Source organism: Bos indicus x Bos taurus, chromosome 24, assembly GCF_003369695.1.
Source record: "Bos indicus x Bos taurus breed Angus x Brahman F1 hybrid chromosome 24, Bos_hybrid_MaternalHap_v2.0, whole genome shotgun sequence".
Taxonomy (NCBI): Eukaryota; Metazoa; Chordata; class Mammalia; order Artiodactyla; family Bovidae; genus Bos; species Bos indicus x Bos taurus.
The window spans coordinates 60448387-60592140 of record NC_040099.1 but is presented as its reverse complement, the minus strand read 5'-3'; the positions used below and the strand labels follow the sequence as shown (position 1 = coordinate 60592140).

General features: G+C 47.1%; 1 protein-coding gene and 1 long non-coding RNA gene across 8 annotated transcripts; one reads left to right on the top strand and one right to left on the bottom strand.

Annotated features, from left to right (window-relative positions):
• Positions 1-61951: 61951 nt before the first annotated feature.
• Positions 61952-63135, bottom strand: LOC113882756. Its single transcript, XR_003508442.1, has 2 exons — positions 62795-63135; positions 61952-62331 (listed from the first exon to the last, which is right to left on the bottom strand). It is a non-coding gene; the product is annotated as an uncharacterized LOC113882756 (long non-coding RNA).
• Positions 62780-135141, top strand: RNF152 (ring finger protein 152). Of its 7 annotated transcripts, none has more exons than XM_027525851.1 (2): positions 62780-62857; positions 133600-135141. In XM_027525851.1, the coding sequence occupies exon 2, from the start codon at positions 133744-133746 to the stop codon at positions 134356-134358; it is 615 nt and encodes a 204-aa protein (XP_027381652.1). In that variant the 5' UTR covers positions 62780-62857; positions 133600-133743; the 3' UTR covers positions 134359-135141. The 7 variants fall into 7 exon arrangements, with proteins under 7 accessions (XP_027381652.1, XP_027381655.1, XP_027381651.1 ...); XM_027525854.1 differs by lacking the exon at positions 62780-62857 and adding an exon at positions 63186-63284; XM_027525850.1 differs by lacking the exon at positions 62780-62857 and adding an exon at positions 63188-63288.
• The last annotated feature ends 8613 nt before the right edge of the window (positions 135142-143754 follow it).

The following is a 143754-nucleotide window of genomic DNA, read 5'->3' as shown; positions in this document are numbered from 1 at the left end:
CACCAGCATGGACATGTATAAATACTCTTGTCAAATTCTCAAAATAGCGTGGGCTACAGAGGTGAAATAAGTCATTATATAAAAATTTTCTATCAACACTATTGTGGGAGATGTTAGGAGTCACACTGAGTGATAACAGTTTTGGATGGATAACTCTTGTAGAATTTTTTGTAAGGCTGACTACCTGATGCCGCCAAAGGGTGCGGTGGGAGTGGGGCTCAAAATGACTTACTGGGGAAAAGTCCAGCTGCTCTTCCAGTTCTTGGCATCTTGTTTAGAGAACCACTTGAGAATTGGGAAAAAGGATGTGCGCACCACTCTTCCCTCATCTGCTCACCCTGACCCTCTGTTTACCTTTATTTGGTTCTACTGGCCTGCAGACTGTAATGTAGATTGGAACTGTTGCTCTCCCCTCGCACTCTCAGATCTTTGGCAAGGTAAATCCTGAGAAGGCAAGATAACGCCTGGATTTGGTGGGAGGTAAAGATCCCCTGAGGAGGGTGTGCAACCCACTCCAGTACTCTTGCCTGGAGAATCCCATGGTCAGGGGAGACTGGCGGGCTACAGTCCACGGGGTCGCACAGTCGGACACGACTGAGCAGCTAAGCACGCGTGCACACGATGACACAGTCAGCTTTCCAAGGCGAGTCTGTTTGTGTAAAGGTGTCACCGCACTTCTGGGCTGTGGTCACCAGTGATTCTGCCTTTCGTCACACGCCCGGTATATTAATTATCTATCGTTGCATATCGAATGGTCCCCCAGGTTTAGCAGCTTAAAAGTAATACTTTTTTCTGGATCAGAAGCAGCTTAGCTGGTGCTTTGGGCTCAGTTTCGGTCACGAGGTTGCAGTCATGATGTCGGCCAGAGCTGCGGTTACCCGAGGGCTTGCTGAGGCTGGAGAATCAGACACGCAGAGTCGGAAAAGTCAACAGTGACCCGATCCAGTTCCCTCCTTTTATAATGAGGAACTATTGTTCTTCACAAGCTCAACCTGAAACAGTTCTTAGGCAGGTTACCTGTGTTAACCCATGATCACAGTGAGGGTCTCTGGAATGTCTCCTGGTGACTTAGTGACTGACACGGAAGGCTGAGTTTCAGGGTTACCTTCCCTCTTATTTTAAGGCTTTGCTCTCTGCCTGTGTACCTAGGCCCCTGTGGTTGTGTGAGTGAGTGAACAAGCAGAGACTCAGTTTTGAATAAGGAGATGGGAAGACTGCCTAGAGCCTTTGATGCCGGGAGAGGAGCCAAGGGGGACTGGAGGGAGGTTGTGTGTGTGTGTGTGCGCACGCTTACTTGCTCAGCTGTGTCCGACTCTTTGTGACCTCAGGGACTGTAGCCCACCAGGCTCCTCTGTCCATGGGATTCTCCAGGTAAGAACACTGGAGTGGGTTGTCATTTCCTCCTCCAGGGCATCTTCCTGACCCAGGGATCGAACCTCCGTCTTCTGCGTCTCCTGCTCTAGTGCCAGCTGGGAAGCCCCCGAGGGGGAGGCTGGGGGAGCTTAATCTCTCCGTTTGGCCTGGTCAGGGCTCCTTCCTCTAGTCTGGTGGGGACGCAAGTCATGTCACGTGCTGGAGGGAGGAGTGGACCAACCTCTCCCGATCGGATCCACCTTCCTTCAGTCCTCGTTGTGAGGTTTCCAAACCAGCTGTCTTCTCTCCAAAGGGACCACGGAATGTCCTGCTCCTTACTCCCATGGCTCTCCCTGTGGACAGGGTCAACCGAATGGGATCAGAGGTCATTTCTTAAGCCTTGAATCAGTTTTGAGTGAAGAACTAAAGGACAAAGAGTTATATTTCTTGAGAGGATGGAGCAAGAGCAAAGAATCAGAACTAAAAGTTCCTTTGAGGCTCTTTTTTTGGAAAATATTTATTTTAGAATTGCCCTTTCCCCTCAGGCTCTGTTCTGTAATTATACACATTAACACAGCACCAAACGCCAACATGGCTCATCTCAGACAAAAACACAGCTCTTCTCAGAGGCCTAATCTACTGAATAATGAAGCTCTGTATATTCTAAGTCCATCTTAGAGAAGTTTAAGGAAGTGTTGTTCCAGAGAAAGAGCAATAAAATGGCTAGTGTGGATGATTTATACCTGAAATTCATTAACCTGGTCTCCCCTTCAATATCTAAGCACTACAGATATTTCTTCTATATTTTGCTAGCGTTTTCCCATCCATTTGGACATGGGCCAGAGGTAACCCCTCTCATAAAGAACATCAAAAATACGACTTGAAAAAATGCAGGCTTGCATCATTTTTAGCCATTTGGCAAAGTGGTTTGAAAAATGTGAGCAGTTGAAGATTTCAAACTGTTGGCAATAATAGGATCATCTGTTTCCAGGAACACTGTCAGACTTTCGATCTTGTTCTGCTTAAATTACACCAGATACTATAATAGCAGCATTTCTAAGAGTGCTTCCTAAAGTGGGGTCTGAGATGGTCGTGGGTGCACGTGTGTGAGAGAGAGAGACTGAGAGACAGCAAGAGAGACAGAGAGGGCTGATTGCAGTCCTTTAGGGAAAGCGTCGGAGAAGGCAATGGCACCCCACTCCAGTACTCTTGCCTGGAAAATCCCATGGACGGAGGAGCCTGGTGGGCTGCAGTCCATGGGGTCGCTAAGAGTCGGACATGACTGAGCAATTTCACTTTCCCTTTTCACCTTCATGCATTGGAGAAGGAAATGGCAACCTACTCCAGTGTTCTTGCCTGGAGAATCCCAGGGACAGGGGAGCCTGGTGGGCTTCCGTTTATGGGGTCACAGAGAGTCAGGCACAACTGAAGTGACTTAGCATAGCATAGCATAGGGAAAGCGTAGAGGCAATCGGCATCACTGTCAGAGCAGAGTTAGATGGAGGTTGGTTGAAAAGTCAGAAAAGCTCTTAGGAACACAGCTACCAAGAGAGGTTGAGGAATATTGTTGAAGGATAAAGGGAAGGAAACATTCTTACTAAAGACAGTAGGGGCCCCAGACAATCTACTTGGTGGTCAAGCATTCCTGCAGAAAGAAGTTGGAGAAGGTCACTTCCCAGAACACAGGCCATTGGCTCAGTGTGAAAGGTGACCCAGCAGGCGCCTTTCAAAGGCTGTGGCCTGGGCCGTGATGCCCCCACCCCAGACCCCCGCCCCAGCCAGTTCCAAGAGCACATCCAAGGAGTCCTTCATAGCAACAGGTATAGACACCATGTGGCTTTCCTCTAATCCAGCAGAATTAGATCCAAAAGGACGCCCTGGGAAACCTAGATAAGCTGATTAAGTGCATTCCTGATAGGAATGAACACACAAAAGCCAAACGAAGTGAAAAGATCCAGGGATGTATTTCAGAACCGAGAGGGAAGGATCAGTGTGAAGTTGATGCTCACCACCAACACACTAGTAAAGATGAAGATGGCAGTGCTCACCTCTCCCAGGAAAAAGCCCTCAGTACGAGATGATGTCATCTGGTAATAGGAGCTTCCCAGGGGGCAGTGGTAAAGACTCTACCTGCCGATGCAGGAGATGCAAGGGATGCGGATTTGATCCCTGGGTTGGGAAGATGCCTTGGAGGAGAAGATGAAAAATTCAAATGTCTTGCTTTTTGGAGTTTTCTGGAATTAGATATATATGTGTGTGTATACACACATTCATACATACACACACACACACATATATATGTATATACCTGTATGTGCTGTGCTGTGCTCAGTCGCTTGGTCCTGTCTGACTCTGTGACGCTATGGACTGTAGCCCGCCAGGCTTCTCTGTCCATGAGGATTCTCCAGGCAAGAATACTGGAGTGGGTTGCCATGACCTCCTCCAGGGGATCTTCCTGACCCAGGAATTGAATTGGTGTCTCCTGCCTTGCAGACGGATTCTTTACCAGCTGAGAGACCACGGAGGCCCACATACATGTACGTATATGTTTGCTCTGCAGTTGGTTTAATCTGCAGATTAGGAACCTGTGGAGTCAGAGGCCAACTGGAATTACAGCCAGGCAAACCATTCAGTATGCGAGTAGGTGATTTCTAACCCATACCCTCCCCTGGTATCAACTGCACCAAATCCTGTCTGCTTTCCATTCATCTAAGCACTCTGAGTCTCTAAAAACTCAAACACTTATCTTTCTGTCCCCTAATAGTTCTCATGACGGTCGTAGTGGCCCAGAGCTGTCTACTTGCAAGAATAACAATTTTTTGGATCCAGGGCTGGTGTTGTTTTGGAAGAGGTCAGTCGGGATACATTCTACATTGCTCACAATTGCTTTAAAATGAAGTTTTCAAAGGTGGAGTATTGTTTGTGTTTAAGACACAGCCTTGGGGCAGTAGAAGGAGCCTGGTTTTGCTGAGATTGGCGAGGAGGCACCATGGCGGCGATTCACGCGGCCAGGGAGGAACACCTTGCCTGTTCTCCCTGTCCAGTGAGCTCATGGCCTCAAGGCTTGGAACCCAGGAGTGAGACTTGCTCAAGCTCCTAGGGAAAGGTGAGGGAAAGTCCCACAAGGCTGGGCTGGGAAGAGATGCAAACTGAATTCTCTTATAGTGAACTGACTTAGCCCCAGGTTGTAAGCAGCCCACACTCTGATTTTAATAAGCATTTTAATAAGCATGAGGGTTGGTACTTCTTAGTGATGAATAGACTTTACAGGAAATGAAACCAACTAATCAGTTTTAGTTCATTTGTTGTATAGCAGAAAGCACCCCGATTAGTAATGGGAACAGTGGTAGGTAATGTCTTGGAACCAGCTGACAAGTTTTAAAAAAACATTTGGGAATCAGACTAGCTCTCCAGCCTTCATTTCAGCTGACAGCATTTTGGTCTCGCTCTTCACAGAACCACGTGCAGGCGATTCTCTGATCAAGGAGGGTGACCGGCTTCTCAAGGCATCGCCATCTCCAGGCAGGGCTGACACATTCTTCCTTTAGGAGACGGGCCTTTTCATCTTTACAGCCATTGAGAACATTATAATCAACACGCCTGCAAAGATTTTTGGACCTGCGTCATGAGAGAATGTTTTAGGGGACTCAGCAGCCATTTTTCAGTAAAAATAAATATTCATGTGTTTCCAAAAAATGCTCCCATGTCGACCTTAGTTAACCACATGCAGTAGAGACAATAATAGAAGTGATCCTCACATTTCCTTGGGCAACAGGTAAACGCAGAAAGAACTATGTGTGGCATTAAAGGAGAACCAGAGGCCCAGAACCGTCGAGGACTTCGGTGAATGCCACGAGACCAGCGTCTGTGAAATGGCAGTGACAAGGCCGGTCACCATACCCCATCCGGAACGGCTCAGAGTGGAGCCATTTCAGAGAGTTTATCTTCCGTCCCCTCAAGGCCCACACTGAGGAATTGGGCTTCAGTAGGATCAGCGCCCCTTTAGGTATCCGTGAGCCTCGGTGACTGATACTCCTAACAGTGCTTTAGGGTGGCTGGGGCTTCCCCAGTGGCTGAGAGGTAAAGCAATGTAGGAGATGCAGGAGACGCAGGTTCGATCCCTGGGTTGGGAAGATCCCCTGGAGAAGGGAATGGCAAACTACTCCAGTATTCTTGCCTGGAAAATCCCATGGACAGAGGAGCCTGGCGGGCTACAGTCCCTGGGGTCGAAAAGAATCAGACACGGCTGAGCATACACGCAGGACCAGGGCAGGAGGGTGGCTGATGGGGAAATCATGAATATGAAACCATGGTATTTGGTAAAACTGATGATGCTGTGAAAGTGCTGCACCCAATATGCCAGCAAATTTGGAAAACTCAGCAGTGGCTACAGGACTGGAAAAGGTCAGTTTTCATTCCAATCCCAAAGAAAGGCAATGCCAAAGAATGTTCAAACTACTGCACAATTGCACTCATCTCACATGCTAGCAAAGTAATGCTCAAAATTCTCCAAGCCAGGCTTCAACAGTATGTGAACCATGAACTTCCAGATGTTTAAGCTGGATTTAGAAAAGGCAGAAGAACCAGAGATCAAATTGCCAACATCCGTTGGATCATCAAAAAAGCAAGAGAGTTCCAGAAAAACATTTATTTCTGCTTTATTGACTATGCCAAAGCCTTTGTGTGGATCACAACAAACTGTGGAAAATTCTTCAAGAGATGGGAATACCAGACCACCTGACCTGTCTCCTGAGAAATCTGTATGCAGGTCAGGAAGCAACAGTTAGAACTGGACATGGAACAACAGACTGGTTCCAAATAGGAAAAGGAGTACATCAAGGCTGTATATTGTCACCCTGCTTATTTAACTTCTGGGCAGAGTACATCATGAGAAATGCTGGGCTGGATGAAGCACAAGCTGGAGTCAAGATTGCCAGGAGAAATATCAATAACCTCAGATATGCAGATGACACCACCCTTATGGCAGAAAGGGAAGAAGAACTAAAGAGCCTCTTGATGAAAGTGAAAGAGGAAAGTGAAAAACTTGGCTTAAAACTCAACATTCAGAAAATGAAGATCATGGCATCTGGTCCCATGCTACTTCATAGCAAATAGATGGGGAAACAGTGAAAACAGTGAGAGACTTTATTTTTGGGGGCTCCAAAATCACTGCAGATGGTGACTGCAGCCATGAAATTAAAAGACACTCCTTGGCAGGAAAGTTATGACCAACCTAGACAGCATATTCAAAAGCAGAGACATTACTTTGCCAACAAAGGTCTATCTAGTCAAGGCTATGTTTTTTCCAGTAGTCATGTATGGATGTGAGAGTTGGACTACAAAGAAAGCTGAGTGCCAAAGAACTGATGCTTTTGAACTGTGGTGTTGGAGAAGACTCTTGAGAGCCCCTTGGACTGCAAGGAGATCCAACCAGTCCATCCTAAAGGAGATCAGTCCTGAATATTCATTGGAAGGACTGATGCTGAAGCTGAAACTCCAATACTTTGGCCACCTGATGCGAAGAGCTGACTCATTTGAAAAGACCCTGATGCTGGGAAAGATTGAGGGCAGGAGGAGAAGGGGACGACAGAGGATGAGATGGTTGGATGGCATCACTGATACTCAATGGACATGAGTTTGAGTGAACTTTGGGAGTTGGTGATGGACAAGGAGGCCTGATGTGTTGCAGTCCATGGGGTCACAAAGAGTTGGACATGACTGAGCAACTGAACTGAACTGAACTGTAGAAACAATGACATGAATTGGAAATTCAAGCCCTGAAAATGCTTTCTCATGCACAAATTTTCTAACTGATCCTTGACTTTTGTTTTTTTTCACCTGTGAAATGGGAATATAGCTCTGCTCTTTCAAAGATACCATATGGGCTGACAAACTAAACTAGTGTAAATCATGTTTGTAAATATAGAACTTTGATGTAAATAAGAAATAATATGCTTGGGCCTGGGCGTAGCCTGTGAACAGAATTAACGTGGATGCAGAAAGCTGTTTTACTTAAGTGGTTAATATGTGTAGCATTTCCTTTACGCTGGGGTTTTAATTTAAACTTGAGCCTTTATAAGAGCACACCCCCGACAGCACACACAAGGACGATGGTTTGGAGAAAAAAATATAATTTTGAAACTCAAGCCCAGTGCCAACGCTTTGAAGGAATACGTCAGGTTTCAGAGAATGCTGTCTGGTTTCTGCAGAGTGAAAATCCTTTGTTCCTGGTCCAGGGTATGAGACAAAAATAAAATACAGGTGATTATTTCTCTCAGATCTCAAAGATATTGCCAGGGACCTTGCCAGTAGAAGGAAACTGATGGAAAAGGTTCCTCTGCTCACGTTTAAAAACATCGCCGCACTAAAGTGAAAGCCTAGAATGGTGCTTATTCGTCAGTGCAGCTTTGCTCCCAAGCTTGGCAAAGCGCATCTTCAAATTTACTCCTGTTCTGCCTCAGCTTCTCAGTCCCAAGGCCTAATGGCGTCCCGGCCCTGTTGTGTTGCACAGACCGCTCTTCAATAACTGAAAGTGCAAATCAAACTGCAGAACCTGAGTCACGGCCCTGGTCGGGGTTGGGGGCAGGAGGGGAGGAGCCGTCTGCATCGCGCGCCGGCCCGGCCCGGGGCTGAGGTCTGGCTCACGGGTCTCGCCTTCCCGTGCAGCTTCAGGTCGCAGCACGCTCCCTGACTCACGGATGGGGCAGCCATGAGCACGTGGGAATCACGATTAAAAAGGAAAACAGACAATAAACCAGACGACAAGGTGGGTGGGCACGCTCCAGGGGACGCAGAGTCAGGGACTCGGGTGGTCTGCAGGACGGACTGCACGGTCTAGGGCTTTTGTTCCCAGGTGAGAATGTGGAGAGGGAAGGAGGCTGTGGGGGAGGCCCGGCTGGGCGCAGCATCTTGATGGCGGCCACACGGCGGTGTTTCGGACACTGGGAGGAAAAACTGCTGCCCGGCTGGGCGAGCACGCAGAGAGCTGTGGGGCTTCCCTGGGGGCTCAGACAGTAAAGAATCCGCCTCCAATGCGGGAGACCGGGGCTAGATCCCTGGGTCAGGAAGAGCCCCTGGAGAAGGAAATGGCAACCCACTCCAGTATTCTTGCCTGGAGAATCTCGTGGACAGAGGAGCCTGGCGGGCTACAGTCAGTGGGGTTGCAAAGAGGTGGACGCGCGTGACAACTGAGCATGCGCACAGAGAACTGTGCGCCCCAGCCGCATCGCAGCATTTCTGTACAGAGGAAGATACAGGCGGGCGTTCTTTGAACAGCGGGACCACCGCCCCATGGTGACGGACAGCAAGGAGCACGCGGCCTCACTGGTCCGATTCAGTGCGAGGAGAGTGGGTTTGGACCCTTGCTCTCCTGGTAGAGTGGTCCGAGTCCCAGCTTTACAGCTCAAGTGTGCAAGCGGTGGATTTTTTTAAAAAAACTTTAAAAAATCGAGACATAATTTATATAGTGTCTGATTCCAGTTGGGCTGCCATAACGAATACCAGAGACTGGGTGGCTTATGAAGAGCAGACACTTTTGGCTCACAGTTCTGGAGGTTGGGAATTCCAAGGTCAAGCTGCCATCATGGTCATGTTCTGGCGAAGACCCTCTTCCTGGGTCGCAGCCAGCACTTTCTCCCCATGTCCTTAAAGGGCAGAGTCAGTGAGGCAGCTCAGGGGCTGCTTTTATGAGGGCGCCAATCCCATTCACGAGGGCTTCTCCCTTAGGACCTAATCGCCTCCCAAATGCCCCAGCTCCTAAAACTATCACCTTTGGGGTTTAGGATTTCAAACAAGAACTTTAGGGGGCACAGTCAGAGCAAACAGCGAGGTTACATAGCGTAAAACCTGGTGGACTTTTGCACATGCTTATCCCTGTGTAAGCAAACACCATTTCCTTTATCCTGGGACCCCTGGCCAATAAGGCCACTCAGAGGCGGCCACTTTCTGATTTCATAGGTTAATCTTAATTTCATAGATTAATTTTGCCTGTTCTTGAGCTTCATGTAAATGGAAACTTATCAATATAGACTCACTATTTCACCCAATGGTAGTTACTTGAGATCCATCTTTGTTGGAGGCATTGGCAGACTGCAGTTTGAAATCACACTTTTACTTCCTTCTGTGCTTATTTCACTTCTGCTGTGTTGACTGTTAAGTGACTAGAGGGAAGATGTTTTAACATGTAAATTCTTTAAAGAAGAAGTTCTGTACAAAAATATCTCGTACCCAGCATGGTACAAGGGACGCAGCGACCCCGTGTCACGGCCTGGCAACTCAGCAAACACTGCTGGCGTCACCTAGTCTTACTGTGTGTGCTTCTCTGCTTCCCACTGCGGCAGAAGCGTCTCCTCCAGCCTCGCGAAGGTGGCCTTCTGTTCCCAAAGAGCCACAGGACTGCTATTGGCTGAATCACAGGGTGGTTAAGGCTGTGATTGAAATTTCAAAGGCAGTGTTCAGTGTCCCCTTTGATCTACAATCGCACCCAGGTGGACTGGAGCTCCTCCATAATAGACGGCACGCAGAGGCTCATTTTGGGATTATGGGCTCACAGGGTCTCACTGCAGCTGACTGATGTTATTAAACTTTGCAGGCCCCTCTGAGAAAGATGGTTGGCTCTGAATAGCAGTGTTCTTGGGGAGATTGTGACCTGGTGACCTCACACAATTGAATTTCTTTCATTTTATAGAGAATCTGAAGCGCCTCACCATTAAAATGACCAAGAATAGCTGTGCGGTTTTTAAATTTTTTTTCTTTTCTGCTTTAGCACATTATTTCTGGGGCTCGAGGGCTGTGTCTTCTGAGCATAACTGGGACGAGAGCTTATGGAAATGTAACGAGATGAGGGTGCACAGGGCGACGTTCACAGATGCTGCAGACGGAGACATGCTGGGTCCTTCAGAAAACCTCGCTAAGGGCCCCCTGACACTGGGGACAGTGAAACAAACACGCCCTTTGGCTTAGTCCTTCCCTGCAGACCAGGAACCCCACGGAGCTGACGGGCCCCCATGTGGGGGGAGCTGGCTTTTTTTTTTAATATAAATTTATTTTAATTGGAGGCTAATTACAATATTGTAGTGGTTCTGCCATACATTGGCATGAATCCACCACGGGTATGCATATACATGTGGAACCCGCTTTGTAGGACCACTCAAGCCTGTGGCCTGGGTGCCTCTGGGAGGGGAGAAGGATCCAGGGCTCAGGGCAGCCCCTCTTCTGAGTCACATTTCACATCCTCGTGAACAAATGCCCCAAATGAGAGAGAAACTCTCATCTGTGGTGTGGTGGTTTACTTGCCCAGTCTGTGACCCCACGGACTGCAGCCCACCTGGCTCCTCTGTCCACAGATTCTCCAGGCAAGGATACTGGAGTGGGTTACCATTTCCTTTTCGAGGGGATCTTCCCGTTCCAGGGATAGAACTCAAATCTCCTGCATTGCAGGTGGAGTCTTTACCCACTGAGCTAGGAGGGAAGCCCCATCTGTGGTAGGGATTGAACTCAAATTGCCTGCATTGCAGGTGGAGTCTTTACCCACTGAGCTAGGAGGGAAGCTCCATCTGTGGTAGTGCCTGGTTATAAAAATGTGGGGGCTTTCCTCAGGTTTTGATAAACCAACACACAAAACCATTTAGAAAGAAGAAATGATAAAAAGTTAATTGGCAAAGAATTGAAGGGAATCAGAAATCAAAAGGACCATCCCTCCAAATAAAGACCCCAGTAAAGGGGGCTTCCCGGGAGGCTCAGCAGTAAATAATCTGTCTGCAGTGTAGGAGACGTGTGTCCGATCCCTGGGTCAGGAAGATCCCCTGGAGAAGGGAATGGCAACCAGCTCCAGTGTTCTTCCTAGAAAAGTCCATGGACAAAGGAGCCTGGTGGGCTACAGTCCATGGGGTCACAAAGATTCGGACGTGATTCAGTGATTAAACAACAAAAGGGAGAAAACCAGAGGTTATAAGCTGCTCAAATGTATATTCTTTTGCTCACGGTGGAAAGCAGTAACTTTCTCACATGATCGTCACATCCATATACACTGGTGTTGAGAGGCCAGACATTAAGCCATGTTTTGCTTGTGAAGCTCATGTCTGTAGGAATTGTCCGAGTTTTTATCGTCCTGGGGACCAGACGTAGAGCGACCCTATCGTTTCTGGTTTGTGTGAAGGCGCAGATTCTCTTTTCCCCCCGTTTCCTGCCTGTGGTGTGTCATAGCCTTAACCACAATGGAAGCAGAGCAGAATAGCTGCTTTGCTTCCCAACTCCATCCTTTGTCCAACTTCCCTCCCCTAAGGTGAGGATTAGACCATGTAAGATGATCAGGGATTTTCCGACTCCATATCATGACTGTGATTTTATTTTATTGGAAAAGTTTTATTCTCATAGGAGCAATCAGTGTTTAATACACAATGACCCTCTCATTGCATTCAAAAGAATGAGAACAACATGGAATTAAGGCTTAAGAGTTGCTTATATCTGGGGGCCTCGTAAAGCTCCTAGGGATATAAACTTTATGTCTCAAAAGTATTTCAAGTTCATTGTCTGTTTGTCCACTGAGATTGAGACCCAAGAAGCCTCAAATTCACTTCTTACTGGGCTTTGCATGTAAGGTTTTGGATGTAAGGGTTAGTCAGGGTTCTCCAGAGAAACTGAACCAATAGGAGATTGATTGATAGATAGACATATAGATGATAAATATGTAGATTGATGATAGATAAGGTGATTGATAGATGATAGGTCAGATGATTGATAGATGATAGATAAACACACAGGTGGGTGGGTAGATAGGTAAATAGACAGACAGACAGATAGATTTATTGTAAGGGATCAGCTTATGTCATTGTGGAGGCAGGGAAAGCCACAGTCTGCTGGCTGCAATTTGAAGACCCAGGAAAGCTGATGGTATCTGAGTCTGAAGGTCTGAGAATCAGGAGACCGATGGTATAAGTCCAGGCTGAGGACAGGAGGAGACTGGTACCCCAGCTCAAATAGGCAGACAGAGAGAATCTTCCCTTTCTCTACCTTTCTGCTCCATTCAGGCCCTCCATGGACTGGAAGAGGCCCATCCACACTGGACAGAGATCTGTTTCACTCAGTCTAATCTCATCTGGAAATTCCTCGCAGACACACCCAGAAATGATGTTCACCAACATCTGGGCATCCTGTGACCCAGACACACTGACAATAAAATGAGCTATTGCAGCGTGTCAGGGTCTCCCTTTCACTGACATCCCGTTGCTGGTCGATGTTTCTGGATGGAGGCTGGGTTTCCATAAGCCACAGGGCAGCTTGTGGACCAGGTTCATGGGAGGACTCTGAAGGCCTTGTACGATATTGAGGACGCAGTCCTTGGGTTTGTGCTCCTTGGATGAGAATTCTATACTATGATTACAGTATAGAATCTTTTCCCCAGAAGATATTTACTTATATATTTTTATTTGCTTATTTATTTATTTTCAGATAAACATATTTAGAATACTGACAGCTCAAATTGGCATAATCGACACAGTAGATAGCACCCAAAGCAAACCCCAGGCCAAGGAAAACCATTATCATGAGCAGTTTTGTGATCCAGTTTTTCCCCTCTGTGAAACACGTAAGAGAATGTACCAAGATATCATACATGATCATTTACATACATGTCATTTTAGGTCATCATACAGATTGATTTATCCATTGTACCCTGGTTGGAAAAAGAACACATTCTTATTAAACCTCTGCAAGTAATGTGTGCTAGAAGCTTCAGTCGTGTCCGACTCTTTGCGATCCCGTGGACTGTAGCCCACAGGCTCCTCCGTCCTTGGGATTCTCCAGGCGAGAGTACTGGAGTGGGTCGCCATGCCCTCCTTCAGGGGATCTTCTTGACTCAGGGACAGAACCTGAGTCTCCAATACTCCAGGTGGATTCTTTACCCACTGGGACACCTGAGAAGATGAAGAGTCTGGACCAACTGAAGCAATTTAGCAGGCCCACATGAAAGTGATGACCACGGATACAGCGAATGAAGGAATTAAGCAAAGGTTCCTGGTAAAATATGTAACCATTGTTGCCAGTTTTATCCTTTTTTAAGGTAGAATCATTGTTCTTGCTTTTTCTCGTGATTTATTAACTTACTATATAAATAAATCTTCCATAGGATTTCCCCCATCCCCATTCGTCAGGATCCAGTTGGAACAAGATACCATTTAAAGAGGGTTTCAAACTAGTTTGAACAGGCAGAGCCCATTAAACTGAGGGTCAGCGCTGGGTTAGAAGGAAGAGAAGAATTTCCCCAACGTGAGCACTGGAAGTAGAACACAGGCCACAGGCCAGGTCAGTTCATCCCATTCATTTAGTCCTGGGGAGTTAATTTATGTTTTGTGGATCTCAGAGTGAACAGTTCATCTCCACGAAGTCATTTGCTTTGCGGGGAGGAAGGTTCTGGGTGTCCGGATTCCGTCTCAAGACTGTCTCACTGTTGAGTGTGATGAAGATGGTGAAGGTTATAAGGTTGTCTTATAATGGGCCGTGAGCCTAGCCTTGTACTTTATAACTGTCCTGAACATCTGATTCAGTCCTCTATTGGAGCTCTTTTGATATTTTTTCCCCAGAAAACTCAATCTCTGATCTGTTTTTGTAGCAGGGACCTTTAGGTGAGTTTAAGACAAAAGCAGAAAATGCTTCTGGACAACAAGACTCAAAGGTCATTGTTAATTTAGTATGGTAACCAACAGTGTCAGACCTGCTTTGGCCCAGCCACTTCATTCTTCTGGGCCTACTAGTAACTGCCCCCTGCTCTTCCCCTGTAGCACGCTGGGCACGGTCTGACCCGGGGTTCATCTTCCAGTGCCATATCTTTCTGCCTTTTCATACTGCTCATGGGGTTCTCACAGCATGAATCCTCGAGTGGGACAGGAAGCCTGGCGTGCTGCAGTCCATGGGGTTGCAAAGAGTCAGACACGACTGAGTGACTGAACTGGAACGTGCCATTCCCTCCTCCAGTGGACTGTGTTCTGTCAGAACTCTTCACTATGACCTGAACATCTCGGATGGCCCTGCACGGCGTGGCTCATAGCGTCACTGAGTTACACAAGCCCCTTAGCCACAGCTAGGCTGTGATCCATGAAGGGAGAATCCTCTACTGAAATACAATAAGCAACTGACTTCTGAGGATTTAGTTAATGCTTATTGTGAGGGCACAATATAAATACATTGTAAGCAATGAGCGCCTGTCAAGTCTCCAAGAGTGTTTGATCTACCTGATAAAGTGCATTCTGATTATCATCGATTGACAAAAGAATTTATATTGAAAATAAAGGGTCTTTTAAAAATTAATCTGGTTTTTCAAAGTCATATTGCCCACCTTTGTACGTGAATGTAGGCATGTTTCTAACAGTAACATTTTATTCATATGTAATAAACAGAAAGAAGTTTACCTTTTTGCTGATTTTTCATATGGTGGACACAACAGTGCTGAGTACATTAAAACTAGAGAATGCCAGATTATTTCTACAATCTCTTATTTTGAAAGGTGGGAGATCAAATCTTTGTGGTGACCGGTGGGCTTCTGGGGAGCTCCAAAGACGATGTAGGTACAGTAGGTAGCTTTATAGCTGTAGAGCTCTGATTCTGGGCCCCGAATTTGGAAAGGCAGTACTGAAGAGCGCTCCCAGAGGAGCCATTATCGGAGCCTCAGTCGTGGCTGCATCAAGACAGGAAATGCTTCCAGATAATGCTTAGAGGGACCACAGCAAGACACAAAAATGACTGTCCGGAACCCTATTTTCAAAGTCATTTTGTTAAAATTAATACAAAAGTGCAGCAAACACAAGTCACACGCATTTTAGTGAGAAGGGAACCACTGATGTCGGGCACAGACCACACTTTCACTCTTCTCTTTGTCTTTGTTAGAAGCTTTCTCTATACTCAAGGATCAGTTTACCATCTTACCAGGGGACCCAAATTCTTATTTTACTTTTTTGATGACCATTTATGCAGCCATTTGTAGTCAATGATGCACAAGCCTCTTTCCACCTTATGGATAAATCGATTACCACCCAGTCAACTTTGCAAACGTTTTTAACCTATTTCTTCACTTATTTCAAATTCACTATATGCAGGCATTATAAGCCCAGGCTCTTGAGCTTAGTTTTTTCTTCTTTCTGTATTTGTGGTATATCCTCAAATTGCCTTCTATTATCTTCTTTCATATTCTGGCAAAACCAATTTTATTTAAAGCAAAACAAAATACATCCATTATCTTACATATATACCTCTCTACAATCAAAGACATCTTTAAAAAATTCTTAAAGTAGTAGGTTTTTACATTCATTCTAACCAGCTAGCTGATGACAAGAGTATAGTAAAACTAGAGTTTTCAGGTGTACAACATGTTAATATATACTAATAGCTTGACTTACTAATAGTTCAAAGTCTTAAAGTTAATTGGTAGGATAGAATGGCCACTTGGAAAACAATGTATTGTTTCTGACAAAGTTAAATGTAGAATAACCATAAGACCCAGAAATTCCATTTCTGGATATGTACTTTAAAAAATTGCAAACAGGTATCAGATAAATACTTGTACATGAAAATGTATAGTAGTGCTATTCACAATAGTTAAATTGTGGAAGCAACCAGATGTCCACCATGAGTGAATGAAGGATAGAGGAAGTGTGCTGTCTATAACTACAACGAAATATTACTCAGCTATTAAAATGAAGTGCTGGCGTATGCTCCAGCGTGGATGAACCACGAAAGCATTACTCTCAGTGGAAGAGGCCTGGCACAATAGGTCACATACTGCCTACCTCCATTCATATGAAATATCCAGAGCAGGTAAGCCCATAGATACAGAAAGCAGCTTGGAAGCTGCCAAGGGGATAGGGAGGAACAGGGAGTGACTGCTCAGTGGCCTGAGGTCTCGTTTTGGGGTGATGACCACCCTGTCTGGTTCTGGAACTGGGCAGAGGCAATGATTGTGCAACATCGAGAGTGTCCTCAATGCCACAGACATGGACACTTCAAATGGCTAATTTCACGCCACGTGAATTTCACCTCAATTTAAAAATTAGGAATTTGGGGGACTTCCCTGGTGGCCCAGTGGCTAAAACCCCCTGCTCCCAATGCAGGGGCCCAGGTTCGATCCCTCGTCAGGCAACTAGACCCCACATGCCGCAACTAAGACCCAGAACACCCAAATAAATACATATTTTTGATTTCATATATTTACATGATTTTGTATGTATATGACACATAGAATTATAAACACTTAATGAGACCCTTTATATGACATTAGTTATACTTTAGTTGGACAAATAGTTTTACATTTTTGTAATAACGCAAATTTCCTTGAGTCATGAAACTTTAAAGCATTCGGATTGATTAAGCTTTCCATGATAAATCCAAGTTTTTGTATAATTTATAATATTGTTTTCTGTATTGTGTTAAAATCAGGGAGAAACATAATTCATTGCTTTGAATTAAAATTTTCACATTGAACAAGATAAACTTTTCAAAAGATTTATATTTTATGAACATCTGTAGTTATAAACCTAATATTGAAAATTTTTTAAATTGTGTTTGAAGTAACTTAGCATTCTTTTGCTTTTTATCTTATAACCAGTAATCAAGGCCATTAGTTTATCCAAGAGTTAAACTTTTTTATTCCTCTGAGGAATAGATTCAGCAAGCTTTTGAAGTTTTTTTCTTATAGAGCCAAAGTTGAAAGCATTAACATTTGATTTTCCTCCTTCCTGGAATTTATTTATTTCAGATTTTCCTCCTTTCAAATTTATGTTAAACCTTAAAAAATTTTTATTTTGAATTTATATGAGTGCTTGTGTATGCCAGTGAAGCAAAGTGCTTTCATAAACACGAGTAACTTTGTACTGTTGCTAATTTTTCTCTCCTTTATCTGATTCATTATTTATCATGTGCACAATCATTTCAATAGATGAAAGATATTTACAGCCAATTAATTTCCAAAAAATTCTGGGGGGGGGCAAGAGAAGAAAATTAAAAGTAGGAGAAGAGAGGAATGGGGTAGCCACAAATACAGAATGTGATAAAATATTTCATCTTCCTTTTACAAGGAAATAAAAAGGAAAAAAAAATTTCACATATAAGAACAACTTCAATTTTATAACCTCAGCCAGAGATTAAAAAATAAACAGAACAGAGAAGCTCGTGGCTCCAGCCACTGTGGATCTCAAAGGCTGTGTGCTGCTCCAGACAGCACAGAAAAGTTTCCTGAGTGACGCAATCTCTGCGCAGAATCATGCGAAGAGCTGACTCATGGCAAAGACCCTGATGTCCGGAAAGAGTGAAGGCAAGAGAAGGGGACGACAGAGGATGAGATGGCTGGATGGCATCACCGACGCGACGGACATGAGTTTGAGCAAGCTCCGGGAGTTGGTGATGGACAGGGAGGCCTGGCATGCTGCCGTCCATGGGGTCGCAAAGAGTCGGACACGCCTGAGCGACTGAACTGACTGGCGTGACCTCATTGATGGGAGGTGCTTCTGCCTCATGACCAGCCATAACCCCAGCTCTCAGAGGCTCTGGGGGGAGGTGGGTAGGCTTTGGTTCTCTTTGGGCCTCAGTTAATCTTCAACTGGGGCCCAAGAAAGCTCATCCTTTAGGGCCTCATGGCGCTGCTTTCTATGTTCAAACTTGTCGCCAGCCTAGGATATTTCTAAGAACGCCTCTCTCCTCACTGTATACAATGATTGCATTAGCGATTCAACAATCAAAGATATCAGCATTCCCAGGTCAAACAGAGAGAGATGACACATAAACCAGAGTCTCCATCATTTACCACTTGACGGAGATCACCGTAAACCTAGATTCCTGACTTTTCAGTCATTAACAAGGAATACATCACTGCCTGAGCTCAAGCCACACCTGGTACCACACTTGGTTCAGAAACACAAATAGAAACAGCCAGAAGAGCAGAGTTAGGAGGAAAAAAGGCAGGTGTGGTATAGCTCTCTTGCTTCAGGGGTTCATTCTGTAAGTGAAAAGAGACACTTGATTTGCACAGTATGTGAGGTAAGTGGGTTTTGCAGTGAATCTGCAAACAATCAAGCTCTGGCAGGTGAAGCCCTTCCTCAGATAAATCTCTTGATGGCACCTCCGGAGCTGCAAAAAAGACGCAGACGCAAAAGCGCATGGACAATAAAAACTTTGTTCCTTCCCTCTCAAAGTGCAAGGTGTCAGGCTTCAAAAGTACTAAAGTGCCCAGCAAAACCCACAGCTGTTTAGTGGGAAGATACTACAAGCTTAACAAGATGATCAAATTTAGATAACTGGTTTATGTTGGTATAATATTTGTACTGATCATGCCCTCCAGGGGATCTTCCTGACCCAGGGATCGAACCCATGTCTCTTATGTCTCCTGCATTGGCAGGCAGGTTCCTCACCACTCACGCCGCCTGGGAAGCCTGTTCATGTATATTAGTTGTGGTTATCTGTCTGTTCAATAATATTTTATATGATCTTTATAGTCACTTAGATGTTATATCTATAAATTCCACAATTACAAAAGTCATAAATAAAGCATTTCCTCACCCCCTCGTTTGTTTTTTTTTTTTAAGGTTTGTGGGATGTGTTCAAAATTTTAGTATCTTGAGGGCCGTAACTAGGTAGGGTGACTTTGTCTGTGTGTGATGCCACATGCTCCGCTATCACAGAAGCAGGAAAAAGTGTCAGTTTTGTGGGTGTGATGGTGTGCAGTGTTTCCTGGAGTCTCTGGGGTCTCCTGTCACACCTGTTATGAGGTGATTTGCATCTCCCCCCAGATTCACGTGTTGAAACTTCAACCCCTGGTACCTCAGAATGTGGCTGTACTTCAAAGACCTCTGAAGAGGCGGTTCGCTTAAAATGAGGAGTCGGGTTTGGCGCTGATCCCACCTGGCTGGTGGAAGCAGAGGCGCTGGGGAGGAGCGCACGGAGGAGGAGCGCACGGAGGAGGACCACGTGAGGGTGCAGTGAGAGGCGGCGTCTGCAAGCCCAGCAGACAAGGGGCCTCGGGAGAAACCAGCCCTGCTAGCACCTGAGCTTGGACTTCCAGCCTCCGGAACCGTGAGACGCTTCGTTTTTGTGGGTTAAGTCCCCCAGCCTGTTGTGCTTTGTTACGGCAGCTCAAGCAAGTTAATGTAACACGGCAGTTCAGTTCAGTTCAGTTCAGTCGCTCAGCCGTGTCCAACTCTTTGCGACCCCATGAATCGCAGCACACCAGGCCTCCCTGTCCATCACCAACTCCCGGAGTTCACTCAGACTCACGTCCATCGAGTCAGTGGCTGTCTGTCCATCCAGCCATCTCATCCTCTGTCGTCCCCTTCTCCTCCTGCCCCCAATCCCTCCCAGCATCAGAGCCTTTTCCAATGAGTCAACTCTTCGCATGAGGTGGCCAAAGTACTGGAGTTTCAGCTTCAGCATCATTCCCTCCCAAGAAATCCCAGGGCTGATCTCCTTCAGAATGGACTGGCTGGATCTCCTTGCAGTCCACGGAGCGGTGGCTGCGCAGGCGCAGGAGGGCCTAGAGGAGCTATCCCACGTTGAAGGTCAGGAAGGGCGGCTGTGAGGAGATACCCCTCGTCCAAGGTAAGGAGCAACGGCTGCGGCTTTGCTGGAGCAGCTGTGAAGAGATACCCCACGCCCAAGGTAAGAGAAACCCAAGTAACACGGCAAATGCTCCCCAAACCAGCAAGTCCTGAGAGTGAGGCGGGGTGGTCACTGGCTGTTGTGACAACAGCTGGACCTTTCGGGGCGGTGCGTCTCAACCATGGCTGTGCATGAGAGGCACCCGGGAGTTGTTGCGTTTTGCTTTAATTGGAGGATAACTGCTTTACAGCCTTGTGTTGGCTTCTGCCCTACACCGACATGAATCAGCCACAGGGGTGCGCGTGTCCCCTCCCTCCCGAACCTCCCCCGCGCCCCGCCCTCTCCGCTGTCACGGGGCCCCCCACCCCCCCTCCGCGTCGCACGGCGCATGCGCACAGGCTGTCTGTTGCCCACACGGTCATGTCCACGTTTCAGCTCCGCTCTCTCCACTTGCCCCAGCCTCTCCTCCCTCACTGTGTCTACGGGTCTGTTCTCTATGTCTGCGGGGAGTTTAAAAAAATAACAATTCTCAGGCCTCACCGCCAGAGAATCTGATTTAGTTCATCTGGGGCAGGCTTGCATCCGGGTGTGTTGTAAGCTCCCCAGGGGATTCGAGTACGCAGCCCTGGCTAAGAACTCACATCTATAGCACTGAGTTTTGCAGAGGCCGCTTTGATCTACCGAAAGCTAGTCCACCTAATCGTCTGCGTTATTGTGGATGTTTTTTAAGCTGCATCAACATATTTTCCAAATTCTGCTGGAGTAACAGGAAACCAAGCTTGTATTCCAATTTGTAAGCTTAAAGTAGAGCCCTCTAAGGTCAGTACAAACAGTCCTAGGAGATGGGAAAAGTAGTTTGTCTACACGTATTAGAACTAGGAAGAAAGCATTGAAAAAATCCACCATTCATCATTTCTTGATCTTTGAAATGAATTTATATCCTTAAAAAAAAAAAACTTTAAATTTTGTATTGGAGTATAGATGATTAACAATGTGATGGTTTCAGGCAGACAGCAAAGGGACTCAGCCGTACTTACACATGTATTCATTCTCCCCGAAATTCCCCTCCCATCCAGACTGTCACATAACACTAAGCAGAGTTCCCTGTGCTATTCAGTAGGACCTCCTGGCTATCTGAAATGCATTTATACCCTCCTGTAGGGCCTTAACAGTTGACCACGGAGATAAACATATTTTGATATCCCCTTTGTACTGTGCTGATATTCAGCCTGCTGTCTTCCTCTTGGAAGAGGGTATGGAAAGAATGTGTATGTGTGTGCTGAGTCACTCAGTCGTGTCTGACTCTTTGTGACCTCATGGACTGTAGCTGGCCAGGCTCCTCTGTCCATGGGATTTTCCAGGCAAGAATACTGGAGTGGGTTGCCATTTCCTTCTCCAGGGGATCCTCCTGACTCAGGGATCAAACCCGTGTCTCCTGCATTGGCCGGTGGATTCTATTACCATCAAGCCACCTGAGAAGTCCCATGAAGAGAATGGGGAACCTCGACAACAATCTTGAAGTATGTACATGAGAAAAACGTCCATTGAAGAAAGAAATCGTCATCTATCTAACTCCAGGGAATATTATCCTTTCCTAGTGACTCATAAAGAGTATTAACATTTTAAAGGATCTTTAAAAAAATATCCAACATTAATTAAATCAGCAGTTTCTAGACTTCACTGATCAGGAATTACCCTCTTTCCTCTTTTTCCCTCTTTGGGTAACAGCCATTATCATCCTGCAGACCTAGTGGTCCTGGGAATTCACTTCAGGCAATGTTCTATTATTGGATTTTATCCCCAAGTTTTTTGAGGGGATTAGGAATGAGCTCCTGAATTTTGGGAAAATAAATGCTTCTTGCTAAAGCATTTTTGGAGTTTCTAAACTGGATTTGGAGACCGTGGCCTGGGCTCAGGAAGGAGGGCTCCCCTGGCACTTGGCGTGGTACTTGTTTCGGTGCACCTTCCGTCTCCGCCACTGTGTGAGATAGCAAGAGTGTGAGGGGTGCCTGGCCACAGGGTCGGGAACGTTTGCTGAATGAGTGAACAGTCATGTTTCGGCTGCGATGCGACACTTGCAGCCCTGCTGCAAGATAAAATGTGCCACACCCCGCTCCACCACCGTGGGTTCCTGGCTCCTGGAAGTCAGCATATCTCACTTGTTCTAACAGGTTATCACGTAGCAAGAGGTCTGGGTGGGGAGCAAGTATTCTCGGCTGATGACTAGTCCTCAGCCCAGTCCCCCCGAGAAGCTGAGAGGAAGAGGTAAGCAGGTCCCTTTGTTCTCTTTGAGCCCCAGTTAACCTTTCATTGGAGCCCGAGAAAATTGGCGCTTTGCAAGTTATTGGCATCCTTGCCCAGGGCATGGTGGCCCTGCTTTGTCCAATCTTGTCACCAGCCTAGGACATTGCTAAAACATGTGTCTCCTCATTTTATATGATGTACATACAAACATTTCAACAGCAGAATATTTTCAATGTATTACTGAAATTACTTTTATCTTCCACATTATTTCGGTGACAAATGGTTTATAAGATTATAAATCTCATGCAATAGTAATGTCAAGATGCCAGCAATATTATGCAAAATTCATAAGCATTTTCTGGAAGAAGTTAGCCAGTAGGGACAGGACTTAAAGGTGATGTGAGTGTTGTCATTATCGCAGGTGATTATGATTAAACCATCATCTCCATACACTTGACACTGGCCCAAATCATTAATTGCTGTGTGTTAATTGATCATTTATTCAGAGCCAGGCCCTGCACTAGAAGATAAAATAATAGAGAAAACAATTTCTGCCCTTGGAGAGTTTCCAATCTAGTTAATCATGACTAATTATGAATAGAAGTAATAAATGTGTACAGAGGCAACTTGCTACTAAGTGATTGAGGCTAAATGATACATTTGCGCTCAAGGTCTGTAGACCAAAGAAACGTGTGTGTGTGGCGGGGCGGGTGGGGGGGTGGTGGGAATTAATCACAAAAGATGGAAAGATGAACTAGATGGCTTTTAAAGGATGAATGGAAGAACTGTGACATTTACAGATAAAAGAAATAAACCTCTCAGAGGAATAGGGGTCAAACTCAGAAACAAATAATAGATTTATTAAGTGAATTATTTACAATAGCACTTGTACATCAAACAGGGAAAACATGTTACTTTTCAAATACTTTCAAAGATTTGCTCATGCATTTAATTTTGAAGTGGGAATGTAAGTGATAGGTGATGGGTCTTCTGAGTGTGACCTCTGATGCTGTCATATTTGGTGTCTGATGAGCAAGACAGTCGTCTCACTGGAAGGATTAAACTCACTTAAGGTCATGGTTTCTGTCCTAGTTCTGTCCTACTGGCTAAGAGGAGGGGAGAAAGTACTGACTCCTAAACACTGAGGTACAGTCCAGACCTACATTTCTTTCTAACACTTACATCAGGGACAAATTTTTTTTTTCCAGGCCCAGGACTTAATGCACCAGAACTAGGAAACAGTTTAAAGTTTATAACGACGAAATTGAATCCAAGAACACCCTAACCCTTTCAAGACATGGTTAATTTTCTAAATTCAGTCAGGTGAAATTCTCCTAGGAGAGAGCAGTGCTCACTCTGCCCCATGGAGGCATGAGTTGGTTACAGCTGCTGTGTTCAGGCGGACATTTGATGTTTGTGTGAAGAAAAAGAGTGGCAAGCACCACACAGTGGACCTGGCATGGGGCAGGGGCAAGAGAACTAGGAGAGAGGCGTGAACAGTGTTCCTAGCTGCGTTTTTATGTCCTTGTAATTGTTTCCATGTGGAAACCCAAAAGGCAAATTCAGGAAGAGTTCTGAATATATTGGCTTTCCCAGACAGTTTGTGTATTGTGAGAAGCTAACACAAAGGCTGTGCAATCCCTGGTGGGGAATGTTGGATTCAGAGAAAGAACAGAATCACAGGATGCTTTGCTTTTGATAGTCGTTGCTGGAAGGAGATCGGAGAGAGCAGATTACTGACATTCAGAGGGTCTTCTTCCTTGAGGATGATCTCAGGAGTCACAGATGACAGAACCAAGTCGTATCTGGAGACTCACACTAGTGTCCAGGCTTCTAATCCTTTGTCGCGGTCGAGGTTAATTCAGACCTTGGGACTACCGTAATCCCTTTCCCTGAGCTCCCTGTGAACATCCTTAGAGCTGGCAAAACTTCATCCTTTGAAGGACTGTTCTGAGGACTAAAAGGATACTATTCCTAACGCTCTTAGTGCAATTTCTAGCCCTGAGTAAGGGGGAGACATGAAGGTTGTTTATTTAGGCAATTATTAGTATTAGGTTTGATTTTTGAAGTGAAGTGTTAGTTGCTCAGTCATGTCGGATTCTTTGCAACCCCATGGACTGTAGCCCGCCAGGCTCCTCTGTCCATGGGGATTCTCCAAGCAAGAATACTGGAGTGGGTAGCCATTCCCTTCTCCCCCACTGTCACACCCAGGAATTGAACCTGCAACTCCTGCATTGGCAGGCAGGTTCTTTACCACCGAACCACCTAGGAAGCCCAGATATTTCAGTATGAATCTGTAAAAGATGAAGTGTCCCTTTAAAACTATAACAACAATTCTATGAGGATACCTAAAAGTATGATCATTCATTTCAAAATGTCAAATATCACTACCTAGTCTGCATTCAAATTTCTCCATTAGTCTCATAATGTTTTTAAGAGTTGGTTCAAATTCAGAATAAAATATGGTTCATACTTAGGAATTAGTTGATGTTTCTTATGAGTTTTTTAACCAAAGATTCTTTCTCTCTCTTATTTTATCCCTGTGCTATTTTTTTTTAAACTGAGATAAATTTCCTTGCAATTTGTTTCTTATTTGTCTTGCTGAGTTTTCACAGAGTCAAGGTGTTTTAAAATGTAGGTTTTATGGGAATTCCCTAGCTATCCAGTGGTTAGGACTCCTAGGTTTCACTGCTGTGGGCCTGGGTTCAATCCCTGGGCCGAGAATTAAGATCCTGCAAGCCACTTGGTGGCTCAGATGGTTAAGAATCTGCCTGCAATGTGGGAGACCCGAGTTCCATCCCTGGGTCTGGAAGATCCCTTGCAGAAGGGAATGGCAACCCCCTCCAGTACTCTTGCCTGGAGAATCCCCACGGACAGAGGAGCCTGGCGGGATACAGTTCACAGGGTTGCAAAGAGTTGGACACAACTGAACAACTTTCTCTTTTGTGGCCAAAAATAATTAGATAAAGAATGGGTTCTATTACTGTTCAGGTATGATGAGGCTCACAGATCAAGAGACAGTTGCCACTGAAAAGAGAGTCTGTGACTCACAGTTCCTGAGAGAAGAGGGCATGGCAGGCCACGTGAGAAAGCGTCAGGGGCGAGGGGGAGGAAATGAGGGCACGAGCTGTCATTGCAGTTTCCACGGAAAGGCCAGCAAGGCATCAAGCAAGCTGAAGACGGGCTACTTTGGGACTTCCCTGGTGGCCCAAGGGTTAAGAATTCGCCTGCCATGCAGGAGGCAAAGGTTCAGACGCTGGTCTAGGAAGATCCCACATGCTGTGGGGCAGCTAAGGCTCTGGGCCCACAGCTACTGAGCCTCTGCTCTAGAGCCAGGAGCTGCAACCACTGAGCCACGAGCCGTGGAGCCCAAGCTCTGCTGCAAGAGGAGCCCACTCAGTGAGAAGCCTGACGCTGCACCTAGAGAGAAGCCTCTGCTCACTGCAGCTAGAGAAAGCCCTCGCACAGCGACGAAGACCCAGTGTAGCTAAAAAAAAAAAAAAAAGATTGGCTAGTTTGTGTCTCAGTGGGCTCCATAAGGCTCCAGTTGTCAGGTGCCTGGCCCTGGAGTAATAGGTCAGAAAAATATTGCCACGGAGTGTAAGAGCCCCAGTTGAGGGGCTGGGGGGTTGACTCTGGATTGGCCAGTGTGTATATAAAGGTGTTGTCAAGCGTGAATTCTTCACTATTTCTAGTAACTGGTTACCCGTGAGAGGACAGTTTCCCATGCTTAGTAAGGCCCCAGTTGTCAAAACATTAGAATAAAACAATGTGTTATTACATAAGATTTTGTCTATTGCATCCCTGCTGTGTCACTTTATGGGCTTCCCTGGTAGCTCAGTTGGTAAAGAATCCACCTGCAATGCAGGGGATCCCAGTTTGATTCCTGGGTCAGGAAGATCTGCTGGAGAAGGGATAGGCTACCCATTCCAGTATTCTGGCCTGGAGAATTCCATGGACTGTATAGTTCATGGGGTCGCAGAGTCAGACACAACAGAGCGACTTTCACTTTCATGTCACTTTATATCTTTCTCTGTCCCCTATATTTGCTATAAATTAGAAACAAAATTTGGAGGCTTGATTGGATTCAAGTTTTATTTTTTACCACTTCCATCAGAAAAAATATAACATACAATTATCTCTTTTTATTATGCCAGCAGCCGTTGAAGAGCAATGGCTGAATTAAATTATTTAATTAGTAATTACAAAAGAAGGGCATTCTAATTCTATCATTCCTTCCCTGTTTACTAGAGAGAGAATTTTTTTTTGGTAAAGAGAAATGTTTCCTCATCAACTCTGTGATAACCCAGAGATAGATTGTAGAGGAACGGTAGATTAAATGCTTGACTCTTTCCCCTTATTGACCTGTTTTCAGAAATAATGTGTTGGTGTCAGCATCCTGTGAAAGTGACCAGTGAGTTGGTTTCAGAGACTTTGACATATCTGATGGGCTTCAATCCACTGTGTTCTTACTGATGCTGAAGTTGTCCCGTCTGGGGCCACTGAGCTTCTTTGAGTTGACCCCTTACTCATTTTGACGGGGCACAGTGGTTGACCTGTCTTCTGGGATGAGAAGTATTTCAAGCTTATATTGTTCATTTCCTGCCCTAGGTCTGGTGTGCGCTAAGTTGCTTCACTCCTGTTAGACTCTTTGTGACCCCAGGAACTGTAGCCCACCAGGCTCCTCTGTCCATGGGATTCTCCAGGCAAGAATGCTGCAGTGGGCTGCCATTCCCTCTTCCAGAGGATTGTCCTGATCCAGGGATCAAACCTGCCTCTCCTGCATTGGCAGGCGGGTTCTTTACCACGAGCACCACCTGGGAAGCCATACTGAGGTTACATTCTACTAAAGGATCTTCATTTAAATTCTGTGTTTTTGAGTCACTGAAGTAATCCTTCTTGGTGTGGTTATGCCGCCGGCTGGATTCTGCTCTAGCCCATTCATTGCTTCATTTTAAGACTTCTAAGGATTACACATTCTTAAATTAAAAACTTCTTTGTAGTCAAGGTATATTCAGAGCAGCCTGGCTTTTATCCCTGTGTTCTCCATCCTGTCCCCCGGCTTCCGCTGTTCAGCTTTAGGTTTACATTTTCTTCTTCTTCTTCTTTTTTTTTTTTATATGAGTAAATTTTAAAATTACAAGCAAATATTCATTACCCTGCCCAAGGTAAAGGTAGTATACTATTCACGCTTTTCTCCACTTAATATATGCTGCTGCTGCTGCTAAGTCGCTTTAGTCATGTCTGACTCTGTGCGACCCCATAGACGGCAGCCCACCAGGCTCCTCTGTCCATGGGATTTTCCAGGCAAGAGTACTGGAGTGAGGTGCCATCCAGATCACTAAATAGGAATATATTAAATGTGATATATTTGACTGTGTGGATCACAATAAACTCTGAAAAATTCTGAAAGAGATGGGAATACCAGACCACCTGACCTGCCTCTTGAGAAATCTGTATGCAGGTCAAAAAGCAAGAATTAGAACTGAACATGGAACAACAGACTGCTTCCAAATAGGAAAAGGAGTATGTCAAAGCTGTATATTGTCACCGTGTTTATTTAACTTATATGCAGAGTACATAATGAGAAATGCTGGGCTGGATGAATCACAAGCTGGAATCAAGATTGCCAGGAGAAATATCAATAACTTCAGATATGCAGATATCACCACCCTTATGGCAGAAAGGAAAGAACTAAAGAGCCTCTTGATGAAGGTGAAAGAGGAGAGTGAAAAAGTTGGCTTAAAACTCACCATTCAGAAAACAAAGATCATGGCATCTGGTCCCATCACTTCATGGCGAATAGATGGAGAAACAGTGGAAACAGTGTCAGACTTTATTTTTTGGGGCTCCAAAATCACTGCAGATGGTGACTGCAGCCATGACATTAAAAGACGCTTGCTCCTTGGAAGAAAAGTTATGACCAACCTAGATAGTGTATTGAAAAGCAGAGATATTACTTTGCCAGCAAAGGTCCATCTAGTTAAGGCTATGGTTTTTCCAGTGGTCATGTATGGATGTGAGAGTTGGACTGTGAAGAAAGCTGAGTGCTGAAGAATTGATGCTTTTGACCTGTGGTGTTGAAGAAGACTCTTGAGAGTCCCTTGGACTTCAAGGAGATCCAACTGGTCCATCCTAAAGGAAATCAGTCCTGGGTGTTCATTGGAAGGACTGATGCTGAAGCTGAAACTCGAATACTTTGGCCACCTGATGTGAAGAACTGACTCATTTGAAAAGACCCTGATTTGGGGAAAGATTGAAGGCAGGAGGAGAAGGGGACGACAGAGGATGAGCTGGTTGGATGGCATCACTGACGTGATGGACATGAGTTTGAGTAAACTCCGGGAGTTGGTGATGAACAGGGAGGCCTGGCGTGCTGCGTGTGGTTCATGGGGTCCCAAAGAGTCAGAGATGACTGAGTGACTGAACTGAACTGAAATGTGAAATAAAATTAAAGCCCCAAATTTTTATCTACAATTTCCAAATTCTGAAAGTTCTGAACACCCATAATTTTATCATAAGCTTGCAGAAAACTGATTGGAAAAAAATCAGCTCTGAACACACATAAAGTTATTCTTTGTCTTTATTTTTTATACTTATGTGCATTTATATTTGATACATATTCAATGCTAGAATACTTAAATATGAGTTCAGTTTCATATAGCTTGATGGTGTTAATATCTGGTATATGCACTCTATTACCTTCCTGAGACCTGAAAATTTTGAATTCTGAAACATATCACACTCCAAGGATTTCCAGTAAGACATTCTGAACCTGTAGTATATAAATCACTTGGTAACTTTTAGTCCCTTTCCTTCTCCCAACACCTGTTTTTGAATTTTATTTAATAAAGGATTGTGAGTATTTAGGATCAGCCTCCCATTTTTATATAATCAGGTAAAGAATATGATTCTCTCGCTATAGACTGAATGGGAACCAGAAACTCATGGGTTTTCCTTGCACAGGCCAAGCCTGGATGGGGCTCTCTGACTTCCTTCTCGGTAAGATAACTTCAGGGGCAAAGAGTTCCAGTGAGAAGCTTAGCAAACTTAGATTAGTATTTGTGTGTGTGTGTGTGTGTGTGTGTGTGTTTAAAATTTTGCCTGCGCTGGGTCACGGTGGAGCTCGGGCTCTTTAGTTGGGGTGCGTGGGCTTAGCTGCCCTGAAGCATGTGGGATCTTAGTTTCCAGACCAGAAATTAAATCTGAGTCCCCATCATGGGCTTCCCTGGTGGCTCAGATGGTAAAGAATCTGCCTATAATGCCTGCCGGGGAGACCTGGGTTGGGAAGATCCCCTGGAGGAGGGAACAGCAACCCACTGCAGTGTTCTTGCCTGGAGAATCCCATGGACAGAGGAGCCTGGGGGGCTATGGCCCATGGGGTCACGAAGTTGGACATGACTGAGAAGCTAAGCACGGCCCCTGCACTGGAAGGCGGATTCTTAACTGCTGGACCACCTGAGTCCCTAGATTAGTGTTTTGAGATTTTAGGTATAACTATGAAGCAGATACATTTTAAAGAAAATCGTGGCTAGAGTGATTTAACAGAATTCTGGCACTTTGCTGACCCCTTTTGTGTTAGAGTATCATAGAATTGGGGTTGGAAAGACCACCACCGTCCTGCCTTATCCTCAGCAGATACATTTCAAGACCTCCCACCCGAGGATGCCTGGAACCATGGGTAGTGCCAAACCCTGTGTACACCATGTTTTTCCTGTACATACGTGCGTACCTACCTATGATAAAGTTTAATTTATAAATTAGGCACAGTAAGAAGTTAAGCACAATAACAAATAATAAAATAGAGCAGTTATAAGTATATATTTGGAGAAGGCAATGGCACCCCACTCCAGTACTCTTGCTTGGAAAATCCCATGGATGGAGGAGCCTGGTAGGCTGCAGTCCATGGGGTCGCTAAGAGTCTGACATGACTGAGCGACTTCACTTTCACTTTTCACTTTTATGCATTGGAGAAGGAAATGGCAACCCACTCCAGTGTTCTTGTCTGGAGAATTCCAAGGATGGGGGAGCCTGGTGGGCTGCCGTCTATGGGGTCGCACAGAGTCGGACATGACTGAAGCGACCTAGCAGCAGCAGTGGCAGCATAAGTATATATTATAATAAAATTATGTGATCTCTCTTTCTCAGAATATCTTATTGTACAGGTTTAATACCTTTTCCGTCTTAACAGAGCGCTGCTCACGCACTGTGGCCGTAACTTTTGCAGACTGAGCTGTGACAGCAAAATGGGCACAGGTTTCTCTTTCCTTCCTCACGATTTTATTGATACAGGTTCGTTCTTAATGTAGATCTTAGCCTCCTCAGCATGTGACTTTTTCTTTCTTTATGAAGTGGAGAAGGTTCACCCTTTCACTTAAAGGAAACACTCTATGGCTTTTCTTTGGTGCATCCAAACTGCCAGCATCACGACTTCTGTGCTTTGTGGTCGTTACTGAGTAAAGTAAGAGTTACTGGAACAGGACAAGTGTGATACCATGACAGTCCCTCTGATAACTGGGGTGGCTACAAAGTATCTAATGGGGGGACGTGCTGGACAAATGGATGATTCTTGTTCTGGGCAGGATAGAAAAGGACAACCAGAGCTCTCGTCAGTTCCTCGGAAGGGCGTGCAAGTTAAAAATGACAATTTGTTTATTTCTGGAATTTTCCTTTTCACGTTTTTGGACCACAGTTCCCTGTAGGTAACTGAAACCGTGGAAAGTAACACTGTGGATAGGGAGGGGCTCCTGTATTGGTTGTCGCTGGGAAGCATCTTCCAGAAAAGCTGGGCCAAGCATGACTGAGCAAGAAGCCTTTCCTAAGTTTTTCTGTTGCTTTTATGAGGAATCATTGAATTTAGAGTGTTGGTGTAGTGGGCAGATATGAATAATAATGACAATACTGCCCTACCTTATTGCCAAATAGTATTCTGACTTACTACTTTATAAGTTTTATCTGGGGGGTACCTTAGACCCAACTTTTCACAGCTGAGCAAGTGAGGTCTCTCACTGTGGTCGATAGTATTACGTTCACAAGACTTGCTGCCTCTCCTGGTGAGAAGACTGTCCCTGCCCCACTGGCGAGTCACTGGACCTGCTCTGGCCTTCAGACTGTGAGTGGAGGTGACAGGAGCCACTTCCGGGAGAGAGATTCTGGAGCCAGCGTGTTATCTACCGTGTGCACGCTCTTTCCGCTCTGTCACCAAGCCGTGACCACCCTGTGATGGATGTGGGAATTCAGGGAAGTAAACCTGAATCGTTGTAATCCATTGAGTTTGGGGGGCTCTTTGTTACCACAGCATAACCTGACTTACACTGATGGATACCCTCGCCTACAGTCATTTAGCTGGCGATGAACTCTGTCGGAGGCCCCACATCCAGATGAAGCCCTCAAGTTTTCACTCAAGATAGCAATTATCCTTTCGATTTTCTAAGCCTCGTTTTCCTTACTCATTTCTGAAATAGCTTGGGACACCAAATTAATATTCATGAATTCTTTGAGTTCTTATGTATATGGCAAATATTAAGTGCTAAAGTCCCAGCATCTATGGATATAACAAATATTAAGTATTATAAACATGCTTACCATCAGACAGGGAGTGAAAACAAGGTGACTGAGAAATTAGTAATCTAGAAAGTAGAAGAAAGATGAAAAGGAGACAAGAGGCGTACCATGATGGATGAACTTGCTTGGTATTTTAATTTTCCTTGCTCTGAACTGAAAGAGAAGACTTTTGAAAGAAAGGTGCTTTCATCAATCTTTCTCATTTCTTTTCCTCACCAGAATAAGGAGATAGGAAGCCTTCATCTTATGGGGACAGGGGGCAGGATTCCTCATCCATAAAATTAAGATGGAATTTTCAAATTTAATTTTGACATTGCATCTTTTTGGTCTTATGTGCTCATATGAATATGCTGAGTTTGGGGTTTGGATGACCCCCTTCTCTGTCACTTCTCCCCCTTTTTTCTCTCTTCCTTCTCTTTCATTTTATCAAAAGAAAACCCCTAGGGCCAATCTATCATACTAGCACTCGAGTCCATCAGAATATATTTTAAAGGCCCTTCTAGCTCAGGTAGTGACAAGTCTTGGATAGATTCCTGAATTCTATATTTTCATGGACTAAATAACTGTTAAGACTCTATAATTTATTCTAATGTCTTTGGATGTTTGAGAAAATCAATGACGAGTGGGAGATGACATGATAATAAGGACGCTGAGAGAACACACCTCTTCCAGGAATTCTGTTCAGTGTTCCCTCTTATCACAGATACCTTGAGTCAGTCTGTCATGTGCCAGGAACATCTTGCTTCTACCGTCTATTGAAAGTAGATTTTATCTCAGATTAAAAAAAAATACATGTATATATACACCAGGATTCCATAACCATTTATTGTATGCCTACTGTGTGCCAGACTTTCTAATACTAATTCCCAAAATCAGCAATTTGGAATAACTTCAGGATTGGCACACAATTCTGAATTGCTTGGACCCAACTCATAATTACAGAACAATGGAAGAGATTAGAATAAACCTTTGAAATGCACCAATTTGGCTTGGCTTATGAAATCTCAATTTAAAGTATGAATTGAGAAGGTAAGAAAGACCCAAAAATAAAAGCACACAGATGGAAGAGACTCAAAGTGGGCTCTGGGACAGTGGCATCTGGACTTTTGGGCACCTGAGTGTGGGTGTTCATTGGAAGGACTGATGCTAAAGCTGAAACTCCAATACTTTGGCCACCTGATGCGAAGAGTTGACTCATTGGAAAAGACTCTGTACTGGGAGGGATTGGGGGCAGGAGGAGAAGGGGACGACAAAGGATGACATTAGCTGGATGGCATCATGGACTCTATGAACATGAGTTTGAGTAGACTTCAGGAGATGGTGATGGACAGGGAGGCCTGGCATGCTGCGATTCACGGGGTCACAAAGAGTCAGACACGACCGAGTGACTGAACTGACTGAACTGAGTGGCTAAGATCAGAGGTGCAAACCCACCAGCTGAGATACTCATTAATTCACTGACTCACCCCGAGAATTTTGATTACCAGGTAGAACATGCATTTCTTTTGAAGGATGATTACAGTGCAGTGACTGTGATGAGCCATGCTCTAATAGACTTGGAAGTTCCAAATAATGCACACATTTTTTTTTTTAAAGAATATGGAGCAATATACCCACAACCAGTATTCTATTTCACTCTCTAGTTCTGACATAACTGTAGGAAAAAAAAGTATTCCTGATCCTATTCTGATATCAGTATGCATTCATTTCTTTCGTCACCTATAACTTGAGGACAGTGGAGTATCCTTTCGCTTTCATCAGCTTTTTCTCACTCATAGATGTTTGAACAGGTATGAGAAAAATAAGTTCTGGCAAGCAATAACTTGCAATTGCAGCTGTTTGGGGAAAAAAGAAACAAGGTGAGTTCAACCCACCACATAGGGAAGCCTGTTGGTTCTGGTCAGAGAAGCAGGATCCCAGAGGACAGTCGGGTTCTTCTCCCAGCCCCCATCTACTGTCTTGTCACTCCCAGTGGTGAGGGGAAGGACAGGGAGCCCCCATCTACGTCTTATCACTCCCCATGGTGAGGGAAGGACAGGGAGCCCTTGCCTTAGGTAGAAATACTCTGCTGAAACACTAATTGGCCAGAGTCCATGGGCTGGCTGGGTTGTTTGTTTTGCTCACAAGCCACCAAAGTCAGGAAGGCATTTTTATGGGCTAGGTCAAAATCAGATTGAGAGTTTCAGATGTTAAGATTATAAAATTTGGAAAGAGATGAGGAAAAGAAAGATAAAAAGATAATGAAACATATCGAAATAAAGCCTTTTTGATGCCCACTGATCCTGCTCCACTCCAAGTAAGAAATTTATTCTATACGCCTTAGGGCAAGGGGGCAGAGGTCAACCGTCGATGGGATTTATGTCCTGGTAGTGCAGCTCTGGGGCTTCCTAGGTGGCTCAGTGGTAAAGAATCTGCCTGCAATGCAAGAGACGCAGGAGACTCGGGTTTGATCCCTGGGTTGGGAAGATCTCCTGGAGAAGGAAATGGCAACTTCTCCAGTATTGCCTGGAGAATCCCATGGACAGAGGAGCCTGGTGGGCTACAGTCCATGGGGTTACAAAAGCATTGGACACGACTTAGTGACTGAGCACGCACAGCACAGCTTGGGAAACCTTACTGAGATGACTGAGGTTTGAGGGGAGGGAGGTGAGATAGGTAAAGACATGTGCAATTCAAGAATGGGTAATGAAAGTTATTGATAAATGACTTAAAATTTCATTAAGAACTGGAGGGAAATGGAAATTTCATAACAATGATCACAAGAAAGAATCCTGTCAGTTCAGTTCAGTTCAGTCACCCAGTCGTGTCCGACCCTTTGCAACCCCACGGACCGCACCACACCAGGCCTCTGTGTGCATCACTGCCTCCCAGAGTCCACCCAAACTCATGTCCGTTGAGTTGGTGATGCCATCCAACCAGCTCATCCTCTGTCGTCCCCTTCTCCTCCTGCCTTCAATCTTTCCCAGCATCAGGGTTTTTTCAAATGAGTCAGCCCTTTGCATCAGATGGCCAAAGTATTGGAGTTCAGCCTCAGCATAGTCCTTCCAATGAACACCCAGGACTCATCTCCTTTAGGACGGACTGGTTGGATCTCCTCGACGTCCAAGGGACTCTCAAGAGTCTTCTCCAACACCACAGTTCAAAAGCATCAGTTCGTTGGCACTAAGCTTTCTTTATAGTCCAACTCTCACATACATACATGACTGTGAGAAAAACCATAGCCTTGACTAGACAGACCTTTGTTGGCAAGGTAATGTCTTTGCTTTTTAATATGCTGTCTAGTTTGGTCATAACTTTCCTTCCAAGGAGTAAGTGTCTTTTAATTTCATGGCTGCAGTCACCATCTGCAGTGATTTTGGAGCCCCCCAAAAAATAAAGTCTGACACTGTTTCCACTGTTTCCCCATCTATTTGCCATGAAGTGATGGGACCGGATGCCATGATCTTAGTGTTCTGAATGTTGAGTTTTAAGCCAGATTTTTCACTCTCCTCTTTCACTTCCATCAAGAGTCTCTTTAGTTCTTTTTCCCTTTCTGCCATAAGGGTGGTGTCATCTGCATATATGAGGTTATTGATGTTTCTCCTGGCAATCTTGATTCCAGCTTGTGCTTCATCCAGCCCAGCATTTCTCATGATGTACTCTGCATGTAAGTTAAATAAGCACAGTGACAGTATACAGCCTTGACGTACCCCTTTTCCTATTTGGAACCAGTCTGTTGTTCCATGTCCAGTTCTGACTGTTGCTTCCTGACTTGCATATAGGTTTCTCAAGAGGCAGGTCAGGTGGTCTGGTATTCCCATCTCTTTCAGAATTTTCCACAGTTTGTTGTGATCCACACAGTCAAAGGCTTTGACATAGTTAATAAAGCAGAAATAGATGTTTTTCTGGAATTCTCTTGTTTTTTGATGGTCCAGCAGATGTTGGCAATTTAATTTCTGGTTCCTCTGCCTTTTCTAAATCCAGCTTGAACATCTGGAAGTTCACGGTTCATGTATTCAAGTTCATGGTTCAAGAATCCTGTCACTTTTAGCTAAAAAGCTGATAATTTTTCATTATCTAATAAGACCAGTTGCCCACGTATGCATTCTGCAAGTATTGCTTATCGATTACTGTGAGCCAAATCACCCCAAAACATAGCAGCTTAAAAAAGAAAATTCAAATGTATGTGGTCTCACAGTTTCTGAGAGTCAGGAGCCCAGGTGTGGCTGAGCTCGTGGATCTGGTCAGTACCTCTCATGAGGCTGCCATCAAGAAGTCAACCAGAGCTGCAGTCATCTGCAGGTTTGACCTGCTTTCAAGATGACTCATTCCCACTGCTCTTCTTGGCTGGAGGCTTCAGGTTCTTGGCAGGCAGAATCTCCAGAGGACTGCTCTCTCGTCTTTACCACGTGGCTCCCTCATCTTCGTAAAAGAGATTGACCTCGAGGAAGCTATTAATCGCTTTAGGACCTACCGTCAGGAATCTCCTGTGGTTGCTTCCGTTCTCTTTGTTAGAATCAAAGTAGAACCCACACTCAAGGGGAGGGAAATTAGGCCCCACTTTCTGAAGACAGGAGCAGCGAAGAAGTGTGAATATATTTTGAAGCTGCTGCGGCAATGAGTCATCGGGAAGAAAGCTGTCACTTTGTGGCGAAAAGCTTACTATGTTTGATTATTCAGCATAAACAATTTTCATGCCTTCTCCATAATTTAATCTTAGGCTGAGCTCTCTTTGCATATATAGCAGAGCACTAAAGAACACCCTTTCCAGCAATACGGGACCAGGAGAGAGTGAATCTGTCTGGAATTTTTAAAGGAAATAGAATTTCCCAGTTGGCTTACTTGGAGATGGTTCTAGTAAAAGCCATTCAGGAACCTCGGTGGACACTCTGGATCAGGACCACACCAGGCCTACTCCATTGGCATCGAATTTGCTTAAATACTACTTAAGCTGCTTCCATGACTGAACCTGACTATGTTTTCTCCTATCTTCGATTAATGATGATGCCTATTCTGTGTTGGGTGTGTTTCTTTCTAGGACTAGGAGTTGGGTGAATGAGGGAGGGACCATACAGGGAGTGTTGTGTTCAGTTCTAAGAAGAAAAAAATGGCAAAACCAAGACCACCTGATGGAACAGGACTGAAGAGACCCTAGCTGTGCTGTGTGCAGAACCCTCAGAGACCGCAGGGCAGAATGGCCTGGAGAGCATGCCTCCATGTCCCCTCCAGTAGGGGAGGGCAGGCTGGCTGGGGTCCGCCTGGCAGCCTAGGCATAGCCCTGTTTAAGGGCTTTCTCTGGAAGCGGAGTCTAATCTCTTTCAAGAACAGCCCTCAGGTGATAACTGACCAGGGTTAGTGTATAAATCCCTGGCTGCCTCATCCTTTAGATGGGATAACTCTGAGGCCCAGGTTCTACCCTGACTTCCAGAGTCTCCTGGAAGGAACGAGCCCAGGTTGCTCAGAGGGTAAGTAGCTTGATAACAGACACTCCATTGGCTTAACTCCCTGCTCCCTTGCTGGTGTTTCCTAGGAAAAGGTCCCAAATAAACTATTGCACCGAAACAAATTTTTATAACAGGGTCAGTTTCTCTGTTATTCAGTCGCTAAGTTGTGCCTGACTCTTTGTAACCCCATGGATTTCAGCATGCCAGGCTTCCCTGTCCTTCATGAAATCCCAGAGTTTGTTCAAACTCATGTTCTTTGAGTCAGTAGGAATCTCAAATTAAGACAGTGGATGACACAAACACAGTTGTCAGATATTTGGATGACCGTTATGCGGAAGAATGATTTAGATTTATTGTTCAAAGGGAAGACTTAGGACCACTAGCTAATGGATATTAGGAGGTGGGTTTTAGTTTGGCATAAGGAAGAATTCTATAATAATTCAAGACCGTGATGATAATTTTATGTGTCAGCTTGTTTGGGTCACAGGGTACCAGATATTTGGTTAAACATTATTTCTGGGTGTGTCTGTGAGGGTGTCTGCAGAAGAGATTCACATCTGAATCAGTAGACCAAGTACAGGAGACGCCCAAACCAAGGTGAGTGGGCATTAGCCGATCCATCGCGAATCCGGAACGAACAAAAAGGCAGACGGAGGGCGGGTTCACACTCTCCAACTGAGTGGAATCATCCTTCCTACCCTGCTCCTGGGTCCCCAGCCTTCAGACTCAGAGGGAGTCACACCACCGCCCTCCTGGGTCCCCAGCCTTCAGACTCAGAGGGAGTCACACCACCGCCCTCCTGGGTCCCCAGCCTTCAGACTCAGAGGGAGTCACACCACCGCCCTCCTGGGTCCCCAGCCTTCAGACTCAGAGGGAGTCTCACCACCGCCCTCCTGGGTCCCCAGCCTTCAGACTCAGAGGGAGTCACACCACCGCCCTCCTGGGTCCCCAGCCTTCAGACTCAGAGGGAGTCTCACCACCGCCCTCCTGGGTCCCCAGCCTTCAGACTCAGAGGGAGTCACACCACCGCCCTCCTGGGTCCCCAGCCTTCAGACTCAGAGGGAGTCACACCACTGCCCTCCTGGGTCCCCAGCCTTCAGACTCAGAGGGAGTCTCACCACCGCCCTCCTGGGTCCCCAGCCTTCATACTCAGAGGGAGTCACACCACCGCCCTCCTGGGTCCCCAGCCTTCAGACTCAGAGGGAGTCACTCCACCACTCTCCTGGGTCCCCAGCCTTCAGACTCAGAGGAAGTCTCACCACCGCCCTCCTGGGTCCCCAGCCTTCAGACTCAGAGGGAGTCTCACCACCACTTTTCTGGGTCCCCAGCCTTCAGACTCAGAGGGAGTCTCACCACCGCCCTCCTGGGTCCCCAGCCTTCAGACTCAGAGGGAGTCTCACCACCGCCCTCCTGGGTCCCCAGCCTTCAGACTCAGAGGGAGTCATACCACTGCCCTCCTGGGTCCCCAGCCTTCAGACTCAGAGGGAGTCTCACCACCACTTTTCTGGGTCCCCAGCCTTCATACTCAGAGGGAGTCACACCGCCACCCTCCTGGGTCCCCAGCCTTCAGACTCAGAGGGAGTCACTCCACCACTCTCCTGGGTCCCCAGTGTACAGAGAGCAGATCACAGGACTTCTTGGCCTCCATTCTGTGTGAGCCGAGTATCTATGATAAATCTCTTCGTATACACTGGCTCTGTTCCCTGGAGAACCCTGACTAATACACTGTCTGAAAGTGGACTGGGTTGCCTTGGGAGGTAATAAGCTCAGTGTCACAGGGGACGTTTGTGCAGAGGCTGGCTAACCACTGGGGACGCGTGATTGATGCCAGGCCTAAACTAAGTGACTTTGAAGGTCAGAGGTGGGCTTACCGCGAAGCGGAGGAAGCTGAAAGCTTCGAGGCCCCTTTCAAGCCCAAGCACTGTGCTTGCGTGACCACACATTTCTCTAAGTGTGCGGAGCTTTGTGTTGCAATGAATGAAGACCACTGCTTCTGCTGCAACTTCATTATTTTCTGGGAATTTCTTGAAACCAAGTTTATGTGAATCCCAGTGGTTGTAGGTAGCACAGTGGCAGCAGGGCTAGAGACACATACAATTATGTGTAAAGTTGCACCTTTTTTATGTATCCCAATGCATTTGAGTTGGGGTAATTTTAAAATATCTGATGCGTCTTATCTTGCTGAAGTTCGGTGGTTCCAGATGAAGTAGCAAAATCACCACCAGCAACAAAACTCTGGTGACTTCCTGTGAATCTAAAATTATTTAAGAGTAAAAGGTTAAAAAAAACTCTTACACTGAGAATAATTCGATAACACGTGTCAAATACACAACATACGACACAAGAGCAATTTGAATTGCTTTGGGGCATTTTAAAATTCTTGATTAAAATATTTTTCCATAATTATTAACCAGCCAAAAATTTTAAATATGACAGGAAGGAAGTATCTTAAGTGGAAATCCTAAAGGTAATCTGAAATAAAATGAGTATAGTATTTCTCAGTTTTTAGACGTTTAAAAGCTATTATTTGTTGAGATTTCTTTTCTCATCTAGAGTAAAACTCACTCTTGTGCCCAATTTTGCATCCATAGAGTGCCCGTCTCATTTTCTTTTACTTCAAGGGGTCTACAGATAATTGGGACCTGCCAATATCCGAGGCGCTTGTTAGAAAAGTTGAAGTTTAGTTGATTTACAGTGTTCTGTTCGTCTCAAGTGTGCACCACAGTGACTCAATGTTTTTTGCAAATTATACTCTGTTACAGGTTATTACAAGATAATGGGCGAGATACTTTTGATTCTGAGACATGAATTCTCTTGCTTCTATAAGGTAAATGGCCACCATATTCTTGGCTTACCTGATTAAGATTATTTTTATAGTAGAATAATGGGATTTGGCCCTTTAACTGAAAAGTGCAGAGAAAATTCCCAGTCAAGCTTTTAACAAAATCTTAAAATACAAAGCCAAGGCTGGCCAGACCGTCTCTCTGGATTTGTCCCCATAGGGGCCATGAGTGTGGGTGCCTACCCACACTTTCTACAAGACTCTCATGAGCTAAAGGAACTCTGTAAATGTCTTGTTAAAAATGAAAGTAAAATGGTAAAAACTATTCTTTTGAATGCTCTTTTTTAAGATTAATCATTTTTTGAACTCTGCACGGAGTTCGTTGCTGTGCGGACTTTCTCTCGTTGCAGGGAGCGGGGGCTACTCTTCTTGTGGTCCGAGGGCTTCTCACCGCCGCGGCTTCTCCTTGCAGAGCGGGGCTCTAGGGCGCGCGGGCTTCAGAAGCTGTGGCCCGTGGGCTCAGTGGTTGCGGCTCACTGGCTTAGCTGCTTTGCAGCATGTGGGATCTTCCTGGACCAAGCTTTGAATCCATGTCCCTGGTATTGGCAGGTGGATTCTTAACCGCTGGACCAAGAAGGAACCCCTCTTCTGAGTGCTTTCTAAGCTACACAGTACTCATCCAGGAGCGGAGGAAGTGACGATTGCATAAATACGTATAACAAGATTGATCCAGATGGTCAGCACAGAGAAAATGGAACCGTAAGACAATTAAAATTGACCGGTTACAAAAATGGGTTAAGCGTTTCTTGATTGTAAAGAAAATTTTGTCGGTCTAGAGCAGGAGTTAGCAATCTATGGCCCAAGGACCAAATCTGCTTCTGACTTGTTTTCTAAATAAAATTTTATCGAAACACAACCACACTCACTTATTTGCATGTTGTCTATGGCTGTTTTCTTGCTACAACCTTTGAGTTGGTATGATGGAGACTGTAGGGCCTGCAAAGCACCAACCTGTAGTCTAGAGATAACTACTGAATAGCACAAAATTACTCTCTGTGGAAGTTAATAACATGAATATGTTTAGGGGAAAATTCTTTTTCTATTAAAAATTCACAATAAAAGTCATCTTAATTTTATAATAGAAGAACTTTAAAAATTGAAACATATATATATGTATTTGGCAATGAAAGTTGTGAAGCTTCTCTATATGTGAGTCAGGTTATGAATGATGACTGCAGAAGGGCAGAAAGATCAGGTTTAAAACTAAGGCTGTAATGATAATTGGCATCAGATATTAGCATAACTGGAAAAGCCTCTACTAGCCTGTTCATTTAAACCTCAGTTAAGATAGAAAAGCTTACCCTTAGCCCCCAGGGCTGGGGCTGTTTAAAATGCAGGACTAGTCTGTATCTGAGGGCTTCTTCCCCACCAGCCTTCTAAGCAGCTTCTTCCAAACAGCGCGTTGTGGGAGCCCTTTCAGTGAAGGCCTGAGCTCAGCTGCTCCCATTACCGTTCTTGTGCACGCGCACACACACGCACACACACACACACTGCTTTGGCTGCACTGACCTCATGGCTCTCACATGCTCCATGAGCTTCCCTGCCTCCCGTGTCTGCTCTTGTGATCCCCATGCCTCTGTAGCCGTTGAAACCACTCGTTTGCCCCTAAAATGCAACTGTGAAGAACGTGGACCCAAACTCTCTTTCTCCTCTGTGGAGCGTGCTTCAGAAACGTCCTCTTCTGTCTCTGCCTCCCATTTCTGAGCTTTCGTTCCCAAGCCTTCGGGTAAATGAGAAAAAATTCACAAGGTTCAGTTAGTGGTCACTGTCTTGGGTCTTCTGAGCTACAATTCTAATACTTTAGAGGAAAAATCCTAAATTCATGCAGAGCTAGTGTCTACAAACCACAAGGAAGTTTCTTGACTTTTTCAGGCAAGAACTATAGTGTTTTCAACTTCAACCACCACTTCCCTAAAAGCTCTGTTAGAGCAAAGTCACTGTTTGATTGTTTGAGTGGCCACTGAGGTTTATGGAGGCACGTAGTGCGTTTTCTGTGACAAAGAACAAGTGAACCAGGCCGTGTAGCCATGGAGGAACGCTCGGTGGAGGGCGAACCAGTGTCGTCAGATTGTTATCCGGTGTTCTGGCGGCGTGGAGCCCCCACCGTGTCTGGCAGCTCCTCTTAGACATTGTGCGCCGTGGCTGCATTCCCACGGTCCAGGGCACGACCTCCGTGCTGCGCACCTCTGGGGTGTTCAGGGTATGGGCTGGCCTGCCGCATGCAGCTGGCCCGAGGTGGTCTTATGAACGGGGATTTGGAGGTACACGTTTCCGGGTCCAGATCTGATCCCCACCTTTCAGCATTTACCAGTTTTTTGACCATATTCAAATTCCTGAAAGTTCTCCAAACCTCCGTTTCTTCTTCTTTGTTGGTTCTTGTTTAGTCTCTAAGTCATGTCTGACTCTCTTGCAACCCCATGGACCATAGCCCGCCAGGCTCCTCTGTCCCTGGGATTCTCCTGGCAAAAACATTGGAGCAGGTTGCCATTCCTCCTCCAGGGGATCTTCCCGACCCAGGGATCCAATGTGCGTCTCTTGTGTCTCCTGCATTGGCAGACGGGTTCTCTACCACTGGCCCCACCTGGAAAGCCAGTTTCTCATTGACACCATCTGTGAGATGAGGAGATTGGATAATGGACTTGCTCAGACCCCTCAGCCTTTACGTGTGACCGTGTCATGTAGCATCTCAAATTTCAGATTTGCCGACCCTCAATCAGGAGATTTTTCTGTAATCAGGGCCTGCGATAACTGAAGGAAGGATGGCGTCAGCCCTCACAGGCAGCCTCCACGGCAGCGGCCGGTCGAGCTCACTTGCTGAGCTCACCTCCTCAGTGCCCTGGGGGCAGCCTTCCCAGCGAAAATTTGCTACTGTCTCCTGCTTTCACTGCTAAACCACTGATATTAATTTTTATTTCTATAAAACCCAACTTCATTTTAGTAGGGTCTGCTATAGGGTCCAACTTTATTTCCGTTTCTATTGAAATTTCTGAACACTACTGAGAGCAAGTGTAAGACTCACAGATTTGGGGGTGGTGGTGGGATGGAGAGGGAAGCCACTCAGGGGATTACCAAGGTATTTGTATTTATCTCTTCTTTAGACACCCAGCTCTTCTGCAGGGACCACTGATGTCCACGTGGTTCCCTGGCTAAAAATAGAGATTCACATCTGACATGAAACTGAAGTAAGGAAAAAGGAGTCCTTTAATCTAGCAAATATTCCATAAAGAAGACTATTTGCTTTGTTCTTATGAAGCAACCGAACACTTTATAGCCTGAAAGAACACTTGGGGTGTCCCTAGAAATTTATTGTTAAATAACTTTTAAATCCCAATACTACTGCAGTCTCAGAGGTTGTGATTTTTACTATGAAAGATAGCATTACCTAGGAAATAACCACCCTAACTACATTCTTTGTAAGGATTATGTTAACTACACCACGAAATAATAGATTTTTCTGAATGCATGCATTAAAAAACAGAAACTTGCTAAATTGATTATGCAAATTTTGGAAAACAAATGTTTACTGCATAAATATTTCTAATTTCTACACTCTATATTATATATGCTAGGAACTATATTTTGCTTTTTATTAAGTTTTGCAAGTAGGACTTAATAATAATAAAAATAGTCAAAATAGCAATGCAGAATTTTAATTGAGAATAATAAAGTACTCCAGAGCCCAATAATGAATATAAATCTCATACAACTATTTAATCTCTTGATTTATTAGGAAAGTGTCTGCAAAAGTAAAATTCAGCTCAGTTCCTATTAAGGTAACACTGATTATGAATTAGTGGCATCTGAACTAGTGAAGTTTTATTGTGAACGAAACTTTACCTTTTAAAAAATTTTTGAAAAGCAAGAAGAAGTGTAAGAAGTATAAGGACACAATATTAAAGTATAATGGAAAGGGAAAAAAAATTGTTTTGGACTTCCTGGTGGCACAGGGGTTAAGAGTCTGAGCTCCTAGAGTAGGGGTGCAGGTTCAGCCCTGGTGGCGCAGGGGTTAAGAGTCTGAGCTCCTAGAGGAGGGGCGCAGGTTCAGCCCTGGTGACCCAGGGGTTAAGAGTCTGAGCTCCTAGAGGAGGGGCGCAGGTTCAGCCCTGGCTGAGGAGGATCCAACATGCTGCATGGCACGGCCAGAAATTTAAAAAACATTCTTTAAATTTTGTTTTGATTATATGAAATTTTCTGTAGTTGCATCCATAATGTTACCAGTAACTGAAAACGCCTCGTCAGAGGACCCCAGACGCTCACGGTGAGGGTCTCACTATCAGGGCCATAGTTACATTACAGGGTATCTGTTGTAGTGTTCTCTTACATTATTTGGGATCTCTGCTGACTGTGTTAATCCCAAGCCTGTGGTCCCTTCCACAGCAGTCTGCTTTCTTTTGATGATTTGGAGACCGAGTGGTGCAGAGTGAAGAACTCGAACTCTGGAGTCAGACAGAGCTGAGTGCAAATCACATCTCCACAGCACTCTAGCATGTGGCCTTGGCCTTCCTTAACTTGTCCAAGCCTCAGTTTCCTCATCTGTAGAACAGGCCCTCCTTTGTAGGACAGTTAACAGGATTGAATGGGGTAGAGCAGGGCCAGAGCCCTTCAGTGTACCATACAGATGTCAGCCCGTGGCATGGACTAGCTTGAGGTCATGTCCACCACCCCTGCAGTGACCGACATTCACAGGCAGCTTACGGGAAATGCTTACGGAACAAAGCTGAAATGCCCACTAAGTGTGCCACAGGGCTCCTGGAGGGAAGAAGGGAGTGAGCCTCCCTTTATTTTACTGTGGGAGGCTGGTTTGGAGGGGGGTCTCGCAGAGCCTTCTAAGCTTAATGCTATAGCGCCTGGGTGGTATAAAAAGAAATAAATATCTCTTTTTTTGTCCATGATTCCTGGACAAAGCTCCTAAAACTCTTGGAATTTCCCGAGTGTAGAAGTGATGGGATCACCCTTTTCGTTTTGGTTTGGCTGCACCGGTCTCGGTTGCAGCGTGCAGAATCTTTGGTTTCACAGGTGGGATCTAGTTCCCTGAGCAGGGACCCAGCCTGGCCCTGCACTGGGAACGCGGCTAGTTCCCTGAGCAGGGACCCAGCCTGGCCCTGCACTGGGAACGCGGCTAGTTCCCTGAGCAGGGACCCAGCCTGGCCCTGCACTGGGAACGCGGAGTCTTAGCCACTGGACCACCAGGGAAGTCCTAGGAGCATCTTTGAGAGTCGGACAGAGAAGCTCCTGTTCATCCATGAGAAGAGTTCATCCATGAGAAGCTTCTTTCAACCATTCAGCCTGAATTTTTGCAGACGAGATGACTTTTGGTGAGCTCCTAGGGGTGGTGAGCTTCAGGATGAGGGGTGGTGGCGAGAAAGATCAAGTCCTTGTTCGAAGGTTGGCACTTTGGGGCCCACTCCTAAACCTCTGAGAAGGGGAGAGGGGCTAGAGTTCATCACCGATGGCCAGTGATTTAATCAATCATGTCTGTGTAAGGAGACCTCCATAAAAACCTCCAGATGATAGAGTTCTGGGATCTTCCGAGTTGGTGAACACACCCGTGTGCCAGGAGGGTAGTGACTCCAACTGTGTGCTCAGGAGTCTTCTGGATCTCGCCCCGTGTCCCTCGTGATAAGCAGGCTGTTCACTTGCACCCTCTATAATGAAGTGTGGTGATAAGTGCAGCATTTTCCCTGAGTTCTGTGAATTGTTCTCGCAAACGGCTAAAGCTGAGAGCAGAGTGTGGGAACCTAGAATTTGCAGCCAAATCAGAAGTGCAAACAGCCTGGCATCCCGCCTGCATTAGAAGGGAAAGGGGCCTTGTGGGACTGACCCCTTTCACCTGTGGGGTCTGAACTGACTCTGGGTAGTTGGTGTCAGAATGGAATTGAATTGTTGGATGCCCAGTTGGTGCTGGAAAACCAGAGAATTGGAGAGTCTATAAGGACCATTTCTCGTACGTTTTCAACCCCATCCTCCTGTCCCTAGCCACCACTGCAGCTCTTGTTTCTAAACCACCCACTAGGAGTGGGGACAGATTTTCTCAGGCTTCCAGGCAGTGACCTGGAGAGGTGTCTATGCAGCAACACTGATAAGGGGGCGTCTCCCTGCTCTGGATGCCGTTTTCACACAGACGTTTCAGGGTGAGAGGTCAACGGCCTAAATGTGCATCTGTGGCCCAAGAGTCAGAAAACAAGCAAGTTAGTTACACGGCCACGGTCATCCTTGCACAGGTAAAGGGGAAGCTGCCTGTAACATCTTGTGGGTACCATACTCATTATGACAGTCTTGCAGCCACGCGTATGTTCAAAATACTGCCTGATCCAGACTGAAAAGATGCCCTCTCCTCCCCAGAATTTTCGCATTCACTACAAACCCCCCTTCTGGAAGTGGGTAGGGTACAGCAAACAAGAACGCATAAGTAAGTACATCCCATCTTCATGGTTTTGTAATATCACCAGGATGAATCTCATTCCCAGGAGCTTCTGTGCCCCCAGGAATCCTGTGTCTGCCCTGTGGTTCACATTTTCAATTCTGAAATGTTTTCCCACAGACCATTTTCTTCCAGGTTCTGGGCCTGTGAAGAGAAATTAATTCACTTGCCTCTTTGCTGTGGTTGTCAGCTCAGCCCTGTTAAGTTGGATGCTAGAGGACATGTGTTATAACGCTCCATGAGAACTAAAAAATGTTTTCCAGCTTGTAAATTGCTTTTTGTTTATTTAATTTTGTCTTTCACGGACTATATATTCAGCATATGCCTCTAGGGTCTTTTATACATTAACAATTCAAAAACCACTGACCTGTTATCATATTAAAACTCTCATTTTATCTCCAGTTTACCCATAATAGAATCCTCTTACATGAGTTGGGCAGAAGCCTTGTGAATAGATAATCTCCTCTCTAAAATGCTGGGGCTTTAAGGAGTAAGTAGGGATTGTAAATTCAAATTGTGAGCCATTTTATTATTGTACACTCTGTCATTACCATACGATTACAAAGCATTTCCGATTTTATTAGTTAATTTATGTAGCCGTCCCCTGACAGTTTAGGGTTTTGTTTTTTCTTTTGGTCAGATTGCTGACTCTTCCAAGAGGTGAAAATGAAAGCAGTTCACAGTGAAAGAAACTCCTTCCCGGTTCCTCACAGGTGTTGAATGAGACCTGAGCATTTTATGTCTCAGTGATTCAAAATCAAGTCCATTTCCACCATCACTTAGGGGTTTGGAATATGTCACTCAAGCATCCTGTCCTTGCAAAAAAAAAAACCTGCTTGCAAAAAAAAGTAGTTTAAGCTCAGGACATTTGAAGGCTTGGCTGAAATTTGTTTCTCCAGCTAAGCTTTGTCCTTATTAAGCGTGGAGGTTAGTCCCTTGGCCTGTTTCCGAGTGGAAAACCGAAACTGTTTTGAAACAACAGTTACGCTGAGCGTGTGCCAGGTTTTGATTATCCAGACAAGTCGTAATGTCAAGTTAATGACAGCTTGATCTAAATTTCAATATTCAGTGTTATTGAGAGCCACATTACAAGAAAAAGGGGAAACAGGCCTAAAGCTGCAGCTCCCTGTGGTCAGTCAGTCACCCTTCTGTGCGTGCAATTATTGGAATACCCGGTAGTTAAGCCAACGGGGTCATCACAACAGTGGACAGAATCGGCCGTGTAGCAGCATCTTCATTTCGGCCACATCAGGACACGTGAGGTGATGCTTTAAGGCAACGTAGCCAGTTTGCTGACGGGGATGATCTCAGTGGATTAACCAGGATGTGGGAATATCCATGTCTCCCTTTACGGCTCTCTCAGCTCCACGGGCAAGTCTCGTGGCTTTCAGTTACAAGAGTCATCTCACTTGGGAAGCGGTGACTCATTTTTCAAAAGTTAAAATGTCTTCTCTCGTCTAACTCAAAGCTTCAGCCTCCCGTTCAACCACAAGCTTCTTCCTTCCACACCTCTGGCCTCACCCTCTGCTCGGGGACAGTCATGAAGGGCTGGGTCCTTCCCTTCTTTGCCCTTTCCTGGCCCTCCCACCATCTTCTTCTTCTTGTTTTCTTTCTTAGTTAATTGATTTTTTTTTTTTTTGCCTGCCCAGGTCTCAGCTGGGGCACTGGAGAGTTTGATCTTTGTGCGGCACGCGGCGTCTAGCTCCCCGACTAGGGATTGATTCTGGGCCCCCTCACTGGGAGCTCTGGACTAAATCACTGGACCACGAGGGAAGTCCCATCTTCTTCAAGACCCCCAGCCTCTGTGCGGGGTCTCTCAGTGGCCCCCACTTCCGGCCTGGAGTGGAAGGAAGACCTCCCTCTGCCACTTGGTAAACTTTCTCTGATTTACGCTTTCCTGTTCCCAGTCTTGCTCACCTAAGTTGCAGATGGATGAAGGGATTGCTCTCTGGTTGTTCTCAGCCCGGGGCTGCCCACAATATATGTCAACAAGGAAAGTCCCGTTAAACATCTGTTCACAAGTACATAGGCCGCAGCACCGGGATAGACCAGGGCAGAAACTTCACTGTCTGGGATCAGAGAGTTCTTCAAAGGCCCGCATCATTCTTGGAAGTTCTTCAGTTTACTGGGAAAGAAAGAAATGACTGTAGAAGTAAGTGCTAAGAAGAACAGCCCACCCTAAGCTCTGAGGCCGCCCCTTTGCACTTACGGCCTAGGGGAGCTGAGGTCTTCTTGGACCATCTCCCCGGGCACAGAAGGTGAGGCTGGTGTCCACGTGGGCACAAGTGCTCCCCACTTCTCTGAGACAGAAGCAGGGCCATCTGTCGCTCTTTGGAGCTACCGCTTCAGAAGTGGGTGGTCTGAATGAAGCGGAAGGGAGTCCTGAGCTTTGTGCTGTCTTTAATTTGCTTCTATTTTCATTTCACTGCTCTGCTGGGAACAGTAAATCAATGTGCATGAATTTTGAAGAATGTAATCTAGAAAATTCAATTATTTAGTGCCTGGAAGGGTTTCAAAGATTAAAACGCTGTGTTAAAAAAAATGTATGAGCATTTATTATTGAAATTAAATGTTTGCTCCATGCAATTAAATTGCAGCGTTGAAACGGTTGGTATAGCTCCTCAGAACACGTTTTTGTGTTATTTCTGTTTGGGCTTTTCCTAACTCCCCCAGGCGGAAGTAGAAACGCTTTCCTCTGCTGCTGCCTTTGCTTTTGCTCCACTCTTCTATTGTAGCTACACTCAGTTCAGTTTGACTTGATTTAGTTGGAAAGAACATTTGCTAAGTGTAAACTGTGTGCTACTTACTGTGCGAGGCCCCAGGAACAAAAGGCTGAGCCGCGCCTTCCAGCAAACATCTAGAGTACATGTAAGTATGTTCAAGTGTGTGTGTGTGTGTGCGTGGCTGTTAACGTGAATGCAGTTAGGTCCGTGAGAAAGAAGAGCAGGAGTTGAAGGCGGCAGACGGAAGGGAATACCCGTCTGTGGTCCAGGCGCTGTGAAGTTGGACGATGAATGACTTCAGATGCACTCAGTTAGCCACGAGAGCCTCTCCTTTTGGAGAGATTCAGATCTTTGTGGCTGGGTGGAGAAAATACTCTTATTGCAGCCCCCACAGAAGAGGCACAGCAGAGAAGGGCGGGCGCACACTTTTCCTCCCACGAGTTTTGCCCTTGAACTTGATGAACACAGCTCTGCAAATCGGAAACACTTCTGAGGTTTCCAGGTTGTTTAGATTTCCAACAAGTGTGCCAAGCGTGATGGCAATCTTCTTCTTGGAGTCACAAGTTTTCTTCCCTTGCGCATAACTCTGACTTGTTTATTAAGAGCTGATCTAGACTATTAAACAGTTGGTATTCAGGAAAATACTGGTAAGACACAACATTCATGGGAAAATCTCAGTGCAAGTGGAAGAATTGGAAAGTGGAGACTTTGGCATAGCCCTTTGAGTATCTGCAGAGATTTTAAAAAGGAAAGACATTAACTAAACTAAACAAACCCAAACAAATTACATATTAAAGTTAAAATACAAAAAGACAGGATAATATTCACAAACCATTTGCTTTTCTTAAAAAGCAAGGTAGGTGCCACCCACATTATAGATATTTATTATTGAAAGTTTGGATTCTGGAAAGAAGGAGAAAACATCTTCCTGTTTACTTCTTATCTATAAACATGTTTCATGGCCTATTAAAAGCTTCTCAGAAGCAGAAAGACTTTTTAAACAGTTTTTGTGAGGCAGCAAGTTTGATAGAATATGAGGTTAACTGAGTGTAAAAGACCAATAAAATAAATAAATGCTGAAAGATGGGGTAAAAGAAAGTGAAGGGAAGGCTCACAAAACAAACGGAGTGATTCCCATTTTTACACACAGATCACGGGGGACGTGCATTTCCACTCCTTGAGAAAGAGTCTGTTAGTAAGATGATCTGGTCCTGAACTTTAGGGCAGAAGTAGTTAATAGTTTTTTTCAGTTTATTTTATTTTTATTACTCTAGTCCATTATTATCTCTGGTATCAGTTTTGGAAATCTACGTTTTTTCAGCAAATTGCGAGATTTTGAAATTTATCAGCATAGAGTTGAACACGGTAAGAGAATTGTGTATGCATGTATACGCTAATCTATTTAAATTTCCTTCCACATTAATTGTGGCTTACTTTATCATTTCTAAACTTGTGCTATTTCTATTTTTTCTTCATTTAATTTGTAAGTAACCCATTTTGCTTGTTTTTTCCTCAAATATAAAGCTTTTGAATTTATTGACCCATCGCTAATCTTTTTAGAGATTTCTGCCTCTCTTATTTTCTTCCTTTTCTTCATTATAGATATTATATAATCTTTTTCTAGCTTCCAAATTCAAATGGTTATATTTTCTCTTTCAACATTTCTTGACTAACAGTAAGAGTTTTTAAAACTTTGGAGTTTGTTTTTGGGCAAAATTGTGGTGAAATATTTTAAGTTTTAATTTGTGTGGTTCAAATTTCTGTCTCAACAGTTGTATTTTTATGCTAACAGAACAAGAAGTATATTTGTTGTCAGACAGTCGAGTATTTTTCATTGAAACTTTTCTCTTATTTGCATTAATTGTTGTAAGAGAATATGACCTATACAATTTGTGGCACCTGGAATTGATTGAAATTATCTTTTTTCTTACTACATATTTAGCTATTTGTATGTGCATGTGTACATACATACATGTACAGGTGTATATATACGCACATATGTGTGTGTGTGTCCTACGAATGCTCGTGAACTTACATTTTTAAACAGATTCAGTTTTTAAGTCAACCTTAAGCAAATTCGTCAGTCAAATAAATAATTCCTAGACATCTTCCTTAGCTCTACAGTGTCCTCTTCCTTCTCAGTGGACAAACACACTGAAGTTTCCACCAGCCTTTGAAACTTCTCTCAAAAATGCCACTCCTTCCAGGTGGCCCTGGCTTACCCTTACCTGCACTGATAGATGTCCGGAAGTGGCAGCTGCACTTACTGACTCCAGTATCTCACTGCTGAGCCCCGCTTCACTTTCTTAAAATTCAGACCTTTATAAACTACACGTGTTTACTGTATAGTGCAGGGAACTATATTTGATATGTTGTGATAAACTGTAATACAAAAGAATGGAAAAACAGAGTACAGATATACACATACATGTGTGTAAGCGAATCACTTGGATATACACTTGCAACTAGCACAATACTGTAAATCAGCTATGCTGTAATTAAGAAAAAGAAAGTGCTTCCCTGGTGGTCCAGTGGTTAAGACATCGAGCTTCCAAAGCAAGTGTCATGGCTTCGATCCCTGGTCAAAGAACCAAGATCCCACATGCTACCTGGTGTGACCAAAAAAAAAAAAAATATATATATATATATATATATATATTATTATTTATTTATTTATTTAAAAAGAAAGAAAGTAAAAAAAGCCAGACCTTTAAACATTCGGGGAGGACCGGCTCTGAGGCAGGTGTAGAGGTGTGACCTGTGAGGCCCACGTCCTCTAAGAGCTTGCAGTGAGTTTGAGTCCCATCAAGTTCACATTAAAGTCCTTTGACGTGCTTTGGTAGAAGCCAGCTTCATACCAAGGCCAGTCAGGAAGGCTGTACCACAAAGACAGAGCATTGGCTTCTCTGAGCAGAGGTGTTACTGTACCCTTCCCTTCTTTCATCTTCGCCAGGAGAGTCGGGGTGGGGAAGCCTGACAGCTTTGAGCAACTCTGGCCTCGAAGGCAGAAGCGTGTGGGGCAGGACTCATCTCCACGAAGCTGGAAGGGGGCCCATCCATGAAGGTGCCGAAAACATCTGTGTCTGCAGCGGGGTGTAGTTGGCACCCAGGGAAGGAGAGTCAGAAGTCTGGCTGATGATTTGTCGGGTCTTCCACCCAGCGTGAGGGACGCCATCCTTTTTGATACACTCTGGACCCCCGGCCTCGTGTGTGTCAGATATAATATTGGGGGCCCCATCTTGGCCCTCTCCGCCCCCACTAATACCTTGCAGCCACATGAGAGGTCCTGGACCAGAACTGCTTGACTTGACCACTCCTGGACTCCTGACCCCCAGGAACTACTGGGGATAATGTATTTTTTTAAGCTGCTAAATCTGGGACTAATTTGTTACAGCAATTCACAACTATTACAGTGCAATAGGGTTTTGCAAAGAGGCACAATGAGGGTTAAAGAAAGGAGTGATCATGTCCCCATGGGAGGACGGTCAGAGCCTCCGATGAAGGGGCGGGGCATCTGAGACGGGCCTTGCAGATAACTGGGCATGGAGGAGAAGAGAAATAATATTTCAGGAGACAGAACAAGGAGCTGGAAAAGTCAAGGTTGTATTCCGGAAATAGGGATGGGGTCAGTGATCTGCATCTTTGATGAAAGCCAGAACCTGGTGGCAGATGAGTCAGGAGGGGTGCTGGCCACAAAGAAAGCACCTGTGTGGTTCCTCTTTCTCACCCGAACCCTGAAGGACATTTTGCGTGGTTTGCTCCTTGAACCTCTTCTCTTTCTTTATGGAGTTCCTTGGTGATCTCATTCCCACCAGTGTCTACCTGCTGCTGCTGCTGCTAAGTCACTTCAGTCGTGTCTGACTCTTGGGGACCCCATGGACTGCAGCCTACCAGGCTCCTCTGTCTGTGGAATTTTCCCGGCAAGAGTACTGGAGTGGGGTGCCATTGCCTTCTCCACCAGTTTCTACCTAGGTTGCTTTAAAATCTAACCAGGCCAACCCTTAGTGAATCAATCTCACATCTCCAGTTGCTTGCTGATTTTTTCCACCCAAATGAAATGTTTCCAGCATCTCAAATATCTTTGACTCTTAAATCTATCTTCCTCTCTCGCCACCCTCCTTAACTGACTGCCTACCAAACTGAATCTACAACTCCAGACATCCTCAGATCAAACCCCAAAGTGCTTTCCTAACCTTCTATATGTATCCAACTGCCAGCCAGCAAATGTTGGCGTTCCTATAGCACGGTGGCATCAGCCTGTGGGGAAATGCGAAGATGAATCAGAGATAGGTGAACCAAGAAGCTGGCTGAGAATAATTTCATAGGATAATTAGTTTTAGTTAAATGTAATCTCCAAGGACACCTTTAATTTTCTCAACTCTCTGCTTCTGCCTCCTCCGATGCACCTGTGTACACGATGCAAATTGGGCCTTAAATGGTTCTTGAACAAACTTTGAGAGATAAGTGAACATAAATGTCATTACTAAGTGGTAAAATAAAAGGTGTCTATTTCCCGGCTGGCTTCAGGGACGCCTGACCTGTGCCCCACACTCTGCAGAGTGCAATGCTTGGTGTAATGCTCTGTTGTCACCATTTCAAAACTCTTAATCATTCTGGGGCAGGGGGCCCATGTTTCATTTACTACTGAGCCCTACAAATTGCATAGGAAGTACCGATAGCGAGTGACAATGTGTGATTGTTCGTTTATGTTATTTTCGTTCTATTGTTGAAAAAAGAATTTCAGGCAGCATAAAGGATGACTCAAATGGAGGAAGATAAGTGTCTTTTTAATGAAGCAAAGGAAAAATAAAGTTAGGAAGTTAAAATGGAGCTGGACTTTGTTTACTGCATTAAAACCAAGATAAATATTCAGCTGCTAGAAGTTGCTCACGAATATGGTTTTAAGACTTTCTAGCAGCCACTGTGGGCAGGGAGGAGTGACAGGTTGTGAGGAGCATGGTGTTCAGGGTCAGCGGCTCAGGAAGAAGCTCAGACACCCCGAGAGGAGACCAGAGGGCGTCCCCTGGGGCTCAGCTGGTAAAGAACCCGCCTGCAGTGTGGGAGACCTGGGTCCGATCCCTGGGTTGGGAAGATCCCCTGGAGAAGGGAAAGGCTCTCCACTCCAGTATTCTTGCCTGGAGAACCCCATGGACAGAGGGGCCTGGTGGGCTATAGTCCACGGGGTCACAGAGTCGGACATGCCTGAGCGACTCTCACACTCACAGGAGACTGTGGAGGACCTGGGGAGCTCCATCCCACGTGCCGCCGCTGAGACGTCGCCAGCCACAGCTAAAGGGCCTGCTGCTGCAGCTGAGGGTCCTGAACGCTGCCATGAAGATCCAAGTCCTGCAGCTAAGACCCTGTGCAGCCAAACACGTCTTTTTTTTTTTTTTTAATCGATTTGGAAATGACCCTAAATCGCAGTCTGACTGAACTGGAATAACTAGGTTGTAACAGATTTGTAAAGAAACAACATAGAGAAAATCCCCTGACAGGGGATGTAGGGAGCATGAGACTCTGCAAGGAACAAATTAACTCCTGTTGGGTCATTTTTGAACACTTATTAGGCGCTGCCTGTGTGCACGGCTCGGGCTCTCTGTTCCTCACGATGCTGTGGGATGTATGTATGACGGGGCGGACGAGGTGAACAAACAGCAGTTCCAGGATTGAGGACCTACCGACGTTGAGCGTGTTAAGTAGCCTCGGTTGTGTCTGCGACCCCGCGGACTGTAGCCTGCCACGCTCCTCTTACTGGAGTGGGCTGTGTGCCCCCCTCCAGGGGATCTTCCCAACCCCGGGATCGAACCTGCCTTTCTTACATCTCCTGCACTGGCTGGCAAGTTCTTGACCTCTAGTGCCACCTGGGAAGCCTGGGTCTTAAGAGTTGTTGCTGTTCAGCCGCAGAGTCGGGTCCAACTCTTGGCGAGCCCACGTCTGCAGTGTGCCAGGCCTCCCTGTCCCTCACTGGAGGAGGGAATGGAAACCACCCCAGGTATACTTGCTGTGAAAATCTCATGAACTATCGTCAGAGTGCATGCTGTCAAATCCAAGTTCACGTGCCTGACCCAGAGGCCAAACAAACCAAAACCTCAGAGTCTGGAGCAGAAAAGGTTTATTGCAGGGTCAAGGAAGGAGAACCGATGGCTCATGCTCAAAATCCCAACTCCCTGATGGGCTGGGGGGGAGGTTCTTATAGGCAAAACCTGGGGTGAGGGCTGTGGGGTGTCTGACTTTCTTCTGATTGGCAGGCACCTGAGGTCACCAGCCTCCACTGGGTGGGGGCCTGAGTCCCTGCAGGCGGCTCAAGGCTGTTGTTGTGTATATGCCTTCTGGAGGAACCAGGACCTGCCCCCTGCTGCTCTATTGTTTCTTGATGTTCCTCCTTTGTTTCTGCATTCCCTCGCTTCCTGAATCAGCCTTTTGGAATTCTGGAAGGTGTAGGAGGCTGAAGGAAGCAAGCCTGTTTTTTATAAACAGGAAGCAGGGGAATGTGGAAAGGATTTGTACCTGGAGGGCTTCACAGGGTTTCCTGCGCAGTAGGTTAAAAAAGGGTCTCGTTGGAGAAATCTGAGTGAGCTTTAAAGGGACAGGGGGTCACGGTGAGAAGCAGCAATGTAAACACCCTTCAATTTAGTTCAGTCGCTCAGTTGTGTCCGACTCTTCGCGACCCCATGGACTGCAGCAGGCCAGGCTTCCCTGTCCATTACCAACTCCTGGAGCTTGCTCAAACTCATGTCCATCAAGTCAGTGATGCCATCCAACCATCTCATCCTGTCGTCCCCTTCTCCTCCTGCCTTCAATCTTTCCCAGCATCAGGGTCTTTTCCAATGAGTCAGTTCTTTCCACCAGGGGGCCAAAGTATTGGAGTTTCAGCTTCAGCATCAGTCCTTCCAATGAACACCCAGGACTGATCTCCTTTAGGATGGACTGGTTGGATCTCCTTGCAGTCCAAGGGACTCTCAAGAGTCTTCTCCAACACCACAGGTCAAAACCATCAATTCTTCTGTGCTCAGCTTTCTTTATAGTCCAACTCTCACATCCATACATGACTACTGGAAAAACCATAGCCTTGACTAGATGGACCTTTGTTGGCAAAGTAATGTCTCTGCTTTTTAATATGCTTTCTAGGTTGGTCATAACTTTTCTTCCAAGGAGCAAGCGTCTTTTAATTTCATGGCTGTAGTCACCATCTGCAGTGATTTTGGAGCCCCCAAAAATAAAGTCTGACACTCTTTCCATTGTTTCCCCATCAATTTGCCATGAAGGGATGAGACCAGATGCCATGATCTTAGTTTTCTGAATGTTGAGTTTTAAGGCAACTTTTTCACTCACCTCTTTCACTTTCATCAAGAAGCTTTTTAGTTCTTCTTCCCTTTCTGCCATAAGAGTGGTGTCATCTGCATATCTGGGCTTATTGATATTTCTCCCGGCAATCTTGATTCCAGCTTGTGCTTCACCCAGCCTGGGCATCTCACATGATGTACTCTGCCTAGAAGTTAAGTAATCAGGGTGACAATATATAGCCTTGACATACTTTAAAACAGGTGATTATGTGACCTTGTCACACTGCTGTGGACACTGTGAGGCGGAGGGTGGGGGGGTGTCAGAATGTTGCCCAGATCTTGGCTCTCTGTGCACCAATGCCAAGCAGAAATACAGAGAAAGAGTGGCTTTATTACTTTGCCAGGCAAAGGGGAAACACAGTTAGCTAGCACCTCAAGAACTTTGCCCTATCCCTGGTGAGTAGAAAGACTTTATATAGTCAGGTATATAGTCAGGCAGGGGTATGTGATAAGGATCAAGACAGTAACAGTCTCCATTTCTTCTGTCAAGTTTCAAAAGGGTGCGGTTGCTGACAAGCTTCCCAGGTGGCGCTAGTGGTAAAGAACCTGCCTGGCAATGCAGGAGACATAAGGGACGCGGATTTGACCCCTGGGTCGGAAAGATCCCATTGGTGGAGGGCACGGCAACCCACTCCAGAATCTCTGCCTGGAGAATCCCATGGACAGAGGAGCCTGCAGGGCTAGTCCCTAGCGTCGCAAAGAGTCAGACACGACTTGGCGACTGAGCAACCACAAAGGGATGCTTTACTCCAGCAACCGTTCCAGCACACTCCACCCGTGGGAAGAGAGGGAGGTAACAGCAGACGAAGTACACGAAAGCAAGAAGAGGTGGGAAGTACTGAAGAGCGTCCTGTTTGACATCATCCTGCACTGACCTCTAAAGGGCTGACCTTGGGAGACGTCAGAGGTGCCATCGCTCCTCCTGACCACTAGAGGGTGCTCCGACTTGGTCCTCCGGCTCCAGGAGCAGAGAAACAGTTTGGGTTCTTTGAGTTTGAATGGTTGGGGCAGGAGGGAGCTGAGACCAGAGCCTGCGGGAAGAAGAGGGTGGGGGGCCGGGTCTGGGCCTGCGGCGGGGGTGGGGGCGCCAGGCCAGCCCTGGGGGGACGCAGGCGAGGACAGAGGAGTGGGTCCTGGGGGTCTGGGCCCGCTCGGGGCCCACGGGCAAGGTCCTGGATCCAGACCTGGGCCTTGAGAAGCGGCGGGGGCCTTCTCTGCCCTCTTCTTCCTTCCATCTCACAGCGGCACTTTCGCACTAAGTGTAGCTGCGGCAGCAGGTTTAGCGGCCACATGAGAGGAGGAGCCAGATGAGGGCCAGGAACCTTACAGCCAAAGGAAGAAAAAACAGGGAAGGAGATGGGACCGGCCCGGATGGTGGAGAGGAGGGCGCGCCTGGAGGGAGCGAGCACAGGACCGGGGCTGAGGGGGTGGGGAGGGGGGGGGTGGGGGGCATGGGGAAGAGAGGGGCTGCCCTCGCCGTGCCTTTGCTGGCTGATCCACTGTAGCCGCTCCCACCCGCCAGTCAGTGAGGGGTGTCTCACGTCGATGGCACGAGGGACGCGGTTCAGTATATAATGACTTCCCTCTGCCGTGCTTACAGCAGAGACATTGCTGACTTCCTGGAGGGAGTGAGGATCCTACTCAACCTCAGCCTGTAAATAGGACTTTCCCGTAGCTCAAACGGTAAATAATCTGCCTGCAATGCAGTAGACCCGGGTTCAGTCCCTGGGTCAGGAAGATCCCCTGGAGGAGGAAACGGCAACCCACTCCAGTATTCTTGCCTGGAGAATCCCATGGACAGAGGAGCCTGGTGGGCTACAGTCCATGGGTTTGCAAAGAGTCGGACACGACTGAGCAACTAACACACAACCTGTAAATATGATGAAAAAGCAGCAGATACTGCGGGTGAGGAGGGGGTGCAGAGGCCGGTGTTGTTACTGGCAGCTGCCACTCAGCCAGGACACACTGAAATGGCCGTATTGTCTTCAATCACCATCCAGATACATTGGCGGCTGCCTGTAGCTGTTGAATATCACCCCTGCTAATGGCCCTGTAATTCTAGCCAGCAGTTTTGGAATGTGTATTGTACATATTAAAGATGAGGTTAAGCAAAAGGATGGCATTGTTTAACCCATTGCCACTGTTAGAAAAGCAGTCTGGATATGGTTCCTATGAAATCCTTTGGAGTTTTCAGAATACTTCAGTTATTTCATTCCAGATGAGGCCTCATAGTACACAGATTATACCTGCTTCTACATAAGTAAGAGATTAGACAGTTTCGGATACAGCAGCTCTCTCAGAGAATACCTTACTGGTGTAATTAGTCTGTTGAGATTGGTTTATGTAGAGCCCCTAAATAAAAATCAGTCCTGAAATGTGCACTATCTTTAACAATCATTAACGGTAAACTATCTTAGACTATATGCACTTGAAGACTGTTTTCTACACTTTTAAAAAGACTATGTATACTCTAAGGTGGCGAGAATCACACAAGGGAAAAGTAAATTTGCAAATTCAGAGGAAACACTCACTTTCCTGGGTGTTTCTCCTTCCCTCTCACGTAGAACGCCTCACTTCTGACACTTCTGGTTGCCAAATGTGTGGGCTTTTTCTGCCAAGACAAGTAATTCTCTGTGACATCAGCTGAGCATCCTGTAGTTTAGCTCAGTTCTGACATATCTACCTGGAGATGATGTCAGATCCCACAATTGAGGGGATTCAGTCCTAGGGGACTGTACCCCCTCCCAACTTCAGACGCCAATCTCGCGGCCAGATAGATTGTTGCCTGTGCTTCGACCGGACCCCGCGGCTACAAATCAGAGATTCCTCCTCGGGTTTGATTCGTTTGCTAGAGCAACTCACAGAACTCAGGGACACCGTTTACTCACTGTTTACCAGTTTATTATAAAAGAATATGGAAAAGGAGACAGTTGGACATTGAAATGGAAGACGTGCAAGGGGACAAGGCATGTGGGAAGGGGGCGGAGCGTCCACGACCCCTCCAGGCCCGCCCCTTTCCACGTGCTCACCGCTCGAAAGCTCTCCGAACCCTGCGCTTTGGCAATTGTACGGAGGATTCATCACACAGGCATGATCCATCAGTAACGGCATTTCTAGCCTCTCTCCCAAAGTTGTTTGGGGTACAAGGAGTAGGGCTGAAAATTCCAAGCTTCTGACCGTGTCTTGGTCTTTCTGGTGACCAGTCCTCATCCAGGAGCCCACCCAGGGTCACCTCACCAGAACAAAAGACACTTCTATCACCGTGATGTCAGGAACCAGTGCCAGAGACCAAATGTTAGACCACAAGATGCTCCCGGTGTTCGTATCACTTGGGAGCTCTGTGCCAGGAACTAGGGGTGGAGACCAATATATACTTTTCCCTAGTATTTCATCCAAGTCAACTTGGTTTAAACAGTAATTAGGAAGGATGATGATGTGTTTGGTGCAACATGCCTCTTGGGGTTATTTACAGCACGCGAAAGCTGTCTGAACCTGGCTCCTACTTCAACGTTTTAAAACAACGTTAGGTATAAATTATGCACCATAAAATCCGCTTGTTTCAAGTGTACAGCTATCACCATAGTTCAGTTTCAAGATGCGGTTTTAAAATGTAAAACTCAGACATGTTAGACAAAAACCTCACCCTCACTAATGGGCTGGACTGGGATCTTTAGGGCCGTCAGCACCCGGGAGGGTCTGTTCGTTTCCCTGTGCTATTTCATCTCTGCCTCCTTCTTAGAGCGTCAGGCACTCAGGGACCAAGCTGAAATAGAATCTCTGCCCTCGAAGATCAGGAAGACAGTCATGAAAAGGGATAAAAAAAGATTATCACATTGTCTGTGGAAGTATCTTCCTGATAGAAAGGCTGTCCTGGGAATCACAGGGCCATAGTTATCTCAGCCCCACCCCATGTTCTCGGAGATTTAAGGGTTCAGCTCAATAAACATTTATTGGATATCTGTGCTTGATGCTGTGGGTACAAAGATGAATAACTCATCCCTGCCTGGATTTTAGCAGTGGTAATTCAGCCTCAGGTGACTAAGCATCAGTGTTATTGGTCTGACTGACCTTGTAACCCAGTCCCAGTATTTCAACCTCCACCCAGGGAGTGGGGTGGCGGGCTCGGGGGCAGGTTACAGCCCTCTTTCTGCACCCTGTCTGATAACAGGAAATCTTTGCTCAGATCCCTCCTCAAAAGCATCTTCTCAAGGGGCCCTCGCGGCCACCAAACTAAAATTTCAGCTTTCACCCAACACAAAATCTCCATGCCCCTCTTCTGGCTTGATTTGCCCCCTTCTGCTTTTCACTCCCCAACACATAATTTCTCGTACTCGTTTATTATCTAGTGTGTTCTCGGCTTCCTCCATCAGCATGACAGTTCTGTGAGGGTGGGGGTTTGGGTGTGTTTCCTTCTCTGTCCTGATGCGAGGGCTGGGCTCTGGGGACAAAGGCCAGCCACCAGGAACATTTGTTGAGTGAACTCGGGAACATCTGATCCTTACCTGACTCCCCAGAGCCAGGGCCTCATCCTGATAACCATGGATCTTCAAGGCCTGGGATCTTGAAGACCCTGATCGCATCTCACTCCCACACGTGGGCAATGCCTCTGTCTGGGGTGCATGACTTCCTGAAGCTCCGACCACACTGCCTGCTGGCTCTGGCTCTGAACCCTGCCTGCTCCAAGCTGGTTTGCTCCCTCAAGGGTCTCAATGAAGAATCCTCTCCGACATGTCGTTGCCTGTGTCTCCCCTGCCCTGGTGCTGGCCCCCAACTAATCTTAAGAATGGCCTAACCCAGTCTGCCCACGGTTTATTAACCCTCCCTGTGTGACGGCTCTACAAGGTTGGACAGAAGGCAGAACACCCATGATGTGGCGTGAATCCAAAGACCAGCCAGTGGGAATGAATGAGTAAGGGTGGAAGAGTTTACTGTACAACGGGCTGAATGCTTGAATCCTCCCAAAAGATTGTTTGGAAAGCAGCTGAAAAGAAAGATTTTAAACATTTTGGAAGAATTACCCACCCCTGAAAGTAGCTTCTTCAACGTAGCTTTTAATGTCGCTTTTGAATAACAATATTCCTAGGCTAAATTTTTCTAGTAAAATCTTGCTGTATTGTCACTCACCATCCTATTCGAAGCTCCTGGTTAACATCAGAGCTTTCAATATGCTCATTAGCTTCTCATTAAAGCGACAAAAAGGACAAAAAATTTGTTTTCAGGCTCCTAAAGTTGAGCCTGGAAATAAAGACTCCTGAAGCTCTCTACTGCGAGGATATACGTCTGCTCTTAAAACAGACCACCACTTTCACTCCTGCCAGGCGTACAACAGAGGATATAACTTCAGGGAACAGAAGGACGTGGGTCAGCCAGGAGAACGTTTTAATTGGGACCCTAGAGAGGCCTGACATCCATGAAGCTTTATGCTTCTCGGTGACCGATTTCTGCATGTGCTGAGTGACCGCACATTTGGAAACACTATTAACAGGTTTTATTTAAGGGACAAGACAAGAAGGGTCTGTCGAGCACATTGTGAATTTTAGTAGGTTACATAGGGTGCTACGCAGGCTGTCCATTTCATCATCTTGGCAGAAGCACTTCAATGAGATGTGGAAGAGGTCCTTGCCCCCTGGACGAGACAGTAGGACATAAAGACATCTCCATTGCAGCAGCCAGCAAATCCCAGCGAGCCTGCTTCGCTGGGCGACTAGGGACTCAGCTGAAGCCTGGTGAGGAAGATCTAGGAAAGCTGGCAGGCTTCACTTTACCAGAGTCACGGAATAGACTTCGGGATTTCCAGTCTGTGTAGACATCTCTCCCAGCGACCTTCCTCTTCGGTTCTCCTATTCTGAAATCAACACCGGAGGCACGCCTCGATTTTCTTAGAGGAACTAGACATGCAAAGCTTGTCCCTAAGGTAGGAGTTATGTTTCGAGGTGGAGAAATAGGGTGGACCCCCAGGTCCAAGGTCCCGCTGGTTCCCACGGCCCTAGGACGTGCCCCTCCCTGCTACCCCCTGCCCCGTCCCCCCATCCCCGCCCCGAATCCTGGGGAGCCAGGTGGCGGGTGTCATTCCGGCTTCTGTGGCCGCGTCTTCTCCTCTACCAAACCAAGAGCCCGCCCTGCCTGGGCCACAGGAACCCGCAGGGGCGGCCAGAAAGGACCAGCACCGACGCGGATCCGGACGCGCAGTTTCTGGAAACGTGACGGTCTCCCGCCCCGCGCGGTCCGGGCCCGCGCCGCGGACCGGCCCCCGCCGCCTCGCCCCGCCCCGGCCCGCCCCCGCCGGCGGAGCCCGGCCTCCTTCACACCTGACTCGGGCCAGCCCGGGTCCCGCGCGCGCAGAGAAGGGACCACGACGCGTCCCCGCCGAGGTTGGGCCCCTGGGGTGCGGCGGGGGAGGGCGGGCAGCTCTTCAGCCCGGGGGTGGTCGGCGATTCCGGACAGACAGACGGACAGTGCGGACCCGCGGGGGGTGGGGCTGCCGGGGAGGGGCGGCGCCACGGGGAGCGAGCCGGCCTCCTGGTGCCGGAGCCCGGGCGGGGACGCCACACGCTCAGGCTCGGAGCCGAGCGCTGGCGGCGGCGTCCGGCCCGGAGCGCGGAGGGCGGCCGGGCAGGTGGGGCGCCTCCCGAGGGGCCGCGCCGGGAGCGGGGGCTGCGGGCACCGCCGCCGCGCCCCCCGCGCCCGCCCGCACCCGGGGCGCGCGTCCGGCCGAGCGGGGGTCGGGCGCGCGGGGACCCGGCGATGCTGCCGCCGCCGCCGCCTCTGAGGGAGCGCCCGAGCCCGCCGCGGGGAGAGGTCGGTGAGTTTCGGTTTGTTGCTCCGTTCTAACCCCCCGGGGTCGCGGGCCGCGAGGGGAGCGCCAGGGGATGTCTGCGCCCTCGCAGCGGCCGTCCCCGAGCTGGGCCAGCGGGAGCCGGGAGGCGCCTACGGGGACGCGGCGGGGGGCGTCTTCTGGACCCTGGAGCGGGGGGCAGAGCCACGGGGCGCGGGGGAGGTGCCCCCGGAGTGCGCTTCTCCGAGCGCGGGCGGAGTCGGGCCGGCGGCCGGGGCGGGGAGCGGCGCGCCCGGCGGCTCCGCCGAGTCCTCGGATGCCCTCTGGAGCCCTGGTCCTGGGAGCTGGTCTCGGGCCCGCGCCGCGCGCCCCTGGGGTGCACATGCGTGTGCGCGCGCCCCGGCTGCGCCCCGACCCCGCGCCCCCCGGGGATGCGCCCCTGGGGCGCCTTTGTCGAGCGCCTTGCCCGGCACCTGAAGTTGTCCCTGCGGATCCGGCCCCTCCCGGGAGGAGAGGCGACGGGAGAGGGCCAGATGTTAGGGGTCTTTTGTGCCGACCCCGCGCCCGGAGCACTCGCTGCGGGAAGGGCAGCGGCAGGACAAAGGCGGCCGGACCCGCTGGGCGCTGCCCGGGAGGTGGCCGGCGCCCCTCCCGCCGAGGGTGGGCGTGGGGCGGGGAGCGCCGCCCAGGGTGGAGAGAGGAGAGACCCAGAGCAGTGGGACAGCGAGCTGGGGAGGCGGCGGACCCGGCGCGGGGAAGGATGCTCGCGGCCGCGGCGCTGGAGTGTCGGCCTGGGCGGGGGCGGCGCGCCCCGCGCCCCGGCGTAACCGGGTTTACCTAGGGCGTTTTGCTCATACTCCGCGATGCCGTCCTGCGCCTTCTCTTGTTTTTCTTTCCGAGGGGTTATCGTTGCTAGTTGAGGCTGTACCCCCGGAGGATAACTTAGGGGCGGGGGAGACTGCAGAGGACTGGGGGCGGTGGTCACTGAGCCTATAAAGACAATTAGGACGCGCTTCGGCGCCTCGGCGGCCCAGCCCGCCACACCCCCGCCGCCTGCACCGGCCGGGTGCCGCGCTCCGCCACTCTGCCCGGGAGGACGCTTGCGTTTCTTTGCTGCGCGGGTCTAACCCTTACTGCGTGTATTTCACTGCAGGCTGAACAAAGCTCGGGCTCAGCTGTGCTTCCTGCTTGTCAGCCTTTTGCCTCCCAAACGCGTGCCATTTCCACTTGATGTCATCACGCAGAAGGGGGCGAAAGGGCCTCGGGGACAGATGCAGGTAAACCCCGATAATCCGCGTAGGCGCCTGGGTGTCCCCGGGTCGTTTGGGTCAGCGGTGTCTGCAAGGGGCGGCTCTGATGGTTTCCGCGTCACACCATCCATTCCTGTCTGTGTGGAGGAGAGGGCACCGCCGAAACTCCCGGTCTAGAGAAAGAAATTGCAAATGACTTTAAACCTTCCTTTTGAAGAAGTCATTGAGGGCAGGCTGCCTTTGGAGTTGTGTGAATTCCACTGGCTTTCCTTTAGGGCAGTTTTGATGTAATCGGCAGTTGTCTGGGAATGTGGGGTTTGAATATGTCTACTTTCCTATCGGTAGAAATACATTTTGGCTTCAGTCTGTAAATGGAATATCATGTGTTGAAAAGGTATCATTGTAAGGCTGATTATAAATTTGACCAGTGCTCTGTTAGGGCATTGGTCACATGTAGTAACCTTCTTATGAAATGCTGTCTCTTCCCCCATCTCTTCATTGTAATATTTGCAACAGCAGGAGGGATGTGCCAGCAGTTAAGTTACTGGGAGGTGGGTGGGAGGGCTGTTGGGAGAGCAGAAGAGAAGGGAAAATGGAGCTTCAGCGAAGTTTCCATTTATGTAGCCATGAACCACTAGGCCCTCAGTCTGCTTTTATCTCTAGGTTGTTGGTTCTTTTCCAAAAACTGTGGCCTCTTCTTTCCTTTCCAAGCATAGTTCTGTTTTGATGGCAACCTAACCAGACCTGGGGTTATCTTGATAAGGCTCTGTGAAAGCCTCACCTTCAGATGGCTCAGGACACCTTGGTGTGGGTATTGTGTCCTGGAGGGCAGAGTCTGGGCGTCCTCCGGGAGAAGCAGGGAAGAAGAATGGATAGGAGTGGATCAAGATTTCTTCTGTAGGTGGAAGGGGTGCCGAGGACTGCCGGCCCGTGTGCTCTCTTACACTGCAGTCCCCGCTCGACATCTGTGGCACATTCTCCCTTCACCTTGCCCCCACCCCCGCCCAAATCCCTTAAAAAAATATAATTTAAAAACTTCAAAGATCTGTTGTTGCCCTCTAGGGTAATTTTGTTTGGAAAGGTGACCTCAAAAGATGTCAGTGATGCTGGCATTTTTTTCTTCTACTCAGAGCATTCAGGTGTCTCTGGGAGAAGCAGATGAGTTTCCACCCTGTCCCAGCTGAAACAGAGACCTGTGCTCTGGAAAGATCAGAGGTGTAGTGGGGCTAGGGTAGAGGTATTTTGACAAGTGATTTTGATGTCAGCAATAATGCAGGGTGTGTGCCCAAGAGGAAAAGCCACGTGATGGGATAATAAGGAGTGTAATAATGCAATAGAAACAAAGGGTGTGGCTTTTTTTTAATAGAAAAAATAAATACCTCACAACATAGAATTCCACACGGGAAAGCAGCTGCCTGTACGTGTAAGCGCACGTCCAAGAGCAGAGCGCCCGGCTCAGGGCCCGGGGCTCGCTCTCACGGTGGTTTTCAAGCGAGTCTGGTAATATTCCTGGTCAAGCCTCACACTGATGCTTAACTTGTCCTTTTCAGGGCGGGCTCCCCACTCCCAGATGTGGGCCGTGGTGCATTTTAGTTCTTAGGTTGGAGGAGCCCTAGAGGTTACGAGACTGGCTTTGGCCTGCAGAGCTGAGTTCTTCCTACAGTGCTCATTTACTTCGTTTGGGAGATGTTTATCGAGGACTTGGTGGGTGCTGGGCTCGGCACTGTCAAGGGCCAGACTGGGGTGGGGTGTGGAGACGAAAAAGCGAACCCCCTCCAGGGAGCTTCCGGGTGACGGAGCGCTGCAGACCTGACTCGAGGCTCGGGGATGCTAGCGAGGCGGGGACAGAGCAGGGTCCTGGGCCTCTGAGGAGGCGGCTCGTGCGGCCATGCAGCCTCTGCCTGAGTGTTTCTTCACGAGGGTGCTCACTGCTTCACACGTGACTGGGCCTGTGGTCGGAAGGGGACCTTTTCTTCATGGTGTCCCGGCTCCTCTGCTGAATCCCGTGCGGATGGTTGAATTTCCCCCTTGTTGGTGGCCCTTCTGTTTTCATTCCTTGCTCTCTCAGAGCTGCATCTCAGAGACTGTTAGTTGCCAGTCTTCACTGTTGGCGCCCTTTACATTTCAAGGTGTTACTTGGGCTGCACTTGAATTTTGAAGTAAATTCTGCTTTTCTGTCTTAGAAAACGGGGTGGGGTGGGAGGGGGACCTTGGCGGGTTTCGGTCTTTTTTAAGCAGTGAGGTGTCAGCAAGATAGGTTGGGTCACGCGGCCGTGACACGTGCCTTCCGGATCTCAGTGGCTGAACACGGCTCTTTCCGTCCCACGCTCCGTGTCCAGCACGGTCAGCAGCTGGGCCTGCTCTTGGCAGTCCCTCAAGGACCCAGCTTCGTGGGGTGTGATCCGGACGGGGGCCTAGATGAAAGGTCCCTGCGATGGGGCAGGGGGCCCTGAGGATCTTGCTCTGACCAGGACACGGTCTGACCCGGAAGTGACTTGATGCTGCTTCGAGGACTCCTCCTGTGACCCCATTTAAGGGTAACCTGCTGCTCCTTGCACTGAACAGGGGGAAACGGGGTCTAGGTGAGCAGCACCGACAACCTTCCACAAGTGGCCTTGTGTGTTCCTACAGGGTCTAGGCTGGTGCGTTGAGAGTTACATAAGTGTAGATTGAATGAACAAATGGTATGTCTCTTAAAGAATCTGATCCTATCCAAACCTGTTTTTACTAATATGTTGATGTTCTATTTGCTACTAGGATTGCACATTGGTCATCAAATACCAAAGTGACAACTGTTTTCTCTTTTTGCCCGTTTTGAGTCGTGGTTTATTCTGAAGTGATGGGCCAGGAGGTGTTCCCAAGGCTGGTTCTGGGAGGTTTCTGTGCTGAGCGTTATGTAACAGAGAGGTGTAGCTCCTAGACTCCCTCTCCCTCGCCATCTGCCTCTTGTCTAAGCCTTCCTGAGCTTGTTTGGAGCAGCTGAGGGTCAAAAAAGAGCAAGAGTGGGCCCGAATGAATCATCGGTTAGAATGTTTAGGGTTTGACATGTCCCTTTGGCATAAGTATGGAACTGAGTGAGATAGTGCTGCTTCTGGTCACTAATCAGGTGGTTGAGGTTGTCTTTATAGAAGGCTCTCTGTAGATGTGCTGCTGTCTGTGAGTTGCAAAGAGTCGGACGTGACTGAACAAAAGCGACTCTGCAGACAAGTGATATGGTAAACTGGTCGCTGGCCCTGAGTCACAGTGACCTCGGACCTCGGTGTTGACTGAAAGTCCAGAGGCTGCTCTCCAGTCCAGCTCCCTTGAGGGAGTGCACCCACCAGGGCTCAGAAGTGGAGATGGGCAGGTGAGAAACCCCTGGGGGATTGGTGCAGATTCACCCGAGACCCCCAGGACCCAGCTAAGGGCGAGGCGCAGAGTGAGCCGCGGGGAATGAAGCCCTGGGGTCCCGTCTGGAAGGGTCTCTGGGAAGCTCTGAAATACATGTCTCGATCGTGTTTGGCCTCTGAGTTCCTACTGTTTCACCTTCACCGTGAAGTCGGCCATCCAGGTCGAAGACGCTGGTGGAGGGCACGTGACTGCTGGCACGGCGGGCCTCTGTGTCGTGGAAGCTGGAAGGGAGGAGGTGCTGGGGTTCCAGACCCTTCTTCAGGGCTTTGGGAGCTGCACCGTGTATTCCAGGTTGAAATAAGGACTTGTTACATGGTTTAGGGTTTTCTTTTGCCAGTTGACTTACTGCCATTTTTAAGGACAGAGTCCTCCTCTGTAGATGGGACTTGCATTTCCTTTGGGTAGTTATTGAGGCCTGGGATTTCCTGGTGGAGCCCTGATGTGTCTGCTGTGGTCTTGGAGCACATTCTTTGTGGAGTTTTGTGTGTGTGTGTGTGTGTATGTGTGTGTTGGGGGGGCAGTGCTGGGGGATGTCTGTGGTCTGCTGGGAGTGCAGGGGTGGGTGGAAAGGATGCCTTATTTTCCACTTGACTTATAAATCCCTGCATGGCTTAAGCTCATTGCAACATCCTGCGTGGTAAAGGTTATTCTAACATCACATGGGCTTCCTGGGGGAGCAGGCTTCAGGCAAGGGATGGGATGATCAGATGCAGATGGGCTGCTGATGGGAGCGAAGTTGTGATGAAATGGAATCTATGGACACTGTGCTTGCCTTGTCTCTTTCTGTGCCCCCATCCCCATCTTATTCCCACCTACCAAAGGAAATGTCACTTTTCTGCCTCACTTTCATTAGTAAATCCAGATTACCACACATCATGTACTCCTCACTGAGGATCCGTAAGAACTGATGAGCTTTTGGTAAAAGCTTTGAGAGATACTGTGGAAACATATGCCGTGCAAATGGGGACCGTGGTTACTGACACTGGTGTTCTGCTTTTTAATAGATGCACTGGGCATCTTTAGTGACAATTCCCACATCTTCCTTGATTTCTCCCTCCCAGCTGAGAACTCTCACGCCTGGTTTTCCCACCCCCAACTTCCTGTCCAACTTTGACTTTTGCTGTGCCTGGCTTGAAAGCACCACATTAGCTGGAGTGGTTAGCCTACTAGTCCCCCCAAATGCTTTCCATAGCCTATTTCTTAATTCTGGAATATTCTGTGGCCTGCAGTGTCCTCTCCCACATGATACCCCATCATTAAAGGTGACTCAGCTCTTAACTCTCCTAAAAAGTTTAACTCCATCATTTTGGTTCATAGTGATCCTTGACTTCTACAGTGTCCTTTGGCAAAATTCCCTCTCACTTCACTCAGTATTCACTCATTCATTCTACCAAGGGCACTTGTCACAATTGCCCTGTATTATCACCTGAGATTGCAGTGTCTTTTTCTTTCTGTTTAGTTGCAGAGAGCAGAGACCCACTCAAGCTCGTGCACATAACGGGAGAAGTGTTGAAAAGACTTCCCAGGATGTCGTTTGTCATCCGACCACATATCACAAGTCATTGCTCAGCTGGGGGAGAGGGTTAGGGGTACAGTTCTTCCCAAGGGGTCTGTGGGCTGGCAGGTATAGAGACTGAGACAGCAGAATCTCAGTTCTCTTATAATTTCCTTGAAGATGAAGACTAGATGAAGTTTGACCCTATTTTGTATTGCCCACCATGTTTGCAGAAAGTAAGGGCTCAATAAATATTAAATCATTGATAGCAGAGAAATGACTTTGACTTATTGGGATAAAGGAATTATAGATGCTTTTGGCCTGTAGAATGAAAGGAAGTTAAGAAGAGAGAAACTAATTTTTAAGAGCTTCCCCAGCTTACATTAATAATGAGTAAGTGTTGAATTGGATTAGAGCTGCCAGCCTGCAGTGTGTGCATCCCAGTGGTCGGGAGGCGAACATGCGCACAGAGAGTCATCATTCTAACAAAATGAATTGTCATTGGTGGCCTGTTTTTGACGTGAGTTGGCCTGTTTCTTCCAAAACAACAGTAAAACAAACCAAAAAACCCTCTTCTTGTTGACGTACAGTCATAAGCATTAGAACTCGACACCCTCGCAGGCCGGCCCACAGTCTCAACGAGACTGGGTTTGAGTTTGATATGAGTGGGTGGCCCTTGCCCACAGCTGGCTACTCACCTGCCTCCTAGCTCACTTGTGGCTGTAAGTGCCTTTGGGAGAGACATCTAGCTTCCCTCACCTCTTTAGATTTTGGAATACTCATTCACATGATAGGAATGCTTGATCATTATGGATTATGTTATTCTGAAAGAGGAAATGTGTTCAGCTGCTTGGAGAAAATGGCCAAGAATACATTAACATAGTGTTCTCCGTTTGACGGGTAATGAATGGAATGGAGATAAATGTCTCAAAACCAAAGTGCTTAGTGTGATATTCTTCTGCAGTTGTGTTGCTCTGTAGGTTTGCAGATTGCTTCCTTTGAGGTGAAATGAGATTGGAAGTGGTTGGCGATCATGAGGATAGATCTCTGTACTTTGTTTAGAGAATTTGCCCCTTTGTTGTGTGAGCCATGAGGATAACCATCATTTTAAGTGAGTAGCAGCTGATTCAGCCGTGCATTAGGGAGCCCTCGGTGACTGGGATGAGTGCCTGTCCATCTCCTCCTGCTCCATCACACTTCCCCTTTAGAAGCTCCATCTAGTCACCTATGGTGGTGGGTAAAGTAGCCTTGGAAACACTGAGCATCAGTAACTGAAACCTTATGTTAGGCATGGTTGTGTTTTAAATTTATCCAAATACTGAGTGTCTGCTGCTTGCCAGGCACAATGCTGCTCTTCTAACTCAGATCCTTGCCTCGCCTTAGCTGCATGTGTGAGCTTAACTCATAACTGATCTGCTTTTCTGCCTTTTTTTCCCTTGCAATGGCAAAACTGAAAGTGGAGAGAATAAAAGAAATGTATCTGGTACTCTCCTCTGTCAGTTCTTGGCCTGTTATTTTATATATATATGTATATATATACATATATATATACATACATATACACCCACCTTCAGTTCAGTTCAGTTGCTTAGTCGTGTCCGACTCTTTGCCACCCCATGAATTGCAGCACACCAGGCCTCCCTGTCCATCGCCAACTCCCGGAGTTCACTCAGACTCACGTCCATTGAGTCAGTGACGCCATCCAGCCATCTCATCCTCTGTCATCCCCTTCTCCTCCTGCCCCCAATCCCTCCCAGCATGAGAGTCTTTTCCAATGAGTCAGATCTTCTCATGAGGTGGCCAAGGTATTGGAGTTTCAGCTTTAGCATCATTCCTTCCAAAGAACATCCAGGACTGGTCTCCTTTAGAATGGACTGGTTAGATCTCCCTGCAGTCCAAGGGACTCTCAGGAGTCTTCTCCAACACCACAGTTCAAAAGTATCAGTCTTCGGCGCTCAGCCTTCTTCACAGTCCAACTCTCACATCCATACATGACCACTGGCAAAACCATAGCCTTGACTAGACGGACCTTTGTTGGCAAAGTAATATCTCTGCTTTTTAATATGCTATCTAGGTTGGTTATAACTTTCCTTCCAAGGAGTAAGCATCTTTTAATTTCATGGCTGCAGTCACCATCTGCAGTGCTTTTGGAGCCCCCTAAAATAAAGTCAGCCACTGTTTCCACTGTTTCCCCATCTATTTCCCATGAAGTGATGGGACCGGATGCCACGATCTTGGTTTTCTGAATGTTGAGCTTTAAGCCAACTTTTTCACTCTCCACTTTCACTTTCATCAAGAGGCTTTTTAGTTCCTCTTCACTTTCTGCCATAATGGTGGTGTCATCTGCATATCTGAGGTGATTGATATTTCTCCTGGCAATCTTGATTCCAGCTTGTGCTTCTTCCAGCCCAGCGTTTCTCATGATGTACTCTGCATGGAAGTTAAATAAGTAGAGTGACAATATACAACCCTGACGTGCTCCTTTCCCTGTTTGGAGCCAGTCTGTTGTTCCCTGTCCAGCTCTGACTGCTGCTTCCTGACCTGCATATGGGTTTCTCAATGGCCACCTTACTTGAACTTAATTCAGTTGCAGTGTTGAAAACATGGAGCTTTTGAAGCAAAATAGTTTGGGTTCAAATATGAACTCTGCCTGATGACCTTGAGCCTTGGTCTCTTCACCTGGAAAACAGAGGTCAGTCAACCTCACTGAGTCACCGTGAGTACACGAGGCCGTTCCTGTAAAGTGCTCAGCATGTCGTCCTGCACGTCAGAGCACTGCAGTGTGGCAGCTATTGTTACTGTTGCTGCTGCTAAGTCACTCCAGTCGTGTCCGACTCTGTGCGACCCCATAGACGGCAGCCCACCAGGCTCCCCCGTCCCTGGGATTCTCCAGGCAAGAACACTGGAGTGGGTTGCCATTTCCTTCTCCAATGCAGGAAAGTGAAAAGTGAAAGTGAAGTCGCTCAGTCATGTCCAACTCTTAGCGACCCCATGGACTACAGCCCACCAGGCTTCTCCGTCCGCGGGATTTTCCAGGCAAGAGTACTGGAGTGGGGTGCCACTGCCTTCTCCGAGCTACTGTTAAGGTCTGTTCTATTCAGTATTTACCATCCCCCAGTCTTGGTGCTGGATTCCAGAAATCTTGGGATGAATAGTTATGGTATAAACTCAAGGATCTCTGGAGCTAGCCAGGGAAGCACCCCCATCCCTATAGCTACGGCACTTAGGTGAGGATTTCTTGAGTACGTCGTGTTATTGGAGTCTGTCATTGGATAGTCTTTGTAAAGCTTTCTTAAATGGTGTGGTGTTTAAAATGACTTTCTCAGGAGGATGCTGAGGAGGCCGCGAGGATCTGAGGTAGCCCACGGGCTTTCCTTACAGGGCACCAGCTAAACGCCTTTCCCCGCTGGCCTCACTCAGGCAGGGGAAGGGCCTCCTGTAACATCCGCACCTGCCTTTGCTGGGGTGTGCTTCCTTAGGGGTAGGGAGACCCACCGACTCGGTTGTCCAGGACGAAGAGGGTACTTGGGTGGAAGGACTTATACTTTAAAAACCAGAATAGTCCCAGGGAACCTGGCACCAGTTGGTCACCCTACTTCTGGGTCCTGTCCTTGCTCCGTGGTTGTCGTTTGCATCCTGAAGCAGGCTTTGTAGGTCTTTCACGTCATTAGAGACACGGCCGTCGGAAGGGAGTGGGCAGGAGAGAACCGGACGGGGGAAGGATGGAGAAAGCCGCCTGGCTGGCCAGCCTCTTTATCCAGGCATCTGCTCTTTGGATGGAATCTCATTAGCATTAGTATTACTTTAAAGAAGAGAGCGCTTTAATAAAGCCACGAAAGCTGGACAGTGTAAAGTTAGTGGAATCTTTAAAAATTTCCCCCTGGACAGTGGTGTTTGCTGTGCCCGGTAGGGCTGTTGCCCAGAGCTTGGTACATAGTCGACGTTCAATAAATATTTGTTGAAGGAATGCTGCAATCAATGTAATCTTCAGAAACAGCTTTGAGAGCTGGGTTCCAGTTCAGGCTGGATTTGAGGCTGGGCCCTAACTTGAAAATGTGCAAGCCTAGATCTGCTCTGGCTTCCTTATCGCGCTGATATCCCGAGTGCATTTGTTATATCTAGGAGCGTAGGTGCTTCTCGATTTGTCTCTTTTTCTTCTTGGTGGAAACACCGGACACCAGCAGGTGAGCTGCCTTGTCTTCTGTTGCAGCGGGATGCTTCTGGAACGTGCCCGTGTGTAAATGTGGTGGTGGGGTGGGCTGTGATGGGGGCATTTGTGTTCACAGTGCTTTCCTCCCAGAGATTGGGAGGGATTTCCTGCTGAGTCTGTTAATTCCAAGCGGGGGTTGGGAAGGGGACCAGACCTGGCCCCGTGATCCTGGGTGGCAGTGTCCAGGGCTGGGCTTCCGTTGGCCGGTGTTCGTCTTTCGGAATCTTCATTACTAATTTGGAGGGTTGGTTGGTGGCAACCAGATCAGGCTCTTAGATAAGCCGTAGATTTTTCTAGTCTTTAGCTGCGGCTTCAAGTGGTAATCCTTTGTTTTCTGTTTCTTCTTGAGAAGTGTTAACTGTTTATCTGGGGATGTTAGGACCTGCAACAAACTGCCAGAAACAGTAATTAGTCTGCTGGTTGCCAGTTCTGTAAATCTCAAGCACAGAACACCCAAGGGCAGTTGTCAGACGTTTACATCACCTTCCCATCAGACTCCCGTTTCATCATTGTGTACACTGAGAACTCATATTCCCTCATGTGCCTGATAAGACAGATTTCTTCATGGTTTCTTACTTCACCTAAGAAGAAGGTAAGCAGTTTATCTATGGAAGAGGAATCTTTAGGGAAACAGAACTCATTTACTAAAATTGTGTTTATTTCTACACACAAAATGCTAAATATTAGTTCAGACAGTTAGTGTTTCTTTGCAGAATCTATAGTTTATTTTTTTTCCCAACAGTGGATTCAGAGCTCTCAAAAATTAATTGTTCATACACCTTAAGTTTATATCAGAATAATAAGTAAAGTCTTTGAGAATTGCATCTCAGGCCAGTCATACTTACCTACAAGAGGTTCATTGACGTACAAGGAAAAATGTCTTTACTAAGAAGTTAAAAAGAACACTTTGGATTTGACTCCAGACTGATTATACCTTGTTTGTGAAATCTGTCCGTGCAGATGCCAAGCCCTGTCTTTAATGTACTCCTTAGAATAGCATCCTCTCGGGGTCAAGTCCAGTCTGCAGTGGAAATTGAAGAAGATGCTGTCCAGACAATTTAGAATTCCTTGTAAATTAGGAGGGCAGTGATAATCAATTTTGAAGTCTAGGCGTGATTCAGCCTCGGTCTTCTGGTTGATTCAGCTTTTGTTTTATTCCTTGTTCTTGACTGACTCGGAGAAGGCAGTGGCACCCTACTCCAGTACTCTTGCCTGGAGAATCCCATCGACGGGGGAGCCTGGAGGGCTGCAGTCCGTGGGGTCATACAGAGTTGGACACGACTAAAGTGACTTAGCAGCTTGACTGACTGCAGAAGGCGTCGCCATGCACGTCGGTTTCCACGTTTCGGGAACGTGGTCAGCATCAACTTCGCCAGGACCCTAGGTGCCTCCCCTCACCGTAGGAGGACGCGGTTCTGCACGGGCTGACTTGCCTCCGGGTTCTGCAGTCTGCTTCCTTCCCATTTTAACTTCTCTTTAGAGATTCTGACTTGAAAAGAAGCAGGTATCTTCCTTTTATGAGGCTTTTTAGTGCTAGGTGACTAGTGTCGTTCAGTGTAACCTATGGTACAGTTAGATACACTTTGTTTTCCCAAAGCTGGTCGCGGAGAAAAGTAAGAGACAACAGTTTGAGGGAGGAAGAATGTGAGTGAAAAGAACAATGAGGTAAATAATTGTGTTGGACTGTGGTAGTCTTAAAATTTTAATTTTAGCTTTAAAAATAAGAGCCACGGTTGTTCACATGGTGGGATTGGTTTGTGATTAATAGCATCTTGCCCAAGAAAATTGAAGTTGCTGTTAATAATCTACAAAACAACATGACAGCCCATCAGGTGCTTTTCTTCCCAAGCTTGGGTGGCTTCTACAGTGCGTTTTACGACAATTGAAAGACAGTTTTGGGGGGTGGAGGAGATGGCTATGGTACACATGTTTATTATCTGTTTCGGGTGAAGTGCTAAGAGCTTTAAGTATATTATTTGGGAGGGAAGTTTCCTAAGATTCTGGAAACTTCTGTAACTTCTTCAAGGCCACACAGTGAATTTACGCCGGAGCCGGGGTATAAACCCAGGAGGACTGTTCTGGGGAGCTGGGAGCCACTCTCGCTCCTGGGATTCAAGACGGGAAGAAGCAACACTTTCCTGTTTTAACCCAACGGGCTCAGTGCAGTGTAATTTAGGAGGAGATCTGCCTTCTGCCCTGTCCTGTCCTTGGGAACAAGGATGGACGCGTTTGGTCAGCCATCTGCCTGAGTCAGTTGCATGTTGGCTTGGCGGCAGCGTGGTTTGGAGGACTCCCCGACAGGTCCTGTTGGGAAATTTGCAGTGAGGTTTCTGGCTATTACCTGACTTTGCCCTGTGCTAACAAGTTCCTATGGAGTCTGACGGTGGGAAGTGTTTCTCTAGAGACCACTTGACTGACAGCCCGTGTGTGTGGCTGGGAACTTGAGACTTTCATGAATACATTGCTAAAAAGCATGGAACAAAGGGCAGTTTTTGGTCACCTTCCTCTCCTAGTTCTTATTTCCCCCCCCAACAAAAAGGGAATAAATCATATCCGTTCGTATTGGCATTCCTTTGTTTTTTCGGTTCCCTTTTTCCTGGAACCACTTTTTTTGTCCACCCCTCCCTGCCAATAAAAACACAGCTTTCTGATGGAAAACCATGAGTATATGCTTCCTTCAAGACATCTTTCCTGTTCCATTTGTCCTATGGATTCTCCTCCAACTCTCTCAAGCAAAATTAAATTTTCCTTCCATTTTCCCCTAAATCCCACTTATCCCCATATCTGATAATTCTATATATGCTTGACTCACCTGCTCCACTGTGAATTCTTTGACTGTAGGACTTTGTCTTGTTTAAGAGCTTGGGTGAGTGAATGGAGGAACCAACAAGCAGCAGATGAACAGACTATCGATATGTGGATTTGCTGGGATTGGTGAGAGTGTGTGGTAGTGGGAAATGGTGGGAGATCCAAGCACTGATGTGCATGCAGTTCTGACAACTGGCTCGATGCTTACCAAAACAGCATTATTGCCGTTTGGGGCTGGTTCACTCTGTTGTGGGGAGACCGTCCTGTGCCCTGGGGGACGCATCCCTGGACTCTGCCCACTAGGTGCCTGTTGCCCAGTTATAGCAACCACGGATGTCTCCAGACGTTTTTGCGTGCCCCTTGAGAGTCAGAATCGCCCCAGTTGACACCCTCGGTCCTGGGTTACTTTCTGCATGGAGGCGGGGCCACGTGACTGGTTCTCACCAAGAGGGTGTATGTGGGAATGAGAGGTGTCGAGAGGCGGGGTGTTCCTGCCCCTCGACTCTCTTCCTGGCCTGCTGGCCAGCTGCAGGGGGCCGGGGAGAACCGGGAAGCCCTGGGGTACGGGGGAGTCACAGGGGGAAGGAGCCTGGGTCCTGAATGACCATGTGGAGCAGAGCCTCGTGTGCCAGGCTGCGCTGGGCTGCAGTGTGAAGACGTTGAACCACACGGCATTAGCCAGGGAGGCCTGGGGCATGTGTTTCGGCAGTCAGTCTACCTTCCCAGGGGAACTTCCCCGGCAGCTCAGGGGTAGAACAGTCGGCCTGCGATGCAGGAGCCGTGGGTTCAGTCCCTGGGTCAGGAAGATCCCCCGGAGAAGGAAATGGCCAACCACTCCAGTATCCTCACTGGGAAAGCCCATGGCTAGAGGAGCCTGGTGGGCTGCAGTGTGTGGGGTGGAAAGAGTCAGACAGGCTTAGCCACTAAACAGCCGTACCCACTGCCTCCCTAACCTTCCCTGACGCTTGGGATTGTGTGGGGCAGCCGCGCCAGTATTCCAGGTAGTGAGTAAAAGCAGACACTCTAACCGTGGACAATGAGAGTTTGTTTGTTTATTTGTTCTTGTGAAGGTAACATCAGTCTTACTGCTAAAATTCTTTTGCTTTCTAAAATTTATCAGAAAACAAGAGGGTGATAAACGTGGATTTATTACTCTACCAGTCTAATAATTCTGACCTGTGAATAACAAGCAGCCCTGAGCTATAAATATTTTCAGTAAAAAGTAATAAAACATCAGATGTCCCAGCAGTTCTCATTTCCCCAGGTAGGAATATGTGTCTGCAACACAAGTTCAAGTTCAAATATTTGTGGCAATTTATGTTTACTACATCTTCCTATTTGGGGGGGAAATGACAGATGTTGATACCCCGTAGTCACAGCTGTTCCCCACCGTTAGTAAGTAAATCTCTATATGGTGTGATGGACTTTGAAAATGGACTCACATATGCTTCTGCGCTGCTGAATGTGGTGGAGTAGTGTTCTTTAAAAAGCTGAACCCAAAGGCTCGCTTATCAGACCAGAGTCGGCGCCTCGTACTAGATTTCCTCTGAAGCTGCTGATTGGCTCGCTTATCAGACCAGAGTCAGCGCCTCGTACTAGATTTCCTCTGAAGCGCTGATTGTATTTGTGGTGTGTCTACGTCGAGCCGCTGTCCGGAATGCGTAAGTCAGACGGTTTCCTTTGGCACCCGTCTGGATGACAACAGCGGGCTTGTTTGCAGGACACAACGGCAGATTGTGGGTGAGCCCTTCGTTGGCTGAAGCCTTTGTTTGGAGTCAGTGGTCTCCGAGCCTGCCCTGTTCGCAGGGTTCGGTCCACTGGACAAAGAGCCACCCTGGTGAAGGTCACCTGTCCTGTCAAGCAAACACTCCCACTCAGCAGACAGAGCAGATTTGGCTTGATGACTTTAAGATGGTAAAGTCTCTCTTTTTTCTAGAAGAAATCTTAAGAACCAAATATTTTTGATTCTTCTGTTTTTCATCCCATACAAAACATTTTCACAATAATAAGACTAAGAGTAGCTAATACAGTGTTTTGGTCATCTGACGCCAATAGACGACTCATTGGAAAAGTCGCTGATGCTGGGAAAGATTGAGGGCAGGAGAAGAGGGCCCAGAGGATGAGAGGCAGTGAACATGAACTTGGGCAAACTCCCGGAGATGCTGAAGGACAGGGAGGCCTGGCGTGCTGCAGTCCATGTGGTTGCAAAGAGTTGGACACGACTGGGCGACTGAACCACAAGCTGATACAGCTGGCACTAATTCTGTGCTGGGCTCCTAAGTGTTTTGCATACAGTACGGGCATCATTATTACAGTAGTCTTAAGGGGAAGCTACTATTAATATCTCTAATTTAATTTCTCCATTTTCAAGAAATTGGGGCGCAGAAAGGCTAAGTGATTTACCCAGGGTCACGAGAGGAGTCAGCGCCAGAGCTGGGATTAGAACCCCGCCATCAGTGGCTCCAGGGTTTATGCTGTAAACCACTGCGGCGTGCTGCTGCAGACTTTCCATTCTGTTAAGATGACTCACTTTCTCTGAGATGTCCTGTATTTTTATGACTTCAACTAACATCTGTATATGATAATTAAAAAGAGTTATTGATGTTATTGCATTATTTTTTGCATGGGTTGAGCATCATTTCTTTGCTAAGCTGTCAGCTGATGGTCTTGTGTCTTCCATAACTCTTGGCACAAATACTTCCTTGTAAGAAAGTGCTAATTTAGTGCATTGTTTTGATTATTTTCATATAGGAGGTGGGGCTTCCCTGATGGCTCCGACAGTAAAGAACCCACCTGCCAATGCAGGAGACGTAAGAGACACAGGTTCGATTCCTGGGTTGGGAAGATCCCAGAGAAGGAAATGGCAGCCCACTTCAGTATTCCTGCCTGGAGAATCCCACAGACAGAGGAGCCTGATGGGCTACAGTCCCTAAGGTCACAAAGAGTCGGACACGACTGAGTGACTAACACACACATATAGGAGGTTACCTCTGTAGGAGGAAGAGCAGTGTGTATGCACGGGACTCAAATGCCAGGTGATAACTGGATGAAGTGGCCTTGGAATTCAGAGGGGGACAGATGGCTTCCTGCTAGAGAATGGCTTCCTGGAAGAAGTGGCATTTAACAGTCCCTGGAAAGGTGGGTAGTCGTCTGGACAGGCGGGCAGGTGCAGTGGCGTTTCTGCAGGAACAAGGTGTAAGGGAGGGTGGATCTTCTCTTCTGGACAACAAAAGATGCTTTCTGACTGAAGTATGGAGTAAGCAGGACTTGTAGGGGGGAGGATTAGAGTGGTTGGTGGAGAGGGGCTTTGGAATTTATTTGGCAGGAAGCCACTGATGACGTGGGGGCCTGGGAGGACGAGGTGTGGAGTTGTGCTCTCAGAAGCTTAATCTGGCTGCAATGAGTGTGGATTGGTGGGAGGACGAAGGTGGGGAGGCCAGTGGGGGCCAGAGCACAGGCGGGGAGATGGACTCCAGGAGAGGGGCCTCGGGAGTGGGGGCTGCGCATGAGCACGGGAGGCGTTCCAGAGCCAGAACCAGTGGGATTTCAAAGACCGATTGAATGAGGGGTGAGAGGGAAACAGGTTCTCAAGTCTGAGGTCCTGGGTGAAGAAGGGTGGTAACAAATGTCAAACTGCAGGGGAAGCACCGACGTGGGACACATCAGGAGTCCACTTTGGAAATTTAGCAGCGAGGTCAGACCCGCCACTTGGAGGGTAACCCACATCCGCGTGGTCATCACGAGTCTGAGGCTGAACCGTGTCGCCAGTGGGAGAGAGACCCTCTCGAGGGCTGGCTGCGAGAGGACAGAGGTCAAAAGAGTGGTGGGAACAAGGGAAACGTTTCCTGAGCAGAGGGCGCTTGAATGTGTTGAAAACGGAAGTGGTTTGTGACTCCATGTTGGCGCTTCCCTGGTGGCTCGGTGGTAAAGCATCCGCCTGCAGTGCAGGACTTCAGGTCGTCACACAGCTTGGTTTCTGTGTGTTACTCCCAGACTGGTTACGATCTCCTCTAGATTTAAAATGTTTTACAGACTGTGCATGAGGGTTGCTATCTATGGGACCCTGCCTGGAATACGGGGAACCTGGTTGGAAGACCCTTTCCTCATCTGAGCCGGGTCACTCTGGCCAGCATGCGTGTGTGCTCAGTCGCGTCTGACTCTCTGGGACCCCATGGACTGTAGCCCACCAGGCTTCTGTCCATGGGATTTTCTGGGCAAGAATCCTGGAGTGGGTTGCCATTTCCTCCTCCAGGGGATCTTTCCAACACAGGGATCCTACGTTGGCAGGTGGATTCTTTACCACTGCCCCGGTTGGGAACCTCACCAACCCCTGGCTTGCGGCCAGCCAACCTGCTTGCTCTTGTGTTCAATCCTGTCCTTCTGTTCTATTCTTCTGGGCTTCCCAGGTGGCACTAGTGGTAAAGAACCCACTTGCCAACGCAGGAGATGCCAGAGACGCGGGATGATCCTCTGGAGAAGGAAATGGCAGCCCACTCCAGTATTCTTGCCTGGAGAATCCCAGGGACAGAGGAGCCTGGTGGGCTGCCGTCCCTGGGGCCACGAGGAGTCGGACACAGCTGCGCGCACACACTTTCTGTTCCTCTATTCTACTCCACCCTGTCATTCAAACTATAACTCTACCTTTAGTTCCCTGCTCAGATCCCTTCACTGAATCCCCAATTATTATTTAAGTCTGTGTGCTCAGTTGTGTCTGACTCTTTGTGGCCCCATGGACGGTAGGTCTCCAGGCTCTTTGGTCCATGGGATTCTCCAGGCAAGAGCACTGGAGTGAGTTGCCATTTCCTTCTCCAGGGCATCTTCCCAATCCAGAGATCGAACTCGTGTCTCTTGCCTCTCTTGCATTGGCAGGTGGGTTCTTTACTGACTGCACCCCTGGAAGCCTTGGTCATGGCCCCTAAAAATGACCTTTACTGCCTTCTGTGTCTGTCAGACCTAGTGCAGGTCCTGGGCATGGCCAGCTGCGGGCTCTCTGAGGGCTGGGTCCACCTTATTCTTCTTTGCATTCTGATGACCTAACTTACTCTTTTTTTGACCAATAAATATGAGTGTGAACTGTTACGCCTTTAACTAGTTCTCAGTCTCCTTAGGGATTGCAGAGATCTAACTTTTTTGTATTTCCCGTGCCCTTTTGGATGTCTTCATGGACGCTGGTTGATTAAGGCCAGTGCCCTCTCTGGGGACACTGCATCTTGACAGCCCATCTTGTGTCTGCACTCAGAAGTGTAATGTGTTGGTTACTACCTTTGACTTCGTTTATACTTGTCTACTGTTGGAAAGACGTGGTGACTGTCTTGATAGAGTCTTCTCCTGATGTGCTGTTATGTTGTGGCTGCAAGGACAGTCTCAGGGCACATTGCCACGAACTTTTTGTTCAACCCAGGGGTTTTCCCTTTGGGTTTAAGGTAAGATGTTGAGTTAGGTTTTCAGGGAACAAAATAGACTTAGAGCCCAAGTGCATGCAAATAGTAGTAGAAGCATGAAATTCATATTTATATTTCTAAAATTAACTTAATCAGACAAAATTCATTTAGTATGGTATGAAAAATGGTTGTGAATAAACAGAATGAAACTATGCTTATTAAGATAGATTAGGAAAATACTTTGGGGAGTAAAGCAGCTTTAATTTTCCTTTCCTGAGGTTTGTTTACTAATAGAATCTTGGCTCCATCAGTCTCAAAAAACTCCTAGCAGGTAGTACTGATTAACTGGAATCTGCTGGTTCAGGCTCTGGCCTATTTCATTTTCTCAGAAAACAAGCCCACTTTCTCTGGGTTATGGAGAAAGCATTTTTACTCCTTCAGAGAATGTTCAGTGGGCTGATGCGCATAACTCACTTCTGAATAGTGAGAGTTTAGTATGTTGGAAGAGGAAGAGTGAGTGGGGGCGCTGGCCCCAGTGCTGTGAGAGCTAAGGCCTGCCAGTCTTTAAGTATGGAGATTGCAAAATTTTGGGTAATTAAATATCTTTGAATTGGATTTGTGCTTTTATAAGTGAAAAAATTGCTACTATGTACTTCAGTTAAATTCAGTCGCTCAGTCATGTCCAACTCTTTGCAGCTCCATGGACTGCAGCACGCCAGGCCTCCCTGTCCATCACCAACTCCCGGAGTTTACTCAGACTCATGTCCATTGAGTCAGTGATGCCATCCAACCATCTCATCCTCTTTCGTCCCCTTCTCCTCTCGACTTCAGTCTTTCCCAGCATCAGGGTCTTTTCAGATGAGTCAGTTCTTTGCATCAGGTGGCCAAAGTATTGGAGTTTCAGCTTCAGCATCAGTCCTTCCAATGAATTTGGACTGATTTCCTTTAGGATGGACTGGTTGGATCTCCTTGCAACCCAAGGGACTCTCAAGAATCTTCTCCAATACCACGGTTCAAAAGCATCAATTCTTTGGTGCTCAGCTTTTTTAATAGTCCAACTCTCACATCCATACATGACTACTGGAAAAACCATAGCTTTGACTAGACGGACCTTTGTTGGCAAAGTAATCTCTCTGCTTTTTAATATACTGTCTAGGTTGGTCATAGTTTTTCTTCCAAGGAGTAAGCGTCTTTTAATTTCATGGCTGCAGTCACCATCTGCAGTGATTTTGGAGCCCAGAAAAACAAAGTCAGCCACTGTTTCCACTGTTTCCCCATCTATTTGCCATGAAATGATGGGACCGGATGCCATGATCTTAGTTTTCTGAATGTTGAGTTTTAAGCCAACTTTTTCACTCTCCTCTTTCACTTTCATCAAGAGGCTCTTTAGTTCCTCTTCACTTTCTGCCATAAGGGTGGTGTCATCTGCATATCTGAGGTGATTGATATTTCTCCCCGCAATCTTGATTCCAGCTTGTGCTTCTTCCAGCCCAGCGTTTCTCATGATGTACTCTGCATATAAGTTAAATAAGCAGGGTGACAATATACAGCCTTGACTACTCCTTTCCCTGTTTGGAAGCAGTCTGTTGCTCCATGTCCTGGTCTAACTCTTGCTTCTTGACCTGCACACAGGTTTCTCAGGAGGCAGGTCAGGTGGTCTGACTATGTACTTGGCAGTTACTGAATCTAGTGTCTTGTCAAACTCAAGTCACCCAGTGTGATCCTCACAGTAATATAGGAGCAGGTTTTGTCCCCATTTTTTGGATGACCAAACTGAGGCACAGAGAGATTTAGCATCTTGCTCAAAGCTGTGTATCAAGTACAGAATGGAAACTCAGCCAGTAGCATCAGTGTGCCAGTCCATGATAATACACTGATCTTGCAAAACTTCACAGTATTGAAAAGTACAAATAAAAAGCAATTGCTGCCGGGACTTCCTGCTGGTCCGGTGTTATTTAAGTCTCCCAGGTTAAGACTTTGCCTTCCAGTGCAGGCAGCTCAATCCCTGGTCAGGGAAGTAAAAATCCCACATGCCAAAAAACCCGAAACATGAAACAGAAGCAATATTGTAACAAATTCAATAGAAACCTTAAAAATGGTCCACATAAAAAAAAATCTAAAAAAAGAAAAAATAACTGCTATTAGAAGCAAAATATACTGAAAACAAGCATCTTCAATGGACATAATATTAAATATGAAATGCTAAAAATCTAGTTTTCATTTCAGTTACCCTGTGCTCTGGTCAGGATAGAATTATAATTTATCTTATTATGATAGAATTTATCTTATTATTGCCATTTTGTTTCTATACCAGAAATTCATCCCAGGCTTATAGTGCAGTGAGTAGCTGCTGAATTATGTGACAGTTGAGGATATTGAGGTTATTTCGAGGGAAGTCTCCTCTGGTGGAATAGTCAATGCTTTCCCGACGTAGGACAAGCTAGAGAGAAAGGAGGCCTGATTATGGATTTGTAACATATGATGGAAATGAGTAGGTTTTCAGCAGTGTTTTGGCGATTAAAAGTCAGACTGCTCAGAATTCATTCAGAAATGTTAACCATATGTATCAAGGTCATTAGCAATATTTCTTGGCTCTGGTATTAAGTTTTTTTTAAAATAAATGTTCATATCTAGCATGCTGTTCTATGAATCCCCCTTCTGAATGTCGGGGGACACCAACTGATTTGCTGCCCTCCTGACCTCAAGACCCTTTTCTGGAAGCTCCCTCATGAAAACTTTTGCCTTTTGCCACGAACACTTCACGGTGAAAGGGGCTTACGCCCTCCCGAGTAAACGGTTTCCATTTTATACTCAGGAGAATCTGGGTCTACATGGGGTGAGTTGATAGCCTGAGGTCACTGCGATTCAGAGACGGCTGAGTGAGCCCCGATGGGACATTGAGCCTGTGCGGCTCAGGCCGCGCTGCAGGAATCACCTGATGCCTGCTCCGGCCGTCCAGCCCTTCCTTCTGACCTTCTGCTGTCGGCGTACCACAGACCCCCTGCGGGCGCACTCTCGCCCCGCCGCCTGCCGGCCTTGGTTTACCATTAGAGATTCATTCCTTGTGGTGTGGAGAAGACGGCATGAGCTGGTTCCTGTGGACTCGGAGCTGTATCCCTGCTCCGCTCCTTGTGATCAGCCTTGTGATCCCAGCAGGTCACTCCACGTTCTCATCTCTCGGGGGCGCTTCTGTGCAGGTTCATACTGATAACCCAGTGCATGACCCACGTAAGGTGCTGGGTGCTGTTCTCAGTGTTATGGACGTGTTAGCTCACCCATTCTCCCAATAAGGCCGAGGGAGGAATCAGAAGCGGGCAGAGAAATTTAATGATGTGTTTGAGACCGACAATCAGTATAAATTAGTTGTTTGTTCCTTGTGGGTTTTATGCCCATGAAAGTGAAAGTTGCTCAGTCGTCTCTCTTTGTGACCCCATAGACTATACAGTCCATGGAATTCTCCAGGCCAGAAAACCGGAGTGGGTAGCCTTTCCCTTCTCCAGGGAATCTTCCCAACTCAGGGATCAAACCCAGGTCTCCTGCATTGCAGGCAGATTCTTTACCAGCTGAGCCACAAAATCCTTTGCTAAAACGTGAGTGCCCTTGGGTAGGGTTACACATTCACCTCCATAAGGGTGTAGTAGCTAACCCTGTGATTCAGGCTTCTACCAACCCCTCTGAGAAGCAGGTGCAGGGCTTGGGGGAGGAGAGTGGAGGGGTCAGACGGAGGGAAGGTGAGAAAGAGGATGCAGGGAGTAATGTGGTCGGGCTGGTACAGGCTCTGCTGAGACTTGAGGATGGGTGGTGGAGTAAGGGGAGCTTCAAAGCAAGGCAGATCCAGAAAGGATCCAGAAAGGTGGGGGGTGCTCAGTTCCAGCTGGGCCTTTTCCTGGGGTGGAGCTGGTCCCTTACTTTGGCCTGACTTGTTTCTCTCTTGGAACTGAGTAAGTGAGGCCTGCAAACTTTCTGATGGGAAGATAGGACTTTGATCCTTTCCATTTCTTGGTTAAACTTAAAAGAAGTCTTCTTCTCTCCACATCCTTGAAAGAAAGGAGAGATGAGTGATGTCCTGAAGCAGAATCTCCAGGCAGTGGCTCTGAGGAGACACACGGGGCGTGACTTTGGGGGGATGGCAGGGGTGTGAAGGGGCCGCGCCAGTGGTGAAGAAGCAGGGTAAGGAACAGCTGGGTTGAGGAGGGGGTTTGTTCTCATCCTTGGGTAGAAGAGACCAGAGCAGGTGAGAGCACTTGGTGGAGACGGGCTCTGTGGGAGGTGAGCAGACGTGGACAGGAAGATTTTTTAAACTGCCGTTGCTTGTGTGTGTTTGCAAGAATAAATCCCATCCTCAGAGGCTGTGATCGGTAAAGCTTGTTTGGAGTGCACAGGCCACGCTGCAGCTGCAGTGAAGTCTGGCCCCTGAAGGCTTCCTGCTGTGCTGTCTACACCCCACCCCACCCCAGCTGTATAATCCTGAAAGCAGGGGACTCGTGTTAGCTGCGGGTCCAGTAAGGTGCTATTTCCGTATTTTCAGTTCTTTCTTTCCAGGACAGGCTTGAGAGGGTTGGAAGGATGTGGTAGGAAGGACAGATGGCGATGCAGGACTCGAGCTGGCGAACGTGCCCACCTTTTCCCTCCTGAGTTGAACTGAGAAGGCACAAGCTCAGCGTGTAAGTCTGTATCACGGAACACAGATGCTTGCCATGAAGCCCAGTTACGCGACTGCTGTCATGGCTTCCTGTCCAAAGGTGCTTCTGCTTATACACTTTCCTGTTTTGTCTTTATTTCATGGTTCCTTGTATTGTTAGCAGTTGAAAATTTGAGAGAAATTTCGCGTTTCTGTGGATTTCCCTCATTAGAATTTTGTGGTGATGGAAATGGTTAAGACTGGAGTTCCTTGAACTAGTCCTTCCTACAAAGAAATGGAGAACTTAGAATATTCCTAGAACACACAAGCTTAACCAAGATGTTCAGTTCAGTCGCTCAGTCATGTCCAACTCTTTGTGACCCCATGACTTGCAGCACGCCAGGCCTCCCTGTCCATCACCAACTCCCGGAGTTCGAACACTTAGTCTCACGTCCATTGAGTCAGTGATGCCATCCAGCCATCTCATCCTCTGTCATCCCCTTCTCCTCCTGCCCCCAATCCCTCCCAGCATCAGAGTCTTTTCCATTGAGTCAACTCTTCACATGAGGTGGCCAAAGTACTGGAGTTTCAGCTTTAGCATCATTCCTTCCAAAGAAAACCAAGATGTTAGAATGTTCTAAAAACCTTTTCTGAGAACCTGACATGCTTATGAAAGGTTGTTTTTATGAACAATGGATGCTTTTCAGTTTTTCTGTTTAATCATTAAAGTGGGAACCCTAAGAAACTCAAGAATGGGCAACTCTTTGCCTGCTTTTCAGTCCCTTGGGAAGAGGGCTGCGGGCCCTTTCTGTGGAGCCGCCCGGAGCGCCTGGTCCTGACTGTCCTGCCCCGCACCGTTTCTCTGCGTAACCGCAAGGCAAAATACGCTGCATGCATCTCATCCATTTAGCAGACAACTTGGAAGGTGCTTCTAAAGCCCATGCTTATCCTGGTCACCTGAGGTGGCCTCTCTGGATGCCCAGGGCAGTGGGTGCCCTGCAGGGTCAGCTAAGGGTGTCTGGGCTGGACTGCCCTCTGTCCTGAGGTCTCCAAGCTGACACTGAGCAGGCATGGCTGCTCTCGAGACATTGAATAAACGGGGAAGAAAAGAGACAAGTTAGAAAATATTTGGCAAATGCTTCTCCCTGGGAGCAACACCCCTGAACATAGCAAAGATAGTTGCTGTGAACCGAAGGCAACACTTGGGTGAAGGCCAACCTCTAGGGTCAGGAGCTTACTCTGAGGGCCTGTGCCGGCTGCAGGTGAGGTGGAGGGAAAGGACACCCAGCATGGCGCGTGATCCTGTTACCAGGAGTCTCCTTGGAAGAGTTTATGAAAGAGAGTCCTGGGCATCCAGAATGCCCCCCAGGGGCTCGTTAAGTTCTGAGTAGGTGAGGGAAAATGATTTAATGTAGTGTTTGTTTTAGCTAGGGTATGACCTGAAGGTTAAATTTACATAACAATAGAGTGTATTTTTGTGTGTTTTCACAGTACCTAGGAGAAATCACCGGAGAAGGCAATGGCACCCCACTCCAGTCCTCTTGCCTGGAAATTCCCATGGATGGAGGAGCCTGGTGGGCTCCAGTCCATGGGGTCACTAAGAGTTGGGCACGACTGAGCGACTTCACTTTCACTTTTCACTTTCATGCATTGGAGAGGGAAATGGCAACCCACTCCAGTGTTCTTGCCTGGAGAATCCCAGGGACGGGGGAGCCTGGTGGGCTGCCGTCTATGGGGTCACACAGAGTTGGACATGACTAAAGTGACTTAGCAGCAGCAGCAGCAGCAGCAGCAGAGAAATCGCATTCACTGGACATTCGCAACTATTCTAAGGGGTTGAGGAACATTTAGGAACATTATCTTATAATTTAAGCGATTACCATGAGTTGCAATTGTTATTTTTTTTTGTTTTTTTATTGTTTTTTTTTTTTGTTATTTTTGTATGTCAGTGGCATCGGGGTTTATTTGAGCCAAGTTCGTGGTCAGGAATGGACACCTGAATGGTCGGGACTGGTGCTGTGGGGAGTCCCGGCTGCTTTGCATGAACTCATCCCTGCAGAAGGGTCGACAGAAGAGCTGTGGGGAGTGGACACACTCTCTCCTTAAAATGAAAAACGCCGACAGCTACAAAACCTCTTGCTTCCAAGTATCTCTTTGCCCTCGCTTCTGCTGCCAGGAAGCAACAATAAAAGCCAGTTGGAGCTGGGATTGTTTGTCATCTCTTTGCTTTTGTAACACATGGGTGACTCTTGAGTTCCCCCTCTAAAGATTATCCCTTGCTGATTTAAAATCGGAAACAGGCTTGCTTCATAAACCCATTAGCTAGTGAGCAGACAGCTAGGTGTTCTCTCCAGCACGTGGTTGCCATGTTTGAATGCTTGATGGAGAAAAAAAGCTCCCTGACAGTCAGAGCTTTGAAAAAGTGCACAAAACCCCTTGCCTGTCTCTTCCTCTCCACTTGTAAGGGTCCTGAGTCAATGTGGCACAAGCCCCTGGGTCTGTGGTCTGCTTTGGCTTTGAACACGTTTGTCATGGCACATTCGTCAGTTGCAAAGGTTAGGGACTGCCTCTCTGCGGCCCTGCTGTGGGTGCGGGGGCCGGTCATGGAAGAGCCAGAGCCGCTGCCCTGGAGAAGCAGTTCGTGGATTTGACGGGGAGACCCACACGTGCCCTCAGTGTCAGTGAGAGTGGAGTTGCTCAGTCGTGTCCGACTCTGTGACCCCATTGACTGTACAGTCCGTGGGATTCTCCAGGCCAGAATACTGGAGTGGGGAGCCTTTCGCTTCTCCAGGGCATCTTCCCAACGAGGGATCGAACCCAGGTCTCCCGCATTGCAGGCGGATTCTTTCCCAGCTGAGCCACCAGGGAAGCCCCAGTGTCAACAGTAAGCCGTGAGTGGTTGACGACGGGAATGAACGTAGCACTGCAGGAGCAGAAAGTGGGGGAGGGGAGGGATACCCAAGGGGGTCTCGGGAGCCCTCCTGGGAGGAGAGGTGGAGAACAACAGGTGCGTAGTCTGGAGAAGCCAGAGTGTGCGGAAGATGGAGAAGCTGGAAGTGAACCAAGCCGCCCGAGGGCCTGCAGACCTCGGAAGGCATGTGGGCCTACTGCCTGGTCGTAAGGAGTAAGTCGGATATTCAAAGCTGAGGGTGGCGTGATCAGAGAGTCCACAGCATGGGCAACGGGGCAGAAAGTGTGGTGTGTGTCCTGGCTCTGCTATGTTCTTGGCCTGTAACTTGGGCAAGTGCATCGCATGTCTGCTGACTCGCCTTGTCCTGCAGTATGGGGACCCTGAGGGCGCCTTCCGTGGATTGTCCCCAGGGTTAAGGCAGCATCATATTAAAGCTTTGGCACGGAGGAGCACTCCCGAGGGCTGCCTGGGGTCTGACTTGCCACTGAGGACCAGCATGCAGGGTAGGGGGGAGTGAGGGGGAGATTGGAGATGGGGGAATCCAGTTTTTGGGCTTTCAGGGTGGTCTGGACCACAGTTCCCAGGGAGATGTGCCCCGTGGGACCTTGGTCTCTGAGTTCCTTTGGGGGCACATGGTCAGAAGCATCCCTGCTTCTCCACCCTGGTCAGGGTGTGAACCCTGGTGCTGGCGCAGGAGCAGACCTAGGTGACGTTCTAGGAGGCAGCATAACCTGGGCTGCAGGAAGCTTTGGAAGCTTCATATTATCTTGTCTTTTGGACCACAGGGTTTGTTCCAGCTCCCAGTTGTTCCAGCAGGGGTATATGTAATTGACTCTCAGCTAGCCAGCCTTCCTTGCAAACTAAAAGAAAGCTCTCATTTTTAGAGTTTTATGGAGGTTTCTTTCAGGAGGACAGATACCACCTAGATACTTGCCTTAAATTTAAAATGAATTGCCTTGGAAATTCATCAGACTGTACATCTAGACTCGAATGTGGAGAAAACTCTTTTTTCTGAGGCACCGAAGTATTAGTCCATCCTGAACCTCTCTGAGGCAATAGAGATGCTAAGAACTAGATTCTGCAATGAAATGGAGGCTGCTGGCAGGGGATTATTTAGGACTTGGGTTTAGACGGTTTGCAAAACAATTCGGCAAAGTCTGTGAGGCAGTGGGGGAAAAGAGTATTGCTTTTTTGTGCTGCCAACCAGGTCTGTCACATGGATTAGTAATTTAGATAGGAACAGCCGTGAATCACCGCTCAGCGTTTCACATTTAATTTTATCCTGAAAGCAATTTCCCTTTCAAATTCTCGAGCTGTAGTTATCATTAATGAATTAAACATTATGAAACCCAGAGAACTACTAATTCATTTTGAAATAAGTAGACATTTAAATCTGAAAAAGAAACCTTAAATTTCCTTCAGTGGTGTTTAATATTTTCAAGCTGACAAGATGGGGAGTGAGGGCACTTCGCAGAGGAAATTTCTTGGGGTGGTGAGTGGTGACTCCTGAGGTCTCTGTGCCTGACATCTTGGCCATGGGTTTGAGGGTGGGAAAGGCACGTTTTCTCGGTGACCAGTGATGGGTGTTTTCCAGAGGGGGAGGATTATACTACATGGAAGAGTCCGCTGATTGGAGTCAGAGCTCTCCACCCAGCTCTTCTGCCCAGTGCTTTGTGGCATAACCCTCTCAGCCCTGTCGTTTCCTGGGGTGCCTGCCAGCCCGCTGCATCCCTGCCGTCTCTGCTCTTGTTCCGTGATGCTTTGGGGAAGGGGTTGGCCCGTCCAGTCATCACGGGTTATTGGACATGGGTCTGTGGTCCCCCGGCCTCTCACTCCCTGAGGCCTGGCTTGTGCAGGGTGATACTTCGGGGAAGGGGCCGGCCCGTCAGTCATCACAGGCTGTTGGACGCGGGTCTGTGGGTCCCCCGGCCTCTCACTCCCTGAGGCCTGGCTTGCTCAGGGTGATGGTTGGGGAAGGGCCCTCTGCTTGCGCAGACGCTTCTGAAGACAGCGAAGCCCCGAATGAGACAGAAGGCCAGGGTTCTTACGTGCTTGGGCTTTCTCCTCAGAGACCCTTGACCAATCTGGTCAAAGAATCAGCGGATCGTGTCCGCAGCAGCGCTGTCGGAACGACTGAAACAGATGAAGGTCCGCTTTCCAAGGCCAACAGATCTGATTCCCTTGGGAACTTTCGTTTGACCCCGTCTTTTTTTTTTTTTTTAAGATGAAATTTAGAGCTTTTTTCCTACCCCCACTCCCCATGCCCACTCCCATGCCTTTTGCTTTGTTAACTGACCCTCTTTGCAGGGTGGTCATTGCATTTGTGATCTTGTGTGAGCCTCAGTTTCCTTGCATATAAAATGGGAGTGATAATACTTTCCCTCCTTCCCTGTCGTATGAAGATTACACCAGATCATGGCTGTGAAAACACCCATTAGGGTCCTTCTGTAAGCATGTGAGCAGGGAAGGGACTGGGGGCCGGGATGCAGGAGGCAGGGTTTTGGCTTAACTGGGGAGGAATGAAACCTTTCATTTCTGAGCTCCCACCCCTGCCCTGCTCCTTCCCCTCCTCGGGGCCTGAGTTAGATGGTCTAGGTTCTTAGGGGAAGGAAGGCTCCTTCCAGGGATGCTGGGCCTTGTCTGTCTCCCTCCAGTTCAGCCAGGTAGGCGGCCACACTATGAAAGGCGTTCCTGGTCACAAACACGTACAGCCAGGTTATATCCCAATCAACCCATCGTACGTCAGAAATATCATAGTAAAAAGTGGTTTGACTGCACCCAACCTGCTGAACACCGTAGCTCAGCCTCGCCCACCTTAGACATGCTCAGAACACTTCCACGAGCCCACCGTTGGGCAAAACCGTTTCACACAGAGCCTCTCCCTTCTCCAGAGCATCTCCCTGACCCAGGGATGGAACCTGGGTCTCCTGCATGGATGGCAGACTCTTTACCATCTGAGCCACCAGGGGAGCCCCACACAAAACCTATTTTGTAATAAAGTTTTGACTGTCTCATATGATTTATTGAATGCTGTACTGAGAGTGAAAAGCAGAATGGCTGTCTGGGTATAGAGTGACTGCTTGCCCTTGGTCACGTGGCTGACGTGCAGCCGTGCTCAGCGTCACTGCCTGGCACCAGGAGAGCGGACCGGGAATTGCTCGCTTGGGGAAAGAGCAAATCCAAAATCCAAAGTTTGGTTTCTCCCAAGTGCGCATTGCTTTCACTCCGTTGTAAAGTCAAAAAATCCTAAATCGAACCATCCTCAGCTGGAGACCGTCTGTATTTCCTCCTTCCTCCTTGGTGCTGCTTCTCAGTCAAGAGGTCTTTGTGATCCCCCAGTTGTTCGGTTACCCTGTGCTCTCCTTTCCCAGGGCTGTTGTAACGAAGTCATACACGCTGGGTGGCTTCACACAAGAGAATCTTGTCTCGCATTTCTGGGGGCTGGGAGTCCAGGTTGAAGGTGTGGGCAGGGCCACGCTTCATCTGAAACCTGTAAAGAAGGATCTTTCCTTGCCTCTTCAGCGTCTGCTATTGCCAGCAACCTTGGCTCATAGATACATCACTGATCTCTTCTTCCTGTCGTTACACCGCCTTCTTTCCTCGTGTTTCTTCTCTTAAACACATTGGTGCTATTAGATTAGGGGTCCCCCTAATGCACTGTGACCTCATCTTAGCTGATGACACAGGCAGCAGCCCTGTTCCCCACTCCAGCTGCATTCTGAGCTCCCGGGCGTTGGACATCTTTTTTGGAGACACAGTTCAACCCATAACATTGCCTTCTTCCCCAGCAGACAGCTTGATGCTCATTGAGGCCACAGCTTCAAGTGCGTTTCAGAGGGTGGCATATGCTCCCGCTGGACAGGGATGCAGCTCAGCTTTCCAGAACTGGGAGCTGTGATGGAGCGTCTCTGATGACTGTGTCATGGAGCCCCTGGGAACGCAGTCTCTGAGAGTCATGCAGCGCTTTGGAAGCAGCTTAGGGTTTGGATCAGCACCCAGACAGCCCTCTCCTGCTCTGTTGCTGATTTCACTTAAGTCAACTAAGCCTGAAACCCAGAACTTAGATGGTACCAGTGCGAAATACAAAAGCCCTTCCAGTTTTATTTGAAACAGTTGGTTTTATCAGAAGTACTCAAGTGGGAATTTGAGCAAATGCCTACCCTGTCCTGCTCTGCGAGGTGGAGTGAGCTCGAGACGGCTTCTGAACGGGGCACGCAGGTGACTCAGACGCCGGGGAGCCCCAGCCCCCCTCAGTAATGGGCTCGTGTCCGAGGGGCATCGGAGCAGCCCGCGTGGCTTAGAAAGTGCCTCCCCGTCCTCTTGCACTCGGTAACTGACCCAGCATAGGGTTTCCCCAGATAGGATTCATACGTTAAGAAGGAGGCCAGGTCAGCCTCATCTGGTCCTGCTTTTGCCCCAGTCTTGCCAGCCGAACCTGAGCACATTTCTTATTAAAATGGGATCCCAGGTTCCTCGTCTCTGTGTGAAAAGAGTGCAATCTGCTGCATCATGGTGTCTACAGGCAATTAATAGACGGCCGTGTGCAGGCCCCTGGCCGATCCCAGGTAAACAGCGAGGATGAGGAGGAGGACAGCCTTCAAGAGCTCTGTCTCCACACGTCGATAGTTAGGCTCAGACAGAGGCACTTAAGCAGGAACAAGGTCTGAAGTGCAGAGCGTTGGTTGAGAAGAAGCCGCTGATCTTTTCTTAGAGTCAGGCCCGGCCTGGAAGGAGTGCCTGGTGAGGGCCATGGGCGGAAGTCCACTTCCAGATAAACTGGAGGAGCTGCAGGAGGTTGGGACCAGGGGTGGGGGTGGGAGGTTAGGGGGAGGGGCTGGCAGGGGTTGCAATAGGAGGCTGAGGGAGACAGAATTGGAGACTATTTCTAGAGTCTCCAGCATCTCAGGACAGGCTCCCTGAGCTGGGGTACATGGTTGTTGTTCAGTCGCTCAGTCATGTCTGACTCTTTGCGACCCCATGGACTGCAGCAAGCCAGGCCTCCCCGTCCATCACCAACTCCCGGAGCTCGCTCAAACTCATGTCCACTGAGTCAGTGATGCCATCCAACCACCTCATCCTCTGTCGTCCCCTTCTCCTCCTGCTTCAATCTTTCCAGCATCAGGGTCTTTTCCAGTGAGTCGGGTCTTGCATCAGGTGGCCACAGTGGTGGAGCTTCAGTCTCAGCATCCGTCCTTCCAATGAGTATTTGGAGTTGATTTCGTTTCAGAGTCACATGGTTGTAGGGACAGCAGGTCCAGGTGGCTTGAGAGACAGAGAGGCAGCCAGGAGTCCAGTGAGCTTCGGAGCCGAGGGCTAAGGAACCAAGAGAGGGTTCAGGTATAGGCAGTGGAGCCGGGGCAGGAGGTCACAGCAGAGCCAGCACTCGGAGGGGCTGGGAGGGGGTGGTCCCGGGGGGCTGTACCAACACCACCCCGGTGTCTCCACGGAGGGTGGGGCTGGTCCTGGAAACTGGGGTGGCTGGCTCGGGGGAGGGGATTCTGGCTGTGAGAAAGGAGGGTTGGGACAGACCATGTCTGGGACAGAGCATTTGCCTACCCGGCTCCACTCTGGGTTCTAGCCCTGCTTCATTTATTTCAGTAGATTTAGTAACAGTGAAGATCGCAGAAATAAAGCCAGGCTCATACCCACCACCTCAGCACATACTAGAACAGTTTGAAAAATATATATGTTTTTAACTGAAGGATAACTGCTTTACAATATTGTGGTTTCTGCCAAACATCAGCATGAATCAGCCGCAGGTGCACCCATGGCGCCTCCCGCTGGAACCTCCCTCCCACCCTCCTCCCCATCCCGCCCCTCTAGGCTGTTACAGGGCCCTGTTTGAGTTCCCCTGTCGACAGACGGCGAGCTCCCAGCGGTGGTGGTCTCACATTCGGCAGGGTGTACGTGTCCACGCTCCTCTCCCTGTCCACCGCACCCCCCCTCCTCCCCAGTCCCGCCCCGTGTCCAGAAGCCTGTTCTCTATCAGACTGGCGCAGTTTTTGCTGCTGCTGTGTTGTTTCACTTATTTGATCATTTATAATCACGGGGCAAATGCATTACTTTGGCAAACACTATTGAATGTAGATGTTTATACACTTCCATGACAAATTTACTTTTAAACGACTATTGATCAACAGGGCTGAGGCTGAGAGGTGTTTTGCGATATGGTATCACCCAGAAATAGAATGAACAGAGACCCACAGTGAGATTTTTGATTGCTGGCCAGGGCCTGGAAGTGGAGAGTGGGGTGATTGCTGCTTTTGTGCCTCGGTGTGATTAGAACTTGCCTGGAAGGGTAGGCGTGGTCCTTTATACAAAGTAACAGCGGGTTAGGAGGCGGACTGACTGCAGGAACGACGACGGACTGCGAGGGACCTGCGGCTACTTGGAGAGAAAAATCCCATTTACGTGGCAGTTGGAAATACATTTTGAAATGAAGTCAAGTCACTCAGTCGTGTCTGACTCTTTGAGACCCCGTGAATTGTAGCCTGTCAGGCTCCTCTGTCTATGGGATTTTCCAGGCAAGAGTCCTGGAGTGGGGTGCCATTTCCTTGTCCAGGGGATCTTCCCAACCCAGGGATCGAACCCGGGTCTCCTGCAGGCAGACTCCTTACTGGCTGAGCCATGAGGGAAGTCTTTTGCTGTTTACTTCATTTTGCCCGGATTCAAATCAGAGTGTTCTGAGGCCCTGAAGTTGAAAGGCGAAGCCCGGGCAAAATATATAACAGCGTTTGATATAAAAGTTATTTAGGTTTCACCACGGAAATGAAATCAACGAGACTTACTGGGTGGCGTCCCGGAGGAGCGTTTGAAATAAGGAGTTCGGCGATCTGGGTTCATTGTGACTCAACTGCGCTCACCTTTCAATATCCTTAAGTCTCCTTTTTCTCTTCAGCAAAATACAAGAATTTCCATTTCTAATACACCGCCTTCCCCTTCCAGTTTTGAGGGTTATCCAACGAGTCATGCACAAAACAGTCTTTGAAAGCTGAATTGTACAACTGATGAGTAGGAATTACCAGCATGAAGGTAAAAAGCCAGATTCCTTCTCTTTGATACCTGTTTCCCTGTGTCAGTTTTAATTATATTCATGGCAGAGTTTTGATTGAAAAATCCTGGTTTCTCCTCGTTTTACTACTTAATTTAAAACGCTATCCTGAGTAATAGCGGTGTCTCTAGATGAGGGCGGTTCAAAGACGGGGATTGTGCAGAAGGATGTTTGTAAATAATGCTTAGGTGACACACTATTGTGATAATCATGGCTTTTTGAAGATGAGTTTTATAGCAAGTCCTCAATTTTCCTGTCACTTTTTCCCCCTGAGCTTTCCCACTTAAGCTGGTGTATTTGTTCCATGGAGCTAGCAGCTCAGGGAGCTAAGTCCGGGGAGAGCTCAACAGCTCTTTGAATCAGCTTGCTTTTTTCTGTGGCTGCTTTTCCGGGCTCTCGAGAGGACAGAGGTCGCCTCCCCTCTCGGTGGAAAGTAGCCAAGTGATGCCCTTTCTCCGGGGCCAGTGAACCCCTGGATCAGGGTGACCCTGAAAGTTGTGTTCAGTGGCCAGAAGGGCCCTGGTGACGATGTCCGTGTGGGATCTGAGTCCCGAGAATAACCGCCCCCTCCACCCATCCCTTCCGAGTTGGTACTTGGGGGGCTCTGAGTGCAAGAGGCAGCAGGAATGAAGACCCTCCTGCGGATAAACTCTCAGGACCTCCAGGCTTCGTAGCTTTCCCAGCAGAGGGACCTGATGTGGATTTCACTGTGTTTGCTCACCAGCTTGCTTGTGTTCTCCAGCTTTTAGTTGTTAAAGAGTCTCGGACGTCAGCTTCACTGTCTTCTTTTTACTCACCAGCTCAATCAGAATCTAATTTCAGATAGAAGTCAGCCAGTGGTGAATTTTGTTAATGGATCTTTGGAAGCTTTTAGAGTTGGAATTAGAGGAGCCCTTGGAGGTCATCTTAACCAGCCCTCTTCACCGTACAGATGAGAACTCTGAGATTCAGAGAAATTGAGAGATGATGGGTCCAGGTTCTACAGTGAGTCAGTGATCAGAGTCAGGACGAGGGCCCAGGGCTCTTTAACGGCCTGGAAACACTGTGTGGTCATATAAAGTATGGAGTAGGGATCCCTGGGAGGGGTGTGTGTGCTCAGTCACTCAGTTGTGTCCAACTCTTTGTGACCCCATGGACTGTAGCCCGCCAGCTTCCTCTGTCCATGGAATTTTCCAGGCAAGAATACTGGAGAGGGTTGCCATTTCCTCCTTTAAGGCATCTTCCTGACCCAGGGATCGAACCCGAGCTTCTCACGTCTCCTGCTTTGGCAGGAGGATTCTTTACCTCTGCGGTTTGAATTCTTCCACATGACCTTTACAAGCCCTGTTTTGCTGCTGTGTTATAGTTTTGGGGACAGAGACAATGAGTTCTTAGTCAGGAAAATCGTGTAGGTTGCTGATACTATACCAGTTGCATTCTGATGCAATGCAACATTGATTTTTTTTTTTCTTCACCGCCGTTTTCACATTAGATTGAACACAGACACAGGCGAGGTATAAGCTTGGCGGTGAGATTTGCTTGGCTTCTTACTTTCTCCCATTGTTAAAGTGCCTGTGATTCAGCATCAGGTTCTCTCCTCCATGATGTGTGGGTGAGAGGAGGGGATGGGAGATCCCAGGCTTCACGGTGTTAGAATATCCTGATGACCCAGCTGCAGTCACACTGCGCACCAGGGGACCAGCCATGAGGCTTTAAATACCACCCCCTCAGCCCTCTCTGATAGCTTCCCTGAGAGCTCAGCTGGTAAAGAATCCGCCTGCAATGCAGGAGACCCCGGTTTGATTCCCGGGTCAGGAAGATCCCCTGGAGAAAGGAAAGGCTACCCACTCCAGTATTCTGGCCTGGAGAATCCATGGACTGTATAGTCCATGGGGTCACATTTTCTAAATAGATTGTTTCAAACCTGGAGGATAGAAATGGAAGTCCTTCGCTATGAGTTTTACTTGAGACTGTTCCTGGTATGTGTAGGTCTCCTTGCTGTTGTTCAGTCGCTCAGTCGTGTCCGACTCTTTGCGACCCCATGGGCTGCAGCATGCCAGGCTTCCCTGTCCTTCAGTATTTCCTGGAGTTTGCTCAAGCTCATGTCCATTGAGTCTGACACTATCCAACCACCTCATCCGCTTTCGCCTCTCTGCCCTCAGTCTTTCCCGGCATCAGGGTCTTTTCCAGTGAGTCGGCTCTTCGCGTCAGGGGGCCAAAGTGCTGGGGCTTCAGCTTCAGCAAGTTTGGATCGCTCGCCTCCTTTAAAACTGAGAGCCGGCTCCCTCGCCCATACATGTTCTTTGCTTCCTTTGAGTTTTACTGAATTTATTATGCTCTTGCTTCCGTTTTATGTTTTGGTAGTCCGTTCCCCAACCAGGGATCGAACCCACACCCTCTGCGCTGGAAGGCGAAGTCTTAACCATTGGGCCACCAGCGAAGTCCTCCTCCCGCACAGACTCTCTTGTGAGGCCGATCTCTCCCAGGGTGGTTATGGTGGAGTCTGTGCAATGAATCGCTGCCTCCGTGCCCTGTTGGTTGTCCTGGACCAAAGGGAAGTGCCAGGCTCGAGGCAGGCTTACCAGCGAGGGTGCACAGAACTGGAAATTTCCACTTGGCACTTATGGCTGAGGAGCAGTGATAATGACTGGGGCAGAGTTGAAACGCTTCTTGTTAACAGGGCGGTGAGAGCCTGGAAAAGAAAATAATATCGCAAACATTGCCTTATCTGGGGAGGCAGCAGGGCTGGCTGAAAGAAGTAGGGCTTGAAATTACGAGATCAGGTTTGAATTCAGCCCCATTCCAGACGGGGAACCCGGGTAAGGCATGCAGCCTTGAGCCTCAGTTTCCACTGAAAGGTGACGATGGTGGGCAGAGGGGCGAGCATCGTGGTGATGGCGGTGCCACGGGCCTGACTCTGACAGAATGAACGTGGGCCCCAGAGACGTCCTTGTTCTAATCCCTGAAATCCCCGAGTGTTGCCTTACATTGTAAGAGGGACTCTGTGGAGGCAATTAAGGGTATGGAAATGGAAAGGTTACCCTGCGTTATCTGAGTAACTGTTGGGCACGACCACAGGGTCCTCACAAGGCTTCCCTGGTGGCTCAGTGGTAAAGAGCCTCCCCGCCAGTCCTGGAGATATGGGTTCGGTTCCTGTGTTGGGAAGATCCCCTGGTAACGCACTCCAGTATGCTCGCCTGGGAAATCCCATGGACAGAGGAGCCTGGCGGGCTACAGTCCATGGGGTCGAAAAAGAGTTGTATACGAGTTAGCAACTAACCAGCTTCCTTATAGGAGGGAGAGAGGGAGGCAGCTGAGATCTGAGGAAGGGCTGTTTCTTGTAATCACGGGTGGCCATCGAGAGACTTGGGGAACAGGGCAGAGGAAGATTGTTGGCCCATTGCTGGGGGCCAAGTGGTCCCCTGGAGTGGAAGTGGTTCTCTGATCTGATTGGCTGTATGGTCAATCGTGCGTCAAAGCAGACGGGTGATTGGGCATCTCCATTTGCGAGGTGCCGCGCCAGCTGTTGGGGTCCCTGGTCCTTGCCCAGATGGAGATTCCTGAGTGCCAGGAGACCTCACGGGTGAGGGGTTGGGTGCGGAAGCCACGTGGGAGCTTCAGGAAGCTTGCACCAGACCCCTGAGCTCAGAGAAGCACTTGGTTATTTTATGATTCATGGAATTGTTTATTTTATAACTTATCTTTTTAGGTGCCATTCACAAACAGATTTCCCTTACTGACATGAGTTCTATCTTTTTTTCATAGAAAGTGGTCTGAAACGAAGTCTTCTTTTCCCAAGATTTTCCTTGGTATGCATTTCTTGTGCTGTAATCAAGCCTACGGAGCTTGGTCCTGCTTTTCAGCAACTTGGGTTTCGTTAGCGATTAGAGCTACAAGTTTGGTGGGATCATGGCAACCGTGTGTGTTATTTTCAACTCTACTTTTCCAGAAGAGAATCATTTTAAAGACAGAAGAATTCTAGAGCGTGCGCAAGGAAAGTCTGTCCTTTCACCAGACCCACTTAGGCTGCTTATGAAAAATGATACAGAGAATGATAATGATGGTAATGATTGCGATGATTACGTTTGCGTTCGAGTGGTTACTCCATGCCAGACAGTGTCCCGTGGGCTCTGCACGCATGCTCTCACGCGGTCACCCAGCAGTCGTGTGAGGTCGTGCTTTCTTGGTTTTCACTTTTTACGGAGAAGGGGCACTGAGGCACAGCAGGGCTAGATGTACTGTTTAAGCCCAAGTGATGTTCAAGTTCAAATGGCTCGTCAGGGAAGGGTCTAGCATTTTATTTCCAGAGGAGTCTGACTCAGACTTGCTTTCCATCCTGCTGTATTATTGCCTGGGGACAAAATCCACAGTTAGGAGGCTGGGAACGAAGATCCTCTGAAGGAGACAGGAAGGATATATTAGCTAACTCACCTCAGTTTGTCCCTGGCAGGTTTGAATGAGGAAGCATCATATTTATCCTGGAGTTAGGGACACAGAGCTGCTGAGAAACTGTGGATTACCTGAGGCCTCAAAGTGAATCATTGATAGAACTTAATCCAAAAGCCCGGTGCTCCTCCACCTCGTTCGATGGGGACTAACCCTGCCTGAGCCCGGTGTCCCTGCCTCTCTCTCGCCTGCTGCTGGGGGCTACAGGACAAGCGTTTGCTGAGACTGCTGACAACACGCTTCTTTCGCCCTTCAGCCCCGGAGGTGGTGGGGTCTCCCACGGAGGCTGATCCCTGGGGGTTTTGATAGAACCCTCCACCCTACACAGCCCCTTCCTTAACTCTCTCCTCCTTAGGAAAACGCAGCCGTGCCCAGCTTCAGCCACACACAGACAGGTAGGTCCCTGTGTGTTCAGTGAACATGGATGTGACTCACTGTTCGGTCACTGACTTCCAGCTTCCTATGTGGGAAGATGATGGTCAAGGAGTGGTATTAACTTTTTTCTTTGCCCATATGTGACATAGAAGGTATAGGTCCTTCAAACACGGTGTCGTTATTAGTGGCCAGAAAAATTGTGGAAGCAATGATATTTCTTGCCAAGTGTTGAAAAATTTCAAAACTAACTAGTGTCATGGGACAGAGAGAGACTTGGGACAAAGTCAATGGGAACCTGTTTTTCCTGCCGTCTCCTCGGACTTTAGTTGGCTAATGTAACAGAAGCCCCGAAGCAGTTTTTCAGTCAAGTGTCTAGGTGTGCTGGATGCTGGGGTACCAAGTAAGATGTACAGGGAACTCGTGTTCTGGGGGCTTAGACTCCATGCAAAACCGAATAAATCGCTTACATAAAGTGTTAGAAAGTGGTACCTGTATGCGGAAAAATAACCAAAGAGGGGGAGAGGGGATGCTGGGAGCGTTGGAATCTGTGCACAGGCCGGCAGAGAGGCTGTCTAAGAAGGGGGCTGAGCACAGACCTGCCGGAGCCCAGGCGGGAAGACACACGTGCATCTAGGGAAGTCTACGCAGAGGGCAGGGCCGCCAGGACGGAAGGAGCAGGGTGGGTGGGGTCCCTGGCGCACGATGGGGTCGAAGGCAGGGGCCGGGATGGAGGGAGCAGGGTGGGCGGGGCGGGGGCGGTCCCTGGCGCACGGTGAAGTTGGACGGCAGGCGTCCTGCGGGCCCTGCAAGGGCTTGGGTTTTACTTTTCACACGAGTGGCCGTTGTGGGGCTTCTGGAAGGTGATTATTGCAGCTTCCTCTGACTTTTTAAATTTTTATTTATTTATTTTTGGCTGTGCTGGATCTTCTTTTCTCTGCTGCAGAGGGTGGATCTATATGCTCTTCTCGAGGAGCTCGGGCTCCAGAGCGTTCAGGCTTTTGTGGTTGCGGTGTGTGGGCTCGGTGATTGCAGTTCCCAGACTCTGGAGCACAGGCTTAATAGTTGTGGCGCCTGGGCTTAGTTGCTCCAAGGCATGTGGGATCTTCCCTGACTAGGGATTGAACCTGTGTCTCCTGCATCGGCAGGCAGACACTGAGCCACCGGGGAAGCCCTTGCTCTGACTTTTGTTGTCATGCCCTGTGGGCTTTGCTGGTGGGTCAGATGGTAAAGAATCCACCTGCAACTCAGGAGACCCAGGTTTGATCCCTGAGTGGGGAAGATCCCCTGAAGAAGGGCATGGAAACCCACTCCAATCTTCTTGCCTGGAGAATCCTATGGACAGAGGAGCCTAGCGGGCTACAGCCGGTGGGGCTGCAAAGAGTGGAACACGACTAAGCAGCTAACACAACCGAGCAGCTAACATTCCTCTGGATGCGATACTGGGAGCAGGCAGCAGGAGTGAAGAAGGGGACAGGGCCAGAGAGACAGGACCAATATGCCAGGTGAGAGGGGTGGGAGCTTGGACCAAGGTGGGGTCAGTGGAGCAGAGAGTAGATTTAGGACCTTCTTAAAAAGATGAAGCTGAGGGGGGTAGATGGAATATGAGGTGTGTCTGAGAGAGGTAACCCAGAGGATGCTGAGGGGTTTGGCTTGAGCTGCTGGAAGGATGGAGCTGTTCTGGGGACGCAGAGTCAGTAACTGAAATGGGGAGGATTGTGGGGAGAGCAGGTCTGTGGGAGGCTGGGGGCGGGGGCAAGAATTCCATTCCATGAGAAGTCTATGAGAAACCCCAGTGGTGAAGTCAGATGTGACTGTTGTCCATGTTTGAATGGCAGTTTTTCATTTCAAATTATATCACCCTTGCTGGCTGGCTTCCTCTGAGGTATGTTTTAGAAAAAGAAATGTTTACACCATGGCTGTTGTGATTTCGAGAGTAAGCCTCAAGGCAGAATATGCAATGCCGGTATTTTCCGTTGATGGAAAACCATCTTTGCGTCGTTAACAGATTCAGGACACTTGTAGGAATTTGTTCTGAGCCAAGAGACTTTGGGCACTTTTAGCAGCTTGACTATAACGACACCAAACCTTTTTAGAGCAACGCTGCATGTTATGCCATCAAGCAGAGGGTTTCAGGCCAGCCACAAAAGCAGACCTTCTGCAAATGGAAAGCATTCTTTTAGCGAAGCCGGTTTGCTGGTGTGTTAGAGGTTTTGCTGCCCTGTGAGGTGTTTTTTTCTCTTTAGTGCTATTCTGTTAGGTCTTCCTTGTGCCCGCCCACTCACTTCTTTCTTTCTATTTATTTCTGAAAGTTCTGTTTTCTTGTTGGCAATGTCACCGTTACTCCTAAAGTGAAGTTAGACGATGCGTCGGGGAGAAGCGCCAGTGTTTCTCGAGCAGCTGTTACAGGCTGCCCAGCGGGTACCTTCCTAACCCGTTCAATCCTCAGAGCAACATTCTGAGATAGGTGTAAGTGTTTTTGCTTATCAGACATCTGAAATCAGTGAGGGCGAATGACTTGCAGGAGGCCTGAAACTGATTAGCCGCCAAAGTTGAGTTTCCGATCCTGAACAGTGAATTTCCAAGGTGCAGGAGCCCTGGCTCGGGCCAAGCTGAGTCCTCTCTTTGGACAGTTCAGTGCTCCTGGATGTCAGTGTACCGCTTTGTCTGCCTTCCTACTGATGAGGTGATGTTACGAGTCCTTGGGACTTCCATTCCAGCAAACGTCGTGTAAGGAAAGACGTGGGAGAACGTGGCGGGCAGGGGAAGGCTGTGCTCCGAGAAGGTGCGTGTGTTCTGGGACCACCTTTCACCCCACCTCAACCTCTCGGCCAAAGAGTTGTCCAGCCAAGGAGATGGTGAAAAGGCTCTTTGCAGTAGGAGCAGCACCAAGCGAGGCCTGAGGTTGGGCTGAGACTGGATTCGATGAGATCGTGTGGGCACAGCGGTGGGAGAGGTGGAGAAGACTGACCCTTGTGCCTTTTTGGTTGTTTCGGTTTTCCGTGAGAAGTGGAAAGTGTCGCCACTTTTCAAGATAGTCTTTGGGGATTTTAAAAAAAAGGCTTAGGAAAAAGCCCACGTTGAGCCAACGTTGCTGGACTGAGAATTATAAAGTGCGCATTGGCTAAATTTTTTGAGCAGGCTTTCAAGGCTAAACGGGCTACCCTGGTGGCTCAGATGGTAAAGAATCAGCCTGTAATTCAGGAGACCCCAGTTTGATTCCTGGGTTGGGAAGATTCCCTGGAGAAGGGAATGGCTACCCATTTCCGTGGGGTTGCAAACACTTGGACATGACTCAGCGACTAACACTTTGCACTTTTCACGGGACTAGACAACCATGGTCAGGTTCACCATATGCAGAGATTATTAGGAGATGGTTTTAATTGGGAAGACTGTCAGCCCAGCTGCCTCTGCCTCTGCAGTAGGAAGCCAGTGTCTCGAAGAGTAGGGTGTGTGAGTGCTTGGAGGGTAGTCACCCAAACGGGGCAGTGCGGCAAGTACAGATAAATGTATCTACCCACGTAAGGTGAGCTGATAGAAAAGCTGTCGGAACCTGTTGTAAGGGAAGAAAACTTTTTGACGATAAACGTTAAATTTCAGCGCCTAATTAGATGAAAGGTTGATGTTTTCTAGCACAGACGCTCCCAGGTGGCTGGTTTGAGTGGCGGCTTTAAGGGCATGCTCTGTATGCCCCGCTGGCATGGGGCTGGCGTGTGGGCTTGGCAAGATAGCTGGCACCCTGAGCTGACTTCATTGTTCACCGAGTTTTATCTCACATCCCTAGCATTTCCCTTCCTCCACAGCACGGCCAGAGCTGTCACCCCTGTAAATGAACAAGAAAATCTTCTTAACCCAGCCTCTCTCCTGGCATAAAAATCCTACAGTGTCACCAGCATCGTTCTGCCCTCAGATCCACTTCTGGCCCCTGGGAGGAATAGAGAAAATGAATGAAATAGGCCCTTTGTTACTTGCCCTGCATAAATTGTTCATCACTAGGGTGAGTAGGTGAATAAAATACCTTTTTGCAAGGCCATTGTGAATATCTAAAGTGGTCGTCAGCGCTTTAAAAACTAGGATAACATGCATTTTGCGAATTCCTTTGAGAGAAAGAGTTCCAGTGCATCTTACTGCTCTCCTTGGAGGTGAAAGTTTTAAGCACAAACGACCCACAGACCCATGCTTTCAATACGCCTTAAAAATATGTATATATAGTATTGGAGCTGCTTTATTCCTCTAACTCCTCATCACCCTCCAGAGTCACTGGGTAGATGCGAGATGAGTACTTTGGTAGACTGTGTGTGCTGGGAGTGTAGGAAAGGGAGCTTCCCTTCCAGGTAAAACGTTCTGCTGTGAACACAGCAGACCCAAACAGGCTTCTGACACTGAATAGCAGAACGAGCGCACAGAGCCCACCAGCGCAGGTGTGGCTCATCACGCCAGGCTGTGCCGACCACCGGCCTTTGCCATGTGAAGGGGGGCATTACAGGGTCATTTTTATTATTTCCAGCGTTCTGTTCCTGATAACTCTTTGAATTATTTGGGATTTTATGGAGGACATTTGCTCATGAATTTGACTTTGGCTCTCATACAAAATGATAACCTGATCTGTGCTCTGTAGAGTCTTACTGGAATACCATCAGGGCTTTTTATACCAGAGCGCCATTCCTAAGGGAAGTTGATATCTAATTTGGGGAGGCTTGACTTGAGAAACCAATAGAAATGGCTAGAAATAACACTGGGAACCTAAGTCATTTCTAGCCGGAGCTGGTTTTTCTGTGGGAGTGTGCGTGAGTCCTAAAGAAAATAGTCTTACCAATCGCTCAGAAGTGGTTATCCACATTCCCCTGGTACAAGCCCGCGTGAGCCATTCTATCAGCCTCTCCGGAGCTGGTCGGCCGGCACCTAGCCGGGTCTGAGCTTTACGATGCAGGACACTTGGGAGGAAACCCCACCTAACCCTCTCCCGTTCTGAGGAGTCGGGTGGCTGTGCCTGATGGATGTTCAGGACGCCCGTTCGGGTCTGTCCAGAGCCTATGAGGAAACCAAGTGACTGGGTGGCGGTCGCCCGGGAAGGCACTCCGTAGTCGTGCGTTTAACCTTTGGCCACGAAGGAAGGGTCTGCCAGAGAGGAGCTGCCTGTGGGCCCTAATTTTTATGGAAACAAGTCTCCGGGGAAACAGCCCTGTGACTCTTGGCCTGAGTCTGACAGCTGCCAGGCTTATTAACGAAATGACAGCAGAGAAGCAGCGGGCGGCTGGGAACACGAGAGGCTGCGCTCTGCTTCCACATCGTGCGCGCGGTCAGCCGTCAGTTAACAGAACTTCGCTGCGAGTCAGAGAGCTGGGCCGCAAGAGGTCTTTCAGGAAATGTTCATAATGTGGAATTATTCTGATCCTTATTGTGTCGGCTGAAGAAGGAACAATGGCTTGTTCATAACACATTGTTCAATAGGAAGAAATGTAGTGATGGGAATTGCTGGGTAAGTACATAGCAGGGTGACTATGACAAGATTTGTGGTAAAAATAAATGCGAATCCTTAAAAAAAATAACTGAGTTGAGTTTTATGATTTGCTGTTATTGTCCTTGTTCTGACTTTAAAATAATACCTTCCAGTGTAGCCCTTGGGCCAAATCCTGCCTGACTCCTGTTTCTATAAATAAAGTTTTATTAGAACACAGGCACCGTGTTGTGTATGGCTGCTTATTGTATATGGCTGCTTCCTGCTACAGCGGCAGAGCTGAATAGTTGCAACAGACACAGTAAGATCCACAGGACCTAAAGAATTTACCATCTCTCCCTGTACAGAAAAAAGTATGTTCATTTCTATTCTAGAATATAGCCACTCAAAACAGCCTTGGTGATTCATTGGCACATTGAAGTCTGAGAAGCAATGGCCTAGGGCATTCTTTATCGGGGCTTCAGGGATCAGACTCCGTGAAGTTATAGACACAGTTCTGTTTGTGTGCTTATGTGTATTTTTCTGCACCTCTACCTTCTCAGACATGGAGGGATATGTACCCTTCCTCACTTTTTCAAAACCATCTGTAACCCTCCAAAATTGAGAATCATTAGGCTAGAAAAGGGAGGCCTTGACTCAGAATTCATGGATTCATGTTTGCAGTGATGGAAACAAAGATCTTACTACTTCACACTAAGAAAAGTCAGGCGCAGCGGGTGCTTCTTTGTTTATTTATTCTTCAGTAAAGATGGAAGGTTTGCAGCCCAGCCTAGTTCTGGGCTATGACACTGTGTAACTGTTATTAATGGGTAAGGGATTATTTCATGGATATTGGTTCCTTGAGCCCTAATAGCTATTGTCGTATCACATTGTGGTTCTGAAGATATTTATTACCTGACTCTCCCACCTTGGAAAAATGAAAACTCTAAGGGCCAAAATTATAGGCCTTCGTAGTGACTTTTTATGGATACCCACTAGAAATCACTGCTAGTTAGCCTGACAATGTTATTAAACATCCATCATGTAGAGAACCCTGTAGGAATTTCTAAAAGGCAGAAGATGGAATCTAAAATGGACTGAGGCTGACTGCTGATCGCCTTTCCTATGAATGGCTGCTTCTCCTGTCTTCCTCACCCGTAATCAGGCTCCTGCAGTAGGTATTAGGGCCAGAAGACTTACAGGTCATCTCAAGGTTACCTGGACAGACACGTGCTTCCGGGGATACAAGCTGTGCAGATCAGTAGAGGGAGGAATAACAGTGATTTAGAAAATGGGGTGTCAGAGGTAGAAGAAGAAAAGAAGCTCAGAACTGTCGAGGAGCACTGACCTTGGATCCAAAATATCACCCTCACAAACCAGAAAGATACTTTGCTTCACAACTGAATTTTTTTTTATCCATTAGAGATTAATGTAGGTTAAGTGTTAGGCACTCAGTCGTGTCTGACTCTTTGCTACCACAGGGACTGTAGCCCGCCAGGCTCCTCTGTCCGTGAAGTTCTCCAGGCAAGAATACTAGACTGGGTAGCCATTCCCTTCTTCAGGGGAATCCTCCTGACCCAGGGATCGAGCCTGGGTCTCCTGCATTGCAGGCAGATTCTTTACCTTCTGAGCCACCAGGGAAGCCCCTAATGTAGGTTTAAGGTGGATTACAATTAAGAATTTAAATACTTTTTGGTGCTGATTTTCAACGAGGGTTGAAGCAAACAGGTAGCTGAGATGCTGGATTCTGGGAGCTGAAATGGAGTTGTGTTCAGTGCAAGCCTGGCTCTTGGGCTGCCTGGGACCCAGGGACTCTGAAAGTTCGCCTGTGAAGTCAAGGAGTTAGAAGCAAACAGTTATGCCTAGGAGCGAGACCAAGGCCGACTCATCAGGTGGAACTAGGCGGCTCCAGACCCTGGAGTGTGAGGCTGTGGAAGAGGGGGAGCTGTGAGGGATGGACCCCATTTTGCAGGCTCAGGTCCTCAGGGTTGTGGGCTACAGAGAAAAGACAGACCAGTTCAGGCTGCAGGGTTCCAGGAGGCTTGACTGATGCTGAGGATTTTCTGCTTCATAGGAGCAAAACTCTGAACATTCCAGGAGAGCGCCGAGGTTACATGTATTTTCTAGATGTGTCTACTTACAGGCCCCAGAGCAGAGATATCCAGTGGCCATGAGCACACCTATTAGCCAAGTCTTGGTTTCTAAACGCCATTCTGGGCCTGGGGGAGGGGAAATATAAGATGAGCCTAAAACACCTTTTTGTGCCAGAAAGTAAGAAGTGCTCAAAGAATGGTGGGGTCATTTCAGAAGGACATAGCAGTCAGGTTGAAGAAGCTCCCAGTAGCCCAACCTGGGTCGTTTTCAGCATCAAAATAAATATAGCAGTAATGAATCACAATTCATTGAGTAATATAAAGTCGGTGAATCCATACTAGTATGGATAAAATAAATAAGGAAAATAAGACATTCTATCAAAGATAGATAATACTAATAAATGTAGAATAAAAGGTAGAATTAACAGTCATCATTGGTAATCATCATGTAATGGTTAATTCAGGAAAGAAATGTTAAAAACAAAATCAGGGAGTTAAAGCTTGATAAGGAATAGGATTTACATAGCTTCAGGCTATCTCTCCACAAAATACTTGTTAAATACAAAAGGAGGGATTAAAGAGGAACTTTACTTTGGAGAAATCTTGGAGACACGAGTGATCAAGTAGCTATAATACAATCACGTGCTAAGATAGAAGGGGAAGATGATAGCATTGCTTCTGTAATATCGCCCCTCTCCCCACCAAAAATGTATAACCTGAATCTCTTCCTGAGAAAACATCAGACAAACTCCCAGGTGGGCCCCAGTGATACAGAACCCGCTGGCCAGTGCAGGAGACATAGGAGACACGGGTTCGATCCTTAGGTCAGGAAGATTCCCTGGAGAAGGACATGGCAACCACTCCAGTATTCTGGCCTGGAAAATCCCATGGACAGAGGAGCCTGGTGGGCTACAGTCCATGGGTCTCAAAGAATCGGACACGACTTTTGTGTTGTGCTCCAAAATATAATTGATGGTAATCTTCAGATTGTCAAGGTTATAAAGGAAAGGGAAGACTGAAGACCTCTTCCAGATGGGAGAAGAATAAAGAAACATGGCAAGTAAATACAGCCTGTGACTCTGGGTCCTACCCTTGTGTATTAGGACATTTGATTAAATGTGCGTGTGGTCTGTGGTAGCGTATCAGTGTAAATTTCCTCATGTCAGTGGTCCTACTGCAGTGAATTAGGAAACACGTTGAGTACACGAGGGTCATGGGACCTCTGGCATGAAACTTGCAAGTGATTTAGGGGAGGGGGAAGTTATTTGGTATTCTGCAACAAGGTGGATAATCATTATGTTTATTGAAGTTGTGTAAGATGGCAAAGGTCAGCTTGGATTGCAGATGGGTGAAGAGGTTGAAGGTGAACTGGCAGCTTGTATTGTCTTTATCCAGAGAAGGCGATGGTAACCCACTCCAGTACTCTTGCCTGGAAAATTCCATGGACGGAGGAGCCTGGTAGGTTGCAGTCCATGGGGTCACTAAGAGTCAGACACGACCGAGCAACTTCACTTTCCCTTTTCACTTTCATGCATTGGAGAAGGAAATGGCAACCTACTCCAGTGCTCTTGCCTGGAGAATCCCAGGGTTAGGGTGCCGTCTATGGGGTTGCACAGAGTCAGACACGACTGAAGTGACTTAGCAGCAGCAGCAGCAGCAGCAGTTGTCTTTATCACAAAGGCATATTCCAGTGGGGACAAGAACGAAAGAGTAAATGGGAAAAATTGTCAGTGGAGGATCAAGGAGCATCAACCTATAAAAGGCTCTAACACGGCAAGTGTCCTCCAGGAGGGAGTCGTTGGGAGGCGAAGAGTTGAGCCACGAGGAAAGGGTGGGTTAAGACGCTGATGGATCTGGATGTGGAGTGAGAGCAGGGGCCTCGGGGGGCTTTGAACAGAGTCTGGGCGCCAGTCTGCATGTTGCCCTCCCTGCGCCCTCCAGGGCCGGCCTCGTCGGTGGTGGCTCTTCCAGCTCGTGCTTTCCGCGGTGGTACAGCCGTCGGGGACGCTCTCTGGCTGTGCGTAGATGCTCTGCAGCCAGGTTGGACAGGAGAAGTGGTTGGCCGGGCACTTCAGAAGGATTACAGCAGTTTATTCTGGAAAGAGAGGTTGGTTTAAGCTCACTCTGAGATATGTTTCATTTAATCTCAGTTCTCTGAGGTTCATTTCTGTTAATGCTAATGAAAATCTGGCTGGCTCCAAGTACAGGCTGAAATGGGGGGATTTAAGTGTTACTCCTCTGCCTTTGGTTAGGGGGCTGATCTTTAGAGTCCTTTTGGTGATTGCTGCTCCGGACCCTTGAACATGCTGAGTAAGTGAAAAGCCAGACGAGGCTGAAATGGACGGTATAGGATTGTTTGTATTTCATGTTAACTTAATTTGCTGAAGATATAGATGCCTGGCGTGTGCTTAAATGCTGTGGTCTATGCATGAAGAACATGCACCTCCTGCTCTAGAGGCCCCAGAGTTTGGGGAAGAGTTGTGAGTGAACATGTAGTTTTAATGCTTCACGGGAAGGATCTTACTAGGTGCTGACAAAGAGCTGAGGGGCTGAGGAGGAGAGAGCCTCCAATTTTGCAGAGGTTGTGAAGGGACACCTTCAAGGCAGGAGGACCATCCTGTATGTTTCCTCAGAGAGGCACAGAGGTGGGAACCAGGAGTTGGAGGGCGTCCCGGAGCCTGGGGATGGGGGGAGATGTGATTAACGGGCCTGCATGGAAGGACCCTGCGGGCCAGCCCTGAGGAGTCTCGAGGGAAAGAGTGCGTTTGGGCGCTGTGAGCTAGGAGCTGCTCTAGACCCTTTGCCTGGCAAAATAGAAGCTTAATCGAGACAGGCACCACGTTCAGTGGGTGAGTTTGCTCTGGATGCCGCAGTGAGAAGCACAGATTGAAATTTATTTTCTCACAGTTCGGGAGGCCAAGTCAAGGTGTCCACAGGGTGGGTTGCTTCGGAGGATTCTCTCCTTGGCTTGTAGATGACCGTCTTTCCCTTGTGTTTTCACGTGGTCTCCAAAATACCTGCCCGTCCCCAATTCCCCCGTCTTATAAGGGCATCATCACCCTGGATTAGGGCCACCCTAGTGGGCTCATTTTACCTGAATCACCTCTTTGAAGACTCTCTGAATACAGCCACACTCTGAGGTGCTGAGGGTCAAGACTTGAATGTTTGAATCTTAGTAGAGTTCAGTCAGGGAGTTTTACTTTTGTGGATCACCATGCTAATTTCTAAAGGGTGATTGGCAGTTTTTCTAGAAGTGTGAGAGACTTGCTGTAGCTATATCGAGGCTTCCTCTCACCTATAATCTTAGACATAAAAGGACCAACTAAACAGGTGGAATGGGACGAGTTTAAGGCTTCACCACCTTTGCAGCATCGTGACACTTCAACCCAGCATGTGTAAGGACATGCTCCCGCAAAATCACACTCACCACACTCAAGGAATTCTCCATTAATTTGGTAATGTCATTAAATATACAGTCCATATTCAACAATATCCTTTATCACCATAGCATTCCCCCCCACCCCCCGCCTCAATCCTGGATCACACCTGAGTTCAGGCATCGTATTTAATTACGCATCTTCTTAGTCTCTTGTAATCTGTTACAGAATTGTCTCCTTGCCCGCTCCCCCCCCTTTTTCTGCCTTTCCACGGCATTGACCGTTCTGAGGAGCCCATACCAGCCCTACATATCTTGCACCCTTGTGGTGAAATCAAGATGACATTTTGATTCAGTTCAGTTCAGTCGTTCAGTTGTGTCCAACTCTTTGTGACCCCATGGACTGTAACACGCCAGGCCTCCCTGTCCATCAAGACCCTGACGCGGGATTGAAGGCGGGAGGAGAAGGGTACGACAGAGGATGAGATGGTTGGATGGCATCACCGACTCAATGGACATGAGTTTGAGTGAACTCTGGGAGTTGGTGACATTTTGATATTAACGATATTCCGTTGCGTCACCACTGAAGGACCGTGACACGTGTGCTGAATTAGATCTTTGGTTAAAGGTGCTGTCTGCCCAATCTGTGCATCGTAAGGATGACTTTTTACCATTTAATAAGCAATCCGAGCACTGATTCTTTGAGGCAAGTAAATACCCTGTCTTTGAAAAACCTTCCCCCCAGTGATTTTAGTATCTGTTGATGGACTTTGGCTAAATCAGTCACTGTGCTGGAGATGGGAAAATGGTGTTCTTTAGGTTTAATCGGTGGTTTTTTCATCTATAAACTAGCACTTGTTAGTTATAAAACAACACTCTTCCTCCCTAACTCCTCTTTCTGTTTTTTTTCCGTTTGAGTATCACTGTGGAGTCACGGATCGTTTTATAATCCAGTGTCTTGTAAACTGTTGCTTTGTCTTAGTCATCTTGGATGACTGGGTGGCGTGAACAGCAAATAATTATTTCCCCCAGTCTGGACGCAGGGAAGTTCAAGGTCAGTCTGGACGCAGGGAAGTTCAAGGTCAAGGGCTGGGCAGGTTCAGTTCCCGGTGAGTGCTCGCTTCCTGGTTCTCCGACGTCTGCTCTCTCACCGTCCGCGCTTTGTGGAGAGAACGCTCTACCATCTTCCTCTTCTTAGAAAGGACTGATCCCATCATGAGGGCTCCACCCTACCGCCTCATCTCAACCCAATTGCCCCCAGCAGCCCCACCTTCAAGCACCATCACCTTGGGCTTAGAGCTTCAGTTTCAGGGAGACACCAACATTCAGACGGTCGTTCTTCCCCACGTTCAGAGGTTGCCAGGTTTGTGGCAGTTTGAGCACCTTCAGGCTAACCCTTGTGGCTTCTGACACACCCCCATCACTCTTACTTGATGGCACTGTGGGATGATCCCGGCTCTCACTTTGTATTTTCTCTGCCCCGGACCTGAAATCAGCCATTTCCCAAGGATTTCAGGTTCTTTTTAGTGAGAAATTGTATTGAGAAACCAGGATCTAGGGTTGAAGCATGCTTATTGTTACTGGACTGTCATTGTTTCTAGACTTTTACAGTGGACAAAACTTAGAAATACATATGTACTATTTTAAATTGTGATTGTGTGCCTGTGGTTCCAGTTTATATTCAGCACAACTGATTCCTTCTTACCTTCCCTGGTTTCAGTATTTTTTTTATATCCCCTTTTCCTACCGTGTGAAAACCTTCTTTCCTAACAACAGCAATATAATTGCTTATTTTAGCAGGTAGTATGTACAAAATAGTTTCAGAATTACTACTACACTGGCACCAATACCAACAACAAACCAATTAAGTAAGGTTCAAAATTGCTTGACAGGTATCATCATCATCATCATCATTATTACTAGTAAAGAATGCACCCGACTAAGAGTTGCCAGGCGTTTATGTTCAGTAGCTACTGAATGTAGCTGTGCTGTCCATCTGAGATCACTTCCCTTGTTTCTGTTTATACTTGATTTTAGGGTTGACTTTTACCCCCCGTCTTCTTTAATTATTTTGAGGGATGTGTAAAATGTTTACATGACCTAAGAGTCACAGCTGTACAAAAGATACACTGAGAGGCCGCAGCCCCGTATCCTTTCTCTCTGTTGCCATCTGTCCACTTACTGATGACCATTTACATTAATGAATTTATTCTTTTGTTTATTTGCATAGAAATAAGCAAATAAATAAGCAATAAAAAATATTTTTACTCTCCTTCTTGATCTTTCACCTTGCTGTCTTCTCGCCTCATCCAGAGCAGCTCATAGCATTTTTCCCCTTCTGCATGGCCACGTGGTACTCACTGGGGAACAGACACAATTAGTTTCCATGAATGGGGATTTGGATGACTTTCCCCAGCATACTGGTGCTGCAGATAATGATGAAAGGAAGGAACTACCATGTGAACATGTTATTTTGTATTTTCGAGGTATATTTTCAGACTGAATATTTAAAAGTAGAAATACTGGGTTGAAGGTAAAGTCATAAGTAGCTTTATAGAGAATGACACACTTCCCTCCTGATTTGTTCTCTCAAGAGCAGTGTTAAGGAGTGCCTGTTGGGGGTAGATGATTAGAGCCCTTTTTCAGGTAGAGTGAGGAGTTTTCAGTGGCTCTTGGCCCTTATTTGGCAACACAATCACCCAGGGAGCTTTTGCAGATATTTGCCTCAGAACCACATACCCCAGAAATTCATTTGTTCAGCCTCCGGTGGACATTATGAGGCGTAGATTTAAATTATTTTGTCGAAGTACAAGTTTAACGTCTAAGTTTAGTTACCAACATAGTAACTGTCTTCTTCAGTGAACTCACCATTCTCACCATTCTGGGAAGAGAAAATCAAGCATACTGTTAATGGGTGAATCCAGTCATGTTCATGGTTTCGTAACTGCCTACACACACTGGTGACCATGTATCCTCAATTTTTCAAAAATGACCTGATTTCAATTAGGTTTCATTCATTCTCCAAGCATTTATTGAGCACTCACTGAATGCCAGCCGTTGCCGAGATACTAAGGAACGAATACAAGACAGGTCGTGTCTTAGGGCATTCATTCCGGTGGAGGAGAGGCCACTGAGCCCCTCACTTGGCCAAATACGGGCTGCGTGTAGGTTCTTGCCCTTGACGAGCTCCCTTTCCAGTGGGGCAGACACAAGTAAATGAAATATGATCATTATAGAAAGGGCTCCTTAGAGCACATGGCAGGAGCATCTAACCCAGGTGGAAAGATGGGGGAAGGCTTCTTGGAGTTGGTGGTGGGCAAATGGGCTGAGTGTTGCCCTACTGAAAGAGGGAGGGACAGCACCCCAAGCTAGGAGAATGATGTGTGTGCAAAAGCTCAGCAGTGAGAGAGGAATTAGCTTTTAGAGAAACGCAAGTGCCTCCGAGTGGCTGGAGCGTGGGCTTCAAGCCAGGCACGACAGAAAGAAGATTGTATACGTACCCACAGGCCGTATCATCTGCTCTGGTGCCTGGCGCATAGTGGGTGTTAAATAAGTCACTGGATGGCTGATCGCACGAATGAAGACTTGCTGATTTGTGGAACAGAGCAGTTTTGCATGAGTGTTTTGCTAACCACATTCAAGATGAACAGAGTTGGTGTTCCCAGTGTATTTGATACTTTATCTTATGAATAAAGTTGTTTTTTTTAATGCAGATGGCAATCAGATTTTGAAAGTAGCCATGATTGGAAAGGGTCACCTGGATGATGTATTGCCCTATTCTGGATTGATGGACAGAAAGAAAAATCTCTTCAAATTGTTTTCACAATGTTCCTGTCTCTTTATCTGCTTATTATAATCCAGCTTCGGGGATAGATGGCATTTTAAACATGCATAGTCCTTTTGGCCCCGAGAGCCCATCAGCTAAAGAAAAACAAACGGGCTAGACTCACAGACAGCGCTCGGGTTGAGTGGTGTCAGCTGTGGGATGGCTTCCTCAGGAAACCGTGTTGTGTGCGAGTCTGGATCTGCAGTCTCATTGACATTCCACTAGATTGGAAACGAGCAGTTGCAACAGTTCAAGCGAGCATGTGAAGGACAGGAGTTCTGGTGGAAGTTGGATTGAGTTTGCAGCTATAGCAGTGGGTCCCTGTGAATCACCTTACAGTTGAATTTCCTTAAGGCTTTGCTCCCTCTTCCCTCCTTTTGATGTAGGTTAAATTTGACCTTCTTTTAACTTACTCGGTGTTTTGAGAGCATTAGAGAATTATTTTCTGAAATAGACTGGCTGTCTCAATAAACCAATGTAATCTGATTCCCATGACCTACATCAGCTAATGGCCAGTGAGACGTCCCTTTTCATTTAAATCTGTATTTGTTGTTTTATTCCTATTATTATTATGTCTCTATGAAAAATGTCATAATATGCATAAAGCAAGGAAATAGCTATTTTCTCTGTTGGTAAAAGTCATTGAGTTTACTAGAAGAAGCATAGAACCAGAAACAGAGGAAGCTGGCTGCCACTGTGTAACTGGCATAAAGATTTGAAATATGCTTAACCATTTCTTCTGCTTTGAAAGAGTATCTTGAATTAAGCAGATATAGATTTACTGTGTTATTAAAGGTACTCGTAAAATAAGAGCAGAATGACAAAAGCTCAGCAATGTGAAGCATAGAAAATTACCACTTCGTAGTTGAAAATGAATGCTTGAAAACCAGGCAGGACCTAGCATAGGTGGGCTCCATCGAGAGTTGGCTTCTAAAATCCTATCGGTTTTATTTTCTGGCCTGAAAGACTCTATTTTAATTTGCTTTCTACTTACTAAATGAATGCTTATTAAATCAGACTGTTTGAAACTCAGAGTTTGGGTAATTTACAAAATATTAGCTTCCTGGTTTTAGATACATTTTATGAATATTCTAAGAAAGATAAGTTATAGAGATTTTTTTCTTAAATGAAACTGGAACTCTTATAGTAAGTTATTGGTAGGTTAAATAGACTTGAGGAAACAGGGTAGTATCAGTCCATGACTATTTGGTAAATGTAATATTTGCCTTAGTGAACTGGGCTAGTCGTTTTCACCAAATAAGACTTATCAATTACTTTATTTAACTGAGCTGCTAGCTTTGGAAAATAAGTATTCTGTACTATAAAGGTTCATAGTTTTATGTTTTAAGTAGTTTTGATTAGGTAATATGTGTATACATGTGTGAAAAATGAATGTGTTAGTTGCTTAATCAGGTCCGACTCTTTGTGACCCCATGGATGTAGCCCACCAGGCTCCTCTGTCCATGGGATTCTCCAGGCAAGAACACTGGAGTGGGTTGCCGTGCTCTTTTCTAGGGATCTTCCTGACCCAAGGATCAAACCCAGGTCTCTCTTGCATTGTAGGCAGATTTTTTACCATCTGAGCCAACAGGGAAGCTAGCTTTGGAAAATAAGTATTCTGTCCTATAAAGATACACAGTTTTATGTTTTAAGTAGTTTTAGTTAAGTATTATGTCTATACAGATGTACTTAACACAAAAAAATCCAAATATTGTGACTAACAATACCAACTTCCCTACTTACTCAAGTCCAAAATACTCTAGGATGACTTTATTCAAACCAAAAAAGTATGAAAAGGATATTGCAAAAGGCATTGGTAGAAATTGTTTTTAAGTTTTGGCCATTACTGATTAACTCAGATGTTGTGACTATCAGTTGTTTAAAAACCTGGCTTAAATATTTTACTTCCTCTAGAATTGAATGTATTTGATGTGATGGAGAAAAATTGCAGTAATTCTGTAACAAAACCAGTTTGACTTAAGAATTGTCTGTCTCTGTTAGTTTCCACAAAATGGATTGGATCTTATGTGACCTATATATATATATAAATATCCTAACAGATCATGACACATATATATTGCCACACATACATGCTATATTTAGAATATGTATTTATATTCTAAAAAGGTTACATAATTTTCAAAGTTTTGGAAGTAAATTGTTCTTTATTTGATGACGAGACCTCTAAGCTTTAATATTTAACAAGAATTTTTGTTAATTACAGAAGTCATTTACATGTCAAGTTTTAAAATAAAATGAGTTATTACTTTTATTTGACACAGAGATTGTATTTTTACAGTGTTTTTTGCTTTGAAGGTACTTTGTGAGAGTAGGTGGTGAACACTGTGTCCTAAATTGCTAAATTTTTTTCCTCCCAGCCAGCTTAAATGCTTTGTGCACGGTCTTGGGTATAAAGGTTTGGCTCATTCATAACTTCACATTTCAGTTTGCCCCTCCTTGGAAAGTTGAATTGTTTTAGTTGAGATAAAACAAGAATGAGTGAGAGTAGGTGTGGCCTTTAATGCTGTGTCATTATAAAGAAGTGCCCACCATCTAAGGTTGTACCATTTAGAGACGTGTCTGTTCACAGAGGAGCAAGGAGCTCTGATGAGTAAATAAGAAAGGGAGAGAAGCTGAATCCAGCGTTTCCCTGCGTCGATTTTATGATCACAGCCTGGTGTTGAGTGAGAAAGGAATTTACGAGGCAAGGAATGGCTGTGGGCCCAGAGACAGTCCTTATTTGACAATGTGATGCCCTAGTGATCATTTTGGCCCCGCACACCCCCTTACGGGTATTTGACTGTAGCTTTTCAAAGGTGAAAAGAATGGGAATACTGTTAAGGTTTAATCTCTATAAACTTAAACATCTGTGATTCACTGTTCTCCTCCCTTGCCTCCATTTTTTCTAGAGGGCCTATTAATGAAAATACCTATTTCCTTGTTGTCTAATAATTGACTTGGTGAAATATAACTTCATATAAATAAAAGTATGTGGTAAAGCTAGTTTCTCAATCGTTGTCTAAGCACCCCGTGGAAGTCAGGACTCCAGTGCTTAGACAGTTTCAAAATGTAGAGTATACTGGCCATCTCTGTGGCCTCCAGCCACACCCCCCACCTCCAGCCGCACCCCACCCATTGCATTTCAGCAGCGCCGTGCCCCCCACCCATTGCATTTCAGCAGAGCCACGCCCCTCACCCATTGCATTTCAGCAGCACCATGCCCCCCACCCATTGCATTTCAGCAGTGCCACGCCCCCCACTCACTGCATTTCAGCAGTGCCACGCTCCTCACCCATTGCATTTCAGCAGAGCCGTGCCCCCCACCCATTGCATTTCAGCAGAGCCATGCCCCCCACCCACTGCATTTCAGCAGCACCATGCCCCCCACTCACTGCATTTCAGCAGCGCCACGCTCCTCACCCATTGCATTTCAGCAGCACCATGCCCCCCACTCGCTGCATTCCAGCAGAGCCATGCTCCTCAAAGTTGCTACCTCCATTCAGTGGTCTGAACCAGAAACTGGGCATCTTTCGCTCGTCCCTCCTTTGCTCTCTCCCTTGCTCTCCTCTCGCACTGTACTGCTATCCTATCTCCAAGTCCTCTTCATTCGCTCTTCCCTTTTCTTCCATCCCCACAGCTTTCATTCCAGCCTTGCCCATCCTTTTCTTTCAGCTGAACTCCTGCCAATTCATCCCCACTGCTGGGAAGCTTTAAAAAAACACACACACACACACACACAGTGGAATAGTACTCAGCCATAAAAAGGACAAATTCTGAAACTTGCTTTAATTTAACTTGGATGGACCTTGAACACATGCTTAGTGAAACAGACCAGACCCAAAGACAAGCATTACCTGATTCCCCTTACGTGAGGTCCTACCTAGATAGGTAGTTCCTTGGAACAAAATGCAGAAGAGAGGCTCCCAGGCACTTGGGGAATAGGAAGGTAGGGAGTTCCTGTTTAATGGCTATAGGGTTTCTATTTGGGATAATGAACAAGTTCTGGAAATAGATCATGGAGATGAATCACTTCTATGAATGTACTCAATCTTATGAATGTACTTCATGCTATATTCTTTAGACTAGCTCAACATAATAATAATGCAGTTATGGTTGGGAAACCTCTCTCCCTGAAGCTGAAGCTCCAATACTTTGGCCACCTTATGGGAAGAGCTGACTCACTTGAAAAGACTCTATTGGGGAAAGACTAAAGGCAGGAGGAGAAGAGGATGACAGAGGATGAGATGGTTGGATGGCATCACCGACTCAATGGACATGAGTTTGCGTAAGCTCCGGGAATTGGTGATGGACAGGGAGGCCTGGCGTGCTGCAGTCCATGGGGTCATAGAGTCGGACACAACTGAGCGACTGGATAACAACTCTCCTATGAAGTCTTCACAAGCCCCCTCACCTCCCAGATAAAATCCAGGTTCTGTGTAGGAGGAAGGAGGGGCCCCTGCCCCCCGACCCCGCTCCCCCGTCTCGGCCCTGCCTCCGTGGGGTCTGTGTCGCTGCCTGCGTCTCGCCGCCCGGTGACCTCGCGTCTCCCCGAGGGGACAGGTGCTCAGTCGTTAGGACCGGGAGAGGAAGTGGCCTCGGCTCGGGGCCCAGCTGTTTCCTCCTGTCGTGCTTTAGAACCGTGTGGCCAAGGTCGTGTCTTACCCCCGCTTCGTCATCCGCTTCTCCGCTGAGCTGGGAGCCCGGGGTGGGTGGTTAGCTAGCGCTGCCCCCAGCCCGCCGCCCTGCGCAGGCCCCGCCTTCTCTTGAGCGCCTCCTGGGACGCGGTCACACCAGCTGCGGGCACCGAGGGCTTGTCGGGTGCTGGCAGAGCTCATTCTGGACGGCTGGTGGGCTGTCCCCGTCCCCTCTTACAGGAGTCCTGGAGCTGCGTGCTGGCACCCAGGCGCTGGCCCCGTTCCTATCCACCCCCATCTGCCCCGCGTGGAACTCTGCCTCTTGCCTACGCTGTGTCCTCAGCTTGGAGTCGAGATGCTGTCTTTTCCTGCATCCCAGACGGACAGGGGCTCCTTCTCCGTGTCTACCCGATCCCCTACCCCGCCCGCCTTAAGCCCAGGTCACACGGTCCTGTAGCTAGGAGCATGGCTTCTTTGCAAGGATGAGCCCCGTGTTTTTCCTTTTCCACCCCGCAAACGGAGAGCAGTGCCTCTTACTCCGTACATGTTTGAATGCATGCGTTTATAGCAGTGCTTGTCACTCTAGGGTTTTCTCTGTGAAGTTGAATAAACACCTTGTTTTCAGAAATCATGGTCCTGGGACAATCTGAAAGTACCCTCAAAATATCGCTACTTTCCCCTAAGTCAAAACCCACAGGTAGTGCTTTAAATACAGAAACAGATTCAAAGATAGAAAGCAGAGCAGTGACTTTAGGGGCTGGAGGTCCGGGTGGGGGTAGGAGGGACAGGCTGGGTGAGGGCAAGGGCCGCTTTGGGTGGTGGAAATAGCTTGATTGGCACAGTGGTTTCACAGCTTCTCACTGCTCAGAACTCATTGAACTGTACTCTTAAAACATGTGCATTTTATCACTGATAAATTTTACCTCAAAGTGACTTAAAAATATCAGAAAGCAAGAGGAAAAATCTTTTGGATTTATCGTTTGGTTTGGAAAGATGAATTAGTGATTGATAGCCTTTGGTTGCAGCAGCGTTCAATATCTAGTTTAGGGGTTTGTACGTTTTTCTTTTTTTTCTTACCTTGCCTAAATGGAAAATCAACGCTCATTGAGTTACTGCAGCTGGAAGTAAGAAAAAGCAGAAGTAATGAACAGACTGACAGCTGACTCCCTGTGGCGCTTAATTTTAGTACTGATGCCTTCAGGAATTCTTTGAAACTTCAGTTTGAGGCTTAATTCATGCGATGAATCATCGATATTGAGGGTAGGTAGGGAGACTGAAGCAATAAACACTCTCTGCTCAAAGAAAATCATCTCGTGAATGGTTTTTGAATAGACTTATTTAAAGTGACGGCCATAAAGCCCACCAGGTTTTTAATATGCCATCCTTTTTTCAAATGTTTAATATAGAATGTTCTCCAGGTAACTTGAAGCAACTCTGAAGAAATAAAGGAATTCAAAATAGAGGGGATATATGTATACATTATGGGGCTTCCCTGGTGGCTCAGTGGTCAAGAGTCTGCCTGCAATACACAGGGCTGCAGATTCCATCCCTGGGTGGAGAAGATCCCCTGGAGGAGGGCATGGCAACCCACTCCAGCATTCTGGCCTGGAGAATCCCATGGACGGAGGAGCCTGGCGGGCTACAGTCCATGGGGTCACAAAGAGTTGGACACGCCTGAGACGACACAGCACGCATGTATACATACAGCTGTTCGCGTTTCTGTGCAACGGAAGCTAACACAACATCACAAAGCAGCTGTGAGTGTGCGTGTGTCAGTCACTAAGACGCGTCCAACTCTTAGCGACCTCATCGACTGTAGCCCACCAGGCTCCTCTGTTCATGGGATTTTCTGGGCGAGAACACTGGAGTGGGCTGCCTTTCCTTTCTGCAGGGGACCTTCCCCACCCAGCGACTGAACCTTTGTCTCCTGAGTCGCCCGCATTGCAGGCACGTTCTTTACCACTAAGCTGCCTGGAAAGCAATTATACTCCAATAAAAATTAATTTAAAAAGAACTATACCTATTAAATTTTTTCATGTGTGAAAATGGGAGAGTCTTAACAATTACATGGTTTTTAAAAAATTGAGCCAAGACTTTCTTGCCCTGTATCTCCTTCCAGCCTTCAGAGGCCTCAGATGAATGGCTCTCTCATTGTAAATCACACATGTTCTATCTCACTTTGAAGGGATGCCCATGTATTTGGGAAATGTATCCAAAAGTTGAACCATCAGAAGATGCTTCTGTATAGGGCTAGGATTCACCTGGCCAAGTTTAAATTTGTTGAGCTACTGCAGGACGATGCCGATGAAAAACAAGCATTGTATCCAAAGTTCAGACCATCAGGAGGCATTATCGTGGTCTTTGTGAAGTTCCATCAGATGGAGGGTTGTCTTTAGTCTGGAGCTGTCATAAGGAATTCTAGAACCATCACTTATTTGATGAAGCGGTAGAACCATGTATTTCAGTGTGAAGAATGTTTGGAGCCCTAACTGTAAGTTCTCACTAAGGGTCTTAGTGAATATTTGCTGTGGGTGGGCCCTACAGGTGTTGGCCGTTGCCAATGTTCTTTGCTCAGCTCTTTCCTCCTATTGTCTGGGAATAGTCATTTAGAAGGACAATGCAGTTGTAAAGCTGATACTCCCTTAATGTCTTCCTCAAATAATTATGAAAATATTTTGCATTCTGTGGCTTGACAGAAAACTCAGGTGAGATAGCTCATGTTAGAGCAATAAGCTGATTTGAGGATGGGTGTCTCCGGAGTAATATACTGAATTCAGGGATTAAGGGCAGAGCTGATGAGAAACGATGTAGGCCTGAGGTCAGCAGATGACGTCCTGTTGGCCGGATCCCATCTGTGGCCTGTTTCTGTAAAGGGAGTCTTATTGGAACGCAGCCTCAGCTGCTCTTTGACGTTCGATATGACTGTTTTGACACTTTGATGGCAGAGCTGAATATTTGCAAAAAAGCCTGCATGAACCCCAAAGCCTAAAAGACGCCTCATTTGCCCTACAGAGGAAGGTTGTGGGCCCTGAAGCAGATGACATATCATGGGAAAACATTAAAAAAACAAATTGCCTCAAGGTTTCAATTTGTGCTGGAATTTGTGGTTTGGTAAGAAATAGGCGTGGGGATGTGCGTGTGTGATTCGTTTCAAGAAAATGCAGATATTTACATCGGCTGTTGTCGGGGCCTTCAGAGGTTCTCTGTCCCCTGCACGTGAAGAGCAGGGGCCGTGGGGGCCCTTGGCAGAGAGAGGCCTCCACTCTCCAAGACGCTTGCCCCTCTGACAGCCCCTCAATCCTTAACACACAGTCTTGGCCCTCAAGCCATTTGCCCCGAAGGTGACTTAATGTGCTTCCTTGGCACTGGGCTATCTTTAGATTTCGCCTTGCGATACCACCTTAAACTCCGGCATCTCTTGAGCCTTGTGAGCTCAGAGCCGCCTTTGCTATCTGAGATAATGCTGGCGCGGGTCGGATGGGGTGCTTAATCAAATAAAGAATATTTCTGTGTCCTTCTCTCTGACTCTTACTCCCCAGTGTCTGGAGTCAAAAGAATAGTGGGCCAGCTTAGATTCCTTGGGCTCCGATATCCTCTCTGCCCCTAACAGGCAATGATAGCTCTTTGCTTAGCCGTTCTGTCTAAGCCCTGTGCACGATCAACTGAATTTGTATGATCACTTGGAGAAGAGTCTCCCTCTAATGCTGTGTCGGCCCTTCCCCTTGGCTTTGGTTCCCAGCTCCTTCAGCTCTCCTCAGATTCTAGGAGTTGAAGTAACTGACCTTTTCCCCTCTGCTCTACCTGTCTGTCTCATGGCATCTTTTATCATTGCATCTCTCCAGGGAGCCTGGGGATCCACGGACAGTCCTTTATATCTCTTCTCTATCTTTGTGACCATCTGCACCTTTCTTTCTTCACCATCCTTGGGTGATCAGAGCAAGTGAAGGTGCAACTGTATGTCTGAAGCCAGTGTTAACCTTGGCTTCTGTATGAGCCAGACAGGTATGCAGGCGTCTCCTCAGGGGACAGTTGGAACCTCACCCTCACCTGGTAGCAAGCTTGGATAACAGGGATATCTTGCTTGAGCTGAGATGGTTATTGATCAGATATAAAATAGTTATTCCTTTGATTATTGCTAAAAATCAAAGTTGTGGCTGTTTTCTGTTAGGGTGTTAGCTCTGTTTATACTCATTCATTAAATTCAAGGCATAAAGGAAGAAGCTTCTTTTTTAAAAAACGTTTTATTTTATATTGGGAATATAGGCGATTAACAATGTCGTGACAGTTTCAGGTGGACAACAGAGTGACTCAGCCATACATCTACCTGGATCCATTCTCCCCAAGACCCCTCCTATCCAGGCTGCCGAGTAAAAGTGAGCAGAGTTCCCTATACCGTACAGTAGGGAAGAGGCTTCCAGTGGTTCCTGTTTATTTTAGACGCCCACTGCAGATGGCATTTTAGATGTCTCGTGTATACGTGCATGAGATCCCTGACAGTTAATATGCATAGATGATCTGTCAGGTATAAGGAGAGTGACTGTAGAACACGCAGCCTGACAGCTCTGTCATTTGCTGAAAACCCACGTGTGGTTAGCAGTTACTCAGGTCAAGGAACTCTCTTCACTAGAAGGGACTCGAGGGTCCATCGAGTCCAGTGTCCTTGGAGGAGAGGACCCTGCACTCACCGAGAGGTGACTTGCTTCAGGTAACCCATCTACTTAAGGGCAGAACTGGAGCTAAACACTTTCTCTCCCGATTCCTAATAGTAGTGATTGTCTGATAGATACTAAAGCAAACAAACCAACAAAACCCAGTGCTTATTATCCTGAAATCTGGCTTTAATTCCTAAAAATGTCTTGATTCCAATATGCTTTGATTTTAAATGTTCATCACCAAGTTGTGGATGGGTCCAATTCATCCCTCTTTTCCCTACCTTGGCCTAAATGAAATGCTCCTGAGTAAATACATCTCTGGAGGCTGTGGTTCCGTTTCAGCTGCTTGGTTAGTTGCACTTTTGCAGCAGAAGCTTTGGCACGTGGAGGGCGCAGCACCTAGGCTGTGGCCGTGCCCCTCGGGCTCGTGGTTACCCCGTTAGGCAGTGCTGGCCAGGCTAGTCCCATGGCTGTGTGGCGAGTCCCCAGGTGACCACTGCCTTCTGCTGGGTCTGCAGCTCTGCCCGTTTAGCCAGTGACCTCTGTCCTACCCTGCCTGCCTCTGCTACTGCGGCCAATCTGCCTCCAGCACTGGCACCATCCTTTGCCCCATACCCCCTGGTCACTCAAGACTTGTTTTTTTGCCACACCACATTGTTTGTGAGATCAGAGTTCCCTGACCAGGGATTGAACCTGTGCCCCCTGAAGTGGAAGTTCAGAGTCTTAACCACTGAACCGCCAGGGACGTCCCTGCTCAAGACTTTGAATAACCATTCTTACTCTCCAGGTTTTCTGTATCATCAAATACTGCAAACCATGATGCTCATGGGAGAAAACAGGACAACTTTTTTTTTAAAGTTTGGGCTGATAGAATTCTCATTTGAGATTTGTTAGAGCCCTGGGATCTACCGCCTTCTCCATGAAGACAGACAGTTGTTACACAAATTGGACTTTACACGCATTAGGCAATTGTGTCCTGAAAGGGTTGCTCTCTGCTACCAGAGGAGCAAACGTCAGCCACACACCTGCCACCGCCAAGCCATTCCCATTCTTGCCATTAATCAGAGTGTTTGCCAAGATCCAGTATAACTAAATGGTCTTGCCAGTCAAAATGCCAGATTAAATGGAATTGTAATTATTTTCTCTAATCTCATTTCAAATATTTACATTTTCTTGAATAAGTAAATGACCTGTATCAAAAAGACATGCTACTTTAAGACAGTAAGAAAAGCATACTGCGGGGTCCAGCCCCGGTGGATCCAGGGAATTCGAAGGGGAGATGGCATCGGAGATCAGGAAACAACAGCTTATTTAAATGTTAATTAAAGATATAAAGAGTGGTTAAATAAAGATAGCTCAGTGAGGAAGTTCAGTGGAGAAAAGAGGCTGAATAATTCAGCCAGAAGGTGAGAGAAAGAACGACATGGTGAGACCAAGTTTCGGTGAACAAGGCCTGCACTTTATTTTCCAAAGTAGTTTTTATACCTTAAGTTATGCATAGAGGATAATGGGGGAAGGGGTAGAGTCATGTAGCAAGCCAGGCTTCCTTCCTGCAAACTTATCATATGATAAAGTTTAGGTGATTTGCATCATCTTCTGGCCCGGAGGCCTGTTAACATTTTAAGACCCTTTCTTCAGAAAACTTATTTTTCTCTAAAGGTGATTAGTCAGGCGCCACCCTCCAAAAGCATTAGATAAAGTTGCATTCCTACAGGGCAAAGGTGTGGTGGGCTACAACAAGAAAAAGAATTAACTCAAGGGTCCAAGGTTACAAATATTAAAGCTACTACTTACATTCCTGAATGTAATCAGTACACTGCCAGGGACACAGTAGGTAAGGGATATGGAAACTTAGCAGCAAACATTGGCCCAACAAGTGAAAAACCCTTCCCCAATACAATTTCTAATCAATCTTTTAACTGCTCAAAGGAATCTGTATTTAGACAGTTTAGAACATCTTATGCCTCTCACAGTTGGGAGGCTCTGAACAATCACATGTGGCCGGAAGAACCTATTCAGGAGAGAGATGGTGGTGGGGGACAGCCCCCCGTAAAGTCAGAGGTGTAGGTGAGAGCACAAAGCAGTAAAGTAGGCAGACTCTGGTTTTGGGGGTAGATGCTCGAGAATTTCCAGGGGGACTCCTGAGGCTCGATCCCGCCTTTGCGAATGCCGAGCCTCCTTCCTCATGACCTTTGCCACGGGCGGAGTTCCTCACGCTGGCTCCCGGCAGCATACAGTGACTAGTTTAATCTCTGACCTTGAGGTTTTTTTCAGTGCGACCACTGAATTTAAGATCCTCATGTGGACTGCAGATGGAACCATCAAGGCCAGTCAGATGTAATCCGTATCAGCTCATGTCACAGTGCTGGGGAGAGGCTTCATACTTGATGTCACGGTCGCAAACCTAAGTCACAGTGTACGAAGAATCGTGAAAGTGTAAGCAGGGAAAAACTGCCTGGATTGTAGCTGGCAGCTTCCGTATCCCAGAGTTTCATATTTGAGGGTTTCGTATCTGAGGATACAGAGGGCCAGCATCCTGCTGCTGCTGCTGCTGCTAAGTCGATTCAGTCATGTCTGACTCTGTGCGACCCCAGAGACGGCAGCCCACCAGGCTCCCCGTCCCTTGGATTCTCCAGGCAAGAGTACTGGAGTGGGGTGCCATTGCCTTCTCCGGGCCAGCATCCTAGGCCATTTTAAATAAGGAGCTTGAACATTCTTGGATTTTTTTTTCTTCTTTCATTCTTGGATTTTGCGACTGAAGCGACTTAGCAGCAGAAGCAGCAGCAGAGGGGATTCTGGAACCAGTCCCCCACAGACACCGAGGGATGGATATATTTTATCAGCTTTTTTTATCCTTATGTGCCTGGACTTCTGAAAGCCACTAAACTATAAAAACTCAGTGTAGAAGACCACCCACTAAATTCATGGGAGCACTTGATCACACCCACACTTTAATAAAGATGCTTAAAATTATGTAGTTTTTTAACAAGAAGAAATTTTCTTTTGTGAAGATACACTGGTATCGTAAAGCACCGCATGTTGGTTGACCCTGAGCAACAAGGACGGTGTACACTCCCTCTGGTTCTGGCATTTTCCCTCCAAGTCACACCTTCCTCCGTTTATACGCATCCCAGTTTTTTAAGCGGTTTTAAAACCAGGGCATGAATTAGCTTTGAGTTCAATGATGATTCAGGGCCTTTCATTTGTATATTGTGCAATTGACATTATTTATGAGACTGTTTTTAAGTATTTTAAAATTAAGGCGTATACTTTTTTTTTGTTAGCTGCTGTGTGCAACACACAGGGATCTAAGTTCCCTGACCGGGGATTGAACCTATGTCCCCTGTAGTGGAAGCTCAAAGCCCCAACCATGGGCTGCCAGGGAAGTGTCAAAACTACTGTTTTATGAAGATATGTTTGACTATGAGTTGTATCTTGTAAAACATATTAGTTTGAGAAGGCCCTCCCTTAGCTGTTATTCCTCTTTTTGTGGTCTGTCTGGTTGGTTTCTATTTTATTTTTAACCTTTGCATTCTTTCAAAATAAACTGTAGTGACATTTAAAACTCATCCCAGCGTATTTCAGCTTGCACCTGTGCTCATGCATTCTGCCCAAACACTCTTTCCTCTGGACTCTGAGTGTTTGCTTTGAGCGTCGCGTCTCGCTCCTGTAAGGACGGTAATGGCCAAGACAGGCTGCCTGTGGTGCTCGTGTCTCCTGTGCTCGACTGGGAATTTTGAGTTTCTTGTGTAGCTGATGTGGACCTTATTTTTTTTATAGTTGACTCACATCTTTTGGGTTTATGAAAGGAAGAAAGGGAGATGAAAGAGAGAAAGAATGATTCATCTTTAGCTTTGGTCCAGAGCCTCATAAATCTTCTTCTCTTTACCTAACTAATCATCATCATTACTAATTATGAGACAGGAAATAAACTGGAATTCAGTTCGGGCTGGCTTCACATAGAGCAAATCAGCGTATAAATCAAGAGGCTGTCCTGTCATCAGAAAGACTTGAAGAGCTGAGCAGAGAGGGGAGGAACTGTTTCCCCTCTGCTTTTGTGTTTGGCCTCTGTTTTAAGGCCTACTGTTGGATAAAGTTGGAAATTTTAACTTGGATATGTTGGAAATTGAGTCGTATAATCTAATCTTAAGGGAGCTCGACACCAATTAAGTGAATGTTACTTGGAACATAAATTCATGAATAAAGTGCATGTTGGTTTTGTTGAAAAACGGTCATGTGGCAGGTCTTGGGGCAGAGCCAGGGGACTCTGAGCCTTCCTCCTCCCTGGGCTGTGGCTCACGGCTGCCCTTCAGGGGCCAGGAGTGCCCTGGGCAGATTGTGCCCACACCTGGCAGTGTCCAAGTTGGAAGGAAGGAGGCATTGGCACCAGGGCTCCCTTAGCCCTTCACTGCCTGGCCATGCCTGAACTCGCCCTTCAGCCACAAACCTTCAGCCGTGTGTGTGTGTGTGTGTGTGTGTGTGTGTGTGTGTGTGTGTATGTATCCTGGTGGCTCAGACTGTAAAGAATCTGCCTGCAATGCAGGACACCCAGTTTCAATCCCTAGGTCAGGAAGATCCCCTGGAGAAGGGAATAGCAACCAACTCCAGGATTCTTGCCTGGAGGATCCCATGAACAGAGGAGCCTGGTGGGCTACAGTCCATGGGGTCGCAGAGTCGGAATCGACTGAGCAACCGAGCACTCACACACTCCTCACAGTCTCAGGCTGCCTGGAACGTTGTTGTCTGAGGCACGTGCTGGGAGGGGTCCCTGGCCACCCCTGTTCTTCCGTTCAGCCAGGCTTAACAATAAGTGCTCCCTAAGTGCCTGGCTGCAGTCTGCTGTGTCTGTCTCTGGTTGAGATCCCTTCTCTGGAGGTGCCATCTAGCTCTCTCAGGCCCGGTCCTGACTTTGCTCTGCAACATCAGACCCATGTTTTCAGCTTCCTTTTGATTCTTTAGCATCTTCCTGAGTGTCTGATTTCTTACACCGTCCCCACACCTCAAATGGAGTCCATCCCAAACAGGACTCATCGTGTTTCTCTCCACCTTTCCTGTTTCTCTCGTGTCTGTTTCACCCTCCTCTCTCTCGGCCTTTGCCTCTTCCCCTTACAACCTCGTTGTCAACGTGGCCAGATCCCACCTGACTCCTGTACGAGCTGTCAGCACTTTTGATCTCTTCATCCTCATCACCACTGTTGACTTCAGACACACACACACATGCACACACGCCTCATCTCTTGTCTAATATTACAGTAGCTTCCCAGCAGTTCTTTCCAGTCTATTGACCGTGGCTCCCTGATGAATCCCGCGTCTTTGGCACTTGGGGCTGTCCACAGTTTGTGGTCTGGGGCCTGTGGCCTGGGCCTGGGTCCACTCACCTCTCCCCTCCCTGTGGGCTCTGCTCTCCCCAGCTGGACCTGCGGGAGGGTGTGTGCAGGTTCTGTGTGAATTTTGTTTCTTTAAAAGGCATCCAGGGACTTCCTGGTGGATCAGTGATTAAGACCTCGCCTTGCAATGCAGAGGGTGTGGGCTCGATGCCTGGTCAGGGAGCTCAGATCCACATGCCTCGAAGCCAAGAATCCAAAAACAGAAGCAATAAAGGCTTTAAAAAAATAAAAAGTCAAAGGTGTCTGTATCAAAGACTACGCTTCTAGCCTAAAACTGTGAAGCTCTTTCTTAGAGATGGCATCTGTAAGTTACTCTTGTGTTAGAGAAAACCTAGCCAGTGTCACAGCTAGAGTACAAAAGTAACTCTGTAATTAATTGTTCACCCCTTTTCCTTTGCTCATGCTGGTTTCTGAACTTGAAAGTAGCCTGCCCCTGATTTTACCTGTCTAAATCCTCTCCATAATCCAGACTTTTCACTGAGCCTCTTTGATTGCTCTATCCGGCTCCAGTAAGGCAAGCATCACTATATTTATAACTATTTAATTGCATAGCTGTTTAAGTACCTCTAGTCTGGGAGTTTCTTATGGGTGGTGACAATGTCTTTTGTTACAAAGGACAAAAATAACTACCATAATGCTTGACACATGGTAAATATTCAATGAGAATTTGAATGAATAAATGAATGGAAGAGAAAATACGTTCATGAGTTCATTCTTGCCTAACTTTAAATAGCTTAGGAGTGCTTTTTGGGTCTGATTCATCTTATTAATCTATCATGGCTAGTATTGTGTTTTTTGCATGATAGATACTCAGTAGATATTTATTTTTTTAATTTCTTGTTTCAGTTTTATTGAGGTATAATTGACAAAATAGATTGTAAGACATTTAAAATGGACGCTTTAAAGTACGGAAATAAGTATGCATTGTGAAAGGACTCCCCACATCTCATTGATTAACACATCCATCATCTCACATCTTTATCTTTTTTTTCTTTTGGTGAGAATATTTTAAGTTCTACACTTAGCAGATTTCAATTATTCCACAACTATTTCTTGAAGTAGTGGATAGATGAGCTGCTGCTAAGTCGCTTCAGTCGTGTCTGACTCTGTGCGACCCCATAGAGGGCAGCCCACCAGGCTCCCCCATCCCTGGGATTCTCCAGGCAAGAACACTGGAGCAGGTTGCCATTTCCTTCTCCAATGCATGAAAGTGAAAAGTGAAAGTGAAGTCGCTCAGTCGTGTCCGACTCTTAGTGAACCCATGGACTGCGGCCCACCAGGTTCCTCCGTCCATGGGATTTTCCAGGCAAGAGTACTGGAATGGGGTGCCACTGCCTTCTCCGGATAGACGAGCAGTTGATTATAATATGCACCTTCTGAATGCTATGTTACTATATTTTATTTTCAATAATTTAAGTCCTCTTACTACAGCAAAATCAGTCCATCCTAAAGGAGATCAGTTCTGGGTATTCACTGGAGGAACTGATGTTGAAACTGAAACTCCAATACTTTGGCCACCTGATGCAGAGAGCTGACTCATTTGAAAAGACCCTGACGCTGGGAAAGATTGTGGGCAGGAGGAGAAGGGGACGACAGAGGATGAGATGGCCGGATGGCATCACCGATTCAATGGACATGAGTTTGGGTGGATTCTGGGAGTTGGTGATGGACAGGGAGGCCTGGCATGCTGTAGTCCATGGGGTCGCAAAAAGTCGGACACAACTGAGCGACTGATCTGATCTGAACTACAGCAAATATTTTAAAATGTTTCTCTTTTGATTGTCAGCATTAATTTTTATCAGTGATTATTTCTGACTTTAAACTTTTTCTACATTTTGATTTTTATCTTAAAACGTAATCACCGTGGAGGGGTGTATTCATAATTTCACAAAGGAAATCAGAATGAAAAAGAAGGTTCTCTTTTTAAGAAAAATGTGAAGGAGGTTATCTATATTATTAGCTCCTGCTTCTAGGTGTAGGTGGGGTTCTAGGACTAGCAATTATTTTTACAACAATGGTTGAACAGTTTTTTCCAGAGTCATCATGATTCCATTCAGAACACATAATTCGGATGCTTTCAATAGGAAATGGTGTTGGGCAGCATTTATTAAAACATTTGATGGATTCCTTAAACTCCAGTTAAGTTGAACTAAGTTATCCTGCCTCCTGTCAATACCAGAAGGCTAACATTCTTCTTCTCCTCTTTTTTTTTTTTTTTTGGTGAAGGCTGTTTGCCAGTTTTCTTTGACAATAATACTTGATTATAATCAGTGAATTAATGATAATTGCTTTTGGTCCTGTTGATGCAGTCCCAAATAATCATGAAATTAAAAGAACTGACTGAAACATACTAGTGATCCTGTGTATTTTTGTGACCCTTACTGCCTAAAGATTCATTGTTGTTATTTGGCGGTTGTTTTGACTCTTTTTAGAGCCATTTGACAAAAATTGCTTTGGTTCAGGAGATTTGGTGGGAAAGATAACCAATACCTGTGTGTGCTTATTTGGTGGCACCATTTTAATAACCCGTGAGAGAGGAATAGTCCTAACCCACATCCATCCAGTGAGCTGGTTATGTGACATACCTAGATTTGTAGAGGTGCCTGTATCTGGCAATGAGCACTTACAGGATGGTGAGCAGAGTCAGGAAAAGGTCAGAGGCGCACAGGAAAGAAATTTAGGAAATGCTAGAAGCTTATTGGAAATGAAAGAATTTCTGCAGTATGTTTAGAAGAACAGTTCAGAAGAACAATAAAACAGAAACAGCAGGCTCCCTCTGTAGAACATTTGGGGGGCATTGCATACCCTGCAGAGATACTTGTTTCTTTAGAAATAAGAAAAGTATTCGAGGAGAGGACTTGCTCACTCATTGTCCACTGGACATCCCAGGACTCTTCCAGTCTCAGGAGCGGGAAACTTGTACTCGTTTAACCCGACATCCAGACTTTCGAGCAGTGAAATACATCCATCTCGGCTTGCTGGAAGTAATTCACTTTGTGTGCGTTTTTGTTTCCTTCAGAAATGCGCGAGCCTGAGTATGCTGGAAGCCCGTGAGCGCCCCGACCCCCCGGCGACTGCGGCGAGGCCCTCCGGAGGAAGCGCGCTGAGCGGCGGACTCTGACTTGGGACGGCCCGGCCCTGCCCTCGGCGCCCGGCGCTCGCCATGGAGACGCTCTCGCAGGACTCGCTGCTGGAGTGCCAGATCTGTTTCAATTACTACAGCCCCCGGCGGAGGCCCAAGCTGCTGGACTGCAGGCACACCTGCTGCTCCGTGTGCCTGCAGCAGATGCGGACGAGCCAGAAGGACGTGCGGTGCCCCTGGTGCCGGGGCACCACCAGGCTGCCCCCGGGCTTCTCGGTGTCGCAGCTGCCGGACGACCCCGAGGTGCTGGGGGTCATTGCCATCCCACACGCCTCCGAGCACACGCCGGTCTTCATCAGACTCCCGAGCAACGGGTGCTACATGCTGCCCCTGCCCGTCTCCAAGGAGCGCGCGCTGCTGCCCGGCGACGCGGGCTGCCGCCTGCTGCCCGGGGGCCAGCCGAAGGCGATGGCCATGGTGAGCGTCCCCGCGGCCGAGCAGCAGCCCCTGCAGCCCGCGGCCCCGGGCGAGGCGGCGGCCGAGGAGCCGGAGCGGCGGGGCGCGGCCAAGAGCTCCACCTGGTCCGGCGTGTGCACCGTCATTCTGGTGGCCTGCGTCCTGGTCTTCCTCCTGGGCATCGTGCTGCACAACATGTCCTGCATTTCTAAGCGCTTCACCGTGATATCCTGCGGCTGAAGGGCCGCGGGCAGGGCTCCGTGGGGGCCCGCTCGGGGCTGAGCAGCTGTTGGTGGGGGGATCGCGGTGAGAAGGCGGGGGCCGCTGACCCCGGGGGGCCCGGTGCTGGCCCCCGGGCCCTGGGCCGCCATTTGATTACCCGAAGTCAGACACGAAGGGCAGACCCGCGGTCCCAGCCCGAAAGCAGGCGGAGCCCTCGGATCCCTGGTGGCGACAGCTTCGAAGACGGTTGCATGCATCCTCATAATCACCTATTAAACGGACTGTAATTTATCATTTCTCCAAATCATGTTACAAGATAGACCTATTCTACTTAGACGTTAAACTGTTGGAAGTGCATACCATGTGATCTTCTCTAAATGTGGTAGATTAAAACAAAGATGCTCTGCATACAAGTAGAATTAAACCTGAAAATCCATGTAAAAATTCAACTGCAACATGAAGTGCTGGTTTCTTTCCTTTTTTTGAGAAAATGAGACCCTGTCTCCATTTAGTTGTATGACTTTTTATACCGTTTTGAATGGCACCCAAAGTAAAATAAGTTAAGCGGACAGTTATCTTTTCAGGAACACGTCTGAGCGAGCGTTTCCAATGTGCTGTGTTTGTCACGTACCTTCACTTTTCTTCCCTTGCAATTAGAGCTCGATTGTGTTCATTAAACCGAAGGCCCGACAGGGGAGCAATAAACTGAGTAATAATGAGAAATGCCTAATCCCACAGGAAACCCACATGCCAATTTTTCTCAAGCCATCTCACAAATAAGAATTTTAAATGTAAATATTGTGTATTTGTGTGTGTGTGTCATTTGATTTACCTCAGGTCTTGAGTCTTTTCAGAAGAATCCCAGGACTGAGACTTGTAGGCGTGAGCGGGTCCAGAGTCTGAAGCGGCGGCCGCCTGGGCCCCCCACGAGGTGTCACAGACGTGTCACTTCCATACTTGCTCCTCTTCTGCGTGTTCAAGTCCTGTATTCTGTAAGGCACAAACGGAGAATACAGAAGATTCTGTCTTTTCTCCCAGTTTTGATGTGTTCTCATAGCCTTGAGTGTAGGTAACTGCTAACAAACCTACACTGGCATTTTAAGACAGTCCATGGTTACTTCCTGAAAGAGATGGCTCCACGAGAGTTCAACCATTCCACACTCCAGTTTCTTCTTGTGGGCAGAAGTGAGATCTTCTCTTGTATTTCAAGATGTGTTTTTATTGAGAAAAATGGCAAGGTGAACTAGCAATTCACATTCCCAGTTTAAGTGGACCAGTTCATCATAAATTCTGAAACGTTCTTAAATGTTTAATGGCCTACAGTTGCTCATGAAGAAAGATCTGCTGGTTTTAAATGATACATTCTATGCCTGAATATGTGTGCATTCAGACATAGCTGTGCGCTTTACAGTTCTAGTTTCTTTTATGGAATTCATGAAGCAAGTGGTGCGTGCCAAGCCCCCCCCCCGCCCCCATTCACAGATATGTCCATGTTCCACTGAATTCCTGAAAATGGGACACAAAGATAAGCAGTGACTGCCTCCAAAAAGTAAGGCTAGAAATAATCCTTAAGACTGAGGTAATTTAATTACCTACATGCTAACTTTCACCTCGGAGAAGGCAATGGCACCCCAATCCAATACTCTTGCCTGGAAAATCCCATGGACGGAGGAGCCTGGTGGGCTGCAGCCCATGGGGTCGCTGAGGGTCGGTCGCGACTGAGCGACTTCCCTTTCACTTTTCACTGTCATGCGCTGGAGAAGGAAATGGCAACCCACTCCAGTGTTCTTGCCTGGAGAATCCCAGGGATGGGGGAGCCTGGTGGCTGCCGTCTGTGGGGTTGCACAGAGTCGGACACGACTGAAGTGACTTAGCAACCTTTACCTTCAAGCAGCACAAAATATGCACATTAAAGTTATGGCATTAACTGAGATAAAATGACAGTATAATGAATGAATCCCAAGCTAATATTCATTGACATGAGAATTTGATATAAAAATATGAACTCGGGTTTTTCAGATCTTTCAAATTCGTCATTAGCCCTTTAGGAAATGTATTTGAAATCTCAAACTAGAAATTAGGTTAAAATGCCATTTTATTGTGTAAGCTATTGGGCATTATACAACAAATAATCTAGGATTTGTTTGGTATTAATAATTTAGGTATCATATTAGCTGAATACTATCCTCTATTACGTAACCTAATATACTGTTGGGTTAGTTTCAATTTCTCAAACTCTCCCAGGCTGCTGTGATGCATGTCTGACCTAATTTCTATTCCTCTTGGGGAAAAAAACCCACAGAAATGTTACACTAAGGATTCTGCATTTCAAATGGACTTTACCCTTGTAATGTTAAGTCATGCCATATTCAAATTATTTTTGTGAATGATATCTACATATGTTTATGCCCTATATGAAATGACTAGCCCTGGAGTGTAGTGTGATAGAATTCTACATGGTCTGTAGGTTATATATAGACACTGACATATGTGATGATGCAGTGCCCTGTGTTTCTTAGCACAAACCCGTATAGTACAAATGTCCACATACTTTTTACTTAAAATCCCAATTGCAGTTTAGCAGTGCAAAATTAATCGGCTCTATGATAGATTCTTGACATTACAATTTAAGGTACAATAGCAACCCAAATCAGAATTTTTGTGTGAGTCTTACTGATGTAAAGCCATTGTGGATTCTGCCTGCTAGTTATTTATTTGTGTACCTGCGTATCAGCGTGCAATCCTGTGTGTGAGTGTGCGCATGTATGCGACGTCTCAGCCTGCTGGATAGAATCTTATAGGCTTAGTGTTGTTTAATGTTATTTGGCATCCACTGCTCTGGCCTCTGGCACTTACTCGTGACCCTGAGAACACGTCTACCCCATGTGACGCAAGCCCAGTGACACCATCAGCCAGAACTCACAGCTCACATCAGTGAAAAAACTCACAATGGAAAGCACAGCAAGTCGGATCTGAAAGCAACCTCTGGTGGCTTGATTTTTTAGATGACTCCCCTCAGACCCACAGAGCTGCAAGACGGTTTGTTCTGCAGCAAAAGGGGGACCAGGACTTTGCACGACGGTTTCCTCCTGCTCCTTCCTAGACCTGTCGCCATCTCTGCTGGGCTACGATCTCCTTTCAGGGTGGATGAATACCCTTTACTAACTCAACTACTGTTTAAGGTCTTTGTTTTTGTAGATTTATATATTCATTTTAGTTAGCATCTACCTCTCTGGGAAATGAAAGAAGGGTTGATTTAGGGATGAGTATAGACAAAGAGAACATGTGATCTGAATTTTTTGAGTTGCAAAACATTAATTTCCCCCCTGCCTCCCACTTTACCTGTAAAGGACAGTAAGTGTTGTATAAATAGTAAACTATAAGAAGCATGGATTTTTCTTTATTAATGATCTTGACATAACCAAGAGATGCTGAATATGCTAAGTAGAGTGAAGTATGCTATCAAAAAGCATTGCTTTTGGAAAATTTTGTACAATGACCTGGGGCATAGGTTGTGATGAAAAGGCAAGAGGTTCTCTGTTCCAGTCATACTTTATGATCAGAAACCTATAAGATATTTCCTTTAAAAATATAGTTAAGTTTAATCTTGCACGTGACTTAAGAGTGGTTCCCTTGATGGTTAAACCTTGTACTGGTGCAGCCCTTGGGATCTTCATGATTGGCGCTGCTCAATAGAATGTTCTGTGATGCTGGAAATGTTCTAGAAGGTATGCTGTCCAATACAGTAGCCACACTGGTTACTGGGCAACTGAAATGAAATTAGTCTGAATGAGGAACTGGATTTTGTATTTTAAGTTAATTAAATTGCTGCCACTCACGTGTGGCAAGTGGGCACCATTATCGGACAGCGGAGTTCTGGAGGGCTGTGCCGTGGGATCTAGCGTCAGGGTGTTAGTGGAGTAACAGCAGGTGGAGAAGACAATTTGTGGTTTAGTGACATGCAGTTGGCTTAAATTTTTTTTTTCCTTTCTGGGCTTAAAAATAAATGATCTCAAGTATGACAGTAAAACTGCATTGATTGCCCTTTGGGGTCATTACTTAGATACTCTGGGCCAAGGAAAACTCAGTGAAGCTTAAAAGAGTGCTTGATAAAGCCCCTTTTCTGGGATCATTAGCTGCATGGGAATCTATTGTCCAAAAATAGTAAGTAGTTAGACAGTAGCTGTGAAATGTTTGACCTGCATGACCTGTACTGGGAAACTGTGTTTAGGGTCTTGTGGCCAAAAAGTAAATGTTACAGAAAAAAAGAAGAAAGCCTAATGAAATCCCTCTTCACTTTCAACATCTTACTCAAACTTCATCACTGCATTAGTAAGGTGTGAAATATAAGAGCAAGCCTGTTTTGCAATGTTCACAGGCAGTGTTTTTGTTTGCTCTTGAAGTCTGCCAGCTCGTCCTTGTATTTGAGGGGGGCATAGGTGGGCATCGTTTTTCAGATGCCAGACTAAAATGTAGGTACTATTTTTAGAGTGAGATTTGACATTGTTTTAGTCTTTTTTTTTCGTCATCACTGAAATAATTGAAGATTTGAATCCTTGCACAATGACACTTTGTTTGACATTAGGAAAACATCGTCCATGGAATGTAGAAACCTGAAGGTTATTAAAGTTACTAAAATTGCTTTTTAAGTGAGTAAAGGGAAGCAGAAAATTCAATTTGAGATATATTTTCATTGATCAGACTCTTCCTGATAGTAGAGTATTTATTCCAGTCTAGATTTTGATTTAAAGAGCTCTCATAGTTTTATTGGAAAACTTGCACTATGTCTAAAGTGGTTAGTCTGCTTTTTATTGTCCAAAATAATGTTAATCAAATGCATTTGTTTCAATTTAGCAGATTTTTTAAATATAGAACTTGTCAATGAGCAAGACTCTTTAGTTTGTCCTGAAAAATGATTACATTTTTTGCCCAATAATAGATTTTCTTTAGACTCATGAGGAAATTAGAGGTCCAAAGATTATTGGTATGGGAGGAGTGAGATGCCAGTGGTTTGAATTTCTGTCTTCTCTTAGAAAAGTGATGCTGCCAGCTAGTCAGCATTTTGTTTCCACACGAGGCGTGTCATCAGTCAGTTAGTCTGTCATCCTGGACCCAGAAGGCGAAGCTGTCCCTTACCGTTTTCATCATTCTCAGGAAAACGTTACCCACAAAGCAATCCTTACCAGAACGGGAACTGCAGAGAAGAATGAGGCAGTCAAGATAATTCAGTAACTGTTTGAAAGTGATAGTCTATTTCAAGAGATGATGACCAGTTGCGGAATTTTGTTAAACATGAAACATTTCTAAAAAAAATAAGTGGAAATTCAAGCCATTGACTTTGCTGACACAATTGATTCACTGTATAAAGATATATGTCTATACATACAGGTATAAATATATGCGTATATATAGGCACACGATTTAGCTGTAACTGAAGCTTAAAAAGTCAAGTAAAATGTTTGTCATGTTTTCCAATGTGGGTTATATAATGTTGAATTTAGGTATTAATTTTCCAACAAACGCTATAGGCCACATCCATTTTGTCAAACCAGCTATCTTTGGAGTGTCTATATAACTAAGCTCTCGAGACTTCATATATATGAAGAGGTGAGTTCTACCATATGAAGAACATTAGTGGGTGGGACATTTAATTTCTGTCTTCCGAATGACGTATTTTTTGGCTCTGCGCAGGTGGTCGTGAGTAGAGCACCATTATTCTTGAACTCTTGCAATGTGGCTCCATTTTTCTGCACAAGTTTCCTTGCACAGTTGGGCCAATGATTTTTTTTCAGGATTCACTGCCTGGGGTATCCCACTGTCTATATCTCACTTATGATGTAGTGGTGCTTGAAAACACTCATCTCGTTAGCTGGACTTTATTATTCTAGTCTAAGGTTTTTGATACTATTCATATTATGATCTTTTTTAGAGACAATCAGTAATATTTGGGGCAAAAGTACTGAGGGGTCTCTTGAAGTCTGCAACAGCATGTATTTCTGTTTGTTTTTCTGAGGTATGTTCTCTTATAGCTGGCCTGGTTCTTCTAGAACACTGCTGTAAGCTCATCATGGGGTGCAGGGCTGGTAGCCCCTGTGAAGGTCTTCTGTGATCTCCGTGGGCTGTGTTACTGGATTATTCTAATGAGAGTGTTCCAAAGGGAAGCTCAGTTTTTAATTTGACATTTGCATTTTGAGAATCCAGAAGTAGACATTTGGATATGATGGCAGTGAAGGAGCATGGGCTGAAAAAGGAGGAAATAGATGAGGCAGGTGCCCCTTAAGGGGAACAAGTTGAGGCAACTATGTCACCTCTCTTTCGAGAGTGGGAGGACACAAGAGCTGGTGTCTTTCACTGTGCTGCAGAAAACTCCCGGTTGCATTTTCCTGGCTGAGAGACAAGCGGACTTTTAGGCAGGCCCTGTGTGGTGGCGGTGGGGATGTGACCTTGAGTCTGTAGCAAAAGAGAGGCAGGCACGCCCAGGAAGTGAGAAGACAGTGGCACAAAGGGAGGAAGCCCTAGTGAGACTATAGCTCCTAAGCCAAACAGAAGCTGAAGGTCAGTCGTGGCAGAAACCAGCTGAAGGAAGAATACAGAAGAGTGGGAATTAACTTAGCCAAGCACAATGCGTCGTTCCAGTACAGCCCAGCGAACTCAATTCAGGATGTGTCAACTGAAGACATGGGAAGGTGCTCAGCTGATGGGAGCGTCGGAGGAGGCCCTACTGGGTGTCAGGCGGCAGAGCATACAGTTTCAGGACCTGCTCTCGGGATGGCGGTTCAGTCATGACGGACAAACTCCAGTGACGTCCTCTTACCTGAGGAGTGCGGTGCCCACACCTGTGGGTGTAACCTGACTTGAGTAGGTTGATACTATTGGGAAGGCTCATTCAAGAACATTTCGGTTTCTCTCCTGGTTGTGGTCATTTATCATATTTTATTCTACCACTAGTTCCCATTTCGCTCCATTGGCAGTTGCAGGAGGCTGGTTTCAGCCTGGGATGGTTACACGCTCCCAGCATAAGCCACACAGCCCCTTGGACAGCTCCGCTGGTGGGGTTCCTGGCCTTCTTGATAACTAGTACTCCAGTCAAATGGCTAGATGAATGCTGCTCAGAGGCTGTTAATGCAAGTCCTTTACCTGTTTCATTTACAGTTCCATGGATTATTTATTTTAGAATCTTTTTTCAGGGGCCAAACAGCCCTACAGATAAATGAGCTGCTGGGCTGTGTAGAGAATATTGTCCAAATGTTGCCAAATACTGACTTCATAAGGGGGATATCAAGCTGCTGTTTATCAATCTGAATGTCTTAAAAGCATTCTTGCTTGCTCTCTCTGTGGTAGGTGGTGTCTTAGCAAGTCCTGAGTTTTCCAATGAACCCGATTTTAATATGTGGTATTTTTGTACGCCGATCTGGTGTCTTGTCCTTTGTATATGCGGTAATGTTGATTTTATGACTACTGTTAAAACACATTTGCTATGATTAAAATTCATGAAATGATTTCAAATAGACTCATGTGTTGGTTTTCTTCCCCTCAACCTCACGAAGAGAGAAAAAAAAGCTGGCTGGAATTTTCATCATCAGAGACTCTAAGAATTTTAATAGACTTGGGTCATAAAGCAACAAGGAGCTCCTGAGCCAAGGATTTTAAGTGGAGGTGACCTTTAAGTGGCTCCTCTGAGAAGCTAAAGAATGCATTTTAATGAGTAAGTCCAAGTGTGTTTTTGTGCAGTTGGGGTTTTTGTGACTTCTGGTGGCCCCACCTTCATCCTGTACCATTTAGAAATGATGCTGTTTGGACCATCTTTATGTACCTTGTGCAGAACAATTTCATGCAGGTCCCTGTGTAGTGAAAAGTGCCACGACCTGGTCTCTTGGCTCTGTGTCTGGAAAAGCACCTTTTAACACATTTTCCCAGTGATCAGGACCCTGCACCTTCACTGTCGAAGGTTCAGGTTAAATCTTTGCTTGGGGAAATAGGATCCCACAAGCCACCAAAAAACAAAACAAAACAAAAAAAATGTTTTCTTCAGCGGGACAGACGGTGTTTGAAGAGCCTTTTTTTTTTTTTTTTTTTGATAAAAAGCATTCTGATTGAATAACTCAGTATCCTATCAGTGAACTGCAGTTCAGTTGAACAGGTGACCTAATTAAGGGATTATCAATGATCAGGTATGCATGAATGCTAGTGTTGGTATGCCCTGGCTCTCTGGGAAATTTAAAAAGTGATCCTTATTAAGTTTAAACTTGAGAGATTACTGTGCTTCAATGTCCATTTCTTGTACCAAAAAAGCAAGATTTTTAGAGAGTCCAGATGTTTGAAAGTATAAAAGTTGAATTAACATATTTTAGAATTTCTGGTGTGGAGCTCCCTGATCTCAAACAGAGGGTGTGAGCGTGCACGCACACGTGCGCGTGCGTGAGCGTGCGTGCTGGGGCCAGCGAGAGATTGCTTTTTGTTGTTAGAGCCGCTTGCTCTTGCTTGAGCTTTTGTATCAGCTAGAGAAAGAGTTGACTCGAAGAGGGCATTGAAGGCATATAAATGCTCTTAGCTCCTCCAGGAGTTTGGCCAGGACTGGGTCCCATCTGGAGTCTGATCTAGACTTCTCCGCAGACTTGATGGGGTCCAGGGCAAGGCAGAGGGGATCACGGGAGAGCCCTACATGTGCGCCTCATCTGGGGATAGCCCACGCCGGCAACCTCTTCTGATGACACGGTTTGGGCGGCCCGGGTGGCCTGCCTGCAGGGGCAGGACTGGAAGGACAGGGTGGGCCTGCGTCGGCTCCAAGACCCTTGCCGTCCTCACCCTCCCGTTGTGACTCGAGGGGACTGAGTGTGAGAAGCCCGAGGTCCCAGGGGCACGGCGGGAGCGGGGCCGGGCCGGTGTCCACCACAGCCAGCCTCACCTTCAGTCCTCACGTACGTCACCCCTCCAGCTATCAGCCACATTTCCTGAAATGAGGGCCTGTCCATTTGCCACTGCATTGGTTTTCTCAATACTTTTGTTTCCAGGGATGATCCTTGCAGGAGGATACCGTGTCCAGCGTCCGCGGTGGAGCTCACGGCCACAGTGGTGGGGGTGGGGAAGGGACTGACCGGGAACCAGACGAGCCGCTGCTTTTCTTTCTGTAGGTTTGAAAACTTCTGCACAATTTTACTTGACCCAGAAAGTGACGCAGCTGTAATCGGATTTGGCCTCTCTCATTCCCCAGACGTACTGCTCCCTGCACTCCCCATCTCTCTTCACAGTTACACTTGCCAAATGATAGTTGGTATTATTATTTTAAAATTTTACTTTTTTTTTTATTTCTGCCTGTGCTGGGCTTTGCTGCTGTGGGGGTTCTTCTCCGGTTGCACTGGGCAGGGCTCCTCTGCAGGCGCGGGGCGCGGGTCCTCCTGGCGGTGGTCCCCCCGC

Coding starts and splice junctions, on each gene's coding strand:
- RNF152 (XM_027525851.1), top strand. CDS start 133,744: ATGGAGACGCTCTCGCAGGACTCGCTGCTGGAGTGCCAGATCTGTTTC.